Source organism: Schistocerca piceifrons, chromosome 7, assembly GCF_021461385.2.
Source record: "Schistocerca piceifrons isolate TAMUIC-IGC-003096 chromosome 7, iqSchPice1.1, whole genome shotgun sequence".
NCBI lineage: Eukaryota > Metazoa > Arthropoda > Insecta > Orthoptera > Acrididae > Schistocerca > Schistocerca piceifrons.
In genome coordinates, this window is record NC_060144.1 from 578,869,673 (window position 1) to 579,013,851 (window position 144,179).

A 144,179-nucleotide genomic window follows, 5' to 3' on the forward strand; every position below is an offset into this window, starting at 1 on the left:
CCATTTTTCACACCATACAGATGTCTTTGGTAAATCGCTTTGCAGTTTCTTTTCATCTTCTGTTGACTTTACTAGTCGATAAACGACAGCGTCATCTGCAAACAACCTACGACTGCTACTCAGATTGTCTCCCAAATCGTTTGTATAGATAAGGAACAGAAGAGGGCCTATAACAATACATAGGGGAACGTCAGAAATCACTTCCGTTTTACTCGTTCGCTTTCTGTCAATTACTACCAACTGTGACCTCTCTGAGAGAAAATCACAAATCCAGTGACATAACTGAGACGATGTTCCATAAGCATGAAATTTCACTACAAGCCGCTTGAGTGGTACAATGTAAAAAGCCTTCCGGATTTCCAGAAATATGGAATAAATGTGTAAACCCTTGTCAATAGCACTCAACATTTCATGCGAGTAAAGAGCTATTTATATATCACAAGAACGATATTTTTTAAATCCATGTTGACTGCGTGTCAATACACCGTTTTCTTCTAGGTAATTCATAATGTTCGACACATTATGTGTTCCTAAACACTGCTGCACATCAACGTTAATGATACAGTCCTGTAATTTAGGGAAATAGTCCTACAACCTTTCTTGAATATTGGTATGAGCTGTGCTACTTGTCAGTCTTTGGGGACGGATCTTTCGTCAAGCAAACGGTTGCATATGATTATTAGACATGGAACTATTGCATCAGCATACTCTGAAACGAATCTAGCTGGTGTACAGTCTGGGCCAGAAGACTGGCTCTTATTAACTGATTTAAGTTACAACGGACAAGTTGCCTACAAGCTTCCTCTGTAAAGCTACAAAAGCCTGGAGCCCTGCTACGTCATCCTTGTGCTCTACGACCCTTGAAACAGCAAGGTGTCGACACATGTGAAAAAAATGACAGAGTTCAGAATTTCGTGTGGGGAGTAAACTGGGTTAATGATGTTGGGACCAAATTTCACCACAACTCTTCCCAACGCCAGGGTACACGTGTCACTCCATAGGAAGGTACTCACTCACAGGACTGTACTTCACTCTGTGAAGCCCCCCTTACCTACATTTCACCCCTTATTTTGACACCTCTGTGATGGAGGTCAGAACCGCGACGCCCAGCATTGAAATCATACGGTTTTCTAACGGGTGACCGAGGAAAATATTTCAGACACCCCGCCATTCGGAGCTGAAACGTAAGGCCTCAAGGTGTATCATAAAGTGTGTTAATGAAGCTTTTGTAAATCCTCGTCCTCAGTTTCGTAAAAGCCTCGTCGCTACTGCTGCGCAGGCCGAGTTTCCACTATTGTTATCTGTAGGCCGAGTTTGTGAGATCGTGAAACGGCTTCTTGTGCAGTACACCGCTAAGACAATTTCTCCCTGCCACTATTACCCAGCTAACGCCCCAGAGTCAGGTAACAGGATAGGAGAACGAAGTTTCTACAACATTCCAACAAATTAGTCGTTGTGACTAGTTGAATAATGAAGTCTGCAACACTGCAGGTAATATAATACTAAAAAGGTCTAAATGGCTAGGTGAAAATAATCGTAGGTGAATTTCACAGTACATAGCAAATGCAATTTACAACAGTCTGTTCACTTCTAAGAGCTGACTAAACGGCGTTCCCTGTGTAAGTCAGCCCTGGAGGATGATCTTTAACCAAGTGGGCGAGAGTTGCTCTTCTATTTTCCGAGTAGGCTTCTGTGCGTTGTCGTCCGCTCATTGGCGGATTGTACTCGGTCGGCAATTTTCCGAGGCGAAGTCGACATCTTTATCCTCCGCCCGCCCGTGGCTCTGGTGGAACTGGACCAAGTAGCGAGTCTCTAAGTCACTGGCACCAGCTCGCATTTATGCGCCTGTGACGCTTTTTCCCTGGCTGTGTCGTGTTCGGAAGACACAGCAGCAATCTCGCTTTTCCTTGGGACGTTGATTCCCACACCTTCCGCTTTCGACCACGACAGTTCGTAGTGCGATGAGGAGCACGAAGACATCCTTGACAACTTATGACGTCACTGACACCTTCGGACCTGCGGCCCCTCTCTATGGACTTTGTGAGGTTGCAAAACAATTGAACATCATCTCACCCCTTCGCAGCGCAGTGTAATTTTTTCTCAAGTGTACACGGTGGAACCACTAGAGACGACTGAAACTGATTCGACAGAATTTGAACGTTCTCTGAAGCGACAGAGAGTTCTTAAGCTTTTTCATTGCTCCTGCTTCACACCATCCTGTGGTGTGATCACGGAGGGGTGAATTATTGACACACGAGAGGATAAAACGCCAAAGCGTCCTTCTAAGAACCCCATCCCCCCCTCCACCGATCAGCAAAACCCTAGGCCGCACATGCCCACCAATAGGGAGAACTTTAAAAACGTGCCTTTACAGAAAAAACCTGCGAAGTCCCTGTAGGGAGGCCTGGCCTCGATGGCGCATGAATTGGTTTCCTACCGGCAGGTACCTCACAGCTTTTCTCTGTGAAAGTACCCTCCTCAGTTGATGTGGATGGGTGCCACCGAGGGTTGTGCGTAACTGGGGAGTCTTAGGGGGACCTTTTGCCGTTTTACTCTCGCAAATGTCGATGACGCAGCCCTCCATGATCACACCACAGGAAGACGTGGAACAGAGACAAGGAAAAATCATAAGGACCCTTAGCTGCTTCGGATCATGATGGAATAACGTGGAATGGTTTCGAACGGTCCCTAGAGGTTCCATCCTGCACACAACTGCGGTCGTACTGCACTCCAAACGGGTGAGACGACGTTAAATAAGGTTCACGACTGTTATCAATATGGTCGAGTTAAAACGTCCTGGGGAATTACCGACGTCAAACATTGTCAACTACGTCTTCCCGTTTCTCATCGCACGACGGACTGTCGTTTTCTATGCGAAATGTGTAGGAATCAACGTCCCAAGGTATGGGGTGGTTTCTCTGACTCCCTTTATGGCACCCCATAAGGCCTTTTCATTTCGATTGTGAGCGGCAGTGTGTCGAGAATATTTCATTCTGACTTCCATAATAAAACCGAATGATTTCAACGCAGGTCGTCTCGTCGGCCGGGGTGGCCGAGCGATTCTAGGCGCTACAGTCTGGAACCGCGCGACCGCTGCGGTCGCAGGTTCGAATCGTGCCTAGGGCATGGATGTGTATGATGTCCTTATGTTAGTTAGGTTTAAGTAGTTCTAAGTTCTAGGGGACTGATGACCTCAGATTTTAAGTCCCATAGTGCTCAGAGCCATTTGAGCTGGTCGTCTCGGTTCTGACCTCCCTCGCAGAGGCGTCAAAAGAAGGGGTGAAATGTGGGTCAGAGCGGCTGAGACTATCTTCCTATCGTGTGACACGCGCATGGTGGCACTAGGCACAATTTTGGTGAAATTTGGTGCGAATGTGACATCGTTAACACATTTCAGACATCACATGAACTTCTGAGCTCTGACCTTTCTTGCCCACGTGTCGACACCTTGCTGGGTGAAGCGTCATCGAGCCTGAGGGTGATGTCGCACACCTTTGAGCGAACGTTCGAACTTGTCCCTCGGAAATGGAGACATTAACGGAGTTACGATGAAGCGGTTCATTAATCCTTTTGTGCAGTGTTTGTTAAAGTTCAAAGTGATCTGTTACTATGGTATCCAGTGTGGATACGGAAAGGGTGATCGATTTTCCTTATGTAACAAACATTGTTATAAATGTAAATCAAGGAAGGAACTATGAAGGAATAAGTAAGGGGATGGAGGTGTCTGCAGGTATCGAAATTTTCAATCATTCCATAAATGAAACGGGTGTTTGTTACTCTAACTTCTTAGAAGGATGTGGAAGTTGAAAGAAAGTTTGAGAAACAAAAAATCTTTCTGATGTTAAAGCAATAATGGGTAGACTGACAGACAAATTTAATGATGAACTACGATGCCATGGGATACCCTTTAGAAATAATGCTGATGATTTGTTCAGAATGAGACAAGCAGTATGGACTGCCTTCTTCCACAATCTGTCAACGTACCAGATCCACGAAGCAAGTAATGCAACAGCCAATACTCAAACCACTCACACAGCCGAAGTATTCCATTCCACAAGCAGTCATGGAATTCTTAGAGCCCTTTTACAGAGCTTTGGCACACCATCACTGGTTGAAGAAGTGTCTTTTAACGTGGATGACAGATTGACACACTTATCGTGTATAGTCTGGAACATGAAATGTCAACCAGTTTTCTCGCTTCGCATGTAAACACCTTGCAGCCAAGGTTAACTCTACGCTTTGTGTTGTGGCAACAACGTGATTTTATCTAGAGTTATAGTTGTTCGTAAAGAGGATCTGTCAGTTTCGTCCGAACAAAATGCAATTTCGTCAGTGCATACACCAAGCCCCCGATGACAGATTGACATACTTATCGTGTATAGTCTGGAACATGAAATGTCAACCAGTTTTCTCGCTTCGCTTGTTAACACCTTGCAGCCAAGGTTAACGCTACGCTTTGTGTTGTGGCAACAACGTGATTTTATCTAGAGTTATAGTTGTTCGTAAAGAGGATCTGTCAGTTTCGTCCGAACAAAATGCAATTTCGTCAGTGCATACACCAAGCCCCCGATGACAGATTGACATACTTATCGTGTATAGTCTGGAACATGAAATGTCAACCAGTTTTCTCGCTTCGCTTGTAAACACCTTGCAGCCAAGGTTAACTCTACGCTTTGTGTTGTGGCAACAACGTGATTTTATCTGGAGTTATAGTTGTTCGTAAAGAGGATCTGTCAGTTTCGTCCGAACAAAATGCAATTTCGTCAGTGCATACACCAAGCCCCCGATGACAGATTGACATACTTATCGTGTATAGTCTGGAACGTGAAATGTCAACCAGTTTTCTCGCTTCGCTTGTAAACACCTTGCAGCCAAGATTAACTCTACGCTTTGTGTTGTGGCAACAACGTGATTTTATCTAGAGTTACAGTTGTTCGCAAAGAGGATCTGTCAGTTTCGTCCGAACAAAATGCAATTTCGTCAATACATACACCAAGCCGCAGAAGCCCCGCGAGCTGCGATGTGCTGCACACAGAACTTAAGGCGTACTTGTGGACGACGAGATGTAATGATTAAATCGGTTGTAGTCAGCACATTTGTTTACAATAGCTCAACAAATTCCTCTGTTTTACCTAAAGGAGCAACAACATTTACAGATCTTACTTATACTTTCTCTCTGTTGTTATTAAATGGGTTTACCACGTATTCTTCTTCTCTACAGGCTCGGTCATCCACAGCTATCCAGAACGTATTACATAAATATCTCTAATCTCGCTATACGAAACGTTTCTTTAAATAAAAATTTTAAAAATCATCTCTATTTCTTTTTTTATCCTCTCTTTTTCTTCACTTTCACTTATTTGTAACCCTTGTAGTATGGGCTTCCTTTCTTTTCCAGAGTTTCGAAGTTTCAGTTGCTTACAAGTACCTAAGTATGCTCAAGCAATATTTACCGACATTCGCTTGATTGAGTCTGAAATGTGACGACTTGAGACCTTAACTTTTCCCGGCGAATCGAAGGTTCAAATAACTTACGGGTTTACTGCCGGGTGACGTCGTCGAACACCGCCGATATTTCGGCAGGAGCACACCCTGCCATTCTCAAGGCACAAATGCAAGGATGAAAAAATGTGCAAGCAAATTTAATATCTCGGTTCACAGAGGACAAACTATGAAGACACCATACACAGAACAAGTGCGAACACAACCAAAGGTAATCAACATCAGAAATATCGATAGTTACTATTAATCAACAGGTGAGGTAGCACTAATTCTGTCCCTCTGTTTTTTGATGAGAGACAGAGCCAGATTCCAAGCGGCATTTAAACAAATTCCACCATCTCTGTTAATAAGGTTGCTTGATGTCAACAGCTTCCTTAATAACACTATCCCAATAGCTGGACGTGCAAGCCAGAATCTCCGTGTTGTTGTATTCCATAGGATGACCGTTGTCAAGGCAATCTTCTGCAATAGCGGATCTGCACGGCTGTTGTAAGCGTATGTTCAATACACCGGTCTTCCACAGTCCTGATTGTCTGACCTATATATGAAATGCCACAACTGCAAGGAATACGATAGACCCCAGCCTTACGCAAACCAAGATCATCTTTTACGGACGCCAACAGGGCCTTAATCTTAGAAGGTGGTCGAAAAACACATTTCACATCATATTTCCGCAAAATACGGCCAATCTTGTTGGAAATGCTTCCTGCGTAAGGCAAATAGGCCGTAGACTTATGTGCCACTTCGTTGCTATCGTCACTCACCCGTTGCACAGAAGGCTGATGGCGCAACGCACGTTTGATCTGCCTCTCACTGTAACCATTCTGACGAAAGGTGACTTCGAGATGTGCTAGCTCAGCTGCCAAACTTTCAGGGTCTGAGATAACGTGGGCCCTGTGAACCAAGGTGCGAAGTACTCCTTCACGCTGAGCTGGACGGTGACAGCTATCAGCTCGCTGATACAAGTCAGTGTGAGTGGGCTTCCTATAAACGGAATGTCCCAACGTACCATCAGTCTTCCTTTTGACCAACACATCAAGGAAGGGGAGGCATCCATTCTTTTCCACCTCCTTAGTGAACTACTTGGTTCACAGGGCCCACGTTATCTCAGACCCTGAAAGTTTGGCAGCTGAGCTAGCACATCTCCAAGTCACCTTTCCTCAGAATGGTTATAGTGAGAGGCAGATCAAACGTGCGTTGCACCATCAGCCTTCTGTGCAACGGGTGAGTGACGATAGCAACGAAGTGGCACCTAAGTCTACTTCCTCTTTGCCTTACGTAGGAAGCATTTCCAACAGGATTGGCTGTATTTTGCGGAAATATGATGTGAAATGTGTTTTTCGACCACCTTCTAAGATTAAGGCCCTGTTGGCGTCCGTAAAAGATGATCTTGGTTTGCGTAAGGCTGGGGTCTATCGTATTCCTTGCAGTTGTGGCATGTCATATATCGGTCAGACAATCAGGACTGTGGAAGACCGGTGTATTGAACATACGCTTACAACAGCCGTGCAGATCCGCTATTGCAGAAGACTACCTTGACACCGGTCATCCTATGGAATACAACTACACGGAGATTCTGGCTTGCACGTCCAGCTATTGGGATAGTGTTATTAAGGAAGCTGTTGACATCAAGCAACCTTATTAACAGAGATGGTGGATTTTGTTTAAATGCTGCTTGGAATCCGGCTCTGTCTCTCATCAAAAAACAGAGGGACAGAGTTAGTGCTGCCTCACCTGTTGATTAATAGTAACTATCGATATTTCTGATGTTGGTTGCCTTTGGTTGTGTTGACACTTGTTCTGTGTATGGTGTCTTCCTTGTTTGTCCTCTGTGAACCGAGATATTAAATTTGCTTGCACATTTTTTCATCCTTGCATTTGTGCCTTGACAATGGCAGGGTGTGCTCCTGTCGAAATATCGGCGGTGTTCGACGACGTCACCCGGCAGCAAACCCGTAAGTTATTTTAATGTGACGAGTGAATAGCAATGTTCTTACGTCACCTAAAATCTCGGCAGATATTTGTTCTACCTATACTATGTGCGAATAACTTGATGGAGAAGAAGTTTAATATTGTTAACATTGAGTAATAAGTGATTAGCATCAACGTACGCAGCTGTACCTGGCTCATCAGCGTCCACAGCACATGTAATGGCAACAACAAGCGTGGCTCCTGGGCTCGTGAAACAGAAAGCAACAAGTAGAAATCAGTCGATGTTTCTCGTTCCTCCCGAGATCCCTTATAAGAAATAGTGCAAAAAATTTCGGGAGTACATTTGGCTAGGTAACATATTCACCTTTTTATGGACTTGCATTACAAAAACTTGTTTCCGTTGGAAGGATGAAACTAAAATGGGGGACAAGTGATGCCGTTATTGCTTTTGTTGTATGCAGCTTCATACACAGCGGTAAGGAGAGGTGCGCTACAGAGTGGCACGGTAGCTGTCGTCATAGGCAAGCTGGACATGAGCAGAAATTATTAGTGAACAAGTTAACGCAAGAAACAGAAGTGCTACTTGTTGTTGTTGTTGTGGTCTTCAGTCCTGAGACTGGTTTGATGCAGCTCTCCATGCTACTCTATCCTGTGCAAGTTTCTTCATCTCCCAGTACCTACTGCAAACTACATCTTTCTGAATCTGCTTAGTGTATTCATCTCTTGGTCTCCCTCTACGATTTTTACCCTCCACACTGCCCTCTTTTACTAAATTGGTGATCCCTTGATGCCTCAGAACATGTCCTACCAACCGATCCCTTCTTCTGGTCAAGTTGTGCCACAAACTTCTCTTCTCCCCAATCCTATTCAATACTTCTTCATTAATTATGTGATCTACCCATCTAATCTTCAGCATTCTTCTGTAGCACCACATTTCGAAAGCTTCTATTCTCTTCTTGTCCAAACTATTTATCGTCCATGTTTCACTTCAATACATGGCTACACTCCATACAAATACTTTCAGAAATGACTTCCTGACACTTAAATCTATACTCGATGTTAACAAATTTCTCTTCTTCAGAAACGCTTTCCTTGCCATTGCCAGTCTACATTTTATATCCTCTCTACTTCGACCATCAGCAGTTATTTTGCTCCCCAAATAGCAAAACTCCTTTACTACTTCAGTTGTCTCATTTCCTAATCTAATTTCCTCAGCATCACCCGACTTAATTCGACTACATTCCATTATCCTCGTTTTGCTTTTGTTGATGTTCATCTTATATCCTCCTTTCAAGACACTGTCCATTCCATTCAACTGCTCTTCCAAGTCCTTTGCTGTCTCTGACAGAATTACAATGTCATCGGCGAACCTCAAAGTTTTTATTTCTTCTCCATGAATTTTAATACCTACTCCGAATTTTTCTTTTGTTTCCTTTACTGCTTGCTCAATATACAGATTGAATAACATCGGGGAGAGGCTACAACCCTGTCTTACTCCCTTCTCAACCACTGCTTCCCTTTCGTGTCCCTCGACTCTTATAACAGCCATCTGCTACTTAACTTGCATATTTCCAAGCGAAAGAAGAATCTTACAAATAAGCAACAATAGAGTCCAGCCTATACAACTGCAACCACCATGAGGCTCGCTGTCCAAAGCACGGATGAAGGTGTCGTTTCGTAGTGGTTCCACGTGCAAATGGGCAGAGCGGCTGCGGCCGGCCGTCCTATTTCGCGGTGGCAGAGGGCGCTCGTAGCATATAGCTACTGGAGGTGTGGCCCAGCGGGCGCGCACACTGGGTCCGCCGGATTCCACGTGACATCTGTCGGCATTACACGGTAAATTCACATCCGTTCAAAAATGGTTCAAATGGCTCTAAGCACTATTGGACTTAACATCTGAGGTTATTAGTCCCCTACACTTAGAACTACTTACACCTAACTAACCTAACGACATCACACACACCCATGCCCGAGGTAGGATTCAAACCTGCTACCGCAGCAGCAGCGCGGTTTCACATCTGTCACCAGGCTTGATATGCCATGGGGGTTGGGGGGAGAGAATCGATGTATGATACCACAGTTTGTATCGATGGAAACTATGTTAGGATGAAAGTGTTACAGCATATGGGACTTACTCCAGGAGTAAAGTGCATCAGAGAACTTCAACGGATGCACAAGGCTTACATCGATAGAGCGCGGTACGTAGCCGAATTGGCCAATAGATGAAGCACAGTATATAGCAGACATGGTCACTAAAGAGTCTAGAAAAGAGATCATGGAAAATTATCAAGAGCATGATGCACAATATGGTGCAGAGTGCTGTAAAATGAGTAAATTAAAAAACTTAAACATGTATTAAATAATTTTCAATCATTTAAAACTGTTTCTGAAAATATAATTTTTCTGTTGCATTTCTCCCTAATCCTCTACAACTGTTTGGAGTAAAGAATTCAAATTTTCAGGAAGTTGCAAGATACACAGACTGAGTTTGCCGAACTAAAATAATCATGTTAACAATAATTAAAACTATTTACGAGAAAGTACAAAAAGTTTAAAAAGATGTAGACGTATAGTTAAGAAATTCTGTTGCGCAAACCATGAGGTCAAATGCAGTTAGCCGGCCGGAGTGGCTGAGCGATTCTAGGCGCTTCAGTCTGGAACCGCGCGACTACTACGTTCGCAGGTTCGAATCCTGCTTGGGACACGGATGTGTGTCTCGTCCTTAGCTTAGTTAGGTTTAAGTAGTTCTAAGTTCTAGGGAACTGACGTCCTCAGATATTAAGTCCCATAGTGCTCAGAGCCAATTGCAGTTGCTTTAGTGCAGTACACTAAGAATACAGTGCGTAATGTCGTGCAGAAGTTTTATGTCAGCTGTTAACATGTTTCCTAAAACACAGCGAAGCCACGTAACAAAATATAATATTTTTGCCATAGGGCGTTCCAGGTCCCCTTAAGTGGTGTTCACTCTTCATGGGTTTACACCGTTTCTTTTGTGTGCATTTATAACCAAAAGTTAATCGTCTTCTTGTTGCGACCTTTCGCCCGAATTAATGCAATCCATATCCACTTGAACCCGGTTGCTGTAGTCGAGTCTAAGTCCCCTCTAAGATTTACGTCTCACCATACCACCCTCCACTAAAAAGTTAACTATTCTTTTATGCCTCACGATGTGTCATATAAAACGACTTGACCCTATTTTAGTCATGTTCCTTCATAAATTCCGCTTTTATCCCCATTTTTGTGTGTCACCTCTTTACTACTTACTCCATGTAATTATATGACCGTGTTTCCGACGCACCATGTATCTAAAAGTTTCTATTCTCTTTTTGTCTGAATCGTTTATTGTTCATGTTTGAAGTCCATACATGCTACACTCGAAACATATTTTCAGAGAAGTGTTGCTCACGCTCAAATAGCATTTCATATCCAAAACTTCATTTTTTCGGAGTCACTTTCCTTTCTGAGTGCCACATCTCATTTTATATTCACACTATTTCGACAATCTTCAATTACATTACTTCCCAAACACAAAATCTCATCTACTACACTGCGCAAAAAATTAAAGGATCATGGTTTCGAAACCACGTTCTTGTCTCCCAATGCGATGCCCAAGTTTGAAATTTTGCTGAAAAGCACCTACAAACTTCCTGTTTGTTGGTGCAAGAGCATGGTGCCCTGCCGAGCCACCCCAGGGTTCGGCGACCCTTCACACAGCAAGGTGTTGATGCATGCGAAAAGAAAAGGCCCCGGCTCAGAAGCTCATGCGAGATGTAAGATGCATCAGTTATGACACATTGGCACTAAATTTCACGGCAATTCCGCCCAATGCCTTCGTGGACGTGGTACACAACAGGAAAGTCGTATCACCCCTCCCTCCCACCCCCCCCTTACCCACATTGCAACCCTTCGTTTGACGCCTCTGCAGTGGAGGTCAAGAACGAGACACTCAATGTCGAAATCACGCGGTTTTCTGATGGATGGCCGAGGGAAATATTTCAGACACACCGCTGCTCAGAATAAGCACGAAGATCTCTTAGAATGTGGCATAAAGGGAGGCAATGAAATCACCCCTTCCCGTGGGGTATTGGTTCCCACATATTACGTGGCTGAAAACTCTAGTTCGCAATGTGATGAGTAACAGGATGAATTTTGGGACAATGTACGACGTTGCTGACGGTGATTCAACCCGCGTGGTCACAACCCCACTGAATGCTGTCTCACCCCTTTGAAGTGTTGTCCCCCCGTAGTTTTTGCTTAGGTACACAGTGTATAAAGACAAGATACCGTTCACAACAATTCGAGGAAATCTGAACGTGATACAAAGTAGCAAAGGGGATTTTTGCATTTATAGGAGTCCTGTTTTGCACCCTCCTTTGCTGTGAAGATTTGACCAAAGGAGGCTGCAACATCGACGCATGTGTGAATAAAGTGGCAAACGGTCGCTCTAAGGCCCCCAGATCGGCAACATCCACACCTTCGTTGGGCATGTCAAAAATGTACCTCTGAGATCCTTGGACACCCATTTAAGGCCTGGCCAGACAGAATGCGGCCTGGCCGTCGAGCCTGTGGCCTCGAACCGCAGCCGGCAGGCCGCACTGTTGAATCGCTCGTTATTGTACGGCGGCGGTCACACACAGTGCGGCTCTGACGCACCGGCATGCGGCCTGCGGCACCGGCCGCCGCCGGGTTGTCACAGACTACAGATTCGCCGCAAGCCGGTGCGGCTGCTTGCCTCTGCGGCGCACGAAATTGCTCTGTGGTCACACTGGAAGCAGCGGCGTGGGCGGTTTTTGTCTCGCAGCTCGTAGTGCACGCATCATGGACACAGAAAGACTTATACAGGAGGTGAGACAATACAACTTTTTGTATGATACACGCGAACCTGATTTGGAGGTAGAATACTTTTGCCCTCGATATACTCCTGATAGAAAGCTGAATTCTCAGAAATAGTGTTCTCACTGTGACGTCCATAATTGCCAATATCAACTACTGTAAACTCGGTAGTATGGATCAGGGATCGCCAGGAGAGCCAGCGAAAAGAATTGTTTGTAACAGAAGAACTGGGATCCACTATCATTCGGGCATTTTAACCTGATATGCTTTTCGTCTATGCTTCCAAGGCAGTTCGGAAACCCCCAAAGTTCTACAAATCCTTCTTCAGATTTCTTCCACATCTCTGTTATAGGAGTAGATAAATACTTGGGTTGTAGAACAGTCCATATTGCCTGGGACGCTTGTTTCACAATTTCTTAGACTGTTGAACGTCCTAACCGAAAAGAAAAAGCTACGGTCTGCTGACTGTCGCCTGTAGTCAAGTATCTGGAAAAGATTAAAATATATTATTCCGATAGAACGAATAGATAAGTTAACAACCAAAGATATGTTTGTTTAAATTCAATGACAATGTTATGAATACAATTAAACAAAACAATCTATTAAGTAGAAAGTTCTCTCTAAAGGAACTAGATGTTACTATCGTTTGCTGTATTCGTAAACACTGCAGATAAGTTTATCACTGCACTCGTAACTACGTTGTGGGATAGCACTTTCTTCCGCCGAACCTTTCATATCATACAGCAAAACTGAAATGGAATAAATTATATGACTTCTGTTTGAAGCACAAAGAGGCCACAAATGGTAAAACTTACCTCAAACAGATGGCTAGTCTGTGCCTTGTATCAACTGGCTTTCTTCAGTTCGTTGCGCACTTCTCGGTGCCACCTTTTTATCAGGCGACGCAGTTCTTCGAAACATTCTCGCGATATACGAAAATATTTGAAGAACCTATCTTCGACAGACTCTAGATCAATACACAGACGATGGTATTCTCCTAAGCTTTCTCTCTTGCAATTAATGTCGTGCACCCAACATCTCCTCTCCTTCGTGCCATTTCGTATCGCTAGTGCGAGCTACTCATTTCCTCGCACAAAGATAACGTGTCCCGCGTGAAGCTTCCAAATCGTCTAACGCCAGGACAATCGCGCTACGCATGCAAGCTTAATAATGGGGTTGGGCCCTTTCCACAGTGTAACAGCTGACGCATCAACAGTCGCTGCCTGTATGGCGTCCCTGGCCGCTGACTGGCCCGGCCTCCCGCTGCGCCGTCCGTCTCAGCGGCAGGCCGGATTCTGTCTGGCCAGGCCTTTAGTCCAGTGGTGGCCCACAACTGCCCTACTGTTCAAAGGTGTGAATTCCGAAGGGACCAAACTGCATAGGTTATCGGTCCCTAGACTTACACACTACTTAAACTAACTTATGCTAAGAATAAAACACACACCCATACCCGAGGCCGGACTCGAACCTCCGGCGGGAGGGGCCTCACAGTCCGTGACATGACGCCTCAAACCCCACGGCCACACCGCGTGGCACTCTAATGCCTGAGGACACCACACAGTAGAATGAGTCTCCAAGGCTTTAACAGGCGCATTGTTAACATGTTCAACAATGGTACGTGGGTGGTATCGATAGCCTTGGGCAGTGTTGTTATGAAATTTTGTGCCAGTGTGACCTTACGTCTCACATGAACTTCTGAGCTGTGGAATTCTTTTCCGAATGTGTCGACACCATGCTGTTTGAGACGTTACCGAGCCCGAGAGACATGTCGCAGGATGCCAAGCGTTCGCAGCATTACAAATGCAGGTTGTCGGCACTTTTGAGCAAAACTTCAAGTCTCTGCGTCGCAGTGGGAGACAATTTCAGGGCTTCGAAAAACTGATCTCTAAATTGCGTTGTACAGATTAGTTCCAGTTAAACTTCCTCTTACAACAACTAATGAATTACTGTGCCCGTAAAGCCCTTACGTTATTTGATTTTCAAACAGCCGAGCAAAACTGAACGTACTCAGACATTTCTCTCTTTACTTATTCTGATCATCACTAAACTGACACACAATATTTTTAACGCAACGCAATCTGACTTTCAACAATCCCTACAAAAGAATGGCCCTGACTAACAATAACCTATACCTTTCATGAATCACTTACAACACAAAAATCTTTGTTTCTCGAACTACTGCAATACAGCGAGCGCCAATACTGCCAGCTAAATAAAAGATTCTAACTACTGATAGGCATACTTAACAAGTGAAAGATTTTGATAGAGTACAAATAATGTATTTACCTTAATAATATTCAAAACTCATATTTATATATAATGATATACAGTATTACAAATTTACTCTGATGGACACACGTCCTGATCATCCGCTCTCAAAACTCCGCCTTCTCACTCCCCACATCCACCACTGCTGGCGGCTCACCTGCAACTGCGCAACGCTATGCGCTGTTCACATCCAACTGCCCAACACTACAATAGCGAACATCCCAACAATGAGTCCAACCAGCCACAGACTGCACACAGCACAGCCAGTGATTTTCATACAGAGCGCTACGTGGCGTTACCAGTATAAAAACCTAAACAGCCTACTTGCACAGTTTCTGGTTTCCTGGCCTAATTTTATCATCATCACCTGACATAATGTGACTACACTCCACTATCTTTGTTTCTATTGTCGAAGTTGATCTGTCCGCATCTCGTGGTCGTGCGGTAGCGTTCTCGCTTCCCACGCCCGGGTTCCCGGGTTCGATTCCCGGCGGGGTCAGGGATTTTCTCTGCCTCGTGATGGCTGGGTGTTGTGTGCTGTCCTTAGGTTAGTTAGGTTTAAGTAGTTCTAAGTTCTAGGGGACTGATGACCATAGCTGTTAAGTCCCATAGTGCTCAGAGCCATTTGAACCATTTTTTTGAAGTTGATCTCATAACCTCTTTTCAAAACACTATCCATCCCCTTGAACTGCTTGTTCAAGTTCTTGACCGCCTATGAGAGAATAGCACAGTCACGGACAAACCTCTATTTCGTTTTATTTCTCTTGCCTGAACATTAGTTCTCTTTACAAATTTCTGCTTGCTTTCCTTTACAGCTTGCTCAGTACACAGATTGAATAATTTAGGAAATATCCTGCAATGCCGTTAAGCCGGCCGAAGTGGCTGTGCGGTTCTAGGTGCTGCAGTCTGGAACCGCGAGACCGCTACGGTCGCAGGTTCGAATGCTGCCTCGGGCATGGATGTGTGTGATGTCCTTAGGTTAGTTAGGTTTAACTAGTTCTAAGTTCTAGGGGACTAATGACCTCAGCAGTTGAGTCCCATAGTGCTCAGAGCCATTTGAACCATTTTTCAATGCCGTTACACTTCCTTCTCAACCTTTGCTTCCGTTTCACGTCATTTGACCCGCAGAATCGCAGATGTCAGAGTAGAAGAAGAATGTGAGTACCTTTAAGCGAAACGCGTGATCATGGACAAAACGTGTTACTACTTCTGTTAGTAATATGTTTCTTCTAACATTAGTTGTCGAACTGCATACTTCTCGCGTTGTTGACACGACAGTACAACTACATCTACATGGATACTCCGAAAGCCACCGTACGGTCAGTGGCGGAGGGTACTTGTACGACTACTTGTGATTTTCTTTCCTGTTATATTTGCATATGGAGCGAGGGAAAAACGACTGCCTGTATGCCACCACATGAGTCTTAGTTTCTGGTATATCATCTTCGTAGTCCTTACGCGCAATGTATGTTGGTGGCGATAGAATCGTTCGGCTGTTAGTTTCAAATGCCGGTCCTCTAAATTTTCCCAATGGTGTTCCTCAAAATTGCGGGCAAACACCAGGATGTTTGTAACTTTCTGCCACAATATTTCGGCGCAGAGTCTTGTGGCCATCTTCACCTGAAGATGGCAAGAAGACTCTGCGCCGAAATATTCTGGCAGGAAGTTACAAGCATCTGGCAGTTTGCCCGAAATTCTGTGGAACAATATGTACCCAGGGAAAGTTTTAATTCTCACATCAAGGTTCTCAATCGTGTTTCTATGAAAGAACGTCGCCTTCTCTTAGGGATTCATATTTGAGTTCCTAAAGCATCTCTGTAACGCTTAGTGTTGTTCAGACCTACTTACAAATTTAGCAGCCCTCCTCTGAATTGCTTTGATGTCTTCCTTCAATCCGACCTGGTACGGATCCCAAACACCTTAGCAGTTCTGAAGAACAGGTCGCACCAGCGTCTTATATACGTCTCCTTTACAGGTGAGCCACTCTTTCCCAAAATTCTCCCACTAAAACGAAGTCGACCATTCGGCTTCCCTATAACAGTTCTCACATATTCGTTCCATTTCATATTGCTTTGCAACGTTACGCCCAGATGTTTAAACGATTTGTCAGTGTCAAGCAGGACGGTAGTAATATTGTAGCCCAATATTACAGTACTTATCGATGACTGTTTACATAGTATGTTATGTACTTGAAACTTTCCACACTGCATGAGATAAAAGGGGCCTCTGTTGCAGTTCTCATTTATACATGCAGCTGCTAAATTTAATATCTGAATAGTGAATTTCTTCGTTATTTGGCTGGAATACGCTGATTGACATTCTTAGTGTGGTTCTGATATCTCTTACTGTATAAGAAACTTAATAACATTGATTCACTTTGTTCGATAGGATTTTTTTATATTCCTTGATAGGAAACAGGAAACTATTGAGTTAGCTTTGTGACTTGGGTTGGTACTCATTACATTTTGATTTTGTTTTGTTTACGAATGAAAGTCCCTTGAAAATGATCCAGTCTTTCTCGACAAACCAGAACGGTTAGAAGACTGCGCAACATGCGGTTTCAAGAATCAGATGAACATCGTGAGACGACAGTTGCTGCAGCTTGAGGTCGTCTGGCTTTAACTCGCTCTTTGAAAACTCCTGCCGAGAGTGAGGCACGCCGTATCTCTCATCGAGCTTATCTCACTCCTGAGAACCTCTCACTCAAAGAGAAAATTGCTGACATTGTCATCGTGTTCGAACCGCTGCTTCATAGTTTCTCTCTTTTTAGTGAGGCAAAGAAACTCTTTGTTGACGTCTCCAGTCATGCTAATTCAAATTATGTGTACAAGGAATCTTTACAAGTCAAAAATGAATTGCAGACATTCGGAGTCACAGGCACCGCTATAAATAAATCTATAGCAAATGCTGGGTTTCTCAACTCATTTGAAATATGGCCATGATAGCGAATAGAAGATTTTACAAAATTTAAGATGGATAAAACAGCAAAATGGCTCTGAGCACTATGCGACTCAACTTCGGAGGTCATCAGTCGCCTAGAACTTAGAACTAATTAAACCTAACTAACCTAAGCACATCACGCACATCCATGCCCGAGGCAGGATTCGAACCTGCGACCGTAGCGGTCGCTCGGCTCCACACTGTAGCGCCCAGAACCGCACGGCCACTCCGGCCGGCGGATGAAACAGCAAATTACCAAGCTCGCTGTGTGGTATAAGACTTCAGGGTGATTCTTCATATGGATATTAAACTTGGCACGAAAGTATCTTCAAGTTTTATAATAGAATAGACAGTGCTACAAACACTGTGTTTCAAACGTGTATTAGAATTACTACAAAGTTGTAATAAACTATGTTGCAATTAAATGTTATAAACAAGCCATTCACAGATTAAATCGTTATTTTAGAGGTTAACATAGTTCATACAATACTAGAAGTGTGTTGTCAAAACCAGATTAACAATGAGTTCGTCAAGTTAAGGAACAGTGAATTTGCGCTCCAGTTTTACTGATGCTTCAGAGAAGGTCGAAGAGCTACCCGGGTGATACGATTCACAAATAATGACTAGAAAAAAAAAAAACCACAAGCACTTATCGGGAAAGCAGTATACACACATATCGATATTCCTTTTGCACGTTTACTATAACGTTACGAAATTCTGAAAATATTTGACCAATAACCCTTAAGCCAATGTTTGTAAGTTGCAATTTTCAGTTTACGGAAAAGAAAACGCAGCAATTGCTACACACAAATCCTAGTGCCACTGAAATCAGAGACTAACAATAATTCAAAAGAACTGTAGGGTAGAATGAACAAACAAACTGAAAAGCTACGCGGTGAAACTCATATCCTATTTTGCAGACAAAGTTGAAATGCAGGCCCAGCTTACTCCGACACTGCGTGGTACAAAAGTGTTCAAGGGAACAGACGATCACAGCAACATAAATCTCTTAGGAGTTAAATAAGTGGAAAGTGCAGGGCAGCCAGTGCCAAATGGCTGAATGAAAAATGTGAATAAATCCAAAAGAAAATGAACGTCCTGATGACTGTCTCAACATAAAGAAAGGTCAAAACAAGCTCCGCTGAAATTAAAAGTTGGGGTGGTAGTTTTACGAACACAATAGGAATTGCAGTGATAACATGACACAACCAAAATATTCGTAAATAGCTTTTCAGAATCCAGCTGCCATCTTGTAGGAGCCTGCAGGAATACAGATATTGATGTACATGGAACATCTCTTTGAATCGAGCTCATCATTATTTATAAAAGTTTCATATAAGTTGACGTTTAGCATCCCGTACTGGTCTATATATAGATCCATCTTGAACATTCATATGAGAAATGAAATAACAATTTACTGCATGGCATCACAGAGTAAAATGGGTAAAAAAACAACCGTTTAGAGGTGGTACCATAAAAGTCTTTTACGCAGTCAACCCTTAAAATCAGTATGACAGTATTCCAGAATCATCAGTCGCATGGCGAGTAGCACCAAAAACGATATAGTCATTCATTGTAAGCGAAAAATCTTGATAAAAATGGCACGCTGTCCATGAGAATACGTCACTAACACCGAAATAAAAGAAATTGTAGGTATTATCCCTTAGACATCCATAAACACACTTAAAGTCACATACTGCAAGATATTCACAGCTAGGTTAACAGATCAAGCTGGTTGTTTCAGGCTCAAAAAATAGAACAACCCGCTGTGGCGAAATCATGTGCGAAGTTGATCACAGTGTTTTCTTTTCTGACTGTGAAGATACACCTTGAGACATGTAGCAGAAATGAAATAATTTTATTTCGATTCAAAAGAATTGGCTACAAAATCTGATTGCACTGATTATAGACACAGTAATTCAAAATGTTTCCGTTTGTTAATCAGTTAGTTGGTTGCATGTTCCACTGATCAGTGCACGGTATGGTAGCCATTATGATGTGGAACGTGTCAAGTGAACAAGAAATGCACAGCTAGGGATTAATATTTCTTTAATTTACCCCATTCCCTTAAATGGGACAAAATGCATACACTATATTTATAGATTTATTATTCCTATTCAAGAATTCATCTATGGTATAGAAGGAGCTGTTACTGCTGCCCGTCAGAAATTTTACTTTATCTGGTAATTTGTCGAAAATTTTTATTTCAGCATATTGTACCCCTTTCTGTGCCAATGATAGATTGAGTAAAGGATAGTGTAAATCTTTCTTTTTTCTGGTATTATAATCATGAATGTCACTGTTGTTTTTAAACTGCTCCATCTAATTGAGAATAAATTTCATTAGTGAGTAAATGTAATTTGAGGCTGTTGTAAGAATTCCCAATCTTTTAAAAAGATGCCTACAAGATGTGCGACCATGAACCCCACACATTATTCTAACAACTTTCTTTTGAGCAGTGAATATTTTTTGTCTAAATGTTGAGTTACCCCAAAATATTATTCTGTATGACATCAGAGAGTGACAGTATGTAAAGTAAGTTAGCTTACTAATTTCTATATCCTCAAAATTGGCAATTAAAAAAATGGCTCTGAGCACTATGGGACTCAACTGCTGAGGTCATTAGTCCCCTAGAACTTAGAACTAGTTAAACCTAACTAACCTAAGGACATCACAAACATCCATGCCCGAAGCAGGATTCGAACCTGCGACCGTAGCGGCCTTGCGGTTCCAGACTGCAGCGAATTGGCAATTATTCCGATTGCAAATGTTGCTGAACCTAGTTGCTTTAGAAGATCCAAAATATGAATTTTCCATTTAAGATTCTCACCCAAAAACTTAGTATGCTCTACCCTGTCTACTGACTTCTGTTGATGTGTTATATTTATTGAAGGAACTGTACTTTTGGAAGCAGAAAATTGGATGTACTGTGTTTTTTCAAAGTTTAGAGTAAGCACATTTGCAGAAAACCAATTAATGACTTTTCCAAAGACGTTATTTGTATCATCAGCAAACAGTGTCAATGCAGCTTCCTGTTTCAGATAGGAAGGGAGGTCATTCACATATATCATGAACAGAAGGGGACCCATTATGGTGCCCTGTGGAACACCTAATGTAATTTCACCCCAGTTAGATAAAGTGGCAAGTATTGCTTGGGTTATACAAGATTGCCTCCATCAGCAGTAGGTTTTCGATACATTATTGTTGATGGAAAGACAATTGTGCGCGAAGGATTTTTAATTCTGCACCAGCGTGAAGGTGGATTTATAAATCCCAAGCTTTAGAGATTCACACACATGCAAGACAGAGAGCTTTACGCCTCACCTGGGCACATCAACATCGACATTGGTTTGTTGATGACTGGAACAATTTGCCAGGTCGGACGAGTCTCGTTTCAAATGTAACAAGCGAATGGACGTGTACAGGTATGGAGACAAACTCATGAATCCATGGGCCTTGCATGTCAGCAGGGGACTGTTCAAGCTAGTGGAAGCTTGGTAATGGTGTGGGAGCGTGTGCAGCTGGAGTGATATGGGACCACAGATACGTCTAGATACTCTGACGGGTGACATATACGTAAGTGACATATACGTAAGCAACTTATCTGATCACCTGCATGCATTCATGTGCATTGTGGGTTCCGACGGACTTCGGAAATTTCTGAAGGACAATGCAACACTCCACACGTCCAGTATTGCTAGAGAGTGGTTCAAGGAACACTCTTCTGAGCTTAAACACTTCCGCTGGCCACCAAACTCTCCAGACGTGAACATTATGGAGCATATCTGGGAGGACTTGCAACGTCCTGTTCAGAAGGGATCTGCACTCCCTCCTACTCTTACGGATTTATGGACAGCCCTGCAGGATTCAGGATTCATGGAGTCAATTCCCTCCAGCACTACTTCAGACACTGGTCGAGTCCATGCCACGTCGTGCTGCGGCGCTCCTGCATGCTCGCAGGGGCTCTACACGATATTAGGCAGGTGTATCAGTTTCTTTGGCTCTTCAGTGCATAAAACACTGTTCCAATAAGTTGCTCAAGTTCGCTGACAGTCACTGGAGAGCTTTGGCTGGATTCTTCTGAAGGGTATCGCAGTTCGACTGTTGAGTAATATGTTCCAGGAAATGACTGTGAAAGAAATGTCTGAAATACTCAACAGGTACCTTGATTGTTACCCATGCCGTTTATTCTCTTCTTGAAAATAACAGTACATTTGGTTTCTAAGTATAGTATGAAACCCACTACAAGTATCTGAAAATATACTGCCACAGAGCGTCATGGTGTTCAAAAACTCATATGAAACCGATCACAATGATCTGAATTCGTATTGGCAGAGACTGTCTCAGCGACGTCTCTATAATGAATATTCTTTCCAAGTGTGCCATTTGAATGGAGTCGGGGAGTCGTCATTTTTTAAGTGTAAAACCTTTTTGTGAATATCGGTCTTAGTATGCCTTAGTATGCTCCAACACATAGCACCACTTTCTTGCTGTAAAGTGACTTACCTGGTGCTGTATAAAATGTATGGAAATAATAGCGCTAATAATGAAAAAAATTCCTGCAGTGGGTATAAGGAGGTCATAGCTGACTTAGGGAAGTCGGAGACATGGCACTTCCAATTTCCAATTTTGTACTACCTCCTAACAGTCTTGAACACGCCTTTTCGAGTCCCTTGACACTGAAAAGTGTCTATAGGCTGTGTCCTAGCCTGGGGGTAGTTATCGTAACACAGTACTTAATAACGTGGGTGATATGTACAGGGTTATTACAAATGATTGAAGCGATTTCACAGCTCTACAATAACTTTATTATTTGAGATATTTTCACAATGCTTTGCACACACATACAAAAACTCAAAAAGCTTTTTTTAGGCATTCACAAATGTTCGATATGTGCCCCTTTAGTGATTCGGCAGACATCAAGCCAATAATCAAGTTCCTCCCACACTCGGCGCACCATGTCCCCATCAATGAGTTCGAAAGCATCGTTGATGCGAGCTCGCAGTTCTGGCACGTTTCTTGGTAGAGAAGGTTTAAACACTGAATCTTTCACATAACCCCACAGAAAGAAATCGCATGGGGTTAAGTCGGGAGAGCGTGGAGGCCATGACATGAATTGCTGATCATGATCTCCACCACGACCGATCCATCGGTTTTCCAATCTCCTGTTTAAGAAATGCCGAACATCATGATGGAAGTGCGGTGGAGCACCATCCTGTTGAAAGATGAAGTCGGCGCTGTCGGTCTCGAATTGTGGCATGAGCCAATTTTCCAGCATGTCCAGATACACGTGTCCTGTAACGTTTTTTTCACAGAAGAAAAAGGGGCCGTAAACTTTAAACCGTGAGATTGCACAAAACACGTTAACTTTTGGTGAATTGCGAATTTGCTGCACGAATGCGTGAGGATTTTCTACCGCCCAGATTCCGCACATTGAGTCTGTTCACTTCACCATTAAGAAAAAATGTTGCTTCATCACTGAAAACAAGTTTCGCACTGAACGCATCCTCTTCCATGAGCTGTTGCAAACGCGCCGAAAATTCAAAGCGTTTGACTTTGTCATCGGGTTTCAGGGCTTGTAGCAATTGTAAACGGTAAGGCTTCTGCTTTAGCCTTTTCCGTAAGATTTTCCAAACCGTAGGCTGTATTACGTTTAGCTCCCTGCTTCCTTTATTCGTCGACTTCCGCGGGCTACGCGTGAAACATGCCCGCATGCATTCAACCGTTTCTTCGCTCACTGCAGGCCGACCCGTTGATTTCCCCTTACAGAGGCATCCAGAAGCTTTAAACTGCGCATACCGTCGCCGAATGGAGTTAGCAGTTGGTGGATCTTTGTTGAACTTCGTCCTGAAGTGTCGTTGCACTGTTATGACTGACTGATGTGAGTGCATTTCAAGCACGACATACGCTTTCTCGGCTCCTGTCGCCATTTTGTCTCACTGCGCTCTCGAGCGCTCTGGCGGCAGAAACCTGAAGTGCGGCTTCAGCCGAACAAAACTTTATGAGTTTTTCTACGTATCTGTAGTGTGTCGTGACCATTTGTCAATGAATGGAGCTACAGTGAATTTATGAAATCGCTTCAATCATTTGTAATAGCCCTGTACTTAAAGGAAAAGAAAGAAAAACTGAAACACAGACAATGAAATTCATTCTGCTGCAGAAACAAAGGCACACTGGCAGGTATGAAATAATACCACACAATCACTTCTAATGCCATCTCCATAACCAGTACAGAATGCAGACATGAATCACAATTGCTTAGTTAGTTACATGGTCAATACATCTTCTGAAAAGTTCTTTTATAAAAATGATGTGGTAAATTTACAGGAATGTATGCATTAACTATTTCAATATTAGTTAACACATTTTTTTTTCTACTCCTGCAACTACACTTAAAAACTAGTTTTTTATACTGCCTACCAGTTTTAAAGCAGAAATTGGCCAACCGAATGGAAGAAGTAGTCCCAGATAAATGGTTTTATGTTAGATTTAAAACATGTTGTTCTACCTGTCAGACATTTTATGTTGCTGGAAAAGCTTCCGTTGCTGCCTGTTGATCTCCTTTCTGAGACATTGACAGAATTACTCATGGGTACAGCCCAGGAGGGCGGCAGGGACCAGGGACTGTGACATTCTCCGGAATTGCGAGCAGCTATGCGGCGCAAGATGCGACACATTGACGAGCAGCGACTGGGAGAGTGCGGCTGGGTTCCAGCTGAGCGACCTTGCTGGTGGCAGCAGTGGTGTTGGCATGCCAGGAGCTCCTGAGCCGGCTGGACTCGCAGAACAGCACTGTGGGCGGCACGCCGACACTGTGCTGCTCTCATCACAGTACTCTGAAGGATGTGAATAAAGAAACGCTTCCTAATACCGCTGTACCACTGGATGTATAAATTTAGCAATCTCTATTGAGCAAACCTTCTGGAATCCAAACTGTGGTACGCCAAGTGAATTGTTTCCACTTATGTGTGAGACTAATTAGAGTATAGTACTTTCTGGAATTTTTCGGAAAAAGAAGTCAGGAAAGAAACCGAATGATAATTATTGAAGGTTGTCTTATCACTGTATATTTTAACCAGTGTGGAATAATTCCCAGTGTCAGTTATGCATTGTGTACGAGGTGTGGCTAGAAAAAAACCGGACTAGTACTGGTGAAACAATAAAACGAATGCAATAAGGCTGAAAGTCGCGTGGCCTGTCACGTGACTCTTGCTCCGCCTACTGCTCGAGTTTCATCTGCCTCCTGCACTCAGTCTGCCCGTGGCGTCTGTTTTAAGCAGTTGACGTTTTGTCTGTGCTTCGGAAAATGTTGAGTGTACAGAAAGAACAGCGTGTTAACATCACATTTTGTTTCAAACTAGGAAAATCTGCAAGTGAAGCGTTTGTAATGTTACAACAAGTGTACGGCGATGATTGTTTATCGCGAACACAAGTGTTTGAGTGGTTTAAGGGATTTAAAGATGGCCGCGAAGACACCAGTGATGACACTCGCACTGGCAGACCATTGTCAGCAAAAACTGATGCAAACATTGAAAAAATCGGTAAACTTGTTCGACAAGATCGCCGTTTAACAATCAGAGCATTGTCTGAGTTAACAGGAGTTGACAAGGAAAGTGTTAGGCAGATTCTTCATGAAAGTTTCAACATGAACAAAGTGTGTTCAAAAATGGTTCCAAAGTGTCTCACAATTGAACAGAAGGAACGCCGAAGAATGATTTGTTCTGACATCCTGGAAAACATTGAAAGTGATCCCACCTTCTTACAAAATGTTATTACTTGCGATGAATCGTGGTTTTTTACTTACGATCCCGAAACTAAACGCCAATCGATGCATTGGAAAACTCCTGGTTCTCCACGACAAAAAAAAGCACGAATGTCAAAATCGAAATTCAAGGCAATGATGATTGTTTTTTTTTGACATCAAAGGGATTGTGCACATTGATTGGGTACCAGAGGGACAAACAGTGAATCAACATTACTACATTAGCGTCCTGGCTACCCTACGTGAGCGAGTACGGAGAAAACGGAACGATTTGTGGAGAAAAAAGTCATGGATCCTTCACCAAGACAATGCCCCAGCTCACAGAGCGTTGTCAGTGAAGACGTTTTTGGCAAAACACAACATTCCCATCTTAGATCATCCACCCTACTCACCTGATTTGGCCCCCTGTGACTTTTTTCTTTTCCCTAAAGTCAAGTCAGCTTTGAAAGGAACTAGATTTGAGACTGTTGAAGCAGTAAAAGAAAAAGCGACGGAAGTAATGTATGGACTTACCGAAAATGATCTGCAGCATTGCTATGAACAGTGGTAAATTCTTATGGAGCGGTGTAGAGACCGAGGAGGAGAGTACATTGAAGGAGATAACATGAAATTGTAAATAATTGTAAATAAATGTTTTTTCCAGCATCAGTCCGGTTTTTTTCTAGCCGCACCTCGTATATCACAAAGCACATTGCTTATTAGATAGCAACAATTTTTCAGAATTCTGTCTGCAGTTCCATTGACACAATGTGAGCTATTGTTTCTGAGTATTTGTATAATTCTGCTAATCTCAGTGAAGAATGTTGATACTATTTGCTAGTTGCTTAATATTATGTGAAATGATATTTTTTATGCTTTCTCTTGCCTCTTCAACTGAACCACTAAATCCTAGTTTTGCTGCTATAGTTAGAAAGAGATTGTTAAATGTACTTGCAGCTTCTGAAGCATCAGTCACAAATTGTCATATAGTTGAATGTTATGATATCTTGTACATTGACCAGCTAACCTATCTTCCAATTGAGAAAATAGTTTTGATCTTCTTATAGACATTATTTGTTTGTTTCAAGATGCGAAGATATTTGAAGAATATTTGCTACCGACAGCGCATGACAACGTGTGTCAGCGCATTGTCAATGCATTGTCAATGCATGTGCGAACATTATGGAAGGTATAACGATATGTTTACGTAATTTGTATACATAAACATACAGTTATAAATGTCCCCGTTAGTAGTCGCTAATTATAACAGTATGTTTAAATTTGTGCTGTATCTTATAGCTACAATCAGCAGTGGAAATATATCTGCGAACGCCGACCGCGTGCGGCTGTTTCTTGTTGGATCGTCTGATCAGTCGGAAGTTGCATTGCAGAGGAGAGTAAATGCCTATTCAAAATATAATTATTTTTGGATTGCACAACATGAATTTCCTAAGGGACCGTAGTTTATCATGCATTTACCAGTAGAATATGGCGCGGAGAAAATATTTCGCCGCATGCAACTTCCGTACGGTCTCGACGAAAGAATTCATGACTGTGAACTCTCTATTTGGCAGAAACGTAAAGAAAATTAAATAACTTCATAAAGGAGTGAGACATAGATTCTATAATAAACAAATAGTCGATGCACCATTTCCGTTTAACTCTGAATTTATGGCAATTAAAAGATGAACTTACACTGCAATGAAGGATTTAACATGGATGGCGTTTTGACTGGCACTTCTCGTAATGAAAATAATTCCTTTGACGTTTTCACATACACATCGCACAATAAATCTACTGCTATGCAGTATTGCACTTTTAGCATTGCACTTTTACTTTACACTAAAATAATGTTATTTTTAACAATAATAACAAGGCGGCAAGACATGCGCGCCCGACACAAGTTACAAGAGACAAGAGAGAAAAATGAGTAACTGTTCATCGAGAATATCTCGTACATAAAAAAAAAAAAAAAAATGTGTAAAAGGGTTCTTCTTCTGTCCGTTTTTCGCACCGCGGGTTTCAAAGTCAATAACTCACTGCATCTCTGACGGCGCTTCGACAATAACCAAGTTACGTCACGGGTCGTTCACCTTTTACATTCTCGCAACATTATTAGCTAACTGTAGCTGTTGTCGAGCGACTGCTCGATTAGTGAATGATTTAAAATGATAAGGCAATCACATAATGTTACAAAGGCGAACTACTCACTGTTGAGAGGAATGTCGTTATACGTATTGCCAAATGCATTGAGGTTGATGGACATCATTTTGAGCATTTAGTGCATTAGTGTGGTATTTACAGGTAATCACGCTGTAACAGCATGCGTTCTCAGAAATGATAAGTCTACAAAATTACATGTGTCACATTGGAACAACCGAAATAAAATGTTCAAACATACCAATGTTCTGTATTTTAATTTAAAAAACCTTCCTGTTACCAACAGTTGGTCTAAAATTGTGAGACACATGTTTGTGACTATTACAGCGCCATCTGTCACAAAGCGAAAAAAATGGTCCAACTAAAACATTCACATTTCTTTATGTACTACACGAATATCTAATAAAAAATAGGGGTTCCTGTATAAAGAAACGCAGTTGATATCCGTTTGACCTGTGGCAGCGCCATCTAGCGGGCCAACCATAGCGCCATCTGATGTCCCCCTTCAAGCTAGACAAGATTCGTTCATTGTCGGATTTTTCGTTTGCCGCTTATTTCGGGAGATATTTGGCCCGGTCACGATCAATACACCACCCTGTATTACTGGAGGAAGCATCGCAGAAAAGACTTTAGATAGTGACTGAAATAGACACGGTGTCATCTACTGAAAATTGACTATTGACTGACAAGAGACTTAGATAAACAGTGCGACATTAAAAAAAAAAAAGGAGTTGGAAAGTATTTTTTTTATGCAACGAAACCAGTGGACATTGAAGCGTTGTTTTTAATGACACGTAAAGGTTGAGATACTAGCGCCACCATAACTGCTCTGCCAAATTTAACAGAAGACGTTGAGGTTGTCAGACACACCATTGAAACGTGAAACACATTACAAGCAATGTAAGGCCCGTAGAAGACTGAAATGTCCCTGGACAAGAATCATGAGCAAATTTAATGTATGGTGTAAATAAATTTAAATTTTTGTTAGTTTCAAGAGCCAGTATACTATTGTTCCTGCCTTCAATTATTTTATGACCCACAACAAAAAAATTTACCAATCACCTGTGTTTGCATCAGTAATATACACTCCTGGAAATTGAAATAAGAACACCGTGAATTCATTGTCCCAGGAAGGGGAAACTTTATTGACACATTCCTGGGGTCAGATACATCACATGATCACACTGACAGAACCACAGGCACATAGACACAGGCAACAGAGCATGCACAATGTCGGCACTAGTACAGTGTATATCCACCTTTCGCAGCAATGCAGGCTGCTATTCTCCCACGGAGACGATCGTAGAGATCCTGGATGTAGTCCTGTGGAACGGCTTGCCATGCCATTTCCACCTGGCGCCTCAGTTGGACCAGCGTTCGTGCTGGACGTGCAGACCGCGTGAGACGACGCTTCATCCAGTCCCAAACATGCTCAATGGGGGACAGATCCGGAGATCTTGCTGGCCAGGGTAGTTGACTTACACCTTCTAGAGCACGTTGGGTGGCACGGGATACATGCGGACGTGCATTGTCCTGTTGGAACAGCAAGTTCCCTTGCCGGTCTAGGAATGGTAGAAGGATGGGTTCGATGACGGTTTGGATGTACCGTGCACTATTCAGTGTCCCCTCGACGATCACCAGTGGTGTACGGCCAGTGTAGGAGATCGCTCCCCACACCATGATGCCGAGTGTTGGCCCTGTGTGCCTCGGTCGTATGCAGTCCTGATTGTGGCGCTCACCTGCACGGCGCCAAACACGCATACGACCATCATTGGCACCAAGGCAGAAGCGACTCTCATCGCTGAAGACGACACGTCTCCATTCGTCCCTCCATTCACGCCTGTCGCGACACCACTGGAGGCGGGCTGCACGATGTTGGGGCGTGAGCGGAAGACGGTCTAACGGTGTGCGGGACCGTAGCCCAGCTTCATGGAGACGGTTGCGAATGGTCCTCGCCGATACCCCAGGAGCAACAGTGTCCCTAATTTGCTGGGAAGTGGCGGTGCGGTCCCCTACGGCACTGTGTAGGATCCTACGGTCTTGGCGTGCATCCGTGCGTCGCTGCGGTCCGGTCCCAGGTCGACGGGCACGTGCACCTTCCGCCGACCACTGGCGACAACATCGATGTACTGTGGAGACCTCACGCCCCACGTGTTGAGCAATTCGGCGGTACGTCCACCCGGCCTCCCGCATGCCCACTATACGCCCTCGCTCAAAGTCCGTCAACTGCACATACGGTTCACGTCCACGCTGTCGCGGCATGCTACCAGTGTTAAAGACTGCGATGGAGCTCCGTATGCCACGGCAAACTGGCTGACACTGACGGCGGCGGTGCACAAATGCTGCGCAGCTAGCGCCATTCGACGGCCAACACCGCGGTTCCTGGTGTGTCCGCTGTGCCGTGCGTGTGATCATTGCTTGTACAGTCCTCTCGCAGTGTCCGGAGCAATTATGGTGGGTCTGACACACCGGTGTCAATGTGTTCTTTTTTCCATTTCCAGGAGTGTATAAAATGCAAGAAAGAAAAAACGTGCCTAGTAACACTGGGTAAGACTCTTTACCGTGCGGCAGCTTTGCTGTGGACGTTTTTGTAAAGGGTTGGTAGAGCGTATCTGGGCATTCCGTCTTCAGGCCACAAGTGGCCCATCGGGACCATCCGACCGCCGTGTCATCCTCCGATGAGGAAGCGGATAGGAGGGGCGTGTGGTCAGCACACCGCTGTTCCGGTCGTTATGATGGTTTTCTTTGACCGGAGCCGCTACTGTTCGATCGACTAGCTCCTCAACTGGCATCACGAGACTGATTGCACCCCGAAAATAGGCAACAGCGCATGGCGGCCTGGATGGTCACCCATCCAAGTGCCAGAAACGCCCGACAGCGCTTAACTTCCATGATCTCATGGGAACAGGCGTATCCACTGCGGGAAAGCCATTGCCGAAATGTTATCTGAAGTAACCGATTTTTTCCATTACGTATACTACGCGTCCAGGTGTGAGAAGACTCCTCACACTTACACAGAAATACAACCCCCTCCCCTCCATCGCTTCCAAGATCCTGGTTTTGTTTGTCCACATCATGATGCGCTCTTCGAATATAGCTTTAGAAAACCAGGTGACAAGATAATATCCGTCTTTAATATCCAACCAAATTGATTTCACTGTAGGTGTTCCCATATATTGAAGTTTCGCTTGTACAGCCTCATGTGTAGAAGCGGTCAACGTACTGTTATTTTGAGGCATGTATTGCAAACAAGTCGTCGCTCATTCCGACTGTATTTCTAAAGCTAAACTGTGCTGTCGCATTAGTGTGACCACCTATCCAGTGTCTGATTAATCACCTCTTGCAGTGCGGACCACTGCGAAAAGTGGTGACGTGGAGGAATAGAGTCGGTGACGTTTTGGAAGGTAGCCACAGGGATATGGAGCTATGTCGACTCCAATGCGTCGACTCAACTGCGCCAGGTTTTTTCGGTTAAGGATCCATGACCCGGGCAGACCGATCATGATCGTCGCACAGATTGTCAACTAGGATTTAAATCCGGGTAATTTAGTGGGTGGGGGAGTTCGGTAAACTCATTCTGTTGCTCTTCGAACCAATCACGTAAACCGCGAGCTGTGTGAGACGCTACATTGTCCTCCTGGTACATGCCATCGTGCCGAAAAGAAAAAAACTGGCTACAGGGGTGGACATGACCCTCAACGATAGACGCATACTTGTGTTGGCTCACTGTGCCGCCCAGAATGTATGACCACCCTTGTTATGCCACTGAAACATTTCCCAGACCATACTGTTCCTGCGACTAGGACGCTTCCGACGATTCTTACAGGATGTTTGTTTCCAAACGCATCACGTCATTTGTTCGTTGGAGTATAAAATGTGATTCACCTGAAAAGTCACCTGACGCCACTCAGTTGACGTCCGGATGCGGTACTGCCGCGCAAACCTGAGCCTTCGCCGCCGATGAACCGCGGGCAGCATGTGTGACGAACCAGGCGCCTGTTGAGGAAGCCCACGCGCAGCTATGTTCGCTGAACGCTCTTTGGTACGTCTGGGCGGTCATTCGCTAAACTGCTGCACGCCTATTCGCTAAAAAATATTGTGTGTCAGGTAAAGGACAGTCGTGTATTATTGTTCAAAGGGGACGCAACGCAATCTGACTTTCAAAAAAAATCCCTGCGAAAGAATGGCCCTGACTAACATTAAACTATACCTTTCACAAATCACTTACCTCACAAAAATCTTCGCTGCTCAAGCTACTGCAATACAGCGAGCGCCACTACTGCCAGCTAAATAAAAGATTCAAACTACTGAAGGCACTAACTACTGATAGGGATAGTTAGCAAATGAAAGATATTAATAGAGAACAAACAATGTATTTACCTTGATATCATCATGTATAAATATAGCAGTTCATGACAAATTACAAATCTCCGCCATCTCTCTCCCCACATCCACCACTGCTGGCGGCTCACCTCCAACTGCGCAACGCTACGCGCTGTTCACATCCAGCTGCCGCTGCCCAACACTACAATGGCGAGTATTACAACAATGCAAAACGGCCACAGACTGCACACAGCACAGCCAGTGATTTTCATACAGAGGTGGCGTTACCAATAAAAAACCTAAACAGCCTACTTACAAAACGTCTCAGAAATGAGATCGACAGGATGTGCAAAATGGCTAAGCAGGGATGGCTAGAGGACAAATGTAAGGATGTAGAGGCTTATCTCTCTAGGGGTAAGATAGATACTGCCTACAGGAAAATTAAAGCGACCTTTGGAGAAAAGAGAACCACTTGTATGAATATCAAGAGCTCAGATGGAAACCCAGTTCTAAGCAAAGAAGGGAAAGCAGAAAGGCGGAAGGAGTATATAGAGGGTCTATACAAGGGTGATGTACCCCTTGACGACACCATTATGGAAATGGAAGAGGATGTAGGTCAGGTAGAATGGGAGATACGATACTGCGTGAAGAGTTTGACAGAGCACTGAAAGACCTGAGTCGAAGCAAGTCCCCAGGAGTAGACAACATTCCATTGGAACTACTGACGGCCTTGAAAGAGCCAGTCCTCACAAAACTATACCATCTGGTGAGCAAGGTGCATGAGACAGGCGAAATACCCTCAGACTTCAAGAAGAATGTAATAATTCCAATTCCAAAGAAAGCAGGTGTTGACAGATGTGAAAATTACCGAACTATCAGTTTAATAAGACACAGCTGCAAAATACTAACGCGAATTCCTTACAGACGAATGGAAAAACTGGTAGGAGCCGACTTCGGCGAAGATTACTTTGGATTCCGCAGAAATGTTGGAACACGTGAGGCAATACTGACCTTACGACTTATCTTAGAAATTAGATAAAGGAAAGGCAAACCTACATTTCTAGCATTTGTAGACTTAGAGACAGCTTTTGATAATGTTGACTGGAATACTCTCTTTCAAATTCTAAGGGTGGCAGGGGTAAAATACATGGAGCGAAAGGCTATTTACAATTTGTACAGAAACCAGATGGCAGTTATAAGAGTCGAGGGGCATGAAAAGGAAGCAGCGGTTGGGAAGGGAGTGAGACAGGGTTGTAGCCTCTCCCCGATGTTATTCAATCTGTATATTGAGCTAGCAGTAAAGGAAAGAAAAGAAAAATTCGGAGTAGGTATTATAGTCGTTGGAGAAGAAATAAAAACGTTGAGGTTCGCCGATGACTTCGTAATTCTATCAGAGACAGCAAAGAACTTGGAAGAGCATTTGAACGGAATGGACAGTGTTTTGAAAGGAGGATATAAGATGAACATCAACAGAAGCAAAACGAGGATTAAAGAATGTAGTCGAATTAAGTCGGGTGATGCTGAGGGAATTAGATTAGGAAATGAGACACTTAAAGTAGTAAAGGGGTTTTGCTATTTGGGGAGCAAAATAACTGATGATGGTCGATGTAGGGAGGATATAAAATATAGATTGGCAATGGCAAGGAAAGCGTTTCTGAAGAAGAGAAATTTGTTAACATCGAGTATTGATTTAAGTGTCAGGAAGACGTTTCTGAAAGTCTTTGTAAGGAGTGTAGCCACGTATGGAAGTGAAACATGGACGATAAATAGTTTGGACAAGAAGAGAATAGAAGCTGTCGAAATGTGGTGCTACAGAAGAATGCTGAAGATTAGATTGGTAGATCACATAACTGACGAGGAGGTATTGAATAGAATTGGGGAGCAGGGGAGTTTGTGGCACAACTTGACAAGAAGAAGGGACCGGTTGGTAGGACATGTTCTGAGGCATCAAGGGATCACAAAGTTAGCATTGGAGGGCAGCGTGGAGGGAAAAAATCGTAGAGGGAGACCAAGAGATGAATACACTGAGCTGATTCAGAAGGATGTAGGTTGCAGTAAGCACTGGGAGATGAAGAAGCTTGCACAGGATAGAGTTGCATGCAGAGCTGCATCATACAGTCTCAGGACTGAAGACAACAGCAACAACAACAACCGCTTCCAGGTTCAGCATGGAACTTTTTCCGAGAGGTTTATCAACATGAATTTGTCCATTCTGCAGGTATGCTACACATCCTATAAAAACAGTTACAGATGGGAGATTTTATTAAAATATGGCTGGCGGCTGTGACCGAGCGGTTCTATGCCCTTCAGTCCGGAACCGCGCTGCTGCCACGGTCGCAGGTTCGAATCCTGCCTCGGTCGTGGGTGTATGTGATGTCCTTAGGTCGGTTAGATTTATGTAGTTCTAAGTCTAGGGGACTGATGACGTCAGATGTTAAGTCCCATAGTGATTAGAGCCGTTTGAACCATTTGATTAAAATATGCCACAAAATTAGACAGCAAGCAGTACACAGTTTATTTATTTCAAAATATTATAACAGTGTATTTTTGCAGTAAAAGTAGAATACAGAACGATGAATGATACACTGATTGGGACAGACACGGTGTCTTGTGCTTTTGTAGTGGGAGCCAGCACATCAAACGCCGACAGCTGTCCGGAGCAGCCATATGTAGGGTGCACTGTATGCCCGAGATGGCTTGGAGCCGTGACGGGTAGTCAGTCAGCCTATGCTGGGGCTGCCTCCTTGCGTCGCGTCACCCTGAAGTAGATGCCGCCCACGGGTGCCATGACGAATGACAGGGGTGCCAACTTTGGCGGCACAGCCGTCTCGGCGCACGTCTCGAAGCGGAACTTCTGCAGCATCGATGCCAGCCCCACTTTGGTCTGCAGTTGCCCGAATCGCATACCTGCCGCAGAAGAAAATCCGAAATGTTCAATAATACCTTAAAAGTCCCTATAGAGCGGAAATATCAAAGTCTGCAACCATCACTCAACAGTCGTACCGCTGCTGAGTTAGCTAGTAATGCCTGTAAGTAGACTTAAATCTGTACATCGACGTAAGGACCCAGGTCCTGACGGAGTGCCACAACAAACGGTGACATTTCGATTATATGACTCATCAAATGAAATTTGTGACTGGAATTAGGACTTCTTGATTTTCAGTATGTATCATGTTATATTATATGGAGAGTCACTGGAAGATGCAAAAGTAACTTCAGGCCTGTTTCTAACAGAATTAGCACCCTACTTATTCTTATACATTCCTGGTACCAATATCCCTCTTTTCTTTTACGATGTACTTTTTCTTATATTATTTTATGTTACTACTGAAAACACATTAGCAGCGAGCCTCTTGGTCAATTAGTAGCGTATTTGATCAGTAATGAAAACGGTCTCGGTGCTGGGTTATACCCCCTTCACCGCTTCAATTTTGAATACAAATGGTCAGAAACAGCGGCCGAAGACTTGCGGTACAAGAAATCATCCTCATTCAGGCTACGGCCTTGTCAAAGAGGCCGGAGGAGCGGATAGACGTTCAGGCCACTCTCTTGCCCTTGGGGTGTAAAACTGGCCCTAAAGGGGGAAGAATCAACAATGACCAACAGCTTGAAGAAGCAGAAGGCAATAGAAATCACTGAAGTAAAGAAACATAATCCGTATCCACAGGACACGATGCCTATAATTGAAAAGGTGTCATGACGGACTCTCCATTGACAAATGATTCCCGAGTAGTCACCCATTCGGATACCCAGGAGGGCACTGCCAATGGGGGGAAGACCATGCGAAAGAGATTGAATAACCAACGAAAGAATAACTCTCTACTAGTCGAGGCGTGTAATTTAGTTTCAGCGTGGTAGGGAAGCTTGAAAATCTGAAAAGGGAAATGCAAAGGCTCAGTCTAGATACAATGGGGGTCAGTGAAGTGAAATGGAAGAGAGGCAAGGATTTCTGGTCAAACGAGTGTAGTGTAATATCAACAGTAACAGAAAATGGTATAACGAGAGTAGGATTTGTTATGAACAGGGAGGTAGAGGACAGACTGATTTTCTGTGAACAGCTCAGGCATAGGGTCGTTCTCATCAGGTTCGACAGCAAATGGCGGGGAGACAAGGGAAGATTTTAGTTAGATTACGTCATGGTCAGTCAGAGAATCCGGAATCATATATTGGATTGGAAGGCATACCCAGGAGCATGTGTAGACCCAGATCACAATGTAGTAATGATGAAGAGTAGATTGAAGTTTAATAGACTAGTCAGGAAGAATCAGTGCGCAAATAATTGGAAGTACTAAGAGAATGAACAAATACGACTGAAGTTCTCTGGTGCTCTAGACACTACCATATTGAGTTCTTCAGTTGGCAGTATAGCTGAAGAGGAATGGACATCTCTAAGGAGGGCAGTTGCAGAAATTGGAAAGGAAACCATAGGTACAAGGAAGGCCACTGCAATGAAACCATGGATAACAGATAAAATATTTCAGCTGATAGACGAAAGAAGGAAGTACTAAAATGTTCAGAGAAATTAAGGAATATAGAGATACAAGTCAATTAGGAACGACATAAGTAGGAAATGCAGGGAAGCTAAGACGAAATGCCTGCTTCAAAAACGTCAAGAAATCGAAAAAGAAATGATTAACGGAAGGACGGATTCGGCATACAGGAAAGTCAAAACAACCTTCGGTGAAATTAAAAGCAAGGGCGGTAACATTAAGACGTCAATGGGAATTACACTGTTAAAAAAGGAGGAGAGAGCGGTTGGATGGAAAGAGTACACTGACGGCCTATGTGAGAGGAAGACTGCTCTGATGACGTGGTAGGAGAAACAGGAGACGACAGGGATGAGATAGGGGATCCGGAATTATAATCAGAATTTAACAGAGCTTTGGAAGAATTAAGGTCAAATAACGCAGAAGATAACGCTCCATCGGAATTTCTATAATCATTGGGGCAGTGGCAAGCCGGCTGATGTGGCCGAACGGTTCTAGGCGCAACAGTCTAGAACCGCGCGACCACTACGGTCGCAGGATCGAATCCTGCCTCGGGCATGGATGTGTGTGATGTCCTTAGGTTAGTTAGGTTTAAGTAGTTCTAAGTTCTAGGGGACTGATGAACTTAGATGTTAAGTCCCATAGTAGTCAGAGCCATTTGAACCATTTTTTTTTGGGGCAGTGGCAACAGAACAATTGTTCGCATTGGTGTATAGAACGTAAGAGACTGGCAATACACTGTACCATCAGACTTTCGGGAAAACATCAACCACGCTATTCAGACGATAGCAAGAGCCGAGAAGAGCGAGAATTATCCAACAATCAACTTAAAAGTTCAATCATCTAAGTTGCTGACAAGAATAATATACACAAGAATGGAAAATTAAATTAAGGATCCATTAGATTATGATCAGTTTGGCTTTAGGAAAGGTAAAGGCACCACAGGCAGTTCTGTAATAGCTTTTGATAATGGGTGCAAGAGTGAAGAAAAATCGAGACGCGTTAGTATGATTTGTGGGTCTGGAGGAAGCGTTCGATCATGTAAAACGGTGTAAGATATTCGAAATCTGAGAAAGATAGGGATAAGCTATAGGGAAAGGCGAGTAACGTACAATATATACAAGAACCAAGATGGAGCAGTAAGACTCGAAGACTAAGAACGAAATGCTCGGATTAAAAAGACTGTAGAAAAGGGATGTAGTCTTTCGACCCTGCTGTTCAGTCTATACATCGAAGAAACAATGACACAAAAATAATTCATAAGTTGGATTGAAATTAAGGATGAAAGAAGGTCAATGATAAGGTTCGCATATAACATCACTATCCAAAGTGAAAGTGAAGAAGAATTGCGGGATCTGTTCAATGGAACGAACAGTCTAATGAGTGCAGAATATTGACTGAGAGTAAATCGAAGAAAGAGCGAAGTAGTGAGAAATAGCAGAAATGATAACAGCGACGATCTTAACGTTACAATTGGTGATCACGAAGCAGACGAAGTTAAGAAATTCTGCCACCTAGGCGGCAAAATAACCCATGACGGACGGAGAAAGGAGGACATAAAAGGTAGACTACTACTCGCGAAAAAGGCATGCCTGCGTAAGAGAAATCTGCTAGTATCTAATATGTCTTAACTTGAGAAAGAAATTTCTGAGAATGTACGTTTGGTGAACAACATTGTATGATAGTGAGACGTGGGATGTGGGAAAACCAGAACAGAAGAGTATCAAGGTCTTAGAGATGTGGGGCTACTAAAGAAAGTTGAAAATTAGGTAAGGAACGAGGACGTTTTCCGCAGAGTCGGTGAGGAAAAGAATATCTGGGAAACTCTGACAGAAAGAAGTGGCTGAATGATAGGACATCTGTCAAGGGATCAGGCGATAACTTACATGGTGCCGGAGCGAGCTGTAGAGGGTAAAAACTATAGAGAAAGACGGAGATTGGAATATATCGAGCAAATAATTGAGGATGCAGGGGGCAGCTGCTACTCTGAGAAGACTGATAACTCAGAAGAAAAATCATTAGCGACTAGTTTCTCATGAATGTGCTATCTGACTAAATTTCAATATTCACAGTATAGTGTCCCGATTGGTGCTGGCAATACTCTCTTCGTTTTGAAAGATTTCATGTAAAGAAATACTCTTAATGTAATATATCTGTGAACGAAGTGCATGTCAAAGTTTCACCCGGCTAAAAATTGTTTGTTTCTGGATCGATGTAACTTATTTGAATGTTTACGTCTCCTCTTTCTCTTTCAAGCAACTGTTTTAATTATTCTGGAAGCATTGTGTTCTGCAAGGTATCGCTTTTAAAATTTTCATGTTCATAATATTCCTACATTAAAAAGTAAGTCTTACTAAAATTCAGTGCTATAGGTAAGTAACCACGAACGTTCCGTTTGCAAAAATTTGTGTTGTTATTTAAATAAATTGTTCATTTATCAGTTATTCCAATGACAATGATATATTTTCTAGAAATTTCCTGGGGAGCTTTGGGAATCCCCATGAGTATTAAAACTATTCTCCTATAAAATTACTCAGCTTATAGTTGAACAAATCTACTTCACTGTCTATTGTATCCTTGTATCGTTCATTCTTACTATCTTTTATTTTAACTGGCAGCGAAACAGAAGCAAGAAAGTAAATTGTTTATTATTTCAAAAGAAATCGCCATAACTGTTATTCAAGTGTGAGTCAAGTGTGGTCAATGCCTTCATGAAAGTATGTTCACAGTTGCCTATGGGACCATGATTGTACACAGGCCTGCTCCTCTTCGTCCGATGCAAATCGACGGGCATCAGTGCCTTTCTTCAGGCATCTGTAGTTGTGGAAATCGCATGGAGAGAGGTGAGGAAGGTCTGGAGATCGTTTTGACAACGCTGCAGAAGTTTCGCTGGGAAGTCTCGATTTCTCCACATGCCGGTTTTCCTAATTTTCGGAGACCTGAAGTAAGACATTAGTGGCCGTCGATTGGCTTTGGGTGAAGAGGTGCACGCTTGGTTAGAATCTTGTTCCGTAGGCAATCGCAAACATTTTCTCACGAAGTCATTGACCATCTTGCCTCACAGTGGGATAAATGCATTAACAGTCACGACACTTAATTAAAAGTTCACCAAGTTTTTTTTCCATCAGTGTCGTTTTTACTGGACTGTGTCTTGCAATGGACATATATTTCACCGCTTTCTAAAGGCTCTGTTACGCGCAAAGCTCAGGCAATCGTGGATAAACAGTTGAAGTGCATAGTTACTGAGTGCCAATCAGTCAGCGCCCGTTAACCGAAATACATAAATCTGTTTAAGTTCTGAACGTTACGTGGTCTTCATGGAGTGCTCAGCCAGTGTTCAGTTCATTAGTTTTCAGTCCCGGTGAAGATACGTAGTGTTCAGTTCATTAGTTTTCAGTCCCGGTGAAGATACGTAGTGATCATTTCCACTTGTGAACTTTTCGAATTTCCTGCTAATCTGGGGAGCTTACCGGTCTGCGTAACGCTACTGACGCGCATACATTCTAAAGGATGATCACCTTGCTCAGTAAGTTACACGATCCAGGGAAGTGTGTTGATGCCCTTGCTGTTCTTGTGCAACAATGTTGATGGAGAGGATATTAATGGATAGGCTTAACTGTACATAGACTTAACTGGAATGAACTACTATCTGAAAATACTTGCGCAAATATTTAGTCAGATACTGATAAGATTCGAAGGTAGTGTCATAAGTTAGCAAGTTTTTTCACAACGTTGTGCCATGCACTGGAATGATCACGGAGTGGCCGGATAACGTGCGTCCCGGATCCTTGAAGATAGACCTCGATTATACAACGAAAGGCTATTCAAAAAGTTCAAGGACCAGTATTTTAAACTCAAAACCATCTTAGAATAGCTAGAAATGACAGCGACCGAAAGAGATTGGGATACCAAAACCGCCCCGCCAATCGTCGTCCAACAGCTCTGTGATTCGCGGAGCACAGGTACAAATGCCGAGACCGCATTTCGCATTTATCTCGCTCTCTCTCTCTCTAACCAACTCTCTCTCCCTCTCTCTCTCTCTCTTCGTATGTCTCTCCGCACACACACACACACACACACACACACACACACACACACACACTTACACACACACACTGGAATACCAGTAGTTGAAATCCGATTCATAATTTTTCCACTACAGTTCCACTCTAATTATTGCTACACAGTCCGTGCGAAATTTTGTACGCGGGACATTGTAACGAATTACGAACTACCAATCTGGACTGTCGTCATCTAGGTGTGACGGAATTTAATTGAAACTGTAATCGGATTTTTGCTGTACTGGCATGAGATATTCGATTCGTTTTGCAGTTGACGCCATCGATATGTAGCTGAGAAAAACTGCCTGACACGGGAAAGGTAGCGATGCTTAAGTCTTAACTGAAACATGGGTAATTTTAAAATGGTCTCAGTTCTAGTAGGTATGCTACGTATTTACGTATGACCGTCAGTTAACTGTGACGTCAGTTTCCTCAAAGTCTTTGCTTCTCCTGGACTTGGTGGTTCCACTGTCATTTATCGTAGAGAGTGGCAGCTACTTAAGCCCCTGATTTTGTTCATTTGTTAAAGTACTCAGTATGGAATATATCATACCGCAGAAGGGCATTGGGATAAAACCTATATAAAAGTACGAAAAATATTATAACACTCAGATATAGATGGACCAGAAAGGTAGATAAAGTGTATCTATATCTATATCATCATCTACATGATTACTCTGCAATTCACAATTAAGTGCCCGACAGTGCGTGAATTTCTACACCGTTTCACGCTCTGATCTCTGGTGTACAGATTAGATGCGTGTAATTTCACTTCTAGAAGTAAGAAACTAGTCATTTACTATACAGGGCGTTACAAAAAGGTACGGTCAAACTTTCAGGAAACATTCCTCACACACAAAGAAAGAAAATATGTTACGTGGAAATGTGTCCGGAAACGCTTACTTTCCATGTTAGAGCTCATTTTATTACTCACAGGCAAAAAATTAGAAGACTGCTTCTTTTATGCCGAAAAAAATGGGTTTTAGCAACAGAACTTTTACTTAAAAAGACTGTGCTCGGTGCCTATAAAGCTGCAGTGACCACTTGAATCTGCTACGTTAACAAGCGCCAAACCTATAGCTAATACCAACATATTCTATTTGCCGAAACTGAAGTGACCACTGACATCTACTAAGTTAACAAGCGCTACTTAGTAGATCGGTTTCCTGCAATTTTTAATGTAATTTTTCCCCATGTGTATGTTCCCAAGGTAAGCATAAAAATGGCATATTGCATTTCATTCACGTCAATGCTCTACCGGATTTTAACTCACGCTGCGATTTCCGCTGGCCAATTTTTCTGATGTCTAATGAACCATCACAGCATGGAGATTATGGGGAGATCCCGGACATCAGTCAACCACATAAGCGTTGGGTGCCCTAGCCAAGGACGCGAGTCAGAGCAGATGGTTTAAATGAAACAAGAACATCCCGTTAAGACGCTAGTACTCGTCACAACAATGAATATAGACATTCATGAACTGAAAAGTTGGCTAGAGTGAGCTTTTCCAGCCTCATAAATTGGAAACACCCTTTATTTACCGTAGCCTGTATTTTATTTATTTAATCTACTTATTTATAAATAAATCTACATGGCAGCAAGGAAAATGTGTTTTCATTTTTGAAACAGATATCTGTAAATTGCCCGTGGAGTAGTTGAACGTTTTCATAAAGCACAATGGATCGGATTGCCGGCCGCTGTGGCCGTTCGGTTCTAGGCGCTTCAGTCTGGAACCGCGTGACCGCTACGGTCGCAGGTTCGAATCCTGCCTCGGGCATGGATGTGTGTGATGTCCTTAGGTTAGTTAGGTTTAAGTGGTTCTAAGTTCTAGGGGACTTATGACCACAGCTGTTAAGTCTCATAGTGCTCAGAGCTATTTGAACCATTTTTTTTTTGGATCGGTTTGAATTTATACATTTTTATTTTGTTTTATTTAGAAACTAGTTTTTTAGCCAATGTAACAAAACTTCTGTACTGTTATACATATTTAAGTGTTACTGATAAAGTGAATGAAATTATTATTGTAAATTGATTAGCACGTTGTGGAAAAGCACCCCTCTGAGTCGGAATGCGCTGTATTTGTATATCCAATGCCCAATGAAATAAAATAAAAAATGACTGTGACTTTATTCCATGTCTGTGTTATAATAACAGTCTGTTAATCTTCCCTGGCGTCAATAAATGGTATGTAAGTTAAAATAAATAGCTTTAGTGCACGTGTCTGCAAGATGAACTCACCATCTTAATCCACGAGTGCTATTCGTTCATTATGGTCCGATCTGTCGCGTAATGGAAAGCACAGTGAAAATCTGACGAGGCTTTGCAGAGATGTGTTGGCAGATTCTCTAGGATGCTCGTCGATAGCGTCAGGCCGCACTTCTCAGTTCTGAGCGTACGGTGAGCACGTAAAGATACATAGAAGATAGTACCTACCGGCAAGTACTGTATGGGTGCCTGCTGAGAAATCTCGCCTGGTTTCAAGCAACCGTCATAACGTAATTGTCATGCACTTCCTTCTTCATCACGATTCTCGGCCTCACTCTGCTGGGACAATTATGACGCTCCTACAGCGTTTTCGGTAGGAACTTCTTCTATTTTTTTTATTTTAAACGTCTACATCCATCATAAGTTTATGTAAACGCAGTCAACAATACTGGGTGTTACAAAAAGGTACTGCCAAACTTTCAGGAAACATTCCTCACACACAAAGAGAGAAAATATTTTATGTAGACATGTGTCCGGAAACGCTTACTTTCCATGTTAGAGGTCATTTTATCACTTCTCTTCAAATCACATTAATCATGGAATGGAAAGACACAGCAACAGAACGTACCAGCGTGATTTCAAACACTTTGTTACATGAAATGTTCAAAATGTCCTCCGTTAGCGAGGATACATGCATCCACCCTCCGTCGCATGGAATCCCTGATGCGCTGATGCAGCCCTGGAGAATGGCGTATTGTATCACAGCCGTCCACAATACGAGCACGAAGAGTCTCTACATTTGGTACCGGGGTTGCGTAGACAAGAGCTTTCAAATGCCCCCATAAATGAGAGTCAAGAGGGTTGAGTTCAGGAGAGCGTGGAGGCCATGGAATTGGTCCGCCTCTACCAATCCATCGGTCACCGAATCTGTTGTTGAGAAGCGTGCGAAAACTTCGACTGAAATGTGCAGGAGCTTCATCGTGCATGAACCACATGTTGTGTCGTACTTGTAAAGGCACATGTTCTAGCAGCGCAGGTAGAGTATCCCGTATGAAATCATGATAACGTGCTCCATTGAGCGTAGGTGGAAGAACATGGGGCCCAATCAAGACATCACCAACAATGCCTGCCCAAACGTTCGCAGAAAATCTGTGTTGGTGACGTGATTGCACAATTGCGTGAGGATTCTCGTCAGCCCACACATATTGATTGTGAAAATTTACAATTTGATCACGTTGGAATGAAGCCTCATCCGTAAAGAGAACATTTGCACTGAAATGATGATTGACACATTGTTGGATGCATCATTCGCAGAAGTGTACCCGTGGAGGCCAATCAGCTGCTGATAGAGCCTGCACACGCTGTACGTGGTACGGAAACAACTGGTTCTCCCGGAGCACTCCCCATACAGTGACGTTGTCAACGTTACCTATTGCCCCGTGCTTATCCATACATCAAATGGGCATCTGCCAACTCCGCATTTGTAAACATTGCGCTGACTGCAAAACAACGTTCGTGATGAACACTAACCTGTTGATGTTACGTACTGATGTGCTTGATGCTAGTACTGTAGAGCAATGAGTCGCATGTCAACACAAGCACCGAAGTCAACCTTACCTTCCTTTAATTGGGCCAACTGGCTGTGAATAGAGGAAGTACAGTACATACTGACGAAACTAAAATGAGCTGTAACATGGAAATTAAGCGTTTCCAGACACATGTCCACAGAACATCTTTTCTTTATTTGTGTGTGAGGAATGTTTCCTGACAGTTTGGCCGTACGTTTTTGTAACACCCTGTATAACATAGGAATCAGCTTAATTTTTCGAGGAACTCCTGGACAGAATAAAAGGAGTGCGCATCAGAAAACTCTTCAGTCTGGATTTGAAAGCGCAAGGACAACTGCTAAGATTTTTGAATTTTTGTGGTAATTTATTGAAAATGAATGCAGCAGTATACCGCACATCTTTCTGCACAAGAGACAAGGAAGTGAGACGGAATGAAGACTGGATTTCTGCCTAGTACTAACTGAGTGAAAGCTGCTAATTCTTGAGAATAAGCTTATATTGTTAACAAGAAACGACAGTACAGAATATATATATATATATATATATATATGTACATTAAGGGGCCAATATCAGAATTCCGAGACTAATGAACAGAGGTTGACTAGAGCTTCGCGTAGTTTCACCACTTATTGCCGGAACTGCCCGTTTCTGAGCCAAAAATGCCCTTTGTGAATGGGAAGAGTTACCAAAAACATAATACTATGGACATAAGCTCTAGTCAACTTCAGATACCGTTCGAATAGTAAAAATGGCAGCATTAAGTCTTTGAAGTGTTTCATCACTCACCACACAGTCGGGACATGTCTCCCTCTGTGTTTCATCTCTACTCACACGAAACGCTGGCTATGAAGGCAACATCTTTACATAGAGAGTGAGCTACAGAGCAGCGTATAGAATTGATGTAATGCACGATTGGAACGTTGGCACAACGCTGCGACAAATGTCATAGTAAGAGCGACGAGTATGTAGAGAGGTAGTTGCATCGCTAACTGTTGCAAGTACATTTTTGAGTTTCACCTTGGCTTCTACTTCGCAACCCACCGGATCTTCATAAAGAAAGAGCCCTGCTAGATTTTCTTGTTTTTATATTTTCTTCGGTGTTTTCAGCTCTCATTCGTTGCACTCGCAATTTTGTAAAAGCCTTTGTCGTGATTATTAAGATACCATATTTTCATTTCTCTTGCACAGGGATACTATTGAATGAATTTGGTCAGGAACATGTTCACTGTGACGAATAACAGTTCATAGCGCAGCCACAGGTGTCTGAACGTGGTGTCCTTTAAAATTCCAAAACTGTCAAAAGTGGAAACAACGCAGGACGAGCTGTGAGATCAGGGTATCAAAGTGTAGCACAGTTGCAGTCACAGTCTTACCAATGCAGTTCCTCGGCCCCTCCCCAAAGGGAAGGTAGGCGTTCCGGTTGATGTTGGCCCTGTTCCGCTCGTTGAACCTCTCCGGGTCGAACTTGTCGGGCTGTGGGAAGTACCGGGGGTCGCTGTGGAGGCCGCTCACCGGAATGAAGACCCTGGTGCCGGGTTCGATGACCGCTCCGGACCCCGGCAGCTTGTACGGCACCTCGCACACGCGGTCCAGGAACGGCACCGGCGGGTAGATGCGCAGCGTCTCTGCAACGACGTCGAGGAGCTTACCGAGAGGCACACAGTAGTTTTCCAAGCAGGTAGACATGAACTTACTGATGCAATCACATCGGGACTTTCCATTCCGCTCCTTCGTCAGATTTTGTTCACCAGACTGTCACCGCCCGTATGTCTAATGGTAAGAGAGAGGTGCAGGAGTGCTCAGCTCTCACCCAATCGTCTTTGTCTCCAGCCAAAAGGAAATTCTTGAGAGGATATAAGGGAATTGCCTGTGAAGAAATACCCAGATTTCCTTGAACCCCTGTTGTTAAGTCACACACGTGTACTCAGCCTTTTTTTCCCCTTTATTGTATTTCGATTCCCCCCAAAGGGGACGGGCTGGCAGCAGCTTATTACACTGCTCTGCAGCCTACAGACTTTTTAAAATGTAAGGAGAAGTTAAGAAACAATAAAAGCAGGCGATAAAATGGGGACTTAAATTGTAAAACGGCAGAAAATTGGGGAAAGTTAAAACATAAAGCAAAGGGTTGGCAAAGCAAATAAAATACACAGGATGCAGACAGGTAACATACTAGACAGGCAATTAAAAAACATGGCGACAGTCTGGTTTCTGTTCGCAACAGATATAAAATCACACCCTGCGACAGTATGATTTCACAACACTTCAGAAAAGACACACAACACTTAACACTCACTGTAAACACTGAACTAAAATGTCAGCACAAAGAGGACACACCATAGCCTAGAGCATATGGGGGGGAGTGGACCTGGACAGATGAGGGGGAAAACAAGGAGGGAGGAGAGAAGAAAGGAAAGGGGGGGAACCAAAGGAGGGAGAGGACTCATACGAGGGGGGCGGGGCAGGGCAGACACGAGAGGGAATGGGAAAAGGCAGAGGACGTAAATGCAAAAGGACTCGTGAGAGAGATGGGGGGCAGAGAGAGGGTAGGTGGGGAAGAGAAAAAGAAAAAGCGGATGGAAGGGTGGGAGAGGGAGCCCAGGAAAAGGACCAAGGAACGGAGGGGGAGTGAGGATCAGAGTTGATAGGAGGGATAAATGGAGGGAGAGAGGGCATCATCTGGGAGGGGGAGTTGATGGAAGCCACCTTCGGAAAGGAGATAAAGGGTGTAGAGATGGAGGGTAGGGGGGACACAGCGGTGAAGACGTGGCAGGGGGCGGGGATGGGAGAGGAGAGGAGCAACCAGGGGGTGAGAGGGATCAAGGTGGCGGGAGGTGTAGAGTATGTAGATATGTTCGAGGAACAGGAGCAGATGGGGGAAAGGAACAATGTCATAGAGGATCCGCATGGGGGACGGGAGGCATATGCGGAAGGTGAGGCAGGGTGCATGACGCTCAAGGATCTGGAGGGACATATAGAATTTGGAGGGGGGCAGATATCCAGGTGCGACTGGCATAACAGAGGATGGGACGGATTAAGGATTTGTAGGTGTGGAGGATGGTAGAGGGGTGCAACCCCCATGTCCGACCAGAGAGCAGTTTGAGGAGTCGGAGGCGGTTGTGGGCTTTGAATTGGATGGAGTGGATATGATGGATCCAGGTGAGAAGACGGTCAATGGTGAGGCCAAGGTAGGTGAGGGTGGCGGTGGTGTACTAAGCATAAGCTAATGCTAGTACCTGGTCGGCTGAGCAATAAGAGAACTGGCCGTTACTACTGGTATTCTTCCACAGCGAGGCTGCTTTTGAAAGGCTCCCTCACAAGTTAATTTGGAAATACACATGGTGGTCCATTGATCGTGACTGGGCCAAAGGTCTCACGAAATAAGCGTCAAACGAAAAAACTACAAAGAACGAAACTTGTCTAGCTTGAAGGGGCAAACCAGATGGCGCTATTGTTGGCCCACTAGATGGCGCTGCCGTAGGTAAAACGGATATCAACTGCGTTTTTTTTAAATACGAACCCCCATTTTTATTACATATTCGTGTAGTACGTAAAGAAATATCAATATTTTAGTTGGACCACTTTTTTCGCTTTGTGATAGATGACGCTGTAATAGTCACTAACATATGGCTCACAATTTTAGACTAACAGTTGGTAGCAGGTATGATTTTTAAATTAAAATACAGAATGTAGGTACGTTTGAACTGTATAACTGTAACGTCTCCTTCTCTACAGATAACAGTTAAAAGAGAAATGTTGTACATTCAATTGAGATCGGCGGCGATTGGCTTTCCAATTCAGGGGTTTACAAACTAACCTGTAACAACTGTCCTTCATATTATATTGGTCAAACAGGCAGAACTGTGAAAACAAGATATACAGAACACCTATTAGGTAAGAAAGGAGCGAATGTACACAATTGTACTTTTGCTGAACTTCTGCTGATAGCCAGTCATACGCCAAAACATTAAGAAGACATTGTTATCCTACACAGAGAAGACAAAGGGCGTAGATTAGATCTGTGGCAAGAGTTACAAATTTTCAAACATCTTGAGCTCAAGGACGGTAATATACTGAACGACCAGTTGAACCTTGCTTGTAGACAATTTTTCGAAGGCGTTAAACCTGTACTGTTTACGGTATAACATTAATGCTGGTAACCTTAGTGGTTTATTTCCTCAGAAAGCTATGATGCACCTTCCGTGCGTTAAGCTTACTAACCTTTATGTAATGCTGGTTGTGTCACGATGTATGTTTGCTACTACATCGGCCGTTATGTGATTTTACCTGGCTCTAAAATTTTTGTTTTTCCTGTGAATGTGTATTTTCAGGATCGTGTACCAGTGTTCGTAATTCTTTCTTGACAAGACCTATTATTGTCAATTTAATGTTCTGACATGTATACCGTTTGTGGGCTCCACTAATATAGTAATGTAATTTATTTTTATGTTTTTGGCTGTATATGCCACTGGGTGTAAGTTTCACGGCGTAAGCGCCATCTGCCTTTTCTTATGTATAACTACATTATTTTGTACCAATGCTCCCATATTGTTATAACGGGAGTGTTAAACGCCTTCAATTTTTTATTGTTACTCTACCTAAGGACGTTATTAATATTGATAATTTACACGTTGCCTTTGTACGCCAATTGGCACATGTTTCTCGGCACGAACGCCACCTGCCCTGTTTCCAGAGTAACTACGCTCGCCGATTACACTCAGTCGGTTGTGAGCTCTGCAACATCCATGAGCTATTTTATATTAACGTGACAAACCCTAATTCTAGGGCTATATTTTATTTTTGACACATGAATCTATGTCGACAACTGTAAAAACGGCGATGGTACATTAGTCCTTACTAATGTAAAACTGTAAGTACCAGTCGTCCTTTCCATACTTCTGTAACGCAAGAGTTCTCTAATCTGTCTTAAAATTTATTCTTGGCTTATAAGTTTCATACTTTTCTAATGTAAGCTATGATGTTCATTGCCCTTCGGTTACCTTCTGAAGAAGACAAATTTATATTTGTCGAAACCTAAGTAAGGAATTTCTTTATCCATTGCAACTGGTCGGCTGTTTATAATAATATTAAAAAAATTGTGAAAGTGGTAGAAGCCGATCTCCAAGAAGATCAGGTTCTATTCCGGAGAAATTTTGGCACACGCGAGGCAAGACTAACCCTACCATTTATCTAAGAAGCTAGTTAAACGATAGGCAAACGTACGTTTATATTATTGGTATACTTGAGAAAGATTCTGACAATGTTGACTGGAGACACTCCTTGATATTCTGAAGGCAGCAGTGGTAAAATATAGGAAGCGAAAGGCTGTTTATAGCATATACGGAAAAGAAGACGGCAATTATAAGAGCCGAGGCAAGCACTGGTGGAGACGGCAGTGAGACAGTGTTGTAGCTTTTTCCGGATGTTATTCAATCCGTACATGTAACCAGAGGAAACCCAAAATAATTTGGGTCAAGAAATTAAAGCTCACAGAAAAGATATAAAAATTTAAAGTTTGCCGATGACACTGTATTTCTGCCGCCAACACCAAAGGATTTGGAAGACGAGTTGAATGGAATGGATAGTGTCCTTAAAGGAGGATATAAAACCTCAACAAAAATAAAAGGAAAGAAATGGAATGTTGTGAAATTACATGAGGCGATATTGAGGAAATATGATAAGGGGACGAGACACTAAAAGTAGTAGCTGAGTTTTGGTATTTGGTCAGTAAAATAACTGATGATTGAAGTAGGGAAGATATATAATGCAAATTGTCAGCCGCAAGAAAAGATTTTCTGAAGAAGAGAAATTTATTAACATCGGATATAGACTTACGTGTTGGGACGTCTTTTCTGAAGGTATTTGTGCGAGAGTGTAGCGTTGTATGGAGTGGAACTTGGACGATAAAGAGTTCAGACAAGAAGGGAATAGAAGTGTGGTGCTATAGAAGAATAGTGAAAATTAGATCAAGTAACAAATGTGGAGATAATGAACAGAATTTTCCAGAAAAGTGTGACGTAACTTCAGTATAAGAAGGGAATGTTTGATAGTGTACAATCTCGTATATCAAGGGGGTTAGCAACTTAGCGTTGAAGGGGAGTGTGGTGGGTAAAAACTGTAGAGAGAGACCAAGAGATGAACGCAGTAAGCAGGTAAAAAAGGATGTAGGTTGTAATAGTAATAGGGAGATGAAGAGGCTTGCATGTAATACAGCGCTTGTGTGTGTGTGTATTTGTGTGTGTATAGAGGATATAAGTCAGGTCTCACTGATTATTCAATGACGTAACTGTTATAGGAAAAAATAAACAGAATAAGTTATTAAAACTTCCTGGCAGATTAAAACTGTGTGCCGGGCCGAGACTCGAACTCGGGACCTTTGCCTTTCGCTGGCAAGTGCTCTACCACCATTTTTTTTTTTTAATCTCATTTTGTTCGCTTTTGTTCGTTGCATCTGCTCAGGGCGGACGTCGTAAGACATCCTTTTAACTTCGTTGTTGTTCGATTAACTCAGTTTTTTTATTACAGAGGGCAGCTAACCCTGTGACTGAACACGCTGAGCTACCGTGCCGGCACCAACTGAGCTACCCAAGCACGACTCACGCCCCGTCCTCAAAGCTTTCATATCAGCGCGCACTCCGCTGCAGAGTGAAAATCTCATTCTGGAAACATCCCCCAGGTTGTGGTTAAGCCATGTCTCAGCAATATCCTTTCTTTCAGGAGTGCTAGTTCCGCAAGGTTTGCAGAAGAGCTTCTGTAAAGTTTGGAAGGTAGGAGACGAGATACTGACAGAAGCTGTGAGGACGGGACGTGAGTCGTGCTTGGATAGCTCAGTTGGTAGAGCACTTGCCCGCGAAAGGGAAAGGTCCCGAGCTCTAGTCTCGGTCGGGCACACAGTTGTAATCTGCCAGGAAGTTTCGTATCAGCGCACACTCCGCTGCAGAGTGAAAATCTCATTCTAGAATAAGTTATTATTGTTAATTTTCTTTCATTATTGCTTTCTGTAGCTAGGCTGAATAGTAATGGGAACAATACTGTAGCGAACAACCAACAGCTACGTTACAGCAACACTGTTCAGAGAGATCATTTCATCTCGAATACTGAGATAGGTTTCCTCACGTCACACACAACTTTAAGAATGGTCTGGGTCATTTGTTTAGCTACGAGATGTCGCGAGTTTTGAAGGTGTCTGCAATAGAACCGCCAAGTTCTGTTAAGATCATTTCCTTAGATGTGATGTTACGCGCCATATAAAAAGAGGAGAAACTTGATAGCGTCTGCGTATTGCGTGAGTGTAGACGCACCCGCCACGACCTGGTCGAGGTAGGTCATGTCCTGGATGGCGTCGTAGGTGATGGCGCCGCCGTGCTTGCGCACGACCGCGTCCACCTCCGCCCGGACCCGCTCCTGGACGTCCTGGTGCAACGCCAGCTCGTGGAGGCAGAAACTCATCGTCGTCGACGACGTCTCGAAGCCCGCCGCGAAGAACACGAAGCACTGCGCCGTCATCAGCTCGTGCGTGATTTCTGCAAACAGGAAAACGGCGTCTATGTCTCAAAAAATATGGTTCAAATGGCTCTGAGCACTATGGGACTTAACATCTATGGTCATCAGTCCCCTAGAACCTAGAACTACTTAAACCTAACTAACCTGAGGACATCACACAACACCCAGTCATCACGAGGCAGAGAAAATCCCTGACCCCGTCGGGAATCGAACCCAGGAACCCGGGCGTGGGAAGCGAGAACGCTACCGCACCACCACGAGCTGCGGATTCTATGTCTTGCCAGGACAACTTCAGCAGAGTGGATTCGCGAGCTACAGATCAAGAGGTGCCAAAGAATACACGTTTGGCTGTCACGGGAATTATGCGTGAAGCTCTAGCTGACTGTCTAGCAAAATATTACTGAAAGATGTCTCGCAAAAACCAAAGCAATTGTGGTGACGCGTAAAGACTACGTAAGGTACTTCAATAAAATTCTTCAGGGTATCAGACCGCATCGTCATAATTTAAAATGCGCCAACTTTTCGGCCAGCGTTGCAGCTAGCCTTCATCAGGGCATCAGAACTGACATGTGACTACATTTTCACACAACGTTAACGTAAGGCCCTGATGAAGGCTAGCTGCAACGCTGGCCGAAAAGTTGGCGCATTTTAAATTATGACGATGCGGTCTGATACCCTGAAGAATTTTATTGAAGAAGACAACGGCCGCGGAAGCCTACGCTTACACTACGTAAGGTAGTTTGCAGACTCATAGGTACCAAAGGAACTGAAATTGGTGACACCAGTACAGAATCGGAAATGCTAAACATTGTTTTCAAGTATCATTTACGTAGATCAATCCAAAATACGATTTAATTTTTACACTACCGTCATTATAAACGGCGTACTATAGACGTCAGTACACTGGATTCTAAACTACTGGCCATTAAAATTGCTACACCAAGAGGAAATGCAGATCATAAACGGGTATTCATTGGAAAAATATACGAGTATTATACTAGAACTGACATGTGATTACATTTTCACGCAATTTGGGTGCACAGATCCTGAGAAACCAGTACCCAGAACAACCAGCGATGTAACTTGCCTCTGCTATTCAGCTGAAGGCACTGACCTTGACGTTTGACCGGCTTTGAAAACAATCTGCCTAGACCACCGGCCATCCGGTGCCAGACAGTCGCACCCAGCAGGGCACAGTCCACAAGTATCCTCAGAATCATGAGGACAATTCAGTCAGTCGGTGCCAGGAATCTTCCTCCTAGACGCGCCGGAACGGTAAACACATAAACTGCGGCGACACTCAGACGTCTCGCAGGTCGTTTCGCCCTGCATACAATAGGCGGAACTCGACCGACGTCAGTCGTCCCACCAGGCGCTTAAGCCTATTGTACGAACCCCTCAGAATTCAGGGAAGCGCAGCTCTCAACCGGAAACGCAGAGTGCCGCGTCCTACGATGCTCGCCTCGCCCAGGCCACACACAGAAGTAAAATAACATGTTTAGGAATCGAGTGAAAAGTATTTTTTGAGCTCTCAGTACAAATACTCTCATTACAATAACCTTATTCGGTCTGTTACTACAGTGCAATGAAATAGAGCATTAATAAAATTGATGAAAATGAGAGGAGACATGGGCATGGAACCTCTTATGGAAACAGGTTAGTTCAAAAGTTATCCTTCACTCTCAGATAGGAGAAACACTACAACTTACGCTAAACCAACAGTGTTAGAACAATTGAATATTTTGCATTACTTTAACTCATGTTAGATCTGACTGTGCAGTGACAGCACACTTATACAGCATGCAGTGGGTAAAAGTGCAGATATTTTATATGTGGTACTTCTGTACGTACACACGTTAGTGTGTTAGTTGCTGTACTTCTGTGTGGAACAGTCTTCACATACACGTCCAAACTTTACAGCTTGATGTTTTTTTTTGCACAGTCGTACTGGAACACTACGTAGACCTCATCTGTCGGTACAGGCTGACCGTTTTGGGTCCATACTTCTTCACTCAACCAGTTGCCAATGGCAAAAGAAACATTAATGCCCATCTCTTGCAACATGTACTTTGAGGTGCTAATCAATGTAAAAATATATGACTCTTAATAACTATAATTACTGGTAGTGTAATGACATAAATGCTAATGCAATAGGTTTGGTACTCCTTCTTCAGACACCAACAGAAGCATCTGTTACACACTGTGTATTCCATTGCAGTATGCAAGTTTGCTTAGCCCCAAATATTTCTCTAACACAAGTCAGATCGCCTTGTTGTTCGTTCTTGTCAAAATACTCTAAAAGAAAGGAGATTTTTCTGGTCATTAGTACCAGAGTCAAATTAGTTACGCATTTAGGTTAAAGTCAAACAGGTAATAACGTCTTTCACATGTGACAAGCAGCGCTTCAAGTTTGGGGCACAAGATGTTCTTATCCAGTTATACAAACAAGTATTTCCTCCATATGTATAAAATATATTCAACTATTTACCACCTGGACGAACTGCAATATAAGTAACTAAAGTTGTTTATGGTTGAATCTAAGAATGTAATCATTTGATTTAAAAACGTGTGAATGTGTGTGTACGCACGCGCGCGTGTGTGTGTTTGCGTGTTTGCGTGTGTATGTGTGTGTGTGTGTGTGTGTGTGTGTGTGTGTGTGTGTGTGTGTGTGTGTGTATGTGTGTGCGCGCCTGTGTGTGTCACTACATTCGAATTTATTTATTAATATAAGTGTTACACATTATGAGTTGTAGAATATAATTGGAGGCCATCACATCAGGGAGCTTCCACATCATGAACTTTATCGTCACCGTCGTCATTAGTCAGTTTACTCATGGCTGAGTGTCATGACCTAACTTCTTCATTCATTTCTAAAGTTACTGCACATTCGACTAGACGTCTCCACCTACAGTGAGTTTCAGCCTTGAAACACGTATGGAACGTAGCAGCGGTGGTGAGGCATGATAAAATCTTTGACCAGAGAGCCTTTTATCGTGGTTAGTCTGCGCTTGACCGCGCGAGTGTTACGAGCAGTACTCTGTCAGTAGTCGTTGCGAGCAGTAGCTCAGTTCAGTTGCGTCCAGTAGTCGGTCGGTAGTAGTCGTGCAGTACAGTCGCGAGCAGTCTGTCAGTGGGCAGTCTGTGAGCAGTGCAGTATGTCGGTAGTAGCAGTCGAGTGCAGTTGTGTGTGAGGAGTCGGCAAGCGTCGACATGGCATTCTGGTCAAGATACAGGACGAGGTATATAATTTTTAAATGCGCTCAGCTAATAATGTAAATTAACTGTATCTAATTTGTGCAATAATCGCCCCAATAATAATTTTGATTTCAAAGCAATTTTCAACAAAAGAACCAGTTAATTGAACCAACGATTTCCTTCCATTTCCTTTAAAGAAAAGTTTCAGTTAAATTTAAAAAAAAAATTATTATTTGCAATGCATTTCCTCCAAGCAGTGGCCAACAATAAGAGCAGAAACCTGACATGCAGTTATACTGAGGTAAGAAATTAATTCTGATTTTTGCACAGGGCCAAAGACCGACATTTCAGTCCAATTGAGTTATCATTATCACTGAGATTTTCTTATCACTGAATTGACTTTCATTTTTTTTGTGAGGAACTTACACCAGAGTCAGATTGCGAATTTTTATTTAATTGTCATTGTCATTAGATTTTTATTGCAGGGAGGTTACGTTTGGTCCCATTTCTATTAAATATTGTCTTATAAATTTCGGTGGGGAGGTTACACTTGGCGACACCCAGTCCAGGATCGTATTTCGTTGAGAATCTTTTGAACAACAGTCAGATATCTGCTCTTATTTGGTTAGATATAATTAGAATTTGGCGCAACGCTTTTACTAATCTTGTGACTTTCTTTCTACAGGTCAACGGCAATTCGTTGCTCTGTTGTATTTGTGTGTTGCTTTTGCATTGTGCTTATTTATTTTGTGAACAATTTTGGCTATTGTAAAAATGCCGCGAAAGACTGTGAATAGTGTATCGCGAGGTATTATGAACGAAATAAGCGAATTAAATAACTTCACCAATAGTACTAGTGACCCGCAGTGTAATGATGACAATCCTGCGTTCACTGACAATCAATGCGTTCCAACCACTAATGATGACTTTTGTCTTAATGATGAACAAACGAACTCGGCTATGTCTTGTGTTGATTTGACGACAATTGACGACGCGGGGCGCACTATTGTAATGTGCGCTGGCCAGCTTAACACACCCGGTTTGGGAAATTCAAGTGACGAACAGACAAATTTTTCTAATGAAAATGAACAGGATACCCAAAGTACGACGGATTCATTTAATTCCGAAATAGTGTCTGACAGTGTACATCCGACTGATAAACGTTTTTGTAAATTGCAGAATGACCAAATGGTCACACAAAGCGCGACAATTGCAGGTACACCACTAAACAGCACAGAGAATATAAACGCTAGTTTTGACTTGGTACGAATTATGACAAGATTGCTACAACAGCAAAGTGAGAAAATAGACAACAGTTTCAGACAACAGAGAGAAAATTTCAAACAATTTATGAAAAAACAAGACGACTATTACAAACAGCGGAAGGAAATGATGAATAATTATTTCAAACAACTTAATGAAAGTGTCGACAACCATTACAAACAACTTAGCGAAACAATTAATGAAAGTTTCAAACTCACAAGCGAAAAACAAGACGACCTTAAAGAACAGAACAAACAAGTTAGTGAGCAGATTACAGCTGTTACCGTGCAATGTCGGGACAGTAAAGAACAATTACGTGAGGATGCTAAGGCTTGTGCTAATAACAGTAATGAAGAAGTTGGCACTGTTGCACAAGAATTAAGTAGCACACGTGTAGGGACAACAGAATCACATAAAGACGAGATTAATGCAGTCACTGAACAATGTTCAACGAACGAAACACAGATACACGAAATTAATGCAGTCACTGAACAATGCCCTAAAGACGCAGTAAAGATACGCGACGAGTTTAATTTAAAGTCACTGGAAGTTTCACACACTGTGAATACGGAAGTTGTTAATAAAAGTGAACGTCAGAACAACCAAATTGACGAAAGTAGTAAAGTAACAGAATTAACAATTATTTCAGTCACCAATACGTCACAGAACCCGCCACGTTGCGAGCATTTGTCAGACTTACGCAGTGCGTATAATTTGAGCAATTACAGCAACTACGCGACTTAAAATCCGAAAAGCCACGCGACTTAAAATCTGAAAAGCTATGCAACTTGAAGTACGAAATGACACAGACGAACAGATTCACTCACAAACCTGAACGTGTTCTCAAATTCAGTGACGAGAACGTTGATAATAAGCAATTTGCATTTGTAAAAAAATCTAAGGAATTTAGTAATGACAGAGCACAGATACACGATTTGCACTGTATACGACAATTTATTTTTGTACTTTCACCGCTATTACCTGTAATGCGGAAGCGAGCTTCGAACCTGATGCGACAATTTGCTATTGTATTTTCATCAGCATTGCCTATAATGCAGAAATTTGAATTAGCACGGATACAACAATTTGCCTTTGGAATTTTACCGCTATTGCTTGCAACGCAAAAGCTAAAATTTATTTGCAGTGCGTAAAAGACCTCAGGGGATTCATTACGCTTTAATGAATATGTGCCGTAGCGAGCATAGGGCCCCGAGCTGTAGTAGTGCTGTTTCATCTTTAGTTTTCTGCACTGCTGCCTTCTCTTCTACTATCCTTTATATCTATCAAAACTGCTCTTTAACTATTGCTCTTTGTAGAATTAAGAATATGTAATGAAAACCCGATAAGACAAATTTTTACGGAATGTGACAATTTTCAGTAGGCACTCCCGTAATGACAACTACCGCCGTAATTTTAATTACAGATAAAAACGTAATCATCAGTATGTGTAAAATTATTAGTAACAGGAACCACATTTTTGTAACAATAGATGTTTTTCACTACAATAGCATGAAAGTCAACCGCTTAGCATACCTAACCAACAATGCAGTCTACAAGGCCAACCAAACTTTAATGTTTCGCCGCGTGCACGTATAGTCCCAGATCCAACAAATAGTAACGCACAGCAGCAAGGAAATAACTACGTATAGAAAACACAGTATTTGAATTCCTATCGCAATGCACCGTATAGAAGTGACTATCATGACCAACGTAAAAATAATGAGCACAATTTTCAGCGTACATTTAATAACAGTCGATCTTTTCAGCAGCAAGAACATCAGCAACAACACATTATCATGAATGAACCAGGCAATAGGTGCCATCTATAGCGTAACACGTCAGTAAGAAATAACAGAGCAGTTCCAATAGTCGAAATGCCACAGCATCCTCCCGTAAATAATAGCACGTACGACAGAATTTGACCAGACACAGTACAGGTTGCATATTCCAGTAACGTAAGCAATAATTTAGACACGCAGAATCTTCTTCACGAAAATGTTATTAATTTTGACGCCATCCGACACACGTTTGCATTAAGGACAGAATTACGACGTATGTAGACGACATTCTTATTGCAGAAGCTAACTGGACTGAACACAATCTGATTCTAGAACAACTGTTGCAAACTTTTCGTGCACAAGGACTTACAGTTAATCTTAGTAAATCGCACTTCGGCAAAACTTCTATAAAATTTCTTGGACACGTAATTTCAGCAGAAGGCATTGCACCTGATCCGGAAAAACTTCAAGCTCTAAGTGACATTACTGTTCCTACGACGAAGAAGCAATTACGCAGTTTTTTGGGCTTAATTAACTTTTTTCGCAAATTTATTCATCATTCTGCTTTAGACACACCTAGATTATGCCATTTAACAGGTAAAAACAGTATTTGGTCTTGGGATAAGCAAGCACACTCTGAATTCATGAACCTGAAACATGCTCTGTTGAATGCACCACTTTTACCGCACCCAGATCTTACCAGAAATTTCTCCATTGCCACCGACAGTTCTAACACGGCTTTAGGCGTACATATTTTCCAGGAAATTGAAGAAGATGGCTGTACAGTAATCAAAAACATCGCATTTGCAAGCCGCATTTTGTCACCTGCTGAACGAAATTATGTGTTGTATGGGCTTTTACGAGATTTCGGCATTTTCTTTATGGCAGACATACCACCGTTTACACAGACCACAGAGCGATACAATTTTTACTTTCGGCTAAATTCACTCACGACAGATTAAGTAGATGGAAACTTTATTTACAGGAATTTAATTTTACAGTAGTTCACATTCCCGGCACATAAAATGTTATAGCAGACGCACTATCGCGTTCTCTGAGCAACAATCAGCAAGACGTAGCAACCAACTTCTGCAAAGCAAATTTCAGTGTCATGTACATTCAGCAAGTTGCATTTGAAAACTTTATTTCATCGTCATTACAGGACATAGCACAAGAGCAAAATAAAGACAACGTGTGGAAAGAAATTAAACACCTTTGGCAAGATAGGAATAATGTTACGATTAGAATACACACATACTCTCATTCCAAGATGTAATTAATTCCATTCTAAATGAATCCACTATGCTATTTCCGTCTGTTATACTGAAAAACGTTGAACCACCAAACAAAATTAAAGAATTAGTAAACTTCCCTAGCTGTCGTCGACTAAGACACCACGAAATAATTGACATTGCGCTGAACAACATCAAACGTGCCGCAGAGCGCCGGAGAAGACAGCAAAAACAGGTTTGTACACGCCGCGACTTTCACGTTGGACAGAAGATATTAGTGCGTACACACTATTTATCCAGCAAATTAAAAGGTAAGTGCAGTAAATTTGAACTTCTATACGCAGGTCCATATCGGATTCGCAGCATTCCTCATCCCAATGTTGTACACGTCGAAACTTTGAGAACCAGAAAATCGAAAGGCAACCACCATTGGTCAAATATTAAACCCTTTATTGAATGAAGACACTGTATGATTCGACACACTATGATGCCATTTACTAATGCAATTATATTCACATGACTAATTACTGATGATTATCGTATTTTTTGTTGGCAAGTGCCCGACAAGGTAAGGTTAGCAGGTCACTTTTCTTGTCGTTACACATCAGACCGTGCACATTTTCCATTTTTTTTGTGTATATGATTGTATTCCAGTTTTGTTTGTATGCACTGTGAAATAGTTAAGATATAACACACACCAGTTGACTTTGACACTTTTGTTGCCCTATGATATCTCAACATCGTGACTGTATTACATTTTTCTTTTTGCTGCTGCATTGTATTTTTCTCTGTACATTTTTGCATCTGAACACTGTCAATGTCTTTGACATATTACGTTTTCTGTCATGTTATGCTGTATGGTTAATTATGTCACCATAAACCAGTCATTATTTAGTGGGTATATGATTTAAATGCAAGACATTAATCTCTGTTCATCAATTTCAGAAAGAAATGATGCGTGTAAGAAATAAATTCAACAGAAATGGGAATTTCACCTACGGAATAAACGAAAGAAGATGCAATAACTTTATGAGGAAGAGTAAATGGATCAGGATTAACAAGCATTAACAAGAATATACTATACTCATCATAGAATAGCAGTCTTAACTAATTTTTCTTTCAGAATACAAGGCGATTGATGCAGGCTGTCAGACAGAACTACACATCTTAGTTTTAGTGATGAAATATGCTAGAGATAAGGAATAGTTGTGTAATGAGTAATGAAGTGATATTTTTGCAGATGATAATGAATGCTGATGAATAATGATGAAGAATATGCTGTTATGAATAATGAAGTTTTTCTTTGTAGGTGATGATAATAATGAAGTTATGATAATATGGATAATGAAGTGATTGATAATGAAGTTTTTTTCTTTACAGATGAGGATAATGTTGAAGTTATGTATTTATGCTATGTAGTTATTTAAGTATTTGTTGCCGTTTGCTTTGACAGCAGGTGTTATATTGCATAGTAGGATGACGGAAAGTTTTGGAAAGGACAGCTATGGAACACATTTTTATACACATTTCACTACCTGTTAATTCGAAGTTCACTACTTTTCAGCATAGTATGTGTTTCTTCTTTCAGGTCAATAATCCATTTTGTATTTTTTTTTCCAGGAGAAGCTTTTCATGATACTTACTAAACCTGTTACTTATTATACCTGTTCTAGTACTTACATTTTTATTTTGTTACCCATTTGTGTCTATCATTTATAAATGTGATCACATATACTGCCTTGTTACATAACCTTGCTACAGCTGACTCATTACGTTACCTATCCTCATTTGCAGCAATAGGTCAAAAGCAAATAGTGTTATGCCTCAGCAATTAATTATCGATCCCAACGCAATGCATTGCTAACAAAAAAAATATATATATATATATATTACCAGTCCCACATAATGTCACTAGTTTATGATAATTCTGAATAATACTGATTAGCTCTGAATAGTATGTCACTTGAGTAATGACTTCTTAATGAGACAAAAATATATATATATATATATATATATATATATAAAATAATGCTTTGTAACTGGCTAATAACTGCCACTGTTTATTGTAATGAGACTACTTATAATGCCCATGATTATTAATGCTATGATTGTAATTAGCTGATTTTTAATAATGACTTCTTAATGATCTGAATAATACTGACTGAGGAACAATGTTTTATACTATTCGATACTTGATGGCCACTGAGTGCCAATAATTAATGTCACTAAATGAATTACGCTATTAATTATGCCATTAATTAGTTCCTGTTTTCAATGATGATTTTTCATGTTCTATTACTGGCCACTGAGTGCCAATAATTAATGTCACTAAATGGATAATGTTATTAGTTAAACCATTAATTAGCTCTTGTTTTCAATTATGACATTTCATGTTTTGGTCACTGGCCAATGGGTGCCAATAATTTGTATCACTCAATGTATTATGTTAATGCTAGGCCAATAAATGACTCTCCTTTTCAATTAAGACTTCTGATGAACATTATTCTGTCATACTAAATATGCTTTGTAACTGGCCAAGGACTGCCACTGTTTATTGTAATACGATTACCCATGATGCCAATAATTTAATTTTATGAACATTATTCTGTAATACTATATACTTGGTACAGAAATGTTCAATAACTGGCTATGAATGCCGCGAACTACTACTGTAATTCTCAATATTATGTGACTAATGTCCTTCACCTTATGAGCTAACTACCCTGAATTACTGCAATATCCATTTGTCCTGTCCATCCTCATAATCATGGAGCACTATATTCGGTTTTTGCACTAGTTCTACGTTGGTGTGCCTTGTAAGAGCGTGGTGTTGACACGACATGCTGTCCACCACCGTGAGCGATGAAGACGTTATTATGGTCCCACTGTTTGGTGTACCTAGTGTACTGCCAAAATGAAAACATGGAACATTACTACGACAGTTCAGTGTCTTGGCTACGCTGATAAATTCTGATGGGAAAAGAACTTCAAATTGTGTCACTTGGTGTTGTACTTCTGTGGAAAGATATGGACTTTCAGAACAGCTGTGTGCAATCTAAAGTGCTACAACCATGATGCAATCCTTCCCTTTCCTATCCTAATAGTGAAAATCATTTTTTGCTAACATCTTTTATGTTCATGGCTATACATTTTTTCGATTCGCTGAACTCCAGTGCGAGTACGCTTATGTCACTTGTCGACATGATTTTGCCATTATGTTTATTTGTTGTGAAAATGCTAAAGACATTTTTTCGATTTGTTCTGAAGTACAGTATCTGTGCACTCTTGTCTTTTATATTGTATATACATTTTTATTTTGATTATATGTTCTGAATTACAGTGCATGTGCACTTATGTTATGTGTTAATATGCTTTCTACTGAACTTCAGTGCCTGTGCATTTTTCTCATTTTTCAATATGATTTGTACTCATTCTGTATACCTTTTGTGATTTTCTGTATGTTCAATTCTTCAGTGGGTATGCACTTATGTCATTTGTTACTCATTGTATATACATTTCGTCATTTGCTGATATGTTCTCAACTCCAGTGCGAGTACACTCATGTCACTTGTCAACATGATTTTCTGCCATTATGTTTATTTGTTCTGAAAATGCTAAAGAATTTTTTCAGTGCGTGTGCACTTTGTTATCTGTCAAATAATTTGTACATACAGTTTTCTGATTTGCTACTATGTTTTGTACTCATATCTTGTCTTTGTCTGAAATGTTTGTACTCGGTGCATATGCCCAACATTTAATTCATGTATCTAAATATTCTGTAAATTGTACAAGTTGACTAATTCAAGAAAAATTTTGCCGCGCTTGGCAAGTCCAAATGACTCACCATCGCTGCCAAATTTTTGCCCCCCCCCCCCCCCCCCCCAGTGGAGGGTTATGAAACACGTATGTAACGTAGCAGCGATGGTGAGGCATGATAAAATCTTTGACCAGAGAGCCTTTTATCGTGGTTAGTCTGCGCTTGACCGCGCGAGTGTTACGAGCAGTACTCTGTCAGTAGTCGTTGCGAGCAGTAGCTCAGTTCAGTTGCGTCCAGTAGTCGGTCGGTAGTAGTCGTGCAGTACAGTTGCGAGCAGTCTGTCAGTGGGCAGTCTGTGAGCAGTGCAGTATGTCGGTAGTAGCAGTCGAGTGCAGTTGTGTGTGAGGAGTCGGCAAGCGTCGACATGGCATTCTGGTCAAGATACAGGACGAGGTATATTAATTTTAAATGCGCTCAGCTAATAATGTAAATTAACTGTAACTAATTTGTGCAATAATCGCCCCAATAATAATTTTGATTTCAAAGCAATTTTCAACAAAAGAACCAGTTAATTGAACCAACGATTTCCTTCCATTTCCTTTAAAGAAAAGTTTCAGTTAAATTTAAAAAAAAAAAATATTATTTGCAATGCATTTCCTCCAAGCAGTGGCCAACAATAAGAGCAGAAACCTGACATGCAGTTATACTGAGGTAAGAAATTAATTCTGATTTTTGCACAGGGCCAAAGACCGACATTTCGGTCCAATTGAGTTATCATTATCACTGAGATTTTCTTATCACTGAATTGACTTTCATTTTTTTTTGTGAGGAACTTACACCAGAGTCAGATTGCGAATTTTTATTTAATTGTCATTGTCATTAGATTTTTATTGCAGGGAGGTTACGTTTGGTCCCATTTCTATTAAATATTGTCTTATAAATTTCGGTGGGGAGGTTACAGCCTTTCTTAATGTGGATACTTAAGGCAGTAAGCTTCTTAGTTTGTTCCAATCGTCTACTTCCTACTCTTTCTCATGGTCATCTGTCTTCGATTTTGTCTTTGCAAGATTACTCCCGTCTCTTCTGAAAAATTGCCCAATTGGAAGTATCTGTGGCTGACATGGGAAGGTGAACTTGTTGTGATGCTTTCTTTAATGGAAACATTGATTCTTCTTTCTATCCATGGTATGAGTAAAACATGCCGCCAAAGCCACATCTTGACGGGATTCTTGTGACCAGGTGAAACTACTGTCGTGTGGCCACACCTATGGGTTCTTTGATTGGTCTGGGAGAATTCTCGTCACACTAGATCCGAGGAAGTATTAGTGCAATTTATTACATAAATGATTGGCTTTGACACAGTATTTTGCTGCATGTGTACCGGATAATTTGCAACTGTCGTGAACTAGCAAAGCATGATTTGACGTGCAGATTGACAAACTGTTCTCTTGCAGCAAAAAATTTTTAATTTATGAAGCACATTTCACATGAACCGTTTTACTGTCACTGTCGTACCCAATGATGTTCAGTGTTCTAGCCGGCCGGAGTGGCCGAGCGGTTCTAGGCGCTACAGTCTGGAACCGCGCGACCGCTGCGGTCGCAGGTTCGAATCCTGCCTCGGGCATGGGTGTTTGTGATGTCTTTAGGTTGGTTAGGTTTAAGTAGTTCTAGGGGACTGATGACCACAGAAGATAAGCCCCATAGTGCTCAGTGCCATTTGAACCATGACTGTTGTAGCAGAGGTCTCGAATTGGCCGCAGCCCTTGCTAGCTCGACGCTATGTTGACCCCAGTTTGAGGGTACTGCTGTGCTGAAAGGGAAGGTGTGATCATCAGAAGCGTCCCCTCCCCCCCCCCCCCCCCCCATGCACCGTTGCGGGCTTCAGAGAGCTCTCGCTAATGTCTCTGGTATCGATTTGTGTTGCCTGCTGTGGTGTGGCACCACGATCTCTGGACGACACCAAAGGTATCATTTCTGCTGTTGATAGTAGCATCCACGGGCGAGCTCTCGCAGTCATGCAAGAGCATAAGGAACACCAATGGTTCCATCAGGTTCATCCTCAAATGTTCTGGATATTGCTGCCATACCTTAGTACGTTTAATCGTCGTGGATTTGCCAAGGACGATTCATTATTTTATTTCTTCTTCAATCTTTCCTGTGTACCTACAAGTACTGGATCATAAATATAGAAACGACAAGCATTAGCCGGCCGCGGTGGCCGTGCGGTTCTAGGTGCTGCAGTCCGGAACCGCGGGACTGCTACGGTCGCAGGTTCGAATCCTGCCTTGGGCATGGATGTGTATGATGTCCTTAGGTTGGTTAGGTTTAGGAAGTTCTAAGTTCTAGGGGACTGATGACCTAAGATGTTAAGTCCCATAGTGTTCAGAGCCATTTGAACGATTTTTGACAAGCGTTAGGGGACCGGCCAGAATGGTGAATTGAACAGTTGGCAGTTCTACAACTTTTCACATTGTTAATAGTTCTCTACAGATAAACTTATTGAGAAGTTTCACAGTGCTTACCAATCGATTCCTCGGTCTGAACCAGAGCGTGGGAGTCACCCTCCAGGTGTCCCTTCTGCTTCAGCTGGATGAGCAGGTCGAGAAAGTCGTTCCTCTTGATGTTCTTCTCCAGCCGCTCGTCCACCGTCTGGCGGACCAGCTCGAGGAAGAAGTCGGAGACGGAGTTGTCTGTGAAGTTGTCCTTGAAGCGCTGCAGGAACGGCACCCCGTCGTAGAGGAAGCGCTGGACCATGCCACCTGTGGATGACGTCACGTAAATATTTCGCAAGTTATTCATGGTGAAGAAGTATTCCCGAGCATGGGCTTCCAAGCGCTGTTCCTTGAATATTGTCTATCTGCGGCAAAAAATTTCCCCGTGCATACTTTCTGTTTAACATTGTCAACAAAGAACTTTACATGTAATCACCTTATCTAAAAGTACCACTATGCATATCTTTACTACTGATCGATAACAACCACATACTTGCACTGAGTAACACATCGTTGGCTACCTAGAACGTTAGAGACGGGGCAGTGTCGCGGCAACGGTTTAGAAGTAGCTTATTAGACTGCACTCGCTTGAGAGACGATGGAGAATCACTTCAGTGGGTTATGAGTGGCCGAAGGGGATGGTCGGGGTGTGGCTCAGAGGCAGGAGAGTTTAATATCGTTAAGAAAATATTCGTTCTATTGAAACAATGAGAAGAATCATGTGTAGAGGATATGATTTTGCAGACACAGATGAAATTTTGTGAATTTATAAGGTAAGTGTAGTATCGAAAGCTATAAGCAGTAAAAGAGAGAGTAAAGTTATACGTGAGCACCTATTGGTGACACATGAAAATTTGAATGCAGGGTGTTACAAAAAGGTACAGCCAAACTTTCAGGAAACATTCCTCACACACAAAGAAAGAAAATATGTTATGTGAACATGTGTCCGGAAACGCTTACTTTCCATGTTAGAGCTCATTTTATTCCTTCTCTTCAAATCACATTAATCATGGAATGGAAACACACAGCAACAGAACGTACCAGCGTGACTTCAAACACTTTGTTATAGGAAATGTTCAAAATGTCCTCCGTTAGCGAGGATACATGCATCCACCCTCCGTCGCATGGAATCCCTGATGCGCTGATGCAGCCCTGGAGAATGGCGTATTGTATCACAGCCGTCCACAATACGAGCACGAATAGTCTCTACATTTGGTACCGGGGTTGCGTAGACAAGAGCTTTCAAATGCCCCCATAAATGAAAGTCAAGAGGGTTGAGGTCAGGAGAGCGTGGAGGTCATGGAATTGGTCCGCCTCTACCAATCCATCTGTCACCGAATCTGTTGTTGAGAAGCATACGAACAATTCGACTGAAATGTGCAGGAGCTCCATCGTGCAGGAACCACATGTTGTGCCGTACTTGTAAAGGTGCATGTTCTAGCAGCACAGGTAGAGTATCCCGTATGAAATCATGATAACGTGCTCCATTGACCGTAGGTGGAAGAAACTAAAATGAGCTCTAATATGGAAATTAAGCGTTTCCGGACACATGTCCACATAACATCTTTTCTTTATTTGTGTGTGAGGAATGTTTCCTGAAAGTTTGGCCGTACCTTTTTGTAACACTCTGTATAGTAAAGATGACCATCGAGATACACAAATACCGGAAGAGTCATGAAACTTACCGAGGAGCTTAAAGAGTCAATTAAATCCTTCTGAACGTAATTCGCATGGTGATCTTTCGTCGTTACTGTACAGAATGAGTGGTGTAAGACTGTGTGAGATTGAGTAGAGACCATATACTTTTTCAAAGATAAATAAACTGCGTTGACATGTTGCGACTTTCGTTAATTAGTACCGCCGTTAAGCGTAGTTCCTTATATGCACAACAAGCAATACATAGGCTTTATAGTAGGTAACTTCTTATCTGGTACAGACGCTGCTCTTTTCACTCTTCTGGTCGGGTCCATATAACTGAGTGCGTCGCCATTAATAAAATAAGTATAAGAATAAATAAGATAGCTTCCCAACTGGAGAAAAAATTAAACATACCCAGAATAACACTGTGCAAAACCAATCTTATATATTAAGGTCGCCTCAGTTGAGCAAAGGAGAGAGTCCACAAGGGTACCATATCAAGCTGAAGAATGTACGGCTCACATCTCGTTGACTGACCAGTATACTACATTTCACCCTTTGTTCCGAATACTTTTCAGACATTTTCGGCGACATTAACACTGGCAACTTAACTTGGTCAGTTGAGCGTGGTAGAGTACCTGAGTGTTCGCCAACTAGCGATATGGAAAATTTTGCACCATATCAGGTTCCTCTTCCTCTGGGTGGCTTTTTATTTTTTTAAATTTTACATACCAGAAGTATTTTTCTGCTTTAAACATGGCCGCAGAGAATAATTGCACCGACCGAGAAACTAGTTCTCATGTAGGCCTTGGTGACGCATAGTACATATGGCGCCGTAGTGAGCCACTGGAGGGGGCAGAGGTACGCAAGACATGAGAAAATATCTTCTTTGACGATCCATACGTAGAGGAAGGCAAAAGCTTCCTTATAGTACTTCAAGATGCATCTTGGTCGTAAAATGGGTCTAACTGTTATCAGTTAAATACTGTTGATGTTGTTGAGGTCTTCAGTCCAGAGACTGGTTTGATGCAGCTCTCCATGCTACCCTATCCTGTGCAAGCTCCTTCATCTCCCAGTATTTACTGCAACCTACATCCTTCTGAATCTGCTTAGTGTATTCATCTCTTGGCCTCCCTCTACGATTTTTACCCTCCACGCTGCCCTCCAGTACTAAACTTGTGATCCCTCGATGCCTCAGAACACGTCCTAGTAACCGCTTATAATGGATTATACTGTAAATGATGAAAGTATGTGAATGCAGCTTGCCGCTAACTTGGTGTAATGTCTCTCACACATATACCTGTACAGTAAAGTAAGGGCCTCCTGTTTTATCTTTAGGCTGATCTGTGATAAGACAGGCAAACAATTATACTAATGGAGGATTCTGCGTATTTTCTCTAATTTCATTCGCTCTCTCTCTCTCTCTGTCCTTTATCTATATACAGTTTTAAATATAATATTTCATTACGTGAACTCAGCCCAATAGAATCTCTAGTGGAGTCCTTCGTCTTAATATTCAGCGGCTGGCTTGCTGTAAAAGATCTTTATATCTATTATTATGGTTAAGCGCTGCATTCAGTTGGGAAAATCGATCGTTTGAACAATTCGTTCATTTTACGACAGATTTAGAATTTCAGATGTGTCCGAAGCCTTTTTGGACGATTTTTATAAAATCTCGGTGATTGCAGGCTCTCTTCGTCACAACTGAAACTTCCCCACTAATTACAGGGCCAAGACAATCATCAATGATTCAGACAGAGAACTCATTCGTCATTCACTCTAGAATAAAAGGGTCACAAACCTTATTTCTGAGGAAAATTGTGTATTCAATCCATCTCCATTACATGTTCCGTTTTCTGTTGATTCCCAGTCTTACTTAATTTGCGTTTACAATTTTTCTCTCTCTTCAAATAACCCGCTAGTGGCACAAACGTTAATAGCTCGCTTTAGCGAGAAGAAGAGCAAATATGTCTCTTTTAGCAACCCAACAATCTTCCAACCGATACTTCCGAAGCTGTCCTAGTTATCCGTCTATAATAACCATGGAGAATACATATATGTATCTCTGTTATTCCAAAGAATAAACGTACTAGAAAAATACCTTGGCGTCGACGAGCTGTCGGCGCATATATTACTAGAAAATCCGATCAGATACTTTTCAAAAGTAAATAAATGTGGATGATTTGATTGACCATTATTAATTATTGCGTGGTAGAGGGTAATTTTCCGTGGGGAGATTACAATGCCCCTCGCAGCGAGCGAAGTTTGTGAGCTCAGTTTTGATTTACCGAACACACTTCGCGAGCTATCTATTAGTGTGGATAACCCGGAAGTGATGATTGTCAGTCCTCCGACTGAAAAAGAATATTATGTTTAAGACAGACGAAGAAAAGAAATGTTGAAAACAGAAGAAATGAAGAGACAGGTACCGCGGCTGTATTGCTTTTACGTGCATCTAGGTGTTATGTTTGCTGTGCACAACCAAGGAAGATGATTTTTCTTGAAACTGTTATCAGGGTCTACCCATTCGGGAACTTTCTTAAGCAGGGAAACCTTGGAAAGCCTCTTAACCCTAGACCCCCAGCCTACGGTACATAGAAGATAGGAAAGCCTATAGAAGAAAAAAAAATAACTTTGAAATAGATCTCTAAAGGAAAGACAGGGATCAATTTATATCACGATTTGGAGAAGAGTGATTTGTGCCTCTAGCAAAAAAAAAAAAAAAAAAAAAAAATTTTATAATAAATAACGTGAATATTCGTTTTACAATCTTGTTCCTAGGACAATATCTTGAGGTGCTAAAACTCCCACGGGTCTTGCATGTCCCCGACGTCCACATTTGTAGTCGGTCTTCTACGCGACCCACAATGGTAAGAGTAGAAGGGACAGGGATACTCGAATTCACATGCAACATTCATTCCAAAAGAATTAGCAATGACCAAAAGGGAAAATATTACTGTAAGAGAACTGGTTAGGTTGCACCGTCCAAGATTCTCTTTTCTGAAAGCAAAATCCTTATGGCTTCATGGATCCTTTTTTGTTACGACGTACTTCAAGGAATTTAGCCATTATCTAATGATGTTGCCAAAAGCATCATCAAATTTACTCTCGTTTGAATACTCTTTTTGACTTTGCATCCCCACTTGTGCTTATAAGTCCAAAAGTTCTGACACATTTTCTATCACTGATTCGTTCTTCGTAATTTAAAGGATTCATGCAACTTACAATAGATTTTGGATTCAAATCATCGAATAATGGAAAGTGTAGTTCATTTTATACAAAGACATAATCCATCATTTCCTTGAAAGTCATATAATTTATCTGTACTCAAAAACTTTTTATCCTAAATACATATTTTTCTCCGCTTGATTGCTGTAATGTAAAAGTTATTAGCATTGAGGAATGAGGATTCACTTCTTTCATTTATTCTCTGATTCATACGGCGTTCATACGTGCACATATATGGAACTGGATTTTTCAAACAAAATTCCCAAACGAACACGAACCATTAAATAACTACTAATTCTATGAATATTACTTTCTTTAAACATTTAATAATAAATTAAAAACTCTTAACTTCTAATTATAACACCTTTTCTTTTTAAAGTTCAACATGAATCAGTTTACCCTCGCGTTTGGTGCGAGTCTCTTACAAAGCATATCTGTGTCATCTATATCGATTCTAACTCTCGCGCCGACGTCAACTGTTTTGCGCGGGAAATTATCTTTGCGGCGTTAACCGTCACTCATGATTCACTGCCTCAACACATCCCTTCACACATTTACACATCTAAGCGTGCACTTGAAATTATATATGAACCTTCACTCGGAACCTCTTTTGATTATTCAGCGTCATTTACGGGAAACATTTCATTGTTCTTGAAGGTCAGTTAGATCCTTTATACATCTTGATGACATTAGCAATGCTAAAGTTCCATGTTCACCCAAACACAGGTGAAGCCTATCTCCACTATCTTCTTTGCAACACTCGATAGTAATAGTTAGTCACTATTTGTATAGTCTATGTCACTGATTAATTATTTCAATTTAAAGTTTTCTAACACTACACAAGTTTTTTTTTTTTTTTTTTTTTTTTTTTTTTTTTTTTTTACGAGCGTTCATCTCTGTCACTCGCAACACCATTCCCCCCTACCTTCTAATCTTCATTAAATTTCTTCAAGTCGTTATGGGAAAATAACCCTTTTATTTTATTCGATCCCGGGTATGCTAATAGATAAGTCCCAGGACTCGGAATTTGTTGGATAATGTATGGGCCAGTATATAGTAACTCCCATTTCTTTATACTTTTCTTTATTAAGGATGATTTGGTATGTCTTTTGACTAATACGTTTTCTCCGACCCGGTATGTCTGTACCCTCTTGATTAATTTGTCAAATTGTTGTTTTCTCTGATCAGCTTTTTTCGTCATGTTTATGATGGCTTGTCTTATTTTTTCTTTCCAAGGCATCTCAGTTTCCTGAGTTTTGGGCATATGGTCAGTCCAGAAGTTTTCCTCTTTTGCTTCGAACATCAATTCACGAGGTGTATATCTAGTTGAGGAGTGGGGCATGTTATTGTATATCTGCTCAAACTCTTCCACATAATTTGCCCACGCAGTCTGCTTATTATGGTAATACGTCCTCATAAATCGATTGAATTCTCTAAAAATTCTCTCAACCAAATTGCCTTGTGGGTGGTAAAATGATGTTAGTATGTGTTTCACACCGACTTGAGGCAAAGTCTGTTTCCATCGGAGTCCCGTGAATATTTTAGCATTGTCTGTTATGATCGGCTTAGGTGTACCAACATGTGGAAGATAATCCCTTATCAATCTTAATACAATTACTTTGGCTGTAGCCGCCTTTATCGGGTATAGCTTTACGTATTTCGTACACACATCGAGAAATGCCAACACATATATAACACCACCCCTTGAAGTAGGTAACGGTCCACACAGATCGCACGAAATTAATTCTTTTGGTTCTTGGACTAATATAGAGCATAATGGGTGCTTAGTCCCTTTAGAATCCGGCTTTGTTTTTTGACAGATTATGCATCTCTTTAAGACCTCATGCACTCTGCGCTTTATGTTGGGAAAATAACAGTACCCACTTATCTTGTCTGCACATTTTGTCGCACCGAAATGTCCCCAGGTTAAATGAGTGAACCATACAACTTTCTCTATTTGCGCCGCAGGTATACAAACACACCAACGGACTTTGTTTTGCCTTCCACAGCGGAAAAATAATACGCCATTTACCAGTTTGTAGTAATTTGCCATCTGATCCGAAGATTGGTGTTGTAACCTTTGAATGACACTTCCCCATTGAGCATCTCTTTTCTGCAACTGTGCCATATGCGCACACAAATTGACGTAGTACGTCTTAAATGGATTTCCCTACAGCAGCAATACAGGGAATTTAGAGTTATTATTTACTTCAATCTGTTTAGTCAAACCCTGCGGTGACCTTGATAGAGCGTCAGCAATAATGTTTTGCTGTCCTGAGACATGCACGATCTTAAATTGGTATTGTTGCAGAGCAAGAGTCCATCTAGCCAGTCTGGGGTGTAACAGTTTACACGTTTGTAAAAACGTTAATGATTGATGATCGCAATATACGATAGTCTTTGACCCATATAGATAATAATGAAATTTTTTAAAACCCCAGACGACTGCAAGAGCCTCTAATTCAGTCACGGTCGCCATTATAACGGATTATACTGTAAATGATGAAAGTATGTGAATGCAGCTTGCCGCTAACTTGGTGTAATGTCTCTCACACATATACCTGTACAGTAAAGTAAGGGCCTCCTGTTTTATCTTTAGGCTGATCTGTGATAAGACAGGCAAACAATTATACTAATGGAGGATTCTGCGTATTTTCTCTAATTTCATTCGCTCTCTCTCTGTCCTTTATCTATATACAGTTTTAAATATAATATTTCATTACGTGAACTCAGCCCAATAGAATCTCTAGTGGAGTCCTTCGTCTTAATATTCAGCGGCTGGCTTGCTGTAAAAGATCTTTATATCTATTATTATTGTTAAGCGCTGCATTCAGTTGGGAAAATCGATCGTTTGAACAATTCGTTCATTTTACGACAGATTTAGAATTTCAGATGTGTCCGAAGCCTTTTTGGACGATTTTTATAAAATCTCGGTGATTGCAGGCTCTCTTCGTCACAACTGAAACTTCCCCACTAATTACAGGGCCAAGACAATCATCAATGATTCAGACAGAGAACTCATTCGTCATTCACTCTAGAATAAAAGGGTCACAAACCTTATTTCTGAGGAAAATTGTGTATTCAATCCATCTCCATTACATGTTCCGTTTTCTGTTGATTCCCAGTCTTACTTAATTTGCGTTTACAATTTTTCTCTCTCTTCAAATAACCCGCTAGTGGCACAAACGTTAATAGCTCGCTTTAGCGAGAAGAAGAGCAAATATGTCTCTTTTAGCAACCCAACAATCTTCCAACCGATACTTCCGAAGCTGTCCTAGTTATCCGTCTATAATAACCATGGAGAATACATATATGTATCTCTGTTATTCCAAAGAATAAACGTACTAGAAAAATACCTTGGCGTCGACGAGCTGTCGGCGCATATATTACTAGAAAATCCGATCAGATACTTTTCAAAAGTGAATAAATGTGGATGATTTGATTGACCATTATTAATTATTGCGTGGTAGAGAGTAATTTTCCGTGGGGAGATTACACGCTCCCTTCTTTCTGTCAAGTTGTGCCACAAACTCCTCTTCTCCCCAGTTCTATTCAATACTTCATCATTAGTTATGTGATCTACCTATCTAATTTTCAGCATTCTTCTGTAGCACCACATTTCGAAAGCTTCTATTCTCTTCTTGTCCAAACTACTTATCGTCCATGTTTCACTTCCATACATGGCTACACTCTATATAAATACTTTCAGAAACGACTTCCTGACACTTGAATCTATATTCGATGTTAACAAATTTCTCTTCTTCAGAAACACTTTCCTTGCCATTGCCAGTCTACATTTTATATCTTCCCTATTTCGACCAGCATCAGATATTTTGCTCCCCAAATAGCAAAACTCCTTTACTACTTTAAGTGTCTCATTTCCTAATCTAACTCCCTCAGCATCACCCGCTTTAATTCGACTACATTCCATTATCCTCGTTTTGCTTTTGTTGATGTTCATCTTATATCCTCCTTTAAATACACTGTCCATTCCGTTCAACTGCCCTTCCAAGTCCTTTTCTGTCTCTGATAGAATTAGAATGTCATCGGCGAACCTCAAAGTTTTAATTTCTTCTCCATAGATTGTAATACCTACACCGAATTTTTCTTTTGTTTCCTTTACTGCTTGCTCACTATACAGATTGAATAACATCGGGGAGAGGCTACAACCCTTACTCCCTTCCCAACCACTGCGTCCCTTTCATGCTCCTCGATTCTTATAACTGCCATCTGGTTTGTGTACAAATTGTAAATAGCCTTTCGCTCCCTGTATTTTACCCCTGCCACCTTCAGAATTTGAAAGAGAGTATTCCAGTCAACATTGTCAAAAGCTTTCTCGAAGTCTACAAATGCTAGAAATGTAGGTTTGCCTTTCCTTAATCTTTCTTCTAAGGTCAGTATGACCTCACGTGTTCCAATATTTATACGGAATACGAACTGATCTTCGCCGAGGTCGGCTTCTACCAGTTTTTCCAATCGTCTGGAAAGAATTCGCGTTAGTATTTTGCATCCGTGACTTATTAAACAGATAGTTCGGTAAATTTCACATCTGTCAACACCTGCTTTCTTTGGGATTGGAATTATTATATTCTTCTTGAAGCCTGAGGTTATTTCGCCTGTCTCAAACATCTTGCTCACCAGATGGTAGAGTTTTGTCAGGACTGGCACTCACAAGGTCGTCAGTAGTTCTAATGGAATGTTGTCTACTCCCGGGGCCTTGTTTCGACTCAGGTCTTTCAGTGCTCTGTCAAACTCTTCACGCAGTATCGTATCTCCCATTTCATCTTCATCTACATCCTCTTCCATTCCCATAATATTGTCCTCAAGTACATCGCCCTTGTATATACCCTCTATATACTCCTTCCACCTTTCTGCTGTCCCTTCTTTGCTTATAACTCGGTTTCCATCTGAGCTCTTGATATTCATATAGTGGTTAAATAATAGGGTAGATTATTGGAATAACAATTCTTCAGTAATGAAGGCGGCCACCTGCGATTTCCCGCAATATCGCACGGTGGCCTGCAGCTGTAGACTTTGCAAAATTCTCTCCGCATAGCCAGCAGATTATGTGAACAGACGGATATAAATCAGAGAGAGATAAGTCCGGACTATTTGGTGGCTGATCAAACACTTCCTGTCTAAAACGTTGAAGGAGCGTCCTCGTTACCCTACAGTTGAGGTCAAGAGCTGTCATGAAGAAGGTAACATGTAACAGCTACGTTAAGTTGGCTGCATTAAATCAAGTGAAGTCCCACAGTAGGGTCTACACTTGGCGGGAGACACTATTTTCTAGGCATTTTAATATGCTCTCATGACACGTGGTAGACAAGCGCATTCGATGCACTACCTTAAATACCTACACAAAGCTTCAGAGGCTTTTCACTGCGATTTTAGTCTTAGGACAGATCGGAGGTGGAAAAAAATGATACCCCTTGTAGATACAGGTCTAGTGATGTGAAGGATAGATACCATTAATGATAAAATTGATGAACTAGAAGTAGATGTCAGGAATGGTAACAGTCTCATAGAAAGACGTATCATGGAAACTTATATGAATACAGTTGAAATATTTGCCTTGTATGAAATACTATCTATGAAGATGGGAAGAAAGTAATAAATGTCAAGATGAACAGGAAAAAGGGTCTCAAAGGGAAAAAAATACAAAAGTAGAATAAACAAGAAAACTCTACATCTACATTTACACTCCTCAAGCCACCCAACGGTGTGTGGCGGAGGGCACATTACGCGCCACTGTCATCACCTCCCTTTCCTGTTCCACTTGCGTATGGTTCGCGACAAGAACGAGTGCCGGAAAGCCTCCGTGATCGCTCGAATCTCTCTAATGTTACATTCGTGATCTCCTCGGGAGATATAAGTAGGGGGAAGCAATATATTCTATACCTCATCCAGAAACGCACCCTCTCGAATCCTGGACAGCAAGCTACACCGCGATGCATAGCGCCTGTCTTGAAGAGTCTGCCACTTGATTTTGCTAAACATCTCTGTAACCCTATCACGCTTACCAAATAACCCTGTGATGAAACGCGCCGCTCTTCTTTGGATCTTTTCTATCTCCTCTGTCAACCCGACCTGGTACGGATCCCACACTGATGAGCAATACTCAAGTATAGACCGAACGAGTGTTTTGTAAGCCATCTCCTTTGTTGATAGACTACATTTTCTAAGGACTCTCGCAATGAATCTCAACCTGGCACCCGCCTTACCAACAATTAATTTTATATGATCATTCAAATCGTTCCGTACGCATACTATCAGATATTTTACAGACGTAAGTGCTACCAGTGTTTGTTCCGCTATCATATAATCATACAATAAAGGATCCTTCTTTCTATTTATTCGCAATACATTACATTTGTCTATGTTAAGGGTCAGTTGCCACTTCCTACAACAAGTGCCAATCCGCTGCAGATCTTCCTGCATTTCGCTGCAATTTTCGAATTCTGCAACTTCTCTGTATACTACAGCATCAACCGCGAAAAGCCGCATGGAACTTCCGACACTATCTACTAGGTCATTTATATATATATATATATATATATATTGCGAAAAGCAGTGGTCCCATAACACTCCCCTGTGGCACGCCAGAGGTTACTTTAACGTCTGTAGACGTCTCTCCATTGAGAACAACATGCTGTGTTCTGGTTGCTAAAAACTCTTCAATCCAGCCGCACGGCTGGTCTGATATTCCGTAGGCTCTTACTTTGTTTATCAGGCGACGGTGCGGAACTGTATCGAACGCCTTCCGAAGTCAAGGAAACTGGCATCTACCTGGGAGCCTATATCAAATATTTTCTGGGTCTCATGAACAAGAAAAGCGGGTTGGGTCTCACACGATCGCTGTTTCCGGAATCCATGTTGAATCCTACAGAGTAGATTCTGGGTTTCCAGAAATGACATGGTACGCGACCAAAAAACAATTCTCCAACAGATCGATGTCAGAGATATAGGCCTATAGTTTTGCGCATCTGTTCGACGACCCTTCTGAAAACTGGGACTACCTGTGCTCTTTCCCAATCATTTGGAACCTTCCGTTCCTCTAGAGACTTGCGGTACACGGCTGTTGGAAGGGCGGCAAGTTCTTTCGCGTACTCTGTGTAGCATCGAATTGGTATCCTGTCAGATCCAGTGGACTTTCCTCTCTTGAGTGATTCCAGTTGCTTTTCTAAACCTTGGACACTTATTTCGATGTCAGCCATCTTTTCGTTCGTGCGAGGATTGAGAGAAGGAGCTGCAGTGCGGTCTTCCTCTGTGAAACAGCTTTGGAAAAAGGTGTTTAGTATTTCAGATTTGCGCGTGTCATCCTCTGTTTCAATGCCATCGTCATCCCAGAGTGTCTGGATATTCTGTTTCAATCCACTTACTGATTTAACGTAAGACCAGAACTTCCTAGAATTTTCTGTCAAGTCGGTACATAGAATTTTAGTTTCGAATTCACTGAACGCTTCACGCGTAGCCCTCCTTACGCTACATCTACATCTACATTTATACTCCGCAAGCCACCCAACGGTGTGTGGCGGAGGGCACTTTACGTGCCACTGTCATTACCCCCCCCCCCCCTTCCTGTGCCAGTCGCATATGGTTCGCGGGGAGAACGACTGTCTGAAAGCCTCCGTGCGCGCTCTAATCTCTCTAATTTTACATTCGTGATCTCCTCGGGAGGTATAAGTAGGGGGAAGCAATATATTCGATACCTCATCCAGAAACGCACCCTCTCGAAACCTGGCGAGCAATCTACACCGCGATGCAGAGCGCCTCTCTTGCAGAGTCTGCCACTTGAGTTTATTAAACATCTCGGTAACGCTATCACGGTTACCAAATAACCCTGTGACGAAACTCGCCGCTCTTCTTTGGATCTTCTCTATCTCCTCCGTCAAACCGATCTGGTACGGATCCCACACTGATGAGCAGTACTCAAGTATAGGTCGAACGAGTGTTTTGTAAGCCACCTCCTTTGTTGATGGACTACATTTTCTAAGCACTCTCCCAATGAATCTCAACCTGGTACTCCACTTCAAATCGTTCCGCACGCATACTCCCAGATATTTTACAGAAGTAACTGCTACCAGTGTTTGTTCCGCTATCATATAATCATACAATAAAGGATCCTTCTTTCAATGTATTCGCAATACATTACATTTGTCTATGTTAAGGCACAGTTGCCACTCCCTGCACCAAGTGCCTATCCGCTGCAGATCTTCCTGCATTTCGCTACAATTTTCTAATGCTGCAACTTCTCTGTATACTACAGCATCATCCGTGAAAAGCCGCATGGAACTTCCGACACTATCTACTAGGTCATTTATATATATTGTGAAAAGCAATGGTCCCATAATACTCCCCTGTAGCACGTCAGAGGTTACTTTAACGTCTGTAGACGTCTCTCCATTGATAACAACATGCTGTGTTCTGTTTGCTAAAAACTCTTCAATCCAGCCACAAAGCTGGTCTGATATTCCGTAGGCTCTTACTTTGTTTATCAGGCGACAGTGCGGAACTGTATCGAACGCCTTCCGGAAGTCAAGAAAAATAGCATCTACCTGGGAGCCTGTATCTAATATTTTGTGGGTCTCATGAACAAATAAAGCGAGTTGGGTCTCACACGATCGCTGTTTCCGGAATCCATGTTGATTCCTACATAGTAGATTCTGGGTTTCCAAAAACGACATGATACTCGAGCAAAAAACATGTTCTAAAATTCTACAACAGATCGACCTCAGAGATAAAGGTCTATAGTTTTGCGCATCTGCTCGACGACCCTTCTTGAAGACTGGGACTACTTGTGCTCTTTTCCAATCATTTGGAACCCTCCGTTCCTCTAGAGACTTGCGGTACACGGCTGTTAGAAGGGGGGCAAGTTCTTTCGCGTACTCTGTGTAGAATCGAATTGGTATCCCGTCAGGTCCAGTGGACTTTCCTCTATTGAGTGATTCCAGTTGCTTTTCTATTCCTTGGACACTTATTTCGATGTCAGCCATTTTTTCGTTTGTGCGAGGATTTAGAGAAGGAACTGCAGTGCGGTCTTCCTCTGTGAAACAGCTTTGGAAAAAGGTGTTTAGTACTTCAGCTTTACGAGTGTCATCCTCTGTTTCAATGCCATCATCATCCCGGAGTGTCTGGATATGCTGTTTCGAGCCACTTACTGATTTAACGTAAGACCACAACTTCCTAGGATTTTCTGTCAAGTCGGTACATAGAATTTTACTTTCGAATTCACTGAACGCTTCACGCATAGCCCTCCTTACGCTAACTTTGACATCGTTTAGCTTCTGTTTGTCTGAGAGGTTTTGGTTGCGTTTAAACTTGGAGTGAAGCTCTCTTTGCTTTCGCAGTAGTTTCATAACTTTGTTGCTGTACCACGGTGGGTTTTTCCCGTCCCTCACAGTTTTACTCGGCACGTACCTGTCTAAAACGCATTTTACGATTGCCTTGAACTTTTTCCATAAACACTCAACATTGTCAGTGTCGGAACAGAAATTTTCGTTTTGATCTGTTAGGTAGTCTGAAATCTGCCTTCTATTACTCTTGCTAAACAGATAAACCTTCCTCCCTTTTTTTATATTCCTATTAACTTCCATATTCAGGGATGCTGCAACGGCCTTATGATCACTGATTCCCTGTTCTGCACTTACAGAGTCGAAAAGTTCGGGTCTGTTTGTTATCAGTAGGTCCAAGATGTTATCTCCACGAGTCGGTAAATAATAACTTAGTCACAGATAAGCAGATAAGATCTATACTAGCTCTTAATGGAGATTATGTTAAACAGTTTGATGTTGGTAATCCAAAGGAGGTTGTTTTAAAAGCAGCCTGGTTTCAGTATAGGATCAGTGCTTTTACTAACTTTGCACGCTAACTTTGACATCGTTTGGCTTCTGTTTGTCTGAGAGGTTTTGGCTGCGTTTGAACTTGCAGTGAAGCTCTCTTTGCTTTCGTAGTAACTTACAAATTGTTGGTTCCAATAAATAAGAGGGCATGAGCACGTTATATGGTTACTAACAACAAAACAGGACCATTTTACAGGGATGCTAATGGAAAGTTTGAGGAACTAATGAAAGTTACGCAGGAAGGTGTTAAAGAGATTATGGCTGTTGTGTCTAGACAAGACAGCCTAGACACAATGAGAGGTAGCCGAAAGGCACGCGTTTAGTTCACGCCGGCAAGAGATGGGTCTGTAACAGAATACGTAATGAATGCTATAAAGAAAAGTACGTAGCTTCTGGAATACTTAACTTTAATCCATCCTTGTGGTACATCGCTCTTGATGAGACAAGTGAGACTCTTTAGATACAAGCTATGTAAGGCTACTGGCGCCTTGCTAGGTCGTAGCCATTGACTTATCTGAAGGCTATTCTAACTATCTGCTCTGCAAATGAGCGAGGCTTCGTCAGTGTGCATCGCTAGCTACGTCGTCCGCACAACTGGGACGAGTGCTAGTCCGTATCTCGAGACCTGCCTTGTGGTGGCGCTCGGTCTGCGATCACACAGTGGCGACACGCGGGTCCGATATGTACTAATGGGCCGCGGCCGATTTAAAGCTATCACCTAGCAAGTGTGGTGTCTGGCGGTGACACCACAATGGCAATAGCAGGTCGGCAAATAGAGAGAATACGAGTGAAAACGTTGAGGTGAAACCTAATGCCAAGTCAATGAAAATGTGGCAATGAGATTCATACTTCGCACGCTACTGCCAGTGATGGTAGTGAAGAATCTAAAAGGACAGTGTTTGGTGTAAATAATAACTTAGTCACAGATAAGCAGATAAGATCTATACTAGCTCTTAAAGGAGATTATGCTAAACAGTTTGATGTTGGTAAAACAAAGGAGGTTGCTTTAAAAGCAGCCTGGTTTCAGTATAGGATCAGTGCTTTTAATAACTTAGACATTGAACTTTCTGCTGAAAATGTAAGGATGGAGATCAATTCTAAATCGAATGGTAATGATAAATGAAAAAATAATAGTGGAAATGTTAAAAAAGTAGACCACTTGTGAGTTAACGAGAATTGCGCTCTCATTGAAATAAATGCCGGAAAGAGTCAGCCTACAGAAATTATGAAACGAACCCTGTTGTCCAGGACCACGTGCCACAAAGGTCGCAGATTCACCACGAGATGGGGAAACTCACAGCAGTCTATTGTCTATTGAGGCCTATGCGGTGTAATGTGCGAGGAAGACAGACGAGAACCTACGTCATGCGGATACCCAGTAGAAGGCTTTTGTGGCCAAGGAGACGTAGCAGTGGTAAATATGGCGGACCTAAGGTCGGCCATAAAGGGAAACATTTATGAAAACTATTTATTTCTGCAGTAATGCAGGGAATGAAGCCACACTAATTTTGATCTGCCATCCTCCATTAATTTTCATGGTAATGTCAATAAAACTTGAATATTGACCATATCTATAATAGTTTACGGTTTACTGTTAAAGAAGGAATTAACAAGTTTTGTAACAAAGACTTGAATGCTAAAATCTGAACGCCTTGGCCGACCTTAACGATCGACATTTCATATTGAAGCCCATCATCAAAATTACAAACGTTGTAAATATCAACTCTGTAACTTTATTTGTTTAAAATGTAAAGTAGATTTCAATTATCAGTATTTTCAGTTAAGCATCAGATCACGATTTCCTCCACACAAAACTCATTAAACGATGACAGCATCACACCTTATTGAATCATTAGGTAACAGAATATTTATTGTAAAGTTTAGTGCATGGACGTTACTTTCGTTCTGTACTTATTTATCAGAAAGCACATTGGCTGTGACATTCAAAGTTAAGAAGGAAATTGTATTGGGTTAATGTAAAAGAATTTTACGTTTGTTACGTAATGGATATTATTGTTACTTTATTTAGAACGAGAAAGTGGTCAAGCTTTGATTATTTAGATATGTTAAAATGTAAAGTACTGTAGAATAAGCTGTAGCCAATCAGATGGACGGAGTCAGGAAAGGGAACTGCGCTAGTCAGTTCAGCGAAGGCGTTCGCCGCGCGGGAAACGCTAGTCGGAGACGGGCAGAGGATAGTTCTGGTCTAGACACCAAAGAGTACAGTTCGTCTGGAGACACCAAAGGGTTCATTTCGGATTGAGACGCGAAAGTGGACAGTCGGTCTTTGGGTACCTGTGAAGTGAAACGACTTAGAAAGTTTCGTGTTTTGTGGTATTACGGGACTCTCTGAGCGGTCAGCAGCCACGCGCCTGGTACGAACTCCAACTTTTCGTGTAAATAACGAGGTGGAGTATCGGACTTGTAATTCGCGATGAGATTGTGAATGATCGAACTATTTCAAATGGAGATGCGCTCGAGTGTAACAGTAACTCTAAATACGACCACTTTCGCTATTCGTTTGGTTTATGAATAAACATTATTCTAACCAAATCGCAACTGCGTGGCCTACATCATTGATGGGTCGTTAATTTAGTTCCCGATATTGTTGTTACTGTTATTATATGTTATGTTAAAGTTGCATTTCGCAAACTTGCCATCAGCCAGACAAGGTAACCAAAGGGTCACAAGTGTCTAATTTAGGGCGTGTACTGCGACACGTGCGGTTCAGTTCTTGGATGAGTTTGAGCCAAGACATTTAGACGGAGTGGAACCGCATGTGAGGCCGAACATCTTTGGGATGTTAGTTCGCACACTCTGTGAAAATAAGTACTTTCGACAATTTTTGTTGCTAATAGAGGAGTACGCGATATATGAAAGCACAGAAAGGAAAATGGAAATGCTTTACCAGAAAAGTAAGGAAAGGTAAAGGTTGGAAAGGCATGAGATAGAAGACAGAGGATAATGGGAACGAAAACAGTAACAAGGTAAGCAATGTTCCAACAAATTGAAACGAAAGACATACTAATGGGTTCCGCAGAAAAGGAATACAAAGGAAACACTAATGAGAATTTACTTTTGCATGGTAAGAGACAATACAACGATTATTACAAAGAGGATCGTAATGGGTGTTCGGATTTTCACTTTAGTAGACGATAGAGTCAAATAAAACGTACATAGATGCAAAGACGTGAGGGATGAGATTATACGGGAGTACTGGATTATTGAGAGTGTTAAAGTAAATGGTATTCAAACAAAAGTGATCTTCAGAATCAGTATCAAATAAGACGTCACAAAAGGAAAATCTTATGAGCAAGAAATATGCGAAGAGAGCATACCAGTTTCCCCAGCGCAGATACTTGATGTCGTAGATGACATTGGAATTAAGAAATAAATATTAGTTAAAATCAGGTCTAATGAAAAATTTATGAGAACTATCTATCTATCTCTTTATCATGGGAAAGGATCTGTTAGTACACTATGCTGTATTACGAGTTTAGACAAGAACAGTATGAACATTAAGGTAGATGGTATGAAGAATAAGATAAAATTAGCAAAGATTACAAGTACTTGCAAAGGAACGCTAAATTGGTGCTATGTTAGCAAAGATTACAAGTACTTGCAAAGGAACGCTAAATTGGTGCTATGTGACAATCATGGGCGAATCTTTTCAGTAGGAATGCAATGAAGACGAAACTACCTTACAGAGATAAAAGAAAATTTATTACATAAACACAAAATATGAAGACAGATGCCTTTATTAGCGACTCATTACTGTTCACGATATTCAGTCACACTACACAAAGGACATTTCCCTTTTTAAGGCGCCCTAGGACTTGTTTCAAGTAAATTAGCTACCCGCAAGGACACATAACCACAGGTCGGTTGATCGCATCTTCTTAAGATTCCAGAGCATTACAAGAACTATTTCGAGGGAATCATCAACGAGAGATCCACAGAAAACAAATAGGAGGAAATCCTACATGCCATTTCCATTCAGGAAAGCATTAACTTAAGCAGTAAAGTTTCGGGGTTGAAGCCACGACTAGTGATATTGTACATCAGCTACACGACTTTCTATGGACACGTGACTAAATTTAGAAACTTTTACAGAGTTTTGGGATAATTCAAGCAAGGCACTGGAATAGAGAATTGATGTGGCTGGGAGTTGTGCGGGTGCAGTTATATTTCCAATGTAACACAACTTTACTACAGAAGAAAATTGAAGTATAGCTAGAATCTGTTTATGCACAGAAGTATGCCTGGTTTTAAGAATTAACAATAAGAATATAAGAATAAAATAGGCACAAACACTAAAATCCAGACAATGAAATAATCTTAAAAATAAATGGGCCAATGTGTTCTGTAACTAATTTCAACAACAATCTGGTTCACAGGCAGTAAAAAACACAGTAAGTGAACTAACGCACAAACCCATTCCACATCAAAAACTATCAGATCGTACATTCATTCTCTTCTCCATAAACTATTGAGAAAATTTAGGGAAGTAGCATTTGAAGTTGTCTGCAGAACTAATCTACTGTCAGCAATGTACATCTGGTGTAAAGTCCACAAAGATAAGAGTAATTTGTGGTATCATATAACACGCGCCTCCATGGGCATTGTGGCAATGGTTTTCCAAGTTTTTGTCTGACGCTGACAGTGACCACGCACGATCTGGCGGACCCTGTGCTGCGCGCCCGCTGAGCCACACCACCAGGAGCTCTGCCACAGCGATATAGGATGGCCGGCGGCAGCCTCTCTGCCCACTTGCGCTTGGAGCCTCTTGGCTCACAGACGCTACGCTGACGCTGCCCAGTAGCCTGTCCCGAGACTGACTTCACTTGCGAGACGTTTAGACTGGGGAGCCTTCGGTGAAGTTCTTACTGTACCGACAGAGTGACTTCAAACGTCTCAGCCTTCGTTTTTGGTTTATCAGTCTTGAAGTCAAGAAATCCTTGAGTAACAGAAGAGATACTGAATTTAATTGATGAAAGGAGAAAATACAAGAATGCAGTAAGTGAAGCAGGCAAAAAGGAATACAAACGTCTCAAAAATGATATCGACAGGAAGTGCAAAATGGCTAAGCAGGAATGGCTAGAGGACAAATGTAAGGATGTAGAGGCTTATCTCACGAGGGGTAAGATATATACCGCCTACAGGAAAATTAAAGAGACCTTTGGAGAAAAGAGAACCACTTGCATCAGTATCAAGAGCTCGGATGGAAACCCAGTTCTAAGCGAAGAAGGGAAAGCAGAAAGGTGGAAGGAGTATATAGAGAGTCTATACAGGGGCGATGTTCTTGAGGGCAATATCATGGAAATGGATGTAGATGAAGATGAAATGGGAGATATGGTACTGCGTGAAGAGTTTGACAGAGCACTGAAAGACCTAAGTCGAAACAAGGCCCCGGGAGTAGACCACATTCCACTAGAGCTAATGACAGCCTTTGGAGAGCCAGTCCTCACAAAACTCTACCATCTGGTGAGCAAGATGTTTGAGACAGGCGAAATTCCCTCAGACTTCAAGAAGAATATAATAATTGTAATCCCAAAGAAAGTTGTTGACAGATGTTAAAATTACCGAACTATCAGTTTAATAAGCCACAGCTGCAAAATACGAACGCAAATTCTTTACAGATGAATGGAAAAACTGGTAGAAGCCAACCTCGGGGAAGATCAATTTGGATTCCGTAGAAATGTTGGAACATGTGAGGCAATGCTGACCCTACGACTTATCTTAGAAGAAAGATCAAGGAAAGGCAAACCTACGTTTGTAGCATTTGTAGATATAGAGAAAGCTTTTGACAATGTTGATTAGAATACTGTCTTTCAAATTCTGAAGACGGCAGGGGTAAAATGCAGGGAGCGAAAGGCTATTTACAATTTGTACAGAAACCAGATGACAGTTATAAGAATCGAGGGACATGAAAGGGAAGCATTGGTTGGGATGGGAGTGAGACTGGGTTGTAGCCTATCCCCGATGCTATTCAACTGTATATTGAGCAAGCGGTAAAGGAAACAAAAGAAAAGTTCGGAGTAGGTATTACAATCCATGGAGAAGAAATAAAAACTTTGTGGTTCGCCGATGACATTGTAATTCTGTCAGAAACTGCAAAGGACTTGTAAGAGCAGTTGAACGGAATGGACAGTGTCTTGAAAGGAGGGTATAAGATGAACATCAACAAAAGCAAAAGAAGGATAATGGAATGTAGTCGAATTACTCGTAAGTCGGGTGATGCTGAGGGAATTAGATTAGGAAATGAGACACTTGAAGTAGTAAAGGAGTTTTGCTATGAAAATAACTGATGATGGTCGAAGTAGAGAGGATATGAAATGTAGACTGGGAATGTCAAGGAAAGCGTTTCTGAAGAAGAGAAATTTGTTAACATCGAGTATAGATTTAAGTGTCAGGAAGTCGTTTCTGAAAGTATTTGTATGGAGTGTAGCCATGTATGGAAGTGAAACATGGACGATATATAGTTTGGACAAGATGAGAATAGAATCTTGCGAAACGTGGTGCTACAGAAGAATCCTGAAGATTAGATGGGTAGATCACATAACTAATGAGGAGGTATTGAATAGAATTGGGGAGGAGTTTGTGGCACAACTTGACTAGAAGAAGGGGTCGGTTGGTAGGACATGTTCTGAAGCATCAAAGGATCACCAATTTAGTACTGGAGGGCAGCGTGGAGGGTAAAAATCGTAGAGGGAGACCAAGAGATGAATACACTAAGCAGATTCAGAAGGATGTAGGCTGCAGTAGGTACTGGGAGATGAAGAAGCTTGCACAGGGTAGAGTAGCATGGAGAGCTGCATCAATCCAGTCTCACGACTGAAGACCACAACAACAACAACAACAACCACAACATTCTTGTTGTTTCGTATTATTGTGCACTCTGTCGCATAAGTAAACCAAATTGGTCCTTGGTACAACCAGCAAATGAGGGTGTCACACACTGAAATCTGCTGTGATTTCAGGGCTCTGGTAGAGAGTAAATTGCAATCCGTCTGCCTGATTGCTAGGCCGTGAGATGTTTACAGTTATTTCGTGGCCACGATCGATTCACAGGTACCGCCTCCACTTCTCACCTCCGCCACACATATCCCGCAAGCTGCAAGTTACATCGCTGCGCAAAGCAAAGATTGTAATGTACTGCCGACCCGGCATTGTCAGGGCCTGCAGATCTCAATCGCCACTTGGTCTCAGGTGCACCTATGTACAGAAAGTTCAGTTGAATTGATGTCAAGGTCTGCTCAGCGACAGATCAATTCTGATTGCGTTATCCACATTTTTAAGGACAGAGTACGGGACTCACTTCTGCCAACCAGGATCCTAGTCCATTGCAGTCTTAAACCACCTGTTAGTTGTTTACGGGATTCAATCAATAACATTTTTATCATAATTTATTTCTGTTTTTTCTTTTGAAAAATAAATGTTGCTAAAACACTAAAGTTACGCGAACACAATCAATCATTTAAACAGTGCCCACTAGGGTTACCCATTCAGTTTTACAGTTCCATAAGGGAAATAACTGTAGGTCTAATGACAAATGATATTATGTGGCCGAAATAATAGGAAAGGTGCAAGAAACATTAGTGAAAAAAGCAGCAAAATGTTGAGCATCAGATAATAGGTTGGTGCATTCAGTAGTATATCATCCAGAAGTTTTGTACGTTTTATAAGAAACCTTTCCGTTTTGCTAGGATAAATCATCGAAATACTATTCGCCTTTAGCATCACAACAAAATAGTATACTGTGATACTGTGCAAAGGAATATTTTTTTAAAAATGGGATTAAATACTATGTAGGAAACTCGTGGCGATCAAAGGAATAGCAGGGTGAAAACAGTGACAGTTATTAATACATTTGTTTTGATGTTGTCTGAGTCACAAACGGTCACCACAGTGATAGTGAACTCTAAAATGGTTGTGTTTAATATTAAATTGCCAAGCCTAGGTTTCGTGTCCAAGAGCCAGCCTTAAGCCTAAGTAGGGACTGTTAACGGTATAGAACGTCAAACGTACCCCGACTGAGTTTGTTTACGTGCGCTGTTGGTTAGAGAGGCTATGGAGGTAATCTGCATCTGGACGACAAATTTTCAAGAGTTTCTCTGCTGTCTGGTTTCGGCCGGCGTTTTGATTGGGTGTGTGCAGTTGGGAATATCGGTGGCGTTGAGATTTTTAATGTTCAGGATGCTGAAATGCTATCCGTAACTGATTATCACTTATTCTAATTTCGCGTCGACTGAGATACACGCATATTCGAGCAGTAAGGCCTCTGCGTCCAGTGCGGTTAGCGGTTCTTCACACAACAGAGATTGCCACAACGTTGTTCGTTATTCAGTCTTGTTTGACGACAGTTAAATGGTCTGCGCCACCTAATCGCTATGTTCAGACTTGCTCTCTACCAAAACTATGGTTTGGTAATTTTGGCACAGTACATAAATTACGTATTGCATGGTAGGATAATCGATAGTATTCGTAGAATTGTCAGGGAAAGAAACTTAAATGAATGTGCAAGGGAGAATCTGGGACTGAGGACTTCTCGTTTTCTTCTTAGTTTGTTTGATACATAATTAGAACAGCACATCATTCAGTGTTAGTTCATTATGTAGTTCATACACTTAAAATAATTTGAACTGCGTTTTATAAGCAGAAAAAATTTGTCGCACGTGTAACTCTTCATTTATCTAAAGACGTAATATGTTGACATACAACAGGTAAGTTTTTCTAATCTTATCTTCTCCCTGTACAAGGATGCTCTAAGTTGTCGGAATTTATCTTTGTCATGGTCAATTTCAATATTACGAAATATCATCTTAAGAAAACCTTCAGTTTCCACTCCTTCATAAACCTAATTTGAATTTCTGCACTTTTTTTTCACCAAAGCAGTATTACTTTTGATACAGTACAGCTTACATGCACAAGCATAAAAAATCTTAATACTTATTGCTGTTATTTTGTTCTCAACAGAACCTTATTCATCATGATCAACGGGAAGAGTTTCCTGTACTATTGATAAATGCGAAGGCTGTTTGTGAAAAACAGAAAGATATTTTATTCAAGTTCAACAAACTATTGAAGCGATGTTTGATATATTACTGTTTTGTATTTTTATTTTACCTTTTTCTGAGGGAAATTATTTTTTTCTACCTCTTTGTAATAAATCTGCATTGCTTTTATTTAAATTTTTACCCCAACATCCCTATGTGTCACGTTATGAATCAACGGTTTTGTAATAAAACCAGAATTAAACATTATCAATTCCCGTTTTTCTATAAATACCGTTTACTTTTAAGTAACGTAGGCGAAGTACGTAGGAGAAAAATGTTTCGTAGGTTATACGACCATTTATACAGGGCGTTTCACAGTTCATGTTACACAGTTGTAGAGGTTTTTAACGAGACTTGATACCTTACGTTCTGCATGGCAGTACATCTCTGGCAACGTCATCCAACGTTGCGACAGTGTGTCAGAGTTATATAGGCTACGGCTGCTGTAAATGTATGTATATACCCAGGATGAGTCTGTGCTGAAGTTACAAACTTTCAAGGATGATGGAGAAGGATAAATATACCAATTTGATGTCATGGTCCCTTAACCGCAAACGAACGAGTAGAAAATTACCAGAGAAAACCGTTCTGATACCCCTGACAATGGAATACATATACCAGTATTGTTGTTGCTGCAGTTGTAGGGTATAAAACTTTCAGAGGTGTCAGTAAGGAGAAAAAGAAGAAAAAATGTCTAGTAAATATGGACTGTAAAACGCATACCTTAAGAGCTGTAAGCGCTTGTTCAGTAGAGGATATGTGTTTCACACTCAGGTATGCATTTTAGAGCTCATGTTTAGCAGACTTTTCTCTTGTCTTGGTCCATACTACCACGTCTGAAAGTTGCATACTCTACATTTTTAGCAACAACAACGCCACTGACAGAGGTATCAGAATGATTGCCGCTTGTAACTTGCGAGTCCTTCGTTTCCACTCCAGTGACCATTACCTCAAACTTATACATTTACCCGTCTCTAACATTGTTGAAAGTCTGTAACGTCATCACGGAATTCCCCTGCATATACACACATTTACAGGCGCCGGCGCCCATAATTTCGACATTCTTCAACGTCGTTGGATGACGTTTCCATACATGGGGTTCCTGTCCACCTTCTACATCCCCTCGAAGTTTGTGGGTGTAATTTTGAAACACCCTGCGTATCCCCACCCAGTTTCTAGATGATTCAGCACTTTCCATTGCTAGGAGAATGGATTAAGAAACAGGTCGCACGCGTACACAAAGCAATGGATAAACGGTAATACCTGACTGGTGCCGGCCGGTGTGGCCGAGCGGTTCTAGGCGCTAGAGTCTTGAACCAAGCGACCGCTACGGTCGCAGGTTCGAATCCTGCCTCGGGTATGGATGTGTGTGATGTTCTTAGGTTAGTTAGGTTTAAGTAGTTCTAAGTTCTAGGGGACTGATGACCTCAGAAGTTGAGTCGCACAGTGCTCAGAGCCATTTGAACCATTTGAACCTCGCCGGCCGATGTGGCCGAGCGGTTCTAGGCGCTAGAGTCTGGAACGAAGCGACCGCTACGGTCGCTGGTTCGAATCCTGCCTCGGGCACGGATGTGTGTGACGTCCTGAGGTTAGTTAGGTTTAAGTAGTTCTAAGTTCTAGGGGACTGATGACCTCAGAAGTTAAGTCCCATAGTGCTCAGAGCCATTTGAACCATTTCAACCTGACAGGTATGCAACACACATAACAGAAAGTCAATGCAGGTATAACCTATACTGACCAAAGCTACTAGGATAACTACCGTAGTTTACATTTACTTATTATGGTGGCGTATGGTAGCTTTATAACCGTAACTGTGACATAAACGTCGGGATTGTTGCCATGGACTTCCTTCGATCTAGGATGGATTGTTGTAGCATCTTTATCCTTCAGAGGGAGCAAATGTGGTATCACACAATACTCCACTTCATCACTGCGTACCCACATTTAGTCTGGGCTCGTCTGTGGTACTGTTGCTTGGGGATTTCAGTGTGTACAGAAACAGCAAACAAAGAAAAAAAAAGTTTGGAACATAATCTTTTTTCAGACGCTAATCAATACCTTATGACTAACCCTCGTGATTACTCTGATGAGTGTTTCATATCTAGGAAAGATTTTAGATGGTGGTCAGAAATAATAATGCACTTACTTATTCTAGGCGTGAACATCATCCTGCCGATCTGCCGGAACTTCGAGTCAGGCTCCTGGAGCGCGTTGCACTGCAGGCCGAAGGCGCAGGTGCCGATGACGTCAGTGGAGAACTTGGCGAGCGCGTCGCGCATCTCGAGGACGGCGCCGGCGCCGTGGGCGTCGGCCAGGGCGGCGTCGGTGCTGGCCTGCAGCTGGGCGGCGCACTCGGCCAGCAGCGGGAACATGGCCTTGATGCGGCCCGACGTGAACGTGGGCGACAGCTTGGTGCGCAGCGGCCGCCACGTGCGGCTGCCCACGTGGAACAGGTTCAACGCCATCGGTGTCGTCTGCTCATCTGACACCTGCGATGAAACCGGGCATTACCGCTTGCGGGGACATCTCTCTGGGTTATTCAGGTCCGTAATCTGAATGGAGTTCCTCTCCCTCGGCACGTAATGGCCTGCTTCTCTGTGATGTATGAGACTATTGTCTTTAGTGTACCTATACAGTATAGCCACCTGTGAAAGGTATTTTACATTACTAGTCCATTTCATGAAATCTTGGAAAGGCAAAGCAAAGCAAAGCCTTGCCACATCGGTCACAGATGGGCCAGTTGGGACTGCCATCTGACCTTCGGCCAAAGTCACATACTGCTGAGTTGAAGTCGCACAAGGCTATCATCGCTCCTACATCTACATACATACTCTGCAAGCCACCGCACGATGCATGGCGGAGAGCACCTTCTACCACTACTTGTTATTTTCTTTCCTGTTCAAATTTCAGATAGAGCGATGGGAAAACGACTGTCTATATTTCTCTGTACGACCACTAAATATTTTGTGTACTATTTTGTACAGGACTGTAAGGAGAAGAGGGCTGTAGATAGGTGCGGTATTTTTCATCGTAGGAAAGCTGGTCAGCAGCAAAAATGATTAGCGAACAGAACTTGTATTTCTACAAGTAAATGTAGACACATTACGATGTATGCAGCAAGAAATAGAGTCCAGCTATCAGTGTCAACATTCCTAAGGCTTCTAGGCAGCGTCAGCGTAGCGTCTGTGAGCTAAGAGGCTTCGAGCGCTAGTTGTCAGAGAGGCTGCCGCCGGCCATCTTATATCGCTGTGGCCGAGCTCCTGGTAGTGTGGCTCAGCGGGCGCGCAGCATTGGGTCCGTCAGATCGTGCGTGGTCGCTGTCAGAGTCAGACAAAAACTTGGAAAACCATTCATGGAGACGTATGTTATATAATACCACAAATTACTGTTATCTTTGTGGACTTTACACCAAATGTACATTGCCGACAGTAGAATCGTTCTGCAGACAACTTGAAATGCTTGTTCCTTAAATTTTCTCAATAGTGTTTGGCGAAGAGAATGTCGTCTACCCTCTAGAAATTCCCGTTCGACGCACTCGAGCTGTATTCAAGACTGCGTTGCACTAGCATCCAATATGCAGTCTCTGTTTATGATTTTTCACAGTTTCCAAAAATCTCCCTGTAAACCGAAATTGACCTTTCGCCTTCCCTACTGCTCTCTTTAAGTGCGTATACTATTTCACATCTGTTTGCGAAGTTAAATCCAGATATCGACGTGACTGTGTCAAGCAACACACTACTAAAGCTGTTTTCAACATTGCAGGAAGATTTTTGCTACTCATATGCATTAACGTAAATTTTTCTTCATTTAGAGCAAGTTGCCCGTCACCACACCAACTACAAATTTTGTCTCATTCATGACATATCCTCATATAGTCACTCAACGACAACACCTTTTAGTACGCGATACCGTCATCAGTCATAGTGTGTTCTACTCCCATATCTACTCCCTACGCTCACAACTTCGTTAACAGTCTACAGTCAGGCACCGTGTCGAAAGCTTTCTTAAAATCGATGTTTAGGGAATCTGTCTGTTGCCTTTCATTCACTGTTTGCGGGGTATAACACGAGAAAAGGGCAAGCTGAGTCTCTCACGAGGTTCCTGTGAATGTTTTATTTTAGATTATTAGCCCATTTGAAGAAACCCTTGGAAAGCAAAGAAAAGTTCTGCCAATCTAGTTACACACGGACCAATTGGCATCAGCTGTCTGCTGTGTCATCCGAAGCCCATGGCGTCGTATGGATGGGGTATATAGGGGCGTGGTGTCAGATTATAGCTCTTCCAGCCATAATCGTCTTTTGCAGGCCCTGGGATCGCTACAGTTCATGCAGTATCTCTTCTGTTCTCAACACGAGGCTGAGTTGATCCTGGTCCAATTCTCCCTCCAACGAAACATCCCTGGCAATACCACGAACTTTACTCGCATGGACACAAAAACCTGTTAGGAATCTCTCAAACGAAGGTGGCTATCAATAAATTTGGTGAATATGCGCGAATACATACATGTGCCATGAGCTACAAAATGAAAGAGTGGTTCACCAAAATCCAATATCATATACAACAAAACTAGGCGTAGAATACCTGTAACGTAGCGCTGGGCGGTAAGGGTGCTGCGGGTAATAACCATTGTAGTCCTGCTATGAAAATAAATGGTAGCCTAGACCATCACTCGTGGCTGTCAGGCCGTATGGCGGGTGACAGTCAGATTACTATTCTACCGCTGTCTGGGCCGTTTCCTGACACGTCGTCCATGTCCATCAGGGACTAGTTCCATGCGGGACGCATCACTGAAGACCATTCTACTTCAGTCAGTGAAATTTCACCCTGAACGCCGTGTCTACCTTGGTCAGCAAGATTGCCCGATCTCTCCTTAGTTGAGAACATTCGAAAGTTTGGATTCTTATAGGGAGGACCCTCCATCCATTCCGGGATTCTGACGACCTAAATCTTCATATTGGTCACAATTTGGCATGACATACCTCAGGAGAACATCCAATATCTCTGCCGGTCAATACCAAGCCAATTAATTGCTTCCAAAAATGCCAGAGGTGGACCAACACAATAATGACTTCCTCGTTAGTCACGCTCCTTATCTAGAATATATCATCCGATTCTTCTGAAATTGTAATCATGCGTTTGTGTGTAGGTGTAAGTCACGTCCACAGATTTCCATCCCATTCGTATAATTACTTCATGGTGAATCTTTATTTTTTTGTCTTAGAGTGTATTTTCCGGCCCCCATACATAAGCGAAAGGACCAACACCCAAGGTAATATTTGTTCTGTGCCTCTCCGATGGAGAAGTAGAATATCGAGGATTATAGAATAGCATAACTTTTGTGCACAGTTATCATGGAAAATGCAGGGCTTGCAACATACTTAAAAACTGGACACTAAAGAAAAATATTGTAAGAAATAATTTTTCCATTACATGATGGAGAAATGCATGAATGGCAGACGCAGGCGACCATTCACATTTGCTATGGCTCTGAAAAGTAGCAAGGTCTTGAAATGTACTGAAACTGAAATGTAACGTTCACTGTTCAAAGTGCCGTCAATGCGAACAAGAGGTGACCGAGACGTGTCGCCAATGGCACCCCATACCATCACGCCGGATGATACGCCAATATGGCGATGTCGAATACACGCTTCCAACGTGCGTTCACCGCTAGGTCGCCAAACACGGACGCGACCATCATGATGCTGTAAACAGAACCTGGATTCCTCCGAAAAAATTACGTTTTGGCATTCGTGCACCCAGGTTCGTCGTTGAGTATACCATCGAAGGCGCTCCTGTCTGTGATGCAGCGTCAAGGGTAGCCACAGCCATGGTTTCCGAGCTGATAGTCCATGCTGCTGCAAACGTCGTCGAACTGTTCGTGCAGATGTTTGTTGTCTTGCAAACGTCCCCATCTGTTGATCCAGGGATCGAGACGTGGCTGCACGATCCGTTACAGCCATGCGGTTAAGATGCCTGTCATCCCGACTGCTAGGCCGTTGGGATCCAGCACGGCGTTCCGTATTACCCTCCTGAACCCACCGATTCCCTGTTCTGCTAACACTCATTGGATCTCGACCAACGCGAGCTGCAGTGTAGCAATACAATAAACCGCAATCGCGATATGCTACAATCCGACCTTTATCAAAGTCGGAAACGTGATGGTACGCATTTTTCCTCATTATACGAGGCATCACAACAACGTTTCACCAGGCAACGCCGGTCAAATGATGCTTGTGTATGAGAATTCGGTTGGAAACTTTGCTCATGTCAGCACGTTGTAGGTGTCGCCACCGGCGCCAACCTTGTGTGAATGCTCTGTGAAGAGCTAATCATTTGCGTATCACAGCATCTTCTTCCTGTCGGTTAAATTTCGCGTCTGTAGCACGTCATCTTCGTGGTGTAGCAATTTTAATAGCCAGTAGTGTATATTTCAAAGTTGTGCCATATGGTGTTTTTGTGGATCAGAACGTAGAACCATGCGGTTGTGAGTTGTTACTGCAGAATACTTCTGTCGTAACTGTAACAGCCAATAGGTCCCCTCCATGAAACGCATTATTGAGTTACCTGTCAGACAAGAAGCAACAGTTTGTAGTTGTGGAGATTTCATTGTAGATTTCTTAAAAGATTCGGATGGGGTAAATGAACTGGAACCATTATTTACTTGCTTCTGTCGGATGCATACCGATTTATTTAAATTTAGGTTTAGTATCTTCATTCGTTATCCGATTTTCCCATCTAATCGCCTGCATTTTCTTTAGCAGCACATTTGAAAAGCGTCTGTTCTCTTATTGTCTCAGATAATTATGGCCAGCATTTCACTCCTGTAAAATGCTACAATCGATACACATACCTTTAGAAGAGAGTTCCAAACACGTGAACTCGTGTTAGAAGTCAACTAATATCTCTCTTTTAAGGAGCAGATTTCTTGGTATTGCCTGTCTACATTTTATATCCCACTATTTCGGCCACCGTCGTCTATTTTTCTTCACAAATAGCAAACCTTATCTGCTACCTTTTGTGTGCCATTTGATCACCTAGTTATATCAGTATCTCCTTATTTATTGTGACTACTTTCCATTATATTTTGTTTTACTTTGTTGCCGCGCGGGATTAGCCGAGCGGTCTAGGGCGCTGCAGTCATGGGCTGTGCGGCAAGTACCGGCAGAGGTTCGAGCCCTCTCTCGGGCATGGGTGTGTGTGTGTTTGTCCTTAGGATAATTTAGGTTAAGTGGTGTGTAAGATTAGGGACTGATGACCTTAGCAGTTAAGTCCCATAATATTTCACACACATTTGAACATTTTTGTTTACTTTTGTTGATGTTCATAACACCTGTTCAAGACTTTTTCTTATGCGGAGTATTTACAAATTAATTTGATAATTAGTAATAGACCGATTTACTACTTTATATTGGCAAAGCTTGCAGCATAAACAGCAGCAACTGTTGGAGTTTCTGATGCATTACCCACACCCTGATGGTTATCCAGATCACACGACACGCATCTACCCAGTAGTCTAATTCTTCTCACACTGGGTGTAGCATGTCCTCGGTATTGCATGCTTTATCCGCTCACACACATCCTCTAGGGTTGCGGGCATTGGCAGAATGAAATGGCAAGGCGTTAAATCCGGAAAACGAGGTAGCTAGGGGAGAAGGCTGATCTATGCTGTTACAGCAAGTGCAGTCATGCTTTGGCGGAGAAAATGCTTAAGAAGCTCTCGTACATTCGCGTGAAAATGTGGCGGAACACTGTCCAGCATCCAAACATAATCCTAATAACTGGTGTTCAGCTGGGGTAAGAACTAGGTTTCCCACACTTCCTGAAACGAGTTACCCGTGACAGTTTGAAGAAAAATGGGCAGTACACATTCTCGCGTGACACCGCACAGAAGATGTTTACTTTTGGAGAGTGACGCCAATGCTCTGTCAGCTCATAGGGTTTCTCGCATTCCCAGACACGGACAGCGTTGCCTGCTTTACTAAGTCACTTGTGTGTACTTTGGCGAAACACCAGGCACACTCTTTCGACGATTGCCTCAGACACACGAGATCGACCAGGACTCTTCCACTTACATAAGCATTCGGTTTCGACACCACCTACCTGCAGTATTCTTCTGTGGTTGGTCTTCCTTAAAGCATGCACGGAACTCACGCTGCACAGAACCACAGGTTTGGCCACCTCAAAACGAAACACACAGAAAGCCTTTCCCTTTTGCGACACCATCTTGGAAAAAAACGCTATGCCTGTAAAGCAACCATGACAAGCGAATAGCGCAGTTGCTGCTGCTTGTGCTGTAAAGTCTGCCCATATTAAGTAATAAAACGATATCTTACTAATTTTTAAAACCGTACCATTCATATATAAACACCCTGTATATCTACCTCCACTCACAAATTTTGGTAACCTTTTTATTGTGAAACTTTCACGTGCACCTATTTGCGAGATGTCCAGAAGCTAATGTTCTTCACTGTATCTTTATTTTGTCATGAGGGCTACCCGGAGTATCGTTGGAGGGTGAAATAATGTTTTAGACCTCACTATCTAGTAGACAAGGGTATAAGACAAGGATTTCATCCTTGTCCCCTACGGTACAATATGTAGACCGAAGATACAATGATGGAAATAAAAGAAAGGTCCAGGAGCTGAAATAAAAGAAAGGTCCAGGAGCTGAATTAAAATTCATGGTGAGAGGATATCAAGGTGTAAGTAGGCTGTTTAGATTTTTATATTGGTAACGCCACGTAGCGCTCTGTATGAAAATCACTGGCTGTGCTGTGTGCAGTCTGAGGTTGGTCGGCATTCTTGCAATATTCCCCATTGCAGTGTTGGGCAGTTGGCTGTTAACAGCACGTAGCGTTGCGCAGTTGGAGGTGAGCCGCCAGCAAAGGTGGATGTGGGGAAGTGAGATGGCGGATGTTTGAGAGCGGATGATCTGGACGTGTGTCCATCAAAAACAGTACATTTGTAAGAATGGATGTCATGAACTGCTATATATATTATGACTTTTGAACACTATTAAGGTAAATAGATTGTTTGTTTTCTATCAAAAGCTTTCATTTGCTAACTATGCCTATCAGTAGTTCGTGCCTTCAGTAGTTAGAATCTTTTATTTACCTGGCAGTAGTGGTGCTCGCCGTATTGCAGTAGTTCGAGTAACGAAGATTTTTGAGAGGTAAGTGATTTGTGAAAGGTATAAGTTAATGTTAGTCAGGGCCATTCTTTTGTACGGATTATTAAAAGTCAGATTGCGTTGCGCTAAAAATATTGTGTGTCAGTTTAGTGTTGATCAGAACAGGTAAGGAGCGAAATGTCTGAGTACGTTCAGTTCTGCTCAGCTGTTTGAAAATGAAATAACGTAAGGGATTTACCAGCACAGTAATTAACTAATTTTTCTAAGGGGACGTTTCAAAGGATACGATTCGCTAATAAAATATCTCTCCTGAGTAGAAGTGAAGAAAAAATACTACATGATCTGCTGAATGGAATGAACAGTCTACTGAGTGCAGAATTAGACTAAGAGTAAATCGAAGAAATAAAGAAGTAATGAGAAGTTGCAGAGATAAGAATTGTGAGAAACTTAACGTAAGGATTTGGTGTCACGAAATAGATGAAGTTAAGAAACTCTGCTACCTAGGCAACAAAATAACCAATGGCAGACGAAGCAAGGAGGACATGAAAAGCAGACTAGCACTGGCGAAAACGGCATTCCTGCCCAAGACAAGCCTACCAGTATCAAACGTAGGTCTTTGTTTGAGAAAGAAATTTATGAGAATGTGTGTTTGGAGTTCGGCATTGTATGACAATGAAACATGGACTGTGGGTTTGAAATATGGTGCTATAGACAAAAGTTGGAAATTATGAGGACTGATAAGGTAAGAAATGAGGATGTTTTGCGCAGAGTTGAAGGTGCAAGGAATATGTAGAAAACACTGACAAGGAGAAGGGAGAGATTGATAGAAGATGTGGTAGTGCATGAGGGGATGTCTTCCATGGTACTAGAGGGAGCTGTAGAGGAAGACAGATATGGGAATGTTGTTATTGTTGTTGTGGTCTTCAGTCCTGAGACTGGTTTGATGCAGCTCTCCATGCTACTCTATCCTGTGCAAGCTTCTTCATCTCCCACTACCTACTGCAGCTTACATCCTTCTGAATCTGCTTAGTGTATTCATCTCTTGGTCTCCCTCTACGACTTTTACCCTCCACGCTGCCCTCCAATAATGAACTGGTGATCCTTCGATGTCTCAGAACATGTCGTACTAACCGGTCCCTCGTTTTTGTCAAGTTGTCCCACATACTCCTCTTCTCCCCAATTCTGTTCAATACTTCATCATTAGTTATGTGATCTACCCATCTAATCTTCAGCATTCGTCTGTAGCACCACATTTCGAAAGCTTCTATTCTCTTCTTGTCCAAACTATTTATCGTCCATGTTTCACTTCCATACATGGCTACACTCCATACAAATACTTTCAGAAACGACTTCCTGACACTTAAATCTATACTCGATGTTAACAAATTTCTCTTCTTCAGAAACGCTTTCCTTGCCATTGCCAGTCTACATTTTTTATCCTCTCTACTTCAATCATCGTCAGTTATTTTGATCCCCAAATAGCAAAACTCCTTTACTACTTTAAGTGTCTCATTTCCCAATCTAATTCCCTCAGCATCACCCATCTTAATTCGACTACATTCCATTATCTTCGTTTTGCTTTTGTTGATGTTCATCTTATACCCTCCTTTCAAGACACTGTCCATTCCGTTCAACTGCTCTTCCAAGTCCTTTACTGTCTCTGACAGAATTACAATGTCATCGGCGAACCTCAAAGTTTTTATTTCTTCTCCATGGATTTTAATACCTAGTCCGAACTTTTCTTTTCTTTCCATGATTGCTTGCTCAATATACAGATTGAATAAGATCGGGGATAGGCTACAACCCTGTCTCACTCCCTTCCCAACCACTGCTTCCCTTTCATATCCCTCGACTCTTATAACTGCCTTCTGGTTTCTGTACAAATTGTAAATAGCCTTTCGCTCCCTGTATTTTACACCTGCCACCTTCCGAGTTTGAAAGAGAGTATTCCAATCAACATTGTCAAATGCTTTCTGTATGTCTACAAATGCTAGCAACGTAGGTTTGCCTTTCCTTAATCTTTCTTCTAAGATAAGTCGTGGGGTTAATATTGCCTCCCGTGTTCCAAAATTTCTACGGAATCCAAACTGATCCTCCCCGAGGTCGGCTTCTATCAGTTTTTCCCTTCGTCTGTAAAGAATTCGCGTTAGTATTTTGCAGCTGTGACTTATTACACTGATAGTTCGGTAATTCTCACATCTGTCAACACCTGCTTTCTTTGGGAAAGATTGGAATACATGCAGCAAATAGTTGATTACGTAGGTTGCAAGTGCTGCTGTGTGATGAAGCGGTTGGCACAGCAGACGGATTTGAGGCGAGGCCCATCAAACTTGTCAGAAGATTGATGACTCAAAGAAATAAGTCAAGTACAAGTATTTGAGGGTCGCATCATTTGACCGCAAAAAAATTTTGTTCAACGAACCTGATAGCGGCTGGGGAAGTGCGCGAAGTCCTTGATGAGAACGAGTTTGACCATCTCGGGGTCTCTGACGAGCAGAGCCGGCTTCGCCTGGAAGAAGAAGCCGACGACGGGGTGCGGATCGCTGTCGTTGTAGAGACGGCCGAACACTTCGGCGTAGGACTTGCGCATGAGCACGAAGTCGCGGATGTTGCCGAAGAAGGGCTCCGGCTTCAGGTAGGGGACTCCCCGGCGTGCCCAATAGTCGAACTGCGCCGTCACGTGACGGTAGACCACCAGCAGCATCAGAGCCAGGACCAGCAGGACCTCCGTGCTGCCGTCCTCCAGGAGCAGGCCCATGGTTGCTGGAGAACTCTGAAAAAAGATCCGTTATGAAGTCAGTAGACGAGAGCGTGCCAAATCTACATATGCTAGCCTCATTACTCTGTTATCTACCAGAAATACTGGGAAACTAAGTGAAATACACGTTAACGTCAGTACCGCTGAGGAACAGCTCGGGTAGCTATAACAGCACCGAGGTCCCGTGTCAGAAGTAATCCTTCAGACTGTTTATATGACGTAGGGCTCAATTAGCCTATCACTTAGTCGTAATATACCGTAGATACATTGAACAAAAAACTATGCCTCCTAGTTTTACTAAAAGGGCAGTTTACACACATTGCCAAGGATGGTATAAAAAGTGATCCACGAAACTACTGTCCAATACCTTATCATTATCCTTTGCTCTCAAACGTAGCGAAGCGAATCAAACATTATGATCTCTTCCATGCCAACAAGAACACCAGCCATGCGAATCATAACATGCGATTTTCTGATGCGAGCTCTCCAACAGTCGTGGGAGATGCCCAATGTGAGCCGACGGTTACAGTTTAGTCACATTACGGAATATTATCATGCAAACAGTGAACAGTACAGGCAGAGATTGCTGACATAAGACTTTGCTCTTCTCCAGAGCACAGAAGTACTACTAAATCGCGTACTTTACCTTGTGTTGTTCCCGATTATCATTGCGGGCGTATTTCCCGAAATGGCTGTGGTATAGGCAAGCTGAAAAATTTTTTACTGTCAACAACAATCTTGATCACAATTTATTCATTACGGTGACCGGTTTCGACCACTACCGTGGTCATCTTCAGACCAATGAGTAAGAACCTCATTTTGGTGGTAAATCAGTACTCAAAGTGATTTACCACCAAAAGGAGGTTCTTACTCATTGGTCTGAACATGACCACAGTAATGGTCGGAACCGGTCACCGTAATAAATAAATTGTAATCAAGACTGTTTTTGATAGTAAATATTGTAACACATTGATCACTGTTCACTCCCACAATGTATTAAAAAGTAATTAAGGTGATAAATGTTTAATAATGTTTCGTCGCTCTTAAATGAGTGTTGTTAAGCTTAGGCAAAGTATTCTCAAAACTGAATAGCTTCGTGTAACGATCGTTTTGGGTGCATTACCGTTGATTCTGCAAACTGAAACGTCGCCTTGGTGGAGGATGATATTGTGCCTGAAGAACAAATGAATAATTCCTTCATGTAAACCAATAAAACACACTCTTCGTGGAAAGTTAACTAAATAGATCTCGTCTTTAAGAACTAATAAAGGTCACCATGTGGGCGAAAAATCATAACACCCCGCAACACATCAGGAATGAAAACACTTCTTCAGAGAAAAACTCTAATAGCATCCCTTTTCAAGAAATTAGAAATGCACTTATAACACTTTGAACAAAAAACGCAAATCACGAAGTCTTTTCATCAAAAATGTCTTACATCACCTCGGTTCCGAGAGCTCCGGAACCGGTACAGAAAATTGGAATAGAGATCAACATAAACATCATTTCAGCTATTTTTATTGCTCATGAAAACCACACATTGCATGTTGTACCACCATACAGAGAGACCTTCATATATGGTAGTCCAGATTCATGTTCACAGCGGTACCTCTAATGCCCAGTAGCACGTCCTCTTGCATTGATTCATTACTGTATTCGTCATGGCATACTATCCACATGTTCATCAAGGCACTGTTGATCCAGATTGTCCCACTTCTCAACTGTGATTCGGCATAGATCCTTCAGAGTGGTGGGTGGATCAAGTCGTCCATAAACAGCCCTTTTAAATCTATCTCAGGCGTAATGAGATTTTCACTCTGCACCGGAGTGTGCGCTGATATCAAACGTCCTGATAGATTAAAACTGTGTGCCGGACGGAGGCTCTAACTCAGGACCTTTGGCTTTCGCGGGAAAGTGGTAGAGCACTTGCCCGCGAAAGACAAAGGTCCCGAGTTCGAGTCTCGTTCCGGCACACAATTTTAAACTGTCATTACGTTTGATATCCCAGGCATGTTCGATAGTGTTTGTCTCTAGAGAACATGCTGGCCACTCTAGTCGAGTGATGTCGTTATCCTGAAGGAACTCATTCACAAGATATGCACGATGGGAGCGCGAATTCTCGTCCATGAAGATGAATGCCTCGCCAATATGCTGCCGATGTGGTTGCACAATCGGCCGGGGGACGGTATTCACGTATCGTACAGCCGTTACGGCGCATTCCATGACCACCAGCGGCGTACGTCGGCTCCACATAATGCCATTCCGAAACAGCAGGGAACCTGTACCTTGCTGCACTCGCTGTATAGTGTGTCTAAGGCGTTCAGCCAGACCGGGTTGACACTAAGCACGGCTTTGACGTTTGTCGGTGAAGAGAACGTGATGCCAATGCTGAGTGGTCCATTCGGCATGTTGTTGGACAACCTGTGCAGTATTGCTTGGTGTCGTGATTGCAAAGATGGACCTCGCCATGGACGTTGGGAGTGAAGTTGCGTATCATGCAGCCTATTGCGCACAGTCTGAGTCGTAACACGACGTCACGTGGCTGCACGAAAAGCATTATTCAACATGGTGGCGTTGCTTTCAGCGTTCCTCCGATCCATTATCCATAGGTAGCGGTCACCCACTTCAGCAGAAGCCCTCCGGGGGGCTGAGCGATGCCTGTCACAGTTCCTGTCTCTCTGTATCTCCTCCATGTTCGAACGACATCGCTTTGGTTCACTCCGAGACACATGGACACTTCCCTTGTTGAGAGCTCTTCCTGGCACAAAGCATTGACAGTCTAGGCGTGTTTGAACTACAGACAACACGAGCTGTGTACCTCATTCCTCGTGGAATAACTGAAACTGATCGGCTGTCGGACTCTCTCCGTCTAATAGGCACTGCACATGCATGGTTGTTTACATTTTTGGGCGGGTTTCGTGACATCTCTGAACAGTCAAAGGGACTGTGTCTGTGATACAATGTACACAGTCAAAGTCTATCTTCAGGACTTCCGGGAACCGACGTGATGCAACACATTTTTGATGTGTCTAGTACCCTTTTCGAAGAACAGAAAACTTCTTGTACGGGAACCTCATTCTGCTTTACTGGCAGAGGAAGCTAGATAATTTCAGAAAACTTGTTTATATTTATGCAGCAACTTGGTTTTAATAAACATTGTTGCTGATTTAAATACTAGCGTTGCCACTGGAGTTTAATCCGTAAGAATGGAAATACAGCGTGAACCACATACCACACATAGCTATTTTGTTTTGTAGCTCGATAGAAGTGCCGATCCGGTCGTAACAAATTTTCTCGTATTATTTGTGAAGGTGCAGTGGGCATTATGTGTGGACAACCTCTCCTGGACCCATGAGCACTTTTGTTTCTATTAGCGTACATTAAACGGCGTTGTTGGGCATTTTGTCGTGCTCACATTACCTAACATGTATCTGGTGGCATTCCGATTCGAAATAGTTTCTCTCGTGTCATCATCTTGTCATTGACAGTGTTATACAATTGCGACCTAACGTTGATACTAAGAATGGTTTGACTCGCATTAAACCACACACGTGGCCTGATCGTTCTATGATGGACGATAAGCCTTACATGCACGGGAGGCAATTCGAAGAATATGCTGTACAAGTTTGCCATGGACAGGCGCACATTGTCTTCGACATATTACTTGCATCTAATTAGTATTGCCTGTGTTATAGAAAGGGGGATCCGGAGCATTCCATGTGTGGGGGTGATGTATCTGGATGTCTACAGTGAAGCATGAAAGATCTTGTGACGGACATTGTTCTTACTTTCAGGATGCGGTTGTTGACCTTTATGCATATGATGCTAAAATAATGTACGGATTTCGTAAACCAGTTACTCCGACTGTGGTCGGTGTTGTGTTAGCCTGGAAGTGTACTTCCAGAACATTTTCTTACCGTATGGTTCACCACCAGCTGATGCAGTCTGCTTTAGTATTTCGGGTGCATAGACGGACTCTATCTGTTACAGCTGTGGTAGAATATACGTATTTTTAAAGAGCAATGTCTGTAATTGGTCCATGTGCTGTTATCAGTGTTCACGTATCACATACGACATGATGAACATTCTGGTTTTCCGGTTCGTTTGATAACGTGAATACCTGCTGGGAGATATGTCGCTAGTGGTTTGTCTTCTGTTACGCTCGGAAGGACCTCCATATGGAGTAGTGGCATCCCGCACCTAGCTCGTAAGGTGGCGGATTTGTCCCTGTTAAGAACCGCTCCTCTTACTTGTTCAAAGCTTCTACTTTACATCTCACTATTAATGGATCATCTGCATCTGCTGAAAGTGTTCTAATGTCATCAGCGTATGCATTTACTGAAATTCGGCGGCGTTACAGAACTGCAGCCTTTGGTGTTCTACTCTCACGGAGAAAAAATCGCAAAACGAAGAAGAAATTGTAGGGCCTAAACAAAAGCTGGTAGGAGTGTTTCTATATCTGAAAGACGATGTTCGTCAAAATTTCACGCCTGCCGCGGAAGAGTGGCGCTAGAACCGATTCTATGAAAATGCAAAGTTGGTTTGCTTTAAATAGATGCTGTAATGTTCGTGACCGTTAGGTACCTTTCAGAACGGACGTGTTGACTTGAGTTGATGTTAGTCAAGTAAGCCTGTAAGGCAACAAAGACGCCATTATCAACACCTTACTGTGTTTGAGCCGGCCGCGGTGGCCGTGCGGTTCTGGCGCTGCAGTCCGGAACCGCGGGACTGCTACGGTCGCAGGTTCGAATCCTGCCTCGGGCATGGGTGTGTGTGATGTCCTTAGGTTAGTTAGGTTTAAGTAGTTCTAAGTTCTAGGGGACTTATGACCTAAGATGTTGAGTCCCATAGTGCTCAGAGGCATTTGAACCGTTTGAACTGTGTGTGATAGGTGTACCAGGAGCTCGACGTTCCTTCGACGATACTGCAGAGAGACTTGGTAGGAATGTAGCCAATGTACATGTTGTACATGAATGCTGGCAGCGGTGTTCACGAGAATGTACGGTCACAAGAAGACTGCGCTCCGGAAGGCCACGTGGCACTACCGAGAGGAAAGACCATCGTGTTCGGCGTACGGCTCTGGCGCATGTTACTGCATCTGCAGCAGAAATGCCACAGTGAAACACCGAACTGTTACAGATCAGTTACTTCAAGAAGAGCTGCGAGCCAGACGCCCTGGTAGCGTGAATTTCACTGGCCCCCGACCACCGCCATTTGCGACATCAGTGGTGTCAAGCGAGAGCTTATTGGAGGGCAAGGTGGAGGTCTGTTGCGTTTTCCCATGAATGGTACTTCTGACTCGTTGCCAGTGATGGCCGTGTGTCTGTTAGAAGAGGAAGGTTGACGGACTGCAACCAACCTGTCTGCATGCTAGACATAGTGGACTAACACCTGGTGCTACACACCCTGGACTTAGACATGAAGTTATGGACCTGGGTGCGATTTCGTAGGACAGCTTCATGGCTTTCGCGGTTATCAGATTGCATCCTGGCTGAACATTTGTACCTCACTCTGTCGATTCAATCCGTTGTGATGTCAACGGTGAAACAGCATTACAGGCAGTGTTTTCCAACAGGATAACGCTCACCTGCATACCGCTTTTGTAACCCATCATGCTCTTCAGAGTGTCGTCATACTGGCTTGCCCCCTCGATCACCGGATCTGTCTCCAATCGAGCACATGTTGGACATAATCGGACGACAACTCCAGTGTCCTTCCAGATTACGCTGATACAACAGCTCCCTACTTAGCAATCATATACAACCGCTCGCTCACCGATAGATCTGTACCTACAGATTGGAAAATTGCGCACGTCGCACCAGTGTTTAAGAAGGGTAGTAGGAGTAATCCATCGAACTACAGACCTATATCATTGACGTCGGTTTGCAGTAGGGTTTTGGAGCATATACTGTATTCAAACATTATGAATCACCTCGAAGGGAACGACCTATTGATACGTAATCAGCATGGTTTCAGAAAACATCGTTCTTGTGCAACGCAGCTAGTTCTTTATTCGCACGAAGTAATGGCCGCTATCGACAGGGGATCTCAAGTTGATTCCGTATTTCTAGATTTCCGGAAAGCTTTTGACACCGTTCCTCACAAGCGACTTCTAATCAAGCTGCGGGCCTATGGGGTATCGTCTCAGTTGTGCGACTGGTTTCGTGATTTCCTGTCAGGAAGGTCACAGTTCGTAGTAATAGACGGAAAATCATCGAGTAAAACTGAAGTGATATCAGGTGTTCCCAAGAGAAGCGTCCTGGGACCTCTGCTGCTCCTGATCTATATAAATGACCTGGCTGACAATCTGAGCAGTTCTCTTAGGTTGTTCGCAGATGATGCTGCAATTTACCGTCTAGTAAGGTCATCCGAAGACCGGTATCATTTGCAAAGCGATTTAGAAATGATTGCTGTACGGTGCGGCAGGTGGCAGTTGACGCTAAATAACGAAAAGTGTGAGGTAATCCACATGAGTTCCAAAAGAAATCCGTTGGAATTCGATTACTCGATAAATAGTACAATTCTCAAGGCTGTTAATTCAACTAAGTACCTGGGTGTTAAAATTACGAACAACTTCAGTTGGAAAGACCACCTAGATAATATTGTGGGGAAGGCGAGCCAAAGGTTGCGTTTTATTGGCAGGACACTTAGAAGATGCAACAAGTCCACTAAAGAGACACACTCCACTCGTTCGTCCTCTGTTAGAATATTGCAGCGCGGTGTGGGATCCTTACCAGGTGGGACTGACGGAGGACATCGAAAGGCTGCAAAAAAGGGTAGCTCGTTTTGTATTATCACGTAATAGGGGAGAGAGTGTGGAAGATATGATACGCGAGTTGGGATGGAAGTCATTAAAGCAAAGACGATTCTCGTTGCGGCGAGATCTATTTGCGAAATTTCAGTCACCAACTTTCTCTTCCGAATGCGAAAATATTTTGTTGAGCCCAACCTACATAGGTAGGAATGATCATCAAATTAAAATAAGAGAAATCAGAGCTCGAACAGAAAAGCTTAGGTGTTCATTTTTCCCGCGCGCTGTTCGGGAGTGAAATGGTAAATAGTATGATTGTGGTTCGATGAACCCTCTGCGAAGCACTTAAATGTGAATTGCAGAATAATCATGTAAATGTAGATGTAGATGTCATCCCTGTAATGACCAATCAAGCGCAACAGTCGTGGATCTCTAGTGCACAAACTGAAACTCGGCACATATGGAGCTCAATGCATGCATATTTGCATGCTTGCATTCAACATTGTGGCGTTTACACTGGTTATTAATATACCAGCCTTTCACATTTGCAGTAGGTTATCTCGCTCTTTCACTCACCTGTGATCTTGCATTGTTAATCAGACATGTTACTTCGGCATGGTATTCCCGAAATTTCATTCCTATACATTATTTTTCGGTGTTGCTGTTTTTTTCCCCCATCAGTGTATATACTTTAAATGTCGTATCAACGACACCAATGCTAGAGCAAACATTCCAGGCAATAGTGGGCATTCTCCCCTGAGTCCTCGTCGTAACAATACTGATGAAGCGAGGGAGTGGTTAACTTTAATTTTTAGTGGTAACATTAGCAACACGTTATATGATTATCTCAGGAAAAGTGTGGTTGGTACTACTTCGGCAGATATCACTTTGGTGCAAAGTAATGAGCCTCTCGACTTTATGGCTTCTTAAAGTCTAGAGAAAGCAGGTTTTCCTATCGGGTCGTCGCCAGCACACTACAACGTTATTTCTATGATCATAATTGGAGATATTAGCGATATTCAAACTTGTTAAAATTAAAAGGCAATATTAATCGCACATACGTATTTATTTGTAATGGTGACTGCTTTAAATCTGATTTACATCATCATCATACCATGCTCCAAAGGTGTTCGGCGGAGATGTGCGAGACTTGGATGTCGACTGCTCGTCAGTGGCACGATCGCCGCAAGCAATGGTTGAAAACATCGGTGAAATGCTATGTAAACACGCCGGGCCCAACTTGTTCAACCCCGGTCATCATAGGGTGGAAGATATTTTGGTGAGCAAGTTTTTGAACATTTGCTTCCGACATTTGTGCATGGAGGTATGCCTGTGAAAGCTTGGCTTGCGAAGTTAGTTTGATCTGTTGTTTCAGCAAATGTAGGTGATGGTCGTTGAGGACACTGTTTTAGGTGTCTGGTGTTCCTGTCCTTGTGTCACAGTGCAAATCTGAAAACTTAAGGCCTATTTTGTTGCTTAGCTTCACAAGTTAATTCATTTGTCCTGCGTGTGTTCCAGGATTAAAATTTCTTTTAATTTATTTAATTGTATATTGTGAAGAAACTGGTAGAAACCGACCTTGAGGAAGATCGGTTTGTGAGACGCCCGGCTAAGCCCGTAGGACAAGACAAGTACCAGGAATTGTGGAAGGGGGCCAGAATGAGCGGCTGTCAGTTACACTCCAAACACGACACTTTATTTAGTGGTCCAAACATTACAGCGCAAATTCTAAGCTTGACTATCGACAGAAAATTTCTTTAATTTTAAAGCGGCTGGAGACCCATGAATTAAATACAACTGCTGTAAATATTTGTTTTGAGACAGAAGGCTGTAGGCTTTAACCTCAAATAGTATTTAAGGCTAAGCGATGTAAGACTTGACTAGTTAGATAGATTAAGTCTTTTGCAAGGCTCCACCAATCTTGGCGTGCACTTACTCTAAATCGTTTTATACCCCTGGCCTTGGGCTCGAAAACTCTTGATAAGAACAACGTTACCCACATTTAACCTGGCAGCACGCCTCACCTTTCTCCATTGTCCAAAATCAATACAGCTCCTAGCTCGAGTGTAATTCTTCTGGATTGGGTAACTTGCTACAGTAGGAGGTCGTTTACACACCACATGTCGGACAGAGAGGAATTAAGAGTGTACGCAAACTTCAAACCTTCTGGGGTTGTTTTATCGATCGCTATTGAAGACCACATTTAGCTGTGGTATAGATCTATTCCATTTCATTTTCATCTGAGAATGAAAACAATGAGAGAGTGATATGAGACTGCGGTACACCCGTTCAGCGAAAAGTTGGCTGTGGCTAACAAGGAACGGCGGTCATGTGAGATGTCGCATTCCCGAAACAGAGTTTTGAGAGGACAAAGGGGGGTGCATTATCACTAAGGAAATCTTAAGGAAAGTCACAGCTGCAAAATACTAACACGATGGCAGTTATAAGAGTCGAGGGACATGAAAGGGAAGCAGTGGTTATAGCCTCTCCCCGATGTTGTTCAATCTGTTGAAACACGTATGTAACGTAGCAGCGATGGTGAGGCATGATAAAATCTTTGACCAGAGAGCCATTTATCGTAGTTAGTCTGCGCTTGACCGCGCAAGTGTTGCGAGCAGCACTCTGTCAGTAGTAGTCGTGCAGTACAGTTGCGAGCAGTCTGTCAGTGGGCAGTCTGTGAGCAGTGCAGTCTGTCGGTAGTAGCAGCCCAGTGCAGTTGTGTGCGAGGAGTCGGCGGGCGTCGACATGGCACTCTGGTCAAGATTCAGGACGAGGTATATTATTTTTTAAACAAGGTAATGAATCAGCAATGCTCAGCTAATAATGTAAATCAACTGTAACTAATTTGTGCAATAATCGGCCCAATGATAATTTTGATTTCAAAGCAATTTTTACAAAAGAACCTTTTAATTGAACCAACGATTTCCTTCCATTTCCTTTAAAGTAAAGTTTCAGTTAAATTTCAAAAAAAAAAAAAAAATATTATTTGCGATGCAGTTCCTCCAAGCCGTGGCCAACAATAAGAGCAGAAATTTGACATCCAGTTGTACTGAGGTAAGAAATTAATTCTGATTTTTTACACAGGGCCACAGACCGATATTTCGGTTTAATTGAATTTTCATTGTCACTGAAGTTTCATTAGCATTGAATTGTCTTTTATTATTTTTTTGTGGGAGCTTACACCAGAGTCAGATTGCGAATTTCACAGATTTTATTGTCTTTGTCAGTACATTTCAATGCAGGGAGGTTACGTTTGGCCCATTTCTATTAAATATTGTCCTTTTTAAAATTTCTCTGGGGAGCTTACACTTAGCTCAATGACCATTAGCATTCATAAATAATATTGTCTTTTGAATTTTTGGGGGGAGGTTACACTTGGCGACACCCAGTCCAGGATCGTATTTCATTGAGAGTCTTTTGAAAAACAGTCAGATATCTGCTCTTATTTGCTTAGATATAATTAGGATTTGGCGCAACGCTATTACTAATCTTGTGACTTTCTTTCTACAGGTCAACGGCAATTCGTTGCTCTGTTGTATTTGTTTGTTGCCTTTTTGCATTTGTGCTTATTTGTTTTGTGAATATTTGTGACTATTGTAAAAATGCCGCGAAAGACTGTGAATAGTGTATCGCGAGGTATTTTGAATAAAATTACCGACTTAAACAGCGTGACCGATAGTAATTGTGACACGCAGTGTAATGATGACAATCCTGCGTTCACTGACAATCAATGCGTTCCAACCACTAATGATGATTTTTGTCTTAATGATGAACAAACGAACTCGGTTATGTCCTCTGTTGATCTGACGACAATTGATGACGCGGGGCGCACTATTGTAATGAACGCTGCCCAGCTTAACACAACCGGTTTACTAAATTCACGTGACGAACAGACAAATTTGTCTAATGAAAATGGACAGTGTTCTGAAAGTACGACGGATCTATTTAATTCTGAAACAATGACTGATAGTGTACATTTGACTGGCAAACCTTTTTGTAAATTACAGAATGACCAAATGGTCACACAAAACGAGACAATTCCAGATCGACCATTGAATAGCACAGAGAATAGAAATGCTAATTTTGAATCGGATCCAATTATGGCATTTTTGCTGCAAAATTTCAAACAGTTTAACGAAAAATTTGATAAAAATTCCAAACAACAGAGTGAAAATCTCAAACAACTTAGTGAACAGATCAAACAAGATAACGAAAAACTCAAACAACACTTAAATGAAAAATTAGACGACTTTCACAAACAACTTAGCGAAACAATTGATAAAAGTTTCGAGCTCACAAACGAAAAACAAGACGACCTTAAAGAACAGAACAAACAAGTTAGTGAGCAGATTACAGCTGTTACCGTGCAATGTCAGGACAGTAAAGAACAATTACGTGAGGATACTAAGGCTTGTGCTAATAACAGTAATGAAGAAGTTGGCACTATTGCGCAAGAATTAAGTAGCACACGTGTAGGCACAACAGAATCACATAAAGACGAGATTAATGCAGTCACTGAACAATGTTCAGCAAACGAAACACAGAAACACGAAATTAATGCAGTCACTGAACAATGCCCTAAAAACGCAGTACAGATACGCGACGAGTTTAATTTAAAGTCACTGGAAGTTTCACACACTGTGAATACGGAAGTTGTTAATAAAAGTGAACGACACAACAACCAAATTGACGAAAGTATTACAGTAACAGAATTAACAATTATTTCAGTCACCAATACGTCACAGAACCCGCCACGTTGCGAGCATTTGTCAGAGTCACGCAGCGTGTATAATGTGAGCAATTTACAGCAACTACGCGACTTAAAATCCGAAAAGCCACGCGACTTAAAATCTGAAAAGCAACGCAACTTGAAATCCGAAATGACACAGACGAACAGATTCTCACACAAAACTGAACGTGTTCTCAAACTGAGTGACGAGAACGTAGATTTCGAGCAATTTGCATCTGTAAGAAAATCTAAGGAATTTAATAATGACAGCGTACAGGTACACGCTTTGCACTGTATACGACAATTTATCTTTGTACATTCACCGCTATTGCCTGTAATGCGGAAGCTGGCTTTGACCCCGATAAGACAATTTGCTATTGTACTTTCAACAGCATTACCTGTAATGCAGAAATTGGAGTTAACAAGAATACAACAATTTGCTTTTGGATTTTTACCGCTCTTGCGTGCAACGCAAAAGCTGAAATGTATTTGCAGCGCGTAATTGACCTCAGGGGATTCATTACGCTTTAATGAATATGTGCCGTAGCGAGCATAGGGCCCCGAGCTGTAGTAGTGCTGTTTCATCTTTAGTTTTCTGCACTGCTGCCTTCTCTTCTACTATCCTTTATGTCTATCAAAACAGCTCTTTAACTATTGCTCTATGTAGAATTAAGAAATGTTGTAATAAAAACCCGATAAGACAAATTTTTACGGAATGTGACAATTTTCATTAGGCACTCGAGAAATGACAACTACGAGAACTTTAATAACAGATAAAATCGTAATCATCGGTATGTACAAAATTTTCGGCAGTCGCAACCACATTTTTGTAACAATAGCTGTTTTTCACCACAATAGCATGAAAGTCAGCCGCTTAGCATACCTAACCAACAATGCAGTCTAAAAGGTCAACCGAACTTTAATGTTTCGCCGCGTGCACGTATAGTCCCAGCTCCAACAAATAGTAACGCATGGCAGCAAAGAAATAACTACGTACAGACAACACACTATTTCAACTCGTATCGCAATGCACCGTATAGGAATGACTATCACGACAGACGTAAAATTAATGAGCTCAATTTTCAGCGTAATTTTAATAACAGTCGATCTTATGAGCAGCAACAACATCAGCAACAACATATTATCATGAATGAAACAGACAATAGGTGTCATCGATAGCGTAATACGTCAGTAAGAAATAACAGAGCAGTTCATATAGTGGATATGCCACAACATTCTCCCGTAAATAACAGCACGTACGATAGAATTTGACCATATACAGTACAGGTTTCATATTCCAGTAACGTAAGCAATAATTTTGACACGCAGAATCTTCTTCACGAAAATATTATTAATTTTGACGCCATCCGACACACGTTTGCATTAAGGACAGAATTACGACGTATGTAGACGACATTCTTATCGCAGAAGCTAACTGGTCTGAACACAATGTGATTTTAGAACAACTGTTGCAAACTTTTCATTCACAAGGACTCACAGTTAACCTCAGTAAATCGCACTTTGGCAAAACTTCTATAAAATTTCTTGGACACGTAATTTCAGCAGAAGGCATTGCGCCTGATCCGGAAAAACTTCAAGCTCTACGTGACATTACTGTTCCTACGACAAAGAAGCAATTACGCAGTTTTTTGGGTTTAATTAACTTTTTTCGTAAATTTATTCACCACTCCGCTTTAGACAGGTAAAAACAGTATTTGGTCATGGGATAAGCAAGCACACTCTGAATTCGTGAACCTGAAACATGCTTTGTTGAATGCTCCACTTTTATCGCACCCAGATCTTACTAGAAATTTTTCCATTGCCACCGACAGTTCTAACACGGCTTTAGGCGTACATATTTTCCAGGAAATTGAAGAAGATGGCTCTACAGTAATCAAAAACATCGCATTTGCAAGCCGCATTTTGTCACCTGCTGAACGAAATTACTCCGTTACAGAATTGGAAACATTATGTGTTGTATGGGCTTTTACGAGATTTCGGCATTTTCTTTATGGCAGACATACCACCGTTTACACAGACCACAGAGCGATACAATTTTTACTTTCGGCTAAATTTACTCACGACAGATTAAGTAGATGGAAACTTTACTTGCAGGAATTTAATTTTACAATTGTTCACATTCCCGGTACACAAAATATTGTAGCAGACGCACTATCCCGTTGTCTCAGCAACAATCAGCAAGACGTAGCAACCAACTTCTGCAAAGCAAATTTCAGTGTCATGTATATTCAGCAAGTTGCATTTGAAAACTTTATTTCATCGTCATTACAGGACATAGCACAAGAACAAAATAAAGACAACGTGTGGAAAGAAATTAAACACCTTTGGCAAGATAGGAATAATGTTACGATTAGAAACCATTACACTGTACGCAATGACATTCTGTTTCGACGCTCTCATCCTGACAGCAACAATTGGTTATTATGCATTCCTGACGAACTGGTTAACAAATATGCTATCTCCGTCTGTTATACTGAACAACGTTGAACCACCAAACAAAATTAAAGAATTAGTAAACTTCCCTAGCTGTTGTCGACTAAGACACCACGAAATAATTGACATTGCGCTGAACAACATCAAATGTGCCGCAGAGCACCGGAGAAGACAGCAAAAACAGGTTTGTACACGCCGCGACTTTCACATTGGACAGAAGATATTAGTACGTACACACTATTTGTCCAGCAAAATAAAAGGTAAATGCAGTAAATTTGAACTTCTATACGCAGGTCCATATCGGATTCGCAGCATCCCTCACCCAATGTTGTACACGTCGAAACTTTGAGAACCAGAAAATCGAAAGGCAACCACCATTGGTCAAATATTAAACCCTTTATTGAATGAAGACCCTGTATGATTCAACACACTATGATGCCATTTACTAATGCAATTATATTCACATGAGTAATTATTGATGATTATCGTATTTTTCTTGGCAAGTGCCCGGCAAGGTAAGGTTAGCAGGTCGCTTTTCTTGTCGTTACACATCAGACCGTGCATATTTTTTCAGATGAACTTACGTATTTTATGAATAATTATGCAATTCTATGTAGTGACGTATTAATTTTATCAAATTATCTCTCCATTAAAGTCTTTAATTCTCGCCTCTATTAACTACAGTACATACAAGCTGAACACAACGAACATCACATTTTTTGTTTCTTATATATATATACGATTTTTTCATGTTTTGTCCGTATGCATTGGGAAATAGCTAAGATATAACACACACCAGTTGACTTTGACATTTTTGTTGCCCTATGACATCTCAAGATCGTGACTGTTTTACATTTTTTTTATTTTTTTATTTTTGCTGCTGCATTGTATTATTCTGTGTACATTTTTGCATCTGAACACTGTCAATGTCTTTGACATATTACGTTTTCTGTCATGTTATGCTGTATGGTTAATTATGTCACCATAAACCAGTCATTATTTAGTGGGTATAGGATTTAAATGCAAGACATTAATCTCTGTTCATCAATTTCAAAAAGAAATGATGAGTGTAAGAAATAAATTCAACAGAAATGGAATTTCACCTACGGAATAAACGAAAGAAGATGCAATAACTTTATGAGGAAGAGTAAATGGATCAGGATTAACAAGCATTAACAAGAATATACTATACTCATCGTAGAATAGCAATCTTAACTAATTTTTTCTTTCAGAATACAAGGTGATTGATGCAGGCTGTCAGACAGAACTACACATCTTAGTTTTAGTGATGAAATATGCTAGAGATAAGGAATAGTTGTGTAATGAATAATGAAGTTATTTTTTTTGCAGATGATAATGAATGCTGATGAATAATGATGAAGGATATGCTACTATGAATAATGAAGTTTTTCTTTACAGGTGATGATAATAATGAAGTTATGATAATATGGATAATGAAGTGATTGATAATGAAGTTTTTTCTTTACAGATGAGGATAATGTTGAAGTTATGTATTTATGCTATGTAGTTATTTAAGTATTTGTTGCAGTTTGCTTTGACAGCAGGTGTTATATTGCATAGTAGGATGACGGAAAGTTTTGGAAAGGACAGCTATGGAACACATATTTATACACATTTCACTACCTGTTAATTTGAAGTTCACTACTTTTCAGCATAGTATGCGTTTCTTCTTTCAGCTCAATAATCCATTTTATATTTTTTTTCCAGGAGAAGCTTTTCATGATACTTACTAAACCTGTTACTTATTATACCTGTTCTAGTACTTGCATTTTTATTTTTTTTACCCATTTGTGTCTATCATTTATAAATGTGATCACATATACTGCATTGTTACATAACCTTGCGACAGCTGACTCATGACGAATGACGTTACCTATCCTCATTAGCAGCAATAGGTCAAAAGCAAATATTATTATGCCTCAGCAATTAATTACCGATCCCAACGCAATGCATTGCTAACAAAAAAAATGTATTACCAGTCCCAAATAATGATACCAGTTTAAGAGAGTTGTGAGTATTGCTGATCAGCTCTGAATAGTATGTCACTTCAGTAATGACTTCTTAATGATATCTCAAGATTTTAAACATGGCTGCAGCAGCAACTGTTAAAATTCTTCACAATAAAGGATGGCAGCCAAAAACAGTTGCAGGATAGAATTTTTTTTTTTTTATTAAAATTCTTGACCAAGGTTTCGGTACATATAAATATACCTTCATCAGAAGTACATTTCTAAATTTACATCATGCACTGGAGAATAATGAAACAATTATGTCAAAAGGTGTCGTCAGTGAATTAAAATATCATCTCCATTTGTACAACATGTGTAATGGGTACAGGATCAAAGCGAACAGTTTAACAGTACTGGCTAGAATGAAATGAATTATGTTATTAATTATGCCATTAATTAGCTCCTGTTTTCAATTATGACTTTTCATGTTCTATAACTGGCCACTGATGCAAGTACTAGAACAGGTATAATAAGTAACAGGTTTAGTAAGTATCATGAAAAGCTTCTCCTGGAAAAAAAATATAAAATGGATTATTGAGCTGAAAGAAGAATACTAATAGGCGAAGTAACATTGTTAAACTGTTCGCTTTGATCCTGTACCCATTACACATGTTGTACAAATGGAGATGACATTTTAATCACTGACAACGCCTTTTGACATAATTGTTTCATTATTCTCCAGTGCATGATGTAAATTTAGAAATGTACTTCTGATGAAGGTATATTTATATGTACCGAAACCTTGGTCAAGAATTTTAATAAAAAAAAATTCTATCCTGCAACTGTTTTTGGCTGCCATTCTTAATGATACAAAAAAAAAATATATATATATAAAATAATGCTTTGTAACTGGCTAATAACTGCCACTGTTTATTGTAATGAGACTACTTATAATGCCCCTGATTATTAATGCTATGACTGTAATTAACTGATTTTTAATAATGACTTCTTAATGACCTGAATAACACTGAATGATGAACAATGTTTTATACTATTCAATACTTGCTGGCCACTGAGTGCCAATAATTAATATAACTAAATGAATTATGACTTTTCATATTTTGCTAACTGGCCACTGAGTGCCAATAATTAAGTCACTAAATGAATTATGTTATTAATTATGCCATTAATTAGCTCCTGTTTTCAATTATGACTTTTCATGTTCTATAACTGGCCACTGAGTGCCAATAATTAATGTCGCTAAGTGAATTATGTTAATAATTATGCCATTAATTAGCTCCTGTTTTCAATGATGATTTTTCATGTTCTATAACTGGCCACTGAGTGCCAATAATTAATGTCACTAAATGAATTATGTTATTAATTATGCCGTTAATCAGCTCTTGTTTTCAATGTTGACTTTTCATGTTTTGGTAAATGGCCAATGAGTGCCAATAATTTGTATCACTCAATGTATTATGTTAATGCTAGGCCAATAATTGACTCTCCTTTTCAATTAAGACTTCTGATGAACATTATTCTGTCATACTAAATATGCTTTGTAACTGGCCAAGGACTGCCACTGTTTATTGTAATACGATTACCCATGATGCCAATAATTTAATTTTATGAACATTATTCTGTAATACTACATACTTGGTACAGAAATGTTCAATAACTGCGCTATGAATGCCGCAAACTACTACTGTAATTCTCAATATTATGTGACTTAATGTCCTTTACCTTATGAGCTAACTACCCTGAATTACTGCAATATCCATTTGTCCTGTCCATCCTCATGATCAAGGAGCACTGTATTTGGTTTTTGCGCTAATTCTACGTTGGTGTGCCTTGTAAGAGCGTGGTGTTGACACGACATGCTGTCCACCACCGTGAGCGATGAAGACGTTTGGTGTACCTAGTGAACTGCCAAAATGAGAACATGGAACATTACTACGACAGTTCAGTGTCTTGGCTACGCTGATAAATTCTGATGGGAAAAGAACTTCAAATTGTGTCACTTGGTGTTGTACTTCTGTGGAAAGATATGGCCTTTCAGAACAGCTATGTGCAATCTGAAGTGCTACAACCATGATGCAATCCTTCCCTTTCCTATCCTAATAGTGAAAATTATTTTTTTGCTAACGTCATTTATGTTCATGGGCTATACATTTTTTTTTCGATTTGCTGAACTCCAGTGCGAGTACACTTATGTCACTTGTCGACATGATTTTGCCATTATGTTTATTTGTTGTGAAAATGCTAAAGACATTTTTTCGATTTGTTCTGAAGTACAGTATATGTGCACTCTTGTCCTTTATATTGTATATACATTTTTATTTTGATGATATGTTCTGAACTACAGTGCATGTGCACTTATGTTATGTGTTAATATGCTTTCTACTGAACTTCAGTGCCTGTACACTTTTCTCATTTTTCAATATGATTTGTACTCATTCTGTATACCTTTTATGATTTCCTGATATGTTCATTACTTCAGTGCGTATGCACTTATGTCATTGTTACTCATTGTATATACATTTCGTCATTTGCTGATATGTCCTCAACTGCAGTGCATGTGCACTCATGTCACTTGTCAACATGATTTTTTGCCATTCTGTTCATTTGTTCTGAAAATGCTACAGAATTTTTTCAGTGCGTGTGCACTTTGTTATCTGTCAAATAATTTGTATATACAGTTTTCTGATTTGCTACTATGTTTGGTACTCACATTTTGTCTTTGTCTGATATATTTGTACTCGGTGCGTGTGCACCACATTTAATTTATGTACTACATTTGAATATTCTGTAAATTGTAAAAATTTATTAATTAAAAAAAAAAAATTTCTTGCGATGGCAAGTCCAAATGACTCACCATCGCTGCCAAATTTTTGCCCCCCCCAGTGGAGGGTTATGAAACACGTATGTAACGTAGCAGCGATGGTGAGGCGTGATAAAATCTTTGACCAGAGAGCCATTTATCGTAGTTAGTCTGCGCTTGACCGCGCGAGTGTTGCGAGCAGCACTCTGTCAGTAGTAGTCGTGCAGTACAGTTGCGAGCAGTCTGTCAGTGGGCAGTCTGTGAGCAGTGCAGTCTGTCGGTAGTAGCAGCCCAGTGCAGTTGTGTGTGAGGAGTCGGCGGGCGTCGACATGGCATTCTGGTCAAGATTCAGGACGAGGTATATTATTTTTTAAACAAGGTAATGAATCAGCAATGCTCAGCTAATAATGTAAATCAACTGTAACTAATTTGTGCAATAATCGCCCCAATAATAATTTTGATTTCAAAGCAATTTTTACAAAAGAACCTTTTAATTGAACCAACGATTTCCTTCCATTTCCTTTAAAGTAAAGTTTCAGTTAAATTTAAAAAAAAAAAAAAAAATATTATTTGCGATGCAGTTCCTCCAAGCCGTGGCCAACAATAAGAGCAGAAATTTGTCATCCAGTTGTACTGAGGTAAGAAATTAATTCTGATTTTTTACACAGGGCCAAAGACCGATATTTCGGTTTAATTGAATTTTCATTGTCACTGAAGTTTCATTAGCATTGAATTGTCCTTTATTATTTTTTTTGTGGGAGCTTACACCAGAGTCAGATTGCGAATTTCACAGATTTTATTGTCTTTGTCAGTACATTTCATTGCTGGGAGGTTACACTTGGCTACCATTCATTTATTATTTCAGACTTTCAAAATTTCTGTGGTGAGGTTACACTGTATATTGAGCAAGCAGTATAGGAAACAAAAGAAAAATTCGGAGTAGGTATTAAAATTCATGGAGAAGAAATAAAAACTTTGAGGTTCGCCGATGACATTGTAATTCTGTCAGAGACAGCAAAGGACTTGGAAGAGCAGTAGAATGGAATGGACAGTGTCTTGAAAGGAGGATATAAGATGAACATCAACAAAAGCAAAACAAGGATAACGGAATGTAGTGTAATGATGCTGAGGAAATTAGATTAGGAAATGAGGCACTTAAAGTAGTAAAGGAGTTTTGCTATTTGGGGAGCAAAATATCTGATAGGGAAGATTAAAATGTAGACTGGCAATGGCAAGGAAAGTGTTTCTGAAGAAGAGAAATTTGTTAACATCGAGTATAGATTCAAGTGTCAGGAAGTCTTTTCTGAAAGTATTCGTATGGAGTGTAGCCATGTATGGAAGTGAAACATGGACGATAAATAGTTTGGACAAAAAGGGAATAGAAGCTTTCGAAATGTGTTGCTACAGAAGAATGCTGAAGATTAGATGGGTAGATCACATAACTAATGACGAAGTATTGAATAGGATTGGGGAGAAGAGAAGTTTGTGGCACAACTTGACCAGAAGAAGGGATCGGTTGGTAGGACATGTTCTGAGGCATCAAGGGATCACCAATTAAGTATTGGAGGGCAGCGTGGAGGGTAAAAATCGAAGAGGGAGACCAAGAGATGAATACACTAAGCAGATTCAGAAGGATGTAGGTTGCAGTAGGTACTGGGAGATGAAAAAGTTTGCACAGGATAGAGTAGCATGGAGAGCTGCATCAAACCAGTCTCAGGACTGAAGACCACCACAACAACAACAAGGACGGGCTAAAAATTTAAAAAAAAAATAATACGTAAGTGAGATTGTGAATGGTTAGTATGGTGGTCATGCTGACACCAGACGCCGTGTACAGAAAATGAGAAAATGTGTCAGTAATTACAGGCATCTATCAGTTCCTCTAATGAGTACGAGGAGGAGGCACCAAATAAGAGACAAAATCGTTCTGCATGGGTATTTCCTCAGGAGTTAAGGGAAGGATATCGGACGACTATTTGGAGTTAGCTTCGCCACTTCACACGCCTCGCACTCACTAATCAGCCCTCAGTCTGCTTTCCAAATGTGGGTGTACTCTTTGATTTTCAGAGTAGTTTTCTAGATTCTCAAATGTTCCCCAGGTAAGGATTCATGGAAGTTTTCAAAAAAAGGAAGGCACTATTTTCTCAGAGAGAGAGAGATCGTCAATTTATTATCACAATGAGTGACATACCAAAGGTGGCCTTTGTTGACTTAGTAATCGCATACTAGATCGACAACGACAAGTCGCTGATGACACTATGAACCATCGGCTCCTACTCCTGTGTTTCTTTCTTCTACTCCTGTGTTTCTTTCTTCCACTCCTGTGTTTTTTTTTCTTTTCTTTTTTTACTGAATGACAAAAGTATCTCAGTCGATACAACGGGGACACAAACTATACCCTCGGTATGTTCCAAATCTCCGGGACGACTGAATGCAATCTTCCTCAAACATATGGCGAAAGGCATCAGCAACTTACTTATCCAATCCTCATATGTGTTTCACGAATATCGGAAAGCGGAAATGCGGCTTTCCCAATGTGCAATGTGCCCAGTTTTTTTCACAATTGGGTAAGCACCCATCTCTGGTTACTGGTTTCTAGAAAGAACAAGAAGTTTTTTTAAGGCGAACATGACCACCAGCTCCTCCAACTCATAAACAGAGTGCTTCAGCTTAGCAGCCGACAGAGTCCTGTAAGCATATACTACCAGTAGCCTGTCAGCGTCTTGCTCCCTAAGAGGACCGCACTGATACTAGAACTCGATGCATCTGTTTGAACTATAAAAGGTCGCTCGAAGTCGAGAGTTGCCAAGAACTTCAGCAACTTAATGATAACCATTAAGGAGTTTAAGTTCATCTTGGAATACGTTAGGAGGCTGGCAACGATCCACAAAACTCAGGAAGTTGGAAAAATACAAAGGAATTTAGTTACAATAATCCACAATGTTACTGTTGTGATCTTCAGTCTGGAGACTGGTTTGATGCAGCTCTCCATGCTACTCTATCCTGTGCAAGCTTCTTCATCTCCCAGCACCTACTGCAACCTATATCCTTCTGAATGTGCTTAGTGTATCCATATCTTGGTCTCCCTCAACGACTTTTACACTCCACGGTTCCCTCCAGTACTAAATTGGTGACCCCTTGATGCTTCAGAACGTGTCCTACCAGTGAATTCCTTCTTCAAATCGAGTTGTGCCACAAATTTCTCTTCTCCGCAATTCTATTCAGTACCTCCTCATTACTTACGTGATCTATCAATCTAATCTTCAGCATTTTTCTGTAGCACCACATTCGGAAAACTTCTATCATCTTATTATCTAAACTCTTTATCGTCCATGTTTCACTTCCATACATGGCTACACTAAATACAAATACATTCAGAAAAGATTTTCTGGCACTTAGATCTATGCTCGATGTTAACAAATTTCTCTTCTTCAGAAATGCTTTCCCTGCCATCACCAGTCTACATTTTACATACTCTCTACTTTCACCATCATCAGTCATTTTGCTTCCCAAATAGCAAAACTCATCTACTACTTTAAATGTCTAATTTCGTAACCTAATTCGCTCTGGATCACTTGATTTAAGTCGACTCCTCCTTTTACTTTTATTGATGTTCATCTTATACAGGGTGTTACAAAAAGGTACGGCAAAACTTTCAGGAAACGTTCCTCACACAGAAAGAAAGAAAATATGTTATGTGTACATGTGTCCGGAAACACTTTCCATGTTAGAGCTCATTTTATTACTTCTCTTCAAATCACATTAATTATGGAATGGAAACACACAGTAACAGAACGTACCAGCGTGGTTTCAAACACTTTGTTATAGTAAATGTTCAAAATGTCCTCCGTTAGCGAGGATACATGCATCCACCCTCCGTCGCATGGAATCCCTGATGCGCTGATGCAGCCCTGGAGAATGGCGTATTGTATCACAGCCGTCCACAATACGAGCACGAAGAGTCTCTACATTTGGTACCGGGGTTGCGTAGACAAGAGCTTTCAAATGCCCCCATAAATGAAATTCAAGAGGGCTGAGGTCAGGAGAGCGTGGAGGTCATGGGATTGGTCCGTCTCTACCAATCCGTCGGTCACCGAATCTGTTGTTGAGAAGCGTACGAACACTTCAACTGAAATGTGCAGGAGCTCCGTCGTGCATGAACCACATGTTGTGTCGTACTTGTAAAGGCACATGTTCTAGTAGCACAGGTAGAGTATCCCGAATGAAATCATTGCGGTGAATCGAGGAAGTACAGTACATACTGACGAAACTAAAATCAGCTCTAACATGGAAAGTAAGCGTTTCCGGACACATGTCCACATAACATCTTTTCTTTATTTGTGTGTGAGGAATGTTTCCTGAAAGTTTGGTCGTACCTTTTTGTAACACCCTGTATACTCCTTTCAAGACACTGTCTATTCCATTCAACTGCTCTTCCAAGTCCTTTGCTGTCTCTGACAGAATTACAATGCCGCCGAAAAACCTTGAAGTTTATATTTTTTCTCCATGGATTTTAATTCCTACTCCAAATTTTTCTTTTGTTTCCTTTACTGCTTGCTCAATACACAGATTGAATATCATCAGGCCGGCCGGTGTGGCCGTGCGGATCTAGGCGCTCCAGTCTGGAACCGCGTGACCGCTACGGTCGCAGGTTCGAATCCTGCCACGGGCATGGATGTGTGTGATGTCCTTAGGTTAGTTGGGTTTAAGTAGTTCTAAGTTCTAGGGGACTGATGACCTCAGAAGTTAAGTCCGTTAGTGCTCAGAGCCATTTTTTTAATATCATCAGGGATAGGCTACAGCCATGTCTCAGTCCCTTCTCAACCTTCCAACTTCAGAATTTGAAAGAGGGTGTTCCAATCAGTATTCTCAAAAGCTTTCTCTAAGCCTAAAAATAATAGAAACGTAGGTTTGCCTTTCTTTAATCCATCTTCTGTGGTAAGTCATAGGGTCATTATTGCCTCACGTTTTCCAACATTTTATGGACTCCAAACTGAGCTGTGCATGGCTGGCGCACGTGCTACCTATAATTTTACAACCAGTTTTTTCGTGTGGCCACCTCGTTATGGTAGTTAAAATTTTGTGTTGTCTGCCCGTCAGTGCAGCGGCAGCACCTATCGATGTAGTCCTCACATGTTATCTTTGCTGCACTGCTATTACTTCCCAGTTGTCGTCTGCCGTGGAGTGAGTTGGAACGTGCCAGGAGGGCAGTTCGGACCTGCCAGTCGTGCAGTTGGAAAGCGTCTCTAGTTCAGTCTGGTCGGAGCAGCAGTGAGGCCTGGATGTCCATGGCTCACCCGACCATTGCCGCCACGCATCAATTGCGTCGGGGACGGTCTTCGTGGATCGTCGGTTGGTCGTCCTACTGGACGACGTGAATTGGCTCGCCGATCGCTTGTGTGTTGGCTGTGTGTGTGAGTGTATCGACTCCCGATTTGTCTTCGTGATTGCACAGCCACTGCTGAGAATTGTTCAAGTCTTCGTGCAAGTGCGTGTCAAACTGCGTGTCTAGTTGGTGTCATTTCCGCAGACAACTTGTTTTAAATGTCGTTGGCATACTGGCAGCCAGTCGGTCGGTTGGAGCGGATCAGCAAGCAAGTGTTCGCGTGGCGAAGTCGGCCGAGCCCGCTGGCGGTCTCTATGCAGTGTTGGAGCATGTGGGGGCTGTTCGAGTGCTACGAGGATCATGGCTCACTGACCCAGGACATGAAAAATTGAGTGATGATTTAATTACTAAAGCCACGTCTCTTCACATTGTCCCCTTGGTTGGCGGTATTCCTGGGAGCAACAGCGAGTGTTGGAGTTGGTGAAGATTTAGCCGCCGTGTGGTGGAATCAACTATATATGTCGGTTTGAAATTCAAGTGCACCAGCGGAATTTTCTGCCTTGTGGCCGCTGGTGTTCCGGTTACCTGCCCTGGTCCCTGACGTAAATTCAGGCAGTGTCCTTTTCTCACCTGTTGTCGCTGTCCAACATGGTGTGTAGTTTTTGACAGCTTAATGTATTTTTCGTTGTGGGCGGCTGTGTCTGTAGAGTTTTGGCTTTGGAATCCTCGTGTACAGGTCAGTGGTTAGCAAGTCGTCTTGTCGATAGGTCCCTGACTGCCTCTTGGTTGTGTTGCCAGCGGATCGAGTATAGTTGGGTCGACTTATTGTCTCAGCTAAGCGAATGTTAAGATTTGAAGGGCAGACCGAGCCACTTGGAAACTTCTGAGAGCCGTTGCTTCTACTGCCTTTTTTCTTGGCGTGTATTTTTAATGGCTCAAAGCCGATGGTTGGAATTTGAATACATGTAATTTAAAATCAAAGGCTTTCAGCCGTTTTAAAAGTAAGTGTTTCTAAATTGGGCAAGTCTTACATTGTCTGAGATAAATCTTGGGCCTTCTGCCTGTTGAAAATTTATTGTATTGTTTTAAACCATCGGCCTTCAGCCGCTTTAAGTTTTAAGTATCTTACTTATCAAGTATTTACTTTTAGAAGATAAAGCTGTGGGCTTTCTGCCAGTTGAAAATTTATTGTAGTTGTATTGTTTTTTAAAATGATAGGCCTTCAGCTGCTTTAAAATTGTGGATTCCTAGTTATCAAATTTTACATCACTTGGGCTTAAATAGTATTTAAGGTTAAAAGCTTTGGGCCATCTGCCTTGGAAAATTGATTGCAATTTTTTTAAACAAAGGCGTTCAGCCATTTTGCATTAAGATTTCTTATTGGTCATAAAGCTTGGGCCTTTGACTATTGACCTTCGTCTGTGCGAATACGCACAGGTTGTCCGGACTCTTACGGGAATCGTCACCTTAATGTGCACGAGTAATGAGTGGGTGGGCAAATATCAATTAGGTATATTAGGTATGTAGATTGTGGACAGTTGGGAGTGTTGGTCTCACGGGAAGCGTGCAAGAGATAATTCCCTGCAGTCGTTCTATTCATATGTGTGGCTAAGATGGATAGAGCGTCTGCCATGTAAGCAGGAGATCCCGGGTTTGAGTCCCGGTCGGGGCACACATTTTCAGCTGTCCCCATCTAGGTATATCAACAACACCTGTCGGTAGCTGAGGGTTTCAATTAATTATCATTTATTCTAGGGAAGCTGCAGGGTCATCAATGGTATCAGTTCTTTCGAGAACAGTTACTATCTTCATATATATTGTGTAATTGTTTGTAGTATTGCAATGGCTTTCTCTCCTAGCTCGGCTCTGTTGTTTGCCGTTACTACAACTAATAGGTCATCTGTTAGGCGACAATTCCGTCTTACCTGTCATCCCTTTCTAGAAATTTTAGGAGACGGAGCAGGAGGACATCATCAAAAGCAGACCACCACTGGCAAAAAGGGCATTTCTGACCAATAGAAGTCTACTAGTATCAAATATAGGCCTTAATTTGAGGAAAAGGTCTGTGAGATTGTACGTTTGTGTCATAGCATCGTATGGTAACGAAAGAGTGACCGAGGGAAAACCGGAACAAAAGAAAGCAGAACCATTTGAAACGTGATGCTACAAAGGAATGTTGAAAATTAGGTGGCCTAATAAGGTAAGGAAACAGGAGGTTCTGTGTAGAGTCGGAGAGGAAATGAATATATGGGAAGCACTGGCAAGAAGAAGGGACAAGATGACAAAACATCTATTAAGACATCAGAGAATAACTTCCATGGTAGTGGATGGAGCTATTGTAGTAAAAAAGTGTAGAGGAAGACAGAGGTTGGAATACTACATTGAGGACGTAGGTTGCAAGCGCTCCTCTGAGATGAAGAGGTAGGCACAGGAGCGGAATTTGTGGCTGGACACAATAATCAGTAGACTGATGACTTGGAAAAAAAGACATATTGTTGTTAAGTCCCAGAGGATGTTGGCTCATGACCCTGAGAACTATGTGGGTATGCAAACGTTTACATAGTACCTTCTCCTGTATCATTGCACATTAGATCGTGAAAACCCCAATCTGATTGGAGGACCCTGCTCATAACACTGGAAATGTTCTCAGTTGGGGAGCAATCTGGCCAAATTGCTGGCCAAGGTAGGGTTTGGGAAGCAAAAAGACAAGTAGTAGAAACACTCTCTCTCTCTCTCTCTCTCTCTCTCCCTCTCTCTCTCTCTCTCTCTATCTCTGCGTACGGACAGTATGTTGCTGAACTGTAAACGCAGGATGGCTTGCCATGAAGGACAACAAAAGGGGGCTGAGAATATCTTCGAACCGCTTTGCTGTGTGGTTGCCGCGGATGGCAACTGATCGGGTCCTGCTATGAAGAACAATAGCACCCCAGACCACCAGTCCTGGTTGTCGGGCCGCATGGTTGGCGACGGTCTTTGAAACGCCCACTAAACCCGCTGGGCGGAACAGGTGATTAAGATTGTGCAAAGGGCCAAATAAGATGTCGGTCAGTTTCACTTCAAAACTGTAATTTATTGTAATTTAATAACACTTTTAAACCAAAACGCCACATAGCCGAAGCTTTACAACTACGAGTTTCTAAATCCAATTCTTTCACGGCTGAAGTCCTGCAAACAAGAAATCTTAAAAAGCAACAAGATAAATTTCAAGTGACTGAAGACATGCAGCTAAAATTGCAAGTATATCACAGCTAGACGGAAAGCCTCAAGGCAAGAGTGGACAGAACGAACATATACAAGGTGCCATACAAACTGCTGAAGGCCACAATTAAATTTCAAAATTTCAAAACATGTTACCATAATTTCTTAAGGTAGAAGGCCGTAATGTTTCTGCTTAATGAGAAATTACGAGAATAAGGCTTTAAGCGGCTGAAGGCCCACAGTTGATTTTCCAAAATTTGAAAAATACCTTAACCTTTAAGTTTTCAATGGAGGAACGCACACTAAATGGAAAAGCAACGCAACGACAATAACTGAACTTAAGAATAAAGTTTTAGGCGGCTGAAGGCTCACAATTGATTTACATAAATTGATTTACATAAAAGGTAATAATTGTTTTTTCTTTTAAAGCATTGGCTATAGTAGATTACCAACAGACCATTAAACACCCATGAAAAGGACAGGATGGACAACCGCACGCGGACGCCTCCTGGGGGGGGGGGGGGGGGGCTGCCTTCGAAACATTAACCTTCACTTAGGTGAGACAGGTGGTGTGCCCAACTACACTTGATCCGTCGGTAACCCAACCAAGACACAGTCGTGGACCGACCGACCAAACGACCAGCTAGCCACCAACCGGTACAATATACTCAAAGACCAAACTGTTACCGACGTGATCATCCACAATGAAATATGTATGAAGCTGTCAAAACTACACACCATGTTGCACAGTGACAAGAGGTCAGGAAAGGACGCCGCCTGAAATTACGTTAGTGGCCAGGGCAGGTAACTGGAACACTAACAGCCACAAAGCAGAAAATTCCGCTAGTGCACTTGAATTGTAGTGAACCAATGTAGTTCATTCCGCCGCAAGGCGGCTCAATTTCACAGCTACAAACACTCGGTGTTGCTTACAGGAAAAGCTCCCCGACAGCGAACAACCGAAACGAATGATGCAATATGAATGGACGTGGTTTGGGTACTTAATACACCACTCAAATTTGACGTCCTGCGTCGGTGAGCCACGAAGTTCGCAGTGACCGGAGAAGCTCCATACACGCTCCGACACTGCGCAGGGACCGCCAGTGGACCCCGCCGACTGCACTGCACGGAGATATCTTCTCTGTGCCGCACCATCCGACTGACAGCACGCAGACACCCTACCCGGAAACTACATGCACAAGACCGAAGATGGTACAGGGTGTAATATCGATATACATCCCTGCTGCCACAGGAAGAAGGAGGAAGGTTCACGGCATAACCGCAACAACGGCGGGAAACCGAACACAGATAGACAGCCCAGGAAATGCCTAGTTCGGAGTGAGCACGGCTAAGTTTTGTTGATGTGTCACCGCTGTCCGCAACGTCTTCAGACATGGCTTCAGCCTGGAGTCTCATTGACTGTTGTAGAACTGTCTTCGGTGACGACTCACGTTCCGAACTCAGTCCCGATGAACAGCGCAGGCGTGTGTGGAGACGCCCCAGAGGGCAGTGGGATGCCAACCTGGCTATGGCCTGCCATATGGCCCAACAACTGGTAGTGACGGTCTGTTGCACTATTTCATTTCACAGCCTGACCTTGTTGGATGTCATCCGCAGCATCCTTACAGCACGGCAGTACGTCAGCGCTATTCTATGCCCCGTCATGTTGCGCTTTATGGCAAGACATCGTGGGCTTACGTTGTAACAAGATAATACCGCCTACACAATGCGAGTTTGCACCACTTTTCTTCGTGCTTGCGAAACCCTACCTAGACCAGCAAGTTCTCCCAGTCTCTCGCGAATTCAGAACATTTGGGACATTACTGGGAGGCCCCTTGGGATTTTGACAACTAAAGCGACAGTTAAACTGAATTTGGCTCCATATCCTTCAGGAGGACGTCCAACAACTTTGTCAATCAATGCCAAGCGGAATAATTGCTTGCATAAGTGCCAGAGAGAGACCAATACGTTATTAATTAGCTCAGTTTTTGCAGCAGTTTCTCTTGAATAAATCATCCAATTTTTTGTGAAATTGTAATCGTTTGATTGTCTGTACATGTACACCGTATTTACCGATTTCCGTCTCATTCGGATAATTCCTTCATGGCGTGTCTTTTTTTTTTGTCTTGGAATTTATATGATCATCGTCAAAATCCCAAATTTTTGCATTAAGGGAGGAGACTGAGACGTGCCACTTCGTATTGAGAATACAATACAACTTACTTTTACTTTTTCGTGTCCGGTAACTACAATTTGTTTGCCCAGTCTTGGGCAACGTAAAATCCTTCTTCTTTAGCCAGCTATAGATCGTCGAGGGTGCATCTGTGGGGGCTACCAGGGCATTGTAGGAGATGTTCCACGTCCTGCCGAGTGCCGCAGTCGCATTTGTCGTCATTTTCGTCCAACAAACCCCATTTGCTCAGATTAGATTTCACAGGAGCCACCCCAGTTCTGATGCGGTTAAGCATTCTCCAGGTTTTCCAGTCACCAGAAACGCCGCTTGGTGGGTCCTCTCTTGGTGGATAGAAGATGGGGGGCTCATCTAAGGCGCAACTTAGGAAACGGCGTCTGGATATGAGTCTGCTGGGGCCACACTCTGGGCCAAATATTGAGTGAACTGCATCAAAGGTTTGTTTTAGCTTCTCGGTATGTTCATGGGCTTTCCTACGCGAGTCAGGGTTTGTGAAACCTGCGGTCCTGTGAAGATTTTCTATGGGGGTTGCTTTCATGCAGCCTGTCACTATCCTGCATGTTTCATTCGAGCTCGGGAGGACGACGGTTCAATTCCGCGTCCGGCCATCCTGATTTAGGTTTCCCGTGATTCCCCTAAATCGCTCCAGGCAAATGCTGGGATGGTTCCTTTGACAGGGCACGGCCGACTTCCTTCCCCATTCTGTCCAAATTCGATGAGACCGATTACCTCGCTGTTTGGTCTCTTCCCCCAAACAATCCAATCCAGTCATTCAAGCTAATATCTACCTTTTTTGCGTGGGCTGATCTGCACCATACCGGGCAGGCATATTCGGCAGTTGAGAAGCACAAAGCTTGGGCTGAAGTTCTGACCACGGTAGGTTTGGCACCCCATTTGCTACTGCACAGCTTACTTATTAGAGAATTTCGTGCTTCAACGTTTTTGCTTTTTTTTGTGATGATATTTGTATGTCAATGTTCTGTCCAACACGACGCCAAGGTAGGTGGGAGTATCTGTGTGTTCTAGTAATGTCCCATCCCAGGTAACATTGAGCCTGTGTTTTGCCTCCCTCGAGTTCAGATGGAATGCTCCCCCGAAACATTGCCCAATCGGACAACGGCCAAACCTTCCACCACCGGAAACCAATGCAACACAACACTATACAATACATTAACAACTTACTTATAGAAGAGGTACTCATGTGTTAGCAGGGTCCAGAACATGAAAATATCTTTCAGCATATTTTTAGGTACATAGTGAATTTTCGATAACATATACTAACAAGCTGTAGGTACTTTACTACCACCACAAAAAATTTAAAACGTATATTTCGTTAATTATTGTTGACTTTTGCTCGAAATATACCTAAACAGATACGCATGCGCAAGCAAGGCCCTGAATCTGAAAATATTGAATCTGACATACACTGTGGGAGTGACACCTACTACACAGTCTAAAATTTTTGGGTTTAAGTTTAACTAAAATATTTAAAACGTTTTTGGAATCTGATAGAAGAATTTATTAAAAACTGAAAATAGCTTTTAAAACATTTCAGAATGTAAAGTAATGACTAGATTACAATATTTTCGAAAGGTAAGAGTAAAATACCTCCCCATCCCCGTTCGTACAGCGAGAGTTAATAAGTTTCCTTTCTGAACGTTATAGTACGGCGAGTCGCTACGTAATCTTAGATGGAGAGTGGCATACTATTGGTTACCGGAGCAGACTTCTCGTTGGCTGCATTACGCTGTAAAGGCTTTTGCTGTTCTTCTCTGAAAATTTTCTGTAACTGTACGCCTTTTTGTAGCTATTTGTGGTTTAATTCAATTAATACAGTTTTGGCCTGAGTGAATAAAATTTAGTTTTTTATTCGAATGATGTTCATTTCGTGCCTGAAACTTCCACTACGAGATCCTCGCCCACTACCTCTTACTGCAGTTTGATGCAGAAACAGCCAAAATAGCGAAACTGAGTTTCTATTTAATTCATGACCGTTTTCGAGTATTGCAACCGATTCTCAAATCACCCAAACAAATAAAATAGTGTATTCTGTGATAGCAAGAAAACCATGTTAATGTTGTACGTATTTGTAAGTAAGTCAAGTTTTTTCCATGATCCTTTGCTGGATAAACCTACTTCTGCAGACTTTTCCGATTGGACTTTAGCTGTGACCATGCCTTTGGTAATTTAAACTTTGAGTCCACAAAGGTGTATGCATCCCTTAACACCTGGTGTCGGGTGTGGTACCTATTGTTGTATTTGAAGCATTCTGGATTAATAACAGGACAGCAACAGGGTGAGTTTGATGTAAAAAGAGACAAAATAGCGAAATTAATTTTTTATTCAACTGGTGACTGGTTTTTGGGTATCAGAACTTATTTTCAAACCGCTCGAACAGAAAAACTGGTGTTTCCTTGGTAGCACGCAAGCCATGTGACCTTTGACGATTTTGTGGTGTGATGTTGTTGCGATGTTTTCCATTTATGCGAGGGTAATCCCGAAAGTAAGGTCTCTTATTGTTTTTAAGTACAGAACTGTGTGTGGCAGTTGGTCACACTGTTATGAAGAGTGCTTCACTGCCGGCCGAAGTGGCCGATCAGTTCTAGGCGCTACAGTCTGGAACCGCACGACCGCTACGGTCGCAGGTTTGAATCCTGCCTCGGGCATGGATGTGTGTGATGTCCTTGGGCTAGTTAGGTTTAAGTAGTTCTAAGTTCTAGGGGACTGATGATCTCAGTAGTTAAGTCCCATAGTGCTCGGAGCCATTTAGTGCTTCACCCGCTGTGTGTAAACACGCGCACGCCGCACGGAAGCGCTCAATCTCGGCTTGGCAGCCGTTGAGAATGGAGGTCTCGTTGGATGTTACCGTCAAGTGCGAAGTGCGCACAGCTATTCGGTTTCTGAACGCAAAGGGCACTGCGCCGATTGAAATCCATCGCCAATTGACGGAAGTGTATGGTGATTCGTGCATGGATGTCGAAAATGTTCGTAACTGGCGTAGAGAGTTTGCAGCTGGTCGGACCGAAATTCACGACGAACAAAGGAGCGGGAGACAATCAGTTTCTGAGGAGACAGTGTCGAAGGTTGAGCAAAGCATGTGTGAGGATCCGCGGATCACCCTGGATGACATCTACACGTTGGTTCCTGAGGTTTTCCGAAGCACCGCTCACAGAATTTTAACGGAAATATTGAACTAACGGAAGGTGTGCGCAAGATGGGTGCTACGCATTCTGACTGAGGACGGCATGCGGCAACGAGTTGATGCTTCCTGCGCCTTTCTTCACCGCCTTGCAGCTGAAGAGGACTACTTTCGGGACTCAATTGTCACGGGTGACGAAACCTGGGCGCACTACTACACCTGAGACCAAGCAACAATGACGCCAGTGGCGACGTCCTTCTTCGGCAAAGCCGCGGAGCTGGCGGCGAGCTGGTATGACATGGGCATACAAAAACTGCCACAGCGTCTACAAAAATGCATCGACAGAAATGGTGATTACGTCGAAAAACAGCTAAATGTTCAAGCTGTAAACTGATGTAAACCATTGTAGAAATAAACAGGTCTATGTATCTATAAAAATTAGGAGACCTTCTTTTGGGAGTACCCTCTTAATATGGAATGCTGTGAACTTTTTCTGAAACTCGGTTAGGTGATCCCTTGACGTATCCCTGCGTAGCGACGTGCATTGGTTTTACGATTTTAGCTCTCTAACATTTCAAAATGGTTCAAATGGCTCTGAGCACTATGGGGCTTAACTTCTGAGGTCATCACTCCCCTAGAACTGAGAACTACTTAAACCTAACTAACCTAAGGACATCACACACATCCATACCCGCGGTCGCGCGGTTCCAGACTGTAGCGCCTAGAACCGCGCGGCCACAACGGCCGGCCTGTAACATTTCATTTGCACTCTGTTTTGTTGTGCACTTTCTGTAGTGTCATAAAGCTGTTTCGGGAAAAAACAGAGAGAAAGCCTAAATATTTGTTTCGGTCTTCCGAGGTTGTGTCCTCGTGGAAAACAGTATCACGATCCCGTCTTTCAATCGTCGTACGAGCACCGACATGGCATCAGGGCCTGATGAGATATCGGTAAGATTCTACAAAAAAATATGCCAAATAAATTGCGCCCCTTCCAGTAGCAGTTTATCGTAGATCGCTGGAGCAAGGAAAGGTACCTCACAACTGGAAAAAGCGAACGCCATTCCCGTTTCCAAGATGGGCCGTTGGAGAGATGCACAAAATCATAGGCCGACATCGTTGACGTCAGTATGTTGTATAATTGTGGAACATGTTTCATGCTCAAGAACTGCGACGTTTTTGTGGAATGAAAATCGCGTCTGTAAAAATGAACATGGTTTCCGCAAACTGAGATCTTGCGAACTCAGCTCGCCCTGTCTCTCCGTGAGATGTGTAGCACTGCAGACAACGGCGCTCAGATTGATACCATGTTCCTTGACTTCAAGAAGGCATTTGACTCCGTACCGCAGCTGCCGTTTCGCGACAAAGTATTCGAACTGACAGAGTATCGGATCAGATTTGCGGCTGAACTGAAGGCTTTCTTGCAGATAACTCACCACGTCGCTTTTACCGGAACAAATTCGACAGATGTGAAGGTAATATCCGTATTACCCCAAGGATGTGTGATACGACCTTCATTGTTATCAGTGTATATAAATCATATAGTACGAAGCGCCGGAAACTCTTTGTACACAACATTCATGGAAAACATATGCAAATTTAAAAGATGCACCAAATTCACAATTTTGAATATAAAAAACATACGCAATTTAAAAGAGGATCCAAATCCATGGATAGGGCAATGAAACCTTGTATCATGGTTCACCTGAAATTTACACATTTACTGTCAAGTTCCTTGGATTATAAACATGTAACGATTATATGGAATTTAAAAACTTTCTTTAAAAGAAAATTTATATGCACCTTTTTCTCACTATTCAAGACATTTCTACAAAATTTTCTCTGCTTAATCGCTTTGTATACAGTAATCTTTTCGCCCGAGGTTTTTTGAATATATCGAATAGGAGAATTTTAATAATTTTGGTTATAATTCGGTATGTCTAATGTAAAATTCATGCAGGATTCCATTAACTTTGTCCCACATTTTGGCTTACACTCACTCTTTCAAAATTTACCCTTGAGACAACATCTGTTGGCTTTGTAGAATTAAGTGTACGAAAATGTAATTAATCTAGCCTTCATAGGAACATAAACCTTAAGAAACATAATTTTCAAGAAAGGCAGTTTAATGTTCGACCTAACGTGTTTCCTTATGTCATCTGTCCAGAAGGCCTCCAAATTTTTACCCAGGGTCCTGTTTCCCATCAAGGCTTCTCTTCTAGTTTTTTGTTTCCTGCCTTCTTTCATTTACCAGGGCTTCAACTGACTTTTGAGCTGCAGAGCAGCACTATAAATTTATTTTTCGCAAGATATATTCTGTGAAATTTACAATCTTAAGGCCCAATCTAATACCTTCATCTTCACTACTTTCCTAGCACAAGAACGGCGTCGTAAGTTGCAATTATGACGAGTTTAGCAGATAGAAAAGTATATTTTGGGCATCGTTTCCACGTGAGTGAATTTAAAGACTCATTTGGATTCTGAGTCTTGCCATGAGCATAATTTATTGGGAGTTCAGGATCAATCAGAAACCTGTAAGTAGGCTCGACAACATCGAGGATACAATTTGAAAGCCTCTCCTTGTAAATGTAAGGGCTTTTATTCCTCTGAGCCTGTAGATATTTACACCAGCCAGTGTGACACAGATGATAAATGGCATGTTCATCTGTTGACACCATGTAGAAATATGTAGCCTACACTGCACTTTTCATGTCACTTACACTGGGTAGGTTCTATCTTACAGCCTTGGAGGGTATCATATTTTTCGTATGATTGTTGCGACCACCAATAACCTTCCCATCTCCCAAATTTGTTATGGTTCTGAGTGTGCATAACTGTCTTCCGCATGCGTCCCGCACCAGTTTGCTTGAAAGTACAAGACACGCAATCGTTGTTACCGAGCTGGTATTGGAGTGTTGCTTCAAAATCTCTTCGTGTGATGAATGTCACGTCAGACATTTGGTTATTTTTCAGGCACTTCGGATGTGATTTCATCATTGAAACTTTGGGAACTTACTGTCTAAGAGTTCTATAATAAACATTGTTCCCATGCACCATTTACGAATGGAAAGGTGAAGGCAGGAGCAATTAGTGGTACCAAATGTACCCTTCGCCATACACCTTTAAGTGGGTTGTGGAGTATGATGTAGATAAATCAATAGCTTTTTGAAACTCTGGGTAAGAAGCGACACGCAATCCCAAAATTTTTCGAATTCGGATTCTACGTTACTCTTCCAGTGATTGATATTTAATTACAAGCGATCTCTGTTTAGCATAATTTTTGTTTAGTTTGCCTCCGTTCAGTAAGGTGTTGAACACTTTCATTGACAGCAACTGATTATCCAACGAAAGCACACACTCATGTGGAAACATGCTTTTTTATTGATCAAATTGACCTGTTAATTTTGGGAGAATATTTTCTTTTTTTTGTCAACTCACCAAGTTTAAATATGTGGCGTTAATCACATACAATATTCAGACGCAAAGCAAAATTTCCTTTCTATTTGACTACCTACTCTCCTCAATAGTAGCCTTAAATTGTTACTCTGCTATGATCCACTCGTTACCTACTTGGCTGCCGAGCTTATTATTTAATAAATTAGTGTGTTGGTAATTTATGAGGATTTTCAAGTTGCTTATAGAAAATTTGTTTTTGTTGTAAGACTTTCCCCACACTTTGAGCCAATTTTTAATTTTTAATTTTTTTATGATTTTATTTAAATTTACAGTGTGGAAATACAACTTCTGTGACCAGAATGGCGTTGCACTCACAGACTGGGTGGAAGAAAACAGCTTAAGTCTCATATTCGATGCAAAGGATAAGGGAACTTTCAGATCAGCAGCATGGGGTAGAGATTCAAATCCAGAGCTATGTATCTCCACCCGGAATCACAGTGGCCAACGAATTAGCATAACCAGAACGATCCTACCAGATTTTCCACGCAGTCAACGTCGACCAGTCATATATGGAATAGGCATACAAATCTCGGTGATCCGAGCTATACTAATACCTAGATGAAATTTCCAAAAGGCAAACTGGAAACTGTTCTCTCAAGAACTTGACAAGGTCGTAAGATGAATCCCAGCAACACCTAAAAATTACAGCAGACTTGTAGGTGCAGTGATTGCAACAGAGAAAAAGTGCATCCCACGTGGGTACTGCAAGGAATACATTCCGGGCTGGAACAAAGATTGTGAGAAACTTTTTGAAATATATGTAAAACATAGTGATACAGACGTAGCCGATGAACTGCTACAGACACTGGATGAGGCTCGAAGAAATAGATGGATTAAGACAACTGCTGAAATGGATTTTAAGAAGCCAAGCAGAAAAGCTTGGAGCTTACTAAAGAAGTTGGGGGGGGGGGGGGGGGAAGTAAACCACCAATCAAAGTAGCTCATACAGTGCTACCAGACCAAATAGCAAGTCGAACTGGAACTGTATCACTATCTAGAGCACCATGAGACAAACACCACACACAGAAAGTAAAAAGGGAATACAGAAACATACAGCGAACAACACCTCAAGAAACTGAGTACTCTCGGAGCTTCACAATTGAGGAACTAGAAGCTGCTCTCAGTAATATTAAAACGGGTAAGGCGCCTGGTTATGATGCAATGCATCCTGAATTCCTGACTCGATGTGGGAAGGAAACGAAGAAATGGCTGACCAAGTTTTACTCATGCATACTAACATCGGGCTACCTGCCAAAAGCTTTTAAAATTACTAAAATAATTGCTGTGCTGAAACCAAACAAACCATCAGATGAAGTCGAAAGTTACCGCCCTATCGCTCTTCTCAGCTGCTGCTACAAACTTCTTGAATGGCTACTCCTCAACAGGCTGGGCCCACGAATCCTAGAAGTCATCCCACCAGAGCAGGCAGGTTTCAGACCCAATTAGAGCTGCACAGACCAGGTTCTGACGACATATATTGAAGCAGGTTTTCAAAAACAAAAAAAGACTGCGGTAGCTTTCATAGACCTAACAGCTGCCTATGACACTGTTTGGAAGGAAGAACTTTTACACAAACTGATAACAGTAATCCCCTGCCGTATGACACTGAGACTTATCAGCAACATGCTTTTGGATAGATACTTCCAGGTGATACAGGGTAATCACATAAGCAAACAGAGGAAACTGAACAATGGACTGCCTCAAGGATAAGTTTTAGCACTGATGCTCTTTAATCTTTACTTTTCTGGTCTGCCTGAAACCATCTCAAGGAAGTTCAGCCATGCTGATGATATGGCCCTTGCTATCCAAAGCAAGCAGTTTGAAGACACTGAAAACATCCTCACAACCGACCTAAGCAAAAAGCATGAGTATTTCACCAAATGGAGGCTAATACCAAATCCCACTAAGACTGAAGTCAGCTGTTTTCAGTTGAACAACAGAATGGCGGGATATGAGCTGAAGGTTCATATGAATAACAGTCAACTGCAATATCAGCCACATCCAAAGTACCTGGGGATCACTCTAGGTAGGACATATCCTTGAAAAGACACCTGGAAGATGTATCCAATAAAATAAGTTCACGGAACAGCCTCATTCAGGGGCTCTGCAGCACTAACTGGGCAGCAGCAGCAGACACACTACGAACCTCTACGCTCTACAGTCGAGTACTGTGCACCAGCGTGGTTAACCAGCAAGCATGTAAACAAGGTGGACACCCAGCTGAACGCTGCTATGAGAAACATAGCTGGATGCATAAAGACTACCCCACTATATTGGCTTCCAACACTTAGTCATATAGCTCCATCCTCCCTGGGTGTTGTGTGATGTCATTAGGTTAGTTAGGTTTAAGTAGCTCTAAGTTCTAGGGGACTGATGACCATAGATGTTAAGGCTCATAGTGCTCAGAGCCATTTAGCCCATCCTCCCTGCGAAGACAGTAAGTTCTGATGAAGTAATATTCAAAAATAATGAATAACCTCCTACTTCCTATCCATGTAGATGTCCCAACTTTGGAAAGAATACGACTCCGCTCAAGAAATCCCTCTTTACGACTGGTCCAACAACTGTCAGCTGCCAACTTCAGCATGGATACTAAATGTCACGAGAGCTGGCGTGATTGTGCCTCCCCTGACAACCGTGAACTTATCTGTCCATCAGAGAAACCTAATGGCTTTGAACTTCCACGACAGCTATGGAAAAGCCTAAACAGAATCCGAACAGGACATGGACTATGTGCACACAATCTACACAAGTGGGGAAAGCTCCACAGCCCTAGCTGTGACTGTGGGGCACCTAATCAAACAATACAGCACATCGCCCACGACTGTGAATTAAGAGCCTACCAGGGCTGTCGGGCTGACTTCTTCAACGCCACACTGCCCTGCCTCGAATGGATCGCCAATTTGGACGTCAGAATTTGAAGACTTGTGTAACGCAAAAATATCTGCTCTGATGTTACTTTTTTATGTGTTTAAATAATATATTTTATCTGAATATGTATCCTTCACTTGTGTATTTTATAGTGAATTTTATCATATAAATTCGTAATGTAATAAGTGTAAACCATGTGTGTAGCACCATACTCTAAATAAATAAATAAATTTAAATTTATATTTTAAAATAACTCATGCAGGCCATGCCGCCACTAACCTCCAAGAGGCGCCTAGCCCAGTTTTTAACTGTTTACAGGCTTGACGACGACACCTGTGTCGGTCAGTTTCTCTACACTGCGTCTGAATGAAGCCACATGCCTACAGTTCTGAAAACGTGGTTCTGTCTCTGCACCGCCGTGCCTGCCGCTGTGTGTGTATCGAAGGTAAAGTTTGCACTTTTCATTTTGAGTCCGCTGCAGTACTTCTGCTTCGTTTTTAAAGATCTTCTTATTACTCTTATTCATTTCATATGTACACTCCCGTTTATACGAAAGTTTACTTCACAACTTAACAGGAAATGTAAGTCTTTCACTCTAATGATTTGTAGATGCTTCTTTGATATTTGTATGTCGAACTGTGTGTAATACCCATGGCTTTTTTGTATTTCCCTTTCTACTTGGTTATAAAAGATCTAATGACACCCTACAACGTAAAACAAATGATTACATCTACATGGATACTCTGCAAATCACATTTAAGTGCCTGGCAGAGGGTTCATCGAACCACTTTCACAATTTTTTGTTATTCCAATCTCGTGCAGCGTGCGGAAAGAACGAACATCTTTATCTGCCCGTACAAGGTTTGATTTCCCTTATTTTCTCTTGGTGATCGTTTCTCCCTATGTAGGTTGGCGTCAGCAAAATATTTTCTCATTCGGAGGAGAAAGTTGGTGATTGGAATTACGCGAGAAGATTCCTCCGCAATGAAAAACGCCTCTGTTTTAAGGAAGTCCATCCCAAATCCTGTATCATTTCATTGACACCCTCTCCCCTATTTCGCGATAATACAAAATGTACTGCCCTTCTTTGAACTTTTTCGCTGTACGCCGTCATTCCTATCTGGCAAGGATCCCACACTGAGCAGCAGTTTTCTAAAAGAGGACGAACAAGCGTAGTGTCCGCAGTCTCCTCAGTAGGTCTGTTACATTTTCTAAGTGCCCTGCCTATAAAACGCAGTCTTTGGTTAGCCTTCCCCGCAACATTTTTATGTGTTCTTTCCAATTTAACTTGTTCATAATTGTAATTTCTAGGTATTCAGTTGAATTTCCGGCCTTTAGATTTGACGGATTTATCGTTTCACCGAAGTTCAACGGATTCCTTTTAGTACTCATGTGGATGTCCTCACACTTTTCGTTATTTAGCGTCAATTGCCAATTTCCGCACCATACGGATATATTTTCTCAATCGTTTTGCAATTGGTTTTTAACGTCTGCTGACTTTACTAGTCGATAAACGACAGCGTCATCTGCAAACAACCTGAGACGTCTGCTCAGATGTCTCCGAAATCGTTTATATAGTTAAGAAAGAGCAAAGGGCCTACAACACTGCCTTGGGGAACATCAGAAATCACTTCTGTTTTGCTCCATGACTTTTCGTAAATCACTACGAACTGTGATCTCTGTGACAGGAAACCAGTAGTTCAGTCACATACCTGAGACGATATTCCATAGCCGCGCAGGATTAGCCGAGCGGTCTAAGGCGCTACAGTCATGGACTGTGCGGCTGGTCGCGACGGAGGTTCGAGTCCTCCCTCGGGCATGGGTGTTTGTGTTTGTCCTTAGGATAATTTAGGTTAAGTAGTGTGTAAGCTTAGGGACTGATGACTTTAGAAGTTAAGTCCCATAAGATTGCACACACATCTGAACATTTTTTGATTTGATATTCCATAAGCATGCAGTTTCACCACAAGCCGTTTGTGTGGTTCCGGAAATCCTGAAATATGGAATAAGTTAGAAATCTCTTGTCAGTAGCACTCAACACTTCGTGCGGGTAAAGAGCTAGTTGTGTTTCACAAGGATGATGTTTTCTAAATACCTGTATTCTAAATCTTCCAAAATTCTGCTACGTGCCGACTTTAATGATATGGGCCTGTAATTTAGTGGATTACTCGTACTACCTTTCTTGAATATTGGTATGACCTGTGCAACTTTCCAGTCTTTGGCTATGGATCTTTCGTCGAGCGAACGGTTGTATATATTCTTAAGTATGGAGCCATTGCATCAGCATACTCTGAAAGGAACCTGACTGGTATACAGTCTGTACCAGAAGAGTTGCTTTTATTCTGTTATTTAAGTTGCTTCACTACTCGATGGATATCTACTTCTACGTAAGCTATTCATGTTGGCAGATGTTCTTGATTCGAATTCTGGGATATGTAATTCGTCTTCTTTTGTGAAGACATTTCGGAAGGCTGTGTTTAGTAACTATGCTTTGGCATCACTGTCTTCGATATTATCTCCATTTTTATCGCCCAGAGAAGGCATTGATTCTATCTTGCCGCTATCATACTTCACATACAAGGAGAATCTCTTTCGATTTTCTGCCGGGTTTCGAGTCAAAACTTCGTCGTGGAAACTATTATAAGCGTCTCACAATGAAGTCCTGGCTAAATTTCGAGCTTCTGTAAAAGGTCGGCAATATTGGGAATTTTAGGTCTGTTTAAATTTGGTATGCTTTTTTCATTCTTTTTGCAACACTGTTCTGACCAGTTTTGTGTACCAAGGAGGATCAGCTCCGTCGCTTGTTAATGTATTTGGTATAAATCTCTCAATTGCTGCCGATACTATTTCTTTCAATTCAAGCCGTATCTGGTCTACACTCTCATTGTTAATTTGAAAGGAGTTGGATTGTCTCTCAGAAAGGCGTCAAGTGAATTTTTGTCAGCTTTTGTGAACAGTGAAAGGTCTCTGTTGGATTCCTTTCATGTTTAATTTCTTAAATCTGTTGTCATTTACGGCATAAATTCCTCTTCTAAATTTACTGTGGCGTTTCTGACTATCTGGGAGGAGACTGAGTAGTGGAATGTGTTACTTTTACACATAAACAAGATCGACCTGTCACACTACTACACTTTAAAACACAGTTTATATGTAATTCATGTCACACAGTCTCATAAGGAACCTACATCTGCTTTCTTTTATATACTGTATATGATAAGATACTGTCATCCCCCTTCCCTTCTGTGTGAGAGGATGAATGAGCAAATGTGTTTCTAGTTGCATGCTTGAGGGTAGCAGACAAGCCGGTCTGCTAGAGAACAGTAGGACCAACGTCGGAACAGGTAGCTACGCTTTCTTAAAGCAGAGAGGTTTCTATTCTTAGTATGGTCCTGTCCGTCCGTTGTCATGTTGGTGTAGGAAGCTGCCCCTCTGGCCACTTCCGTTTGTATTTGTGAGCCACCCCTCAGGTAGGAACCAAGCAGTCCGTCCGTGGCGAGCGTCTGAAGTGGTAAGATCTCCGGCTAAGCGCGTGTCTGCTAAGTCCGTAGGACAATGGATTTCTTAAGTTCAGCCTAACTGAAAATTTAATCACTTTTATTTCAAGTTTAGCTCTAAAATATCTAATGTTATCTTAAGTTGCAGCGCAGTGTAATTCTCGTGTGAAGTTCAGATTATTTTCCGGTAGTTGTTTTGTCACTATTTTGTGAGTAAAGTGGAACCACGTGTTGATCAGTAACTCTAACTAAGATCAATCTTAAATGCGAATGCTTGTGTGATTATAACGTCTCGTCTTGACAAAATTTTTCAATATAGCAACTTTTCTTTATGTTCAACCCACGTGGGTTTTACTTTGCGAGACCAGTACCATGTGCTTATATAACTGTTTGACCCGTCAGGTTAACAGTAAGACGTTAGTAACCAGTTCGAGGTTTTTCTTTTGTAAATTGCCTTTCGATCTAATTTATTTTAATTATCAAAACTATTGTGGAGTTACACTCTTTGTGTAAACCAAGTTGACCACGTGAAGCATGTGGTGTAATCATCAAAGTAGCCCTCAGCTATTCTTTTCACGAAGATTTCACAAAGAGTTAATATGAATTTAGTATACCTGTGTGTGGTAATTACATGACGGACAGGATTGTGCTACGAACGTATCTTCTTTGGGTGAAAATTTGTATCTGTTGGTAGTGGTTAACTTTCTCTTGTATACGTTTCAACGTTCTTTGTGTGTTGTTTTATGAATGCAGTGTTGTATGCAGTCTCCCGATCTTGCCTCCATATTTGATGTGTTCCGTAAGATTGCAATCTCACATTTTCACAATCCTAAATAAGGCACCATTTTATTTATGAATCAAATTTAATATGCTGAAATTTCAATGATCAATCT

The 144,179-nt window shown here is 41.9% G+C and overlaps 1 protein-coding gene across 1 annotated transcript; it reads right to left on the minus strand.

The window, feature by feature from the left end:
- Positions 1-34,368: 34,368 nt before the first annotated feature.
- LOC124709091 (cytochrome P450 6a2-like) lies at positions 34,369-100,889 on the minus strand. Its single transcript, XM_047240738.1, has 6 exons — positions 100,554-100,889; positions 91,148-91,490; positions 65,268-65,504; positions 51,319-51,540; positions 45,394-45,645; positions 34,369-34,606 (listed from the first exon to the last, which is right to left on the minus strand). The coding sequence occupies exons 1-6, from the start codon at positions 100,887-100,889 to the stop codon at positions 34,425-34,427; spliced, it is 1,572 nt and encodes a 523-aa protein (XP_047096694.1). The 3' UTR covers positions 34,369-34,424.
- Positions 100,890-144,179: the final 43,290 nt, after the last annotated feature.

Coding starts and splice junctions, on each gene's coding strand:
- LOC124709091 (XM_047240738.1), bottom strand. CDS start 100,889: ATGGGCCTGCTCCTGGAGGACGGCAGCACGGAGGTCCTGCTGGTCCTG. Junction 65,505..91,147: donor GATGTTCACGCCTAGAATAA/GTAAGTGCATTA, acceptor CGTCATCCACAG/GTGGCATGGTCCAGCGCTTC. Junction 51,541..65,267: donor TCAGACCGAGGAATCGATTG/GTAAGCACTGTG, acceptor TCCTGTTTGCAG/AAATCACGCACGAGCTGATG.